General features: G+C 45.4%; 4 protein-coding genes across 4 annotated transcripts; 1 reads left to right on the top strand and 3 right to left on the bottom strand.

Moving 5' to 3' along the window:
- Window positions 1-12,268: 12,268 nt before the first annotated feature.
- On the bottom strand, window positions 12,269-24,208 carry LOC309673303 (acyl-CoA (8-3)-desaturase-like; the record flags this gene model as incomplete). Its single annotated transcript, XM_082485044.1, has 12 exons — window positions 12,269-12,320; window positions 12,509-12,634; window positions 13,355-13,434; window positions 14,153-14,249; window positions 14,931-15,028; window positions 15,859-15,935; window positions 17,418-17,478; window positions 18,930-19,058; window positions 19,205-19,306; window positions 19,694-19,891; window positions 21,461-21,571; window positions 23,939-24,208. The coding sequence occupies 12 exons, from the start codon at window positions 24,206-24,208 to the stop codon at window positions 12,269-12,271; spliced, it is 1,401 nt and encodes a 466-aa protein (XP_082341170.1).
- A 34,208-nt stretch (window positions 24,209-58,416) lies between these two features.
- On the bottom strand, window positions 58,417-70,481 carry LOC309674026 (acyl-CoA (8-3)-desaturase-like; the record flags this gene model as incomplete). Its single annotated transcript, XM_082485934.1, has 12 exons — window positions 58,417-58,487; window positions 58,838-58,963; window positions 59,494-59,573; window positions 60,748-60,844; window positions 61,207-61,304; window positions 61,770-61,846; window positions 62,549-62,606; window positions 64,482-64,610; window positions 64,802-64,903; window positions 65,933-66,130; window positions 66,578-66,688; window positions 70,269-70,481. 12 exons carry the CDS (start codon window positions 70,479-70,481, stop codon window positions 58,436-58,438), a joined length of 1,341 nt encoding a protein of 446 aa, XP_082342060.1. The 3' UTR covers window positions 58,417-58,435.
- Window positions 70,482-84,474: 13,993 nt separating this feature from the next.
- Window positions 84,475-94,455, bottom strand: LOC309674024 (acyl-CoA (8-3)-desaturase-like; the record flags this gene model as incomplete). Its single annotated transcript, XM_082485932.1, has 12 exons — window positions 94,178-94,455; window positions 91,585-91,695; window positions 91,094-91,291; window positions 90,171-90,272; window positions 89,872-90,000; window positions 88,320-88,380; window positions 88,119-88,195; window positions 86,981-87,078; window positions 86,544-86,640; window positions 85,870-85,949; window positions 85,312-85,437; window positions 84,475-84,526 (listed from the first exon to the last, which is right to left on the bottom strand). The coding sequence occupies exons 1-12, from the start codon at window positions 94,370-94,372 to the stop codon at window positions 84,475-84,477; spliced, it is 1,326 nt and encodes a 441-aa protein (XP_082342058.1). The 5' UTR covers window positions 94,373-94,455.
- Window positions 94,456-106,071: 11,616 nt separating this feature from the next.
- LOC309674025 (acyl-CoA 6-desaturase-like) lies at window positions 106,072-124,116 on the top strand (the record flags this gene model as incomplete). Its single annotated transcript, XM_082485933.1, has 12 exons — window positions 106,072-106,269; window positions 112,041-112,151; window positions 113,592-113,789; window positions 114,239-114,340; window positions 115,093-115,218; window positions 117,486-117,546; window positions 118,038-118,114; window positions 118,321-118,418; window positions 119,646-119,742; window positions 121,599-121,678; window positions 122,484-122,609; window positions 124,065-124,116. The coding sequence occupies 12 exons, from the start codon at window positions 106,072-106,074 to the stop codon at window positions 124,114-124,116; spliced, it is 1,326 nt and encodes a 441-aa protein (XP_082342059.1).
- Between the last annotated feature and the right edge of the window lie 6,764 nt (window positions 124,117-130,880).

Raw genomic sequence — 130,880 nt, 5'->3', positions numbered from 1 at the left:
CCGTGACAAGTATTGTACAGTAAAACTTGGCTTTTTTTTCAAAAGGCACTGAGAGGGTTTGGCAACACTGGAAGAACAATAATGCTCTTTCTTCAAATAAACAAGATGATAAATCCATTTACGGCTACTTACTGTGAGAATAAAAAGACTGTTTACATGACATGACACAATCTCACTTGTGTTTTGACTTTGTTCTGCTCAAGTAAAATCAAATATTCCTTTCACGATTTGTTGCAATACAATTTTCAGTTATGCGTAAAGGAGAGTTCCTCAACATCTTCCTGCTACTGCTTTATTTTAGATGCACATCTGTAACAGTGGATTTGGAATGAATTTGAAACTTATGTTTGGGAAATCACAGCTTCTCCTGAAGTTGCTTTCCCTTTTCAGAAATGTTTGGACTTGGTAGCCAAAAGCAGCATCAGATTCCAGGACCTCAGTGGCCATTTCTTGAAGTGGGCTGTTCCAGGAGATGAGTGAGTATATGGAGTTGCTAAATCTTCTCCAGGGGAAAAGGGAGTGAGGGTGGGTTAGGATCAGATAGTTACTGCTTTAGGTGTGTTGGAAAAAGCAAGTCCTGAATTCTTTTCTTGAAACCAGCTGATGCAAGCCATTGAGGGAAATTGGCTACTAAGCAGTGTGTAGGTGTCTGTGACTTTAGCGTCCATTAAATACGTCATTGATTTGCCAGGTAATGTTATATACCTGTTAGTCATCTCGGAGGAAAAAGCTGTTTGTTCTCCATTTGGAGATCTGATACGTGAATTCTCAGACAGGAATGTGCATTGCCATTTTCTCCCAAAATTACGTCAGAGCGATAGTCTTTCCTAATGCCACAGGAGGAGGTGGTTGCCGTCTGTGAAGGTTTAAGCCTGAGAACCCGCTTTTTATGTGTGAGTGCCTGAGTATATTTTTAGTTGGGGCTTCGTTAATCTATCTTTTAAAACCGTTTCATTTTTATCTGCCAGTTAAATGTTAACTGGCTGAGAAGGAATGTGGAAGAACGTCTGCTTTCTTACTGGTGTTGGCTATGGGCAGGAGTTTATGCTGCTAAGAAAGTAACGGTATTGATCAGCACTGCAAACAGTGGAATAGATGTACACTAGAGGTGGACTTTAATGTACCTGCTTGTTTCACAAGTTGCTATGGTTTGTAGTAAGTATTGGGCTTCATGATTAATACTACTCTTTGAGATCTTAAATGGCTTAATCTGAAGGTTTGCCATGAGGAAACTTTCCTCAAAGATGCACGTAGCTTTGGACTTTGCTAGTAGGTTGGTCCTCTATTTTAGCTGTGTTAAGAGCTCCTTTTAACATCACAGATGGGAGTTTCAAATAATGTCTGAACACTTAGTGATTAAAAATGCTTTAGCTGTGTCATGACAAGGCTTTGTAACCTACTTTGCCTGGATGCTAAAAGGAAAAAAGGTGCCACAGATTTTTTTCCTCTCTAATTTAATAAGATTTTAACTGATGTTTATAAACAGTAACCACCATCATTTTGGAAAGAGGAAAGCAGTGTTCTCAGATTTTTATCTTAGTAAACATTTGAAACATTTTAATGCAAAAGAATTTTACTCTTGAACTGTTCCTTTTTTTTTTTTTTTTTTTTTCTTTCTTCAGTTATTCAGGCTTCATTCTGCCTCTGGGCTTGTTTCTGACTTGTGTCCTTCCCTTTCTCCCTTCTGTCTGAGGGGAAGAATACACGTGTGTGCCTCTGTGACTATATTTCCCTGTGTAAATGAGCAGGAACTGAGGGGTATCGTTTGGATACATGTGCACGTGCATGTGCACATGCACTGCGTGGTCTGGTGTTCTGGCAGGCAGTATGAGTCAGAACTCATCATTTAGCCTTTATGTGCCTTAACTCTGCAGGTTTTTAAAGGTAATGATACCGTAGCCTCAAGTCAAACCTTTATGTTCCTCAGCACAAGAAGGGCACGGACCTGTTGGAGCGGGTCCAGATGATGCCATGAAGGCATCATCTGCCATCCAGCTCTAAGGGCTGGAGCCCCTCTGCTGGGAGGACAGGCTTGAGAGAGTTGGGGGTGTTCAGCCTGGAGAAGAGAAGGCTCCAGGGAGACCTTAGAGCTCCTTCCAGTCCCTAAAGGGGGCCTACAGGAAAGAGGTGGACAGACTTTTTAGCAGGGCCTGTTATGGAAGAACAAGGGGTAATGGTTTTAAACTAAAAGAGGGGACGATTTGGACTAGACATGAGGAAGAAATTTTTTTATGCTGAGGGTGGTGAGGCACTGGCCCAGGTTGCCCAGAGAGGTGGTGGATGCCCCATCCCTGGACATGTTCAAGGCCAGGTTGAATGGGGCTCTGAGCAACCTGACCTGATTGAAGATGTCCCTACTCATTGCAGGGGCATTGAACTAGATGGCCTTTAAAGGTCCCTTCCCACCCAAACCAGTCTATGATTTGTTCCGCACTTTGAGTTTTGTTTGCTGTGGGGTTTGGGGCCTCAAACCAGTACTGCAGAGTGGATTGATCCAGTGATATGTTGCATGTTCTTATCTCTTGTTGATAGTAGATTACATGAAGATATGCGGTGGTGTATGGTAAAGCTTGATCTTTCCTCCCAGGCAATATTGCAGAATTTAATCTGAACCGATATTTGGGCTGACAATTGTGTGATCATGACGGAGGTCATGATGAGCAAAGCTGGACTTGAGCATAGCCTTGACTCAGCTGACGTCGAGGATGTAACTTAAGCAGTAGCATAAGGCCATTTTGGACAGAAATGGGAAAAGAACTAAGGCTCTAGTTTGATTGTAAATGAAATAAAGGTAATTTTGCCAGATTTGTGGTTTGTCTGTCATCAGTTGCTGGATTCCCACTTAGCTCTTGAATCAAGACAAAGAGCTGAAGACCTTTATAATCTGTGTTGTGCCATCATCTCACAAACAGCTGTTTAAGATACCTGCAAAGCATTTGTCTCATTCCCTTTCTCTCCTGTCCTGTAAAGGAAATATCAATGTACGTTTCTTGTGAAAACTTCTCCCATGTGAGAAGTTCTGAGGTACTCTTCTAGTTCAGGATGGGTCACTTAGTCTGAAGATTCCTGAAAATGCCCTATGTTTGCAAAAGGTTGTAAAGGGTTGCATATTTACGTAGTCTGGGAAAGCTGATCAAGGCTAAGCAATGAGGCAGCAGTATAAAAATAATAAGTGCAGTAGCTTGATACTCAGTTCACTGTTAATGATGACACTTTTACAGCCTGGATTGCTGTGTAGAGCCTGTACGATTTAGTTGTGTGATAAAAGCTTGAACTTTGACATGGTGGGGTTCCACCCAAAGTCAACCTTCAACCCATTGCAGCCTGAGAGTAAACAGGCCCTCAGGAACTGTGCCAAAATTTATTTTCAGGTAGCACACTAAAGCTTGGTAAATCAATAGATGTACTTTTTTAATTAAAATATATACACGTATATATTTACATCCTGATTACCAGAGCAAAGTAGCTGGATCAAGGAGGTCTAGTACTGTTTTATGATTAATTGTAATGTTTTTCAGCCTATAAATTGCAGTCTGACCTGTTTCATTAAACGATGATACGTTGCTCTTTACCTTGAAAGAAAACAGTAGACACTGGTTACTTTGTGGTTTGTTTTTTTTTTCAGGACAACTTGCAGACAATGTCTTCATAGTTTGTTGAAAACCTGAGAAATGGTCACCTTGATCTTAATCCATCTCATTCAAATCATTACAGGATTATAAAAGGTGTTTTGCTTGGCTGCTGTAATCCAAGTTGGATGCAATGATCCAATTCAAATGCTGTAAAGCTCTAATGGAACAAGTCAGAAGAAAAAACTTCATTTCCTTTTTCAGAGCATGTGATAGATCACAAGAATGCTTTATATAGATTTGCTGTGTCTGTTAACTTCAGTGTTTATTCTTTGAGCGTTCCTCTCAGATTTCACCATGTTAAAACTTTGACCCATATTGAGAACTGTTATTTTTTATTGATTTCCCCCCTCCCCCCCCAGTGCAATAAATCCTTGTCTCGCAGTGACTGTTGATTCAGGATTGACAGCAATAGCATTGACATGCAAGTGGCTACACTCTCCTACAAACAAATAGCTGGGGAAGAAGCATCTCTCCTATTTTCTACACTGAAGTCTCAGGAATCTATCTTTGACCTTGTGCATAGATGTTGTAAGAATTATTGAGGAATAAGGATGATGGGAGATACTGTTTACAGTCTAAGCTGCAGTTGCAACACTCCACAAACAGAATGAAAATACAAAATGCCGTAAGGGTGCTCTAAGGGTGGCAGCCGGGTGAGTTTTCAGCTTGAAGTCTGGCTTTTGCGGATGCTGTCGGGGTTGCCCTTAGAAATTGGTGAAGCTGAGCTCTTGTGGAAGTTGAAATCTCTTTTTCTATACAGGGACTGTGCTGGTCTGTAAGACTGTGAAAGGGTGAGGGTGTCCAGGAGACAGAAGACCGCTGGGAGACCTGAATCCAAACACCCCTCTTGCACTCCCCCTTCAGCTTGCTTTGTTCAGTCCGCTGCAGTTACTTTGCCCTCATAGATCATGTCCAGCCTTCTTTTTGGTTCTTCCTTGTGTTTAAAAAACAATTAAATTAAACATGTTGTTTCTTCACATTAGCATTGTCTTGATATAATAGATCAAAGGAAAATAGGCGGAATAAACTGCCTGTTTGATCAACCATCATCTCTTGTTGACTGCTTTAGTGAGCATCTGCCCCCATGGCATAGGGCTGACCCCCTGTCTGAGCGGAGGTCTGCACGACCTGTTCCCCGCCTGCTCCGCTGAAGCAGCGAGCTGGCCAAACCAGTGCTCCTGCAAATTATGCAACAGTTGCTCTGCCTAAAAGTGTAATCTTTAACAGAAGTCCAATGTGCTTTTGCCTCACTTGCATTTTTTTTTTTTTCCCCTCTATCTTGCTGTTAAACCTGTTTAAATAGAGCAATAAGTCTGGTGTTCCTTTTTGTGTAGGTTGAGATGAGGGGGAAAATCAAAATTGGTTGAAGGAGATGAAAGCACGTAGCTCTGCCTGATCATAGCTCTCGTATCGTCTACACGGTCTTGACTTTGCTCTGACAGTGCTAAGTGCTCTTGGCACAGTGGAGGGCTCTTGACAGTGCTCTTGACTTTGTGGAGGGAAGTTAGAAAAGCAAGAATGAAGAAATTGATGCTCGTTTTCCCTGCTCTTCTTATTGCATATGTGCTGAGTTCAAGGTGCTTTCAACACCCGTTACTTTTCCTAAGTGCTGCTCTTTCATTAGATTTAAAACAACTAAGCTACAAGCTTTTTTTAGTGGTTATGCATCCGATAGGTGTATATGTACAAGTTTGAGGACTGCAGGATGAAGAATAGTTTCAACAGTTCCATGAAATAAACAGTGTGATTATACTATAAAAAGTTTGGCTACAATCTGTCAACCTTTTAACAGCTTTTTGTTTAAAGATTCAGATTATTTTTTTTATTATTTACCATTCAGCTTTATAGCAAAGAAAACAATGAATGTGCTTATTTCATTTACTTAATATCTAGCTGTTAATATGACGTGCCATATATAAAACAAAATTTGTAATGCACACTGATATTTCTTAAAACATACCCTTTCCCAGAGAGAATTTATCAGGAAAAAATACTTTCAGTATTGAAACTTTCAATATTATTTCCAGTGGAAACAGTCTGTCCTGGACCTCTGATTTCAAGTTATGACCATTGGAAAAGAATAGAATTTGCATTTCAGAGCTGCAGGAATAAAAGCTGTATTTTAGAATAAGTCAGTTAATATTTTGAATTATTTCCATTATTCTTCACATTTGGAAAAGGTACTCTATTGGTGATGCTAATTTTGCTTCCACTCTGTTTTCACGTACCATAACTTCTTTATGGAAGAGTCTTTTTTTTTCCTGTTTGTTTTTATGCTTTTCTGTTGTATAACTAATTTGTGTATGTTTCCTTCTTTGGCCTTCTCAGTGATATCTTCTCACCAAGCTATTAAATATTTTCCTGAGGTAATAGGGGCAGCCTTTCATCTAAACCTGTACTACCTACCATACTGATAAGATTGGTCAAAAGATACCTGGGGAAAATTTGGCAGCTCCTTCTGTTTGCTCTGGCATTGATCCATGTTGCTTAGCCTTTATTCCACACTTATCCACAGCCCTTCATCTCAATCTCGCTTAACCTTCTGGCACCCCTTTCCTCATTTGCATACTGTTGGGTCCTCAACTAATGAAAACACTTACAGCTTTTTTTTTTATTGTGTTTTGACTTACAGGGGTCCTGACTGGAAATGACACTAGAAGCCCAATAATGTCAAAGGTCCAAAAATCAAATGCTGGTCTTCAAAATCAGACTTCTCATATACCCAAGGAAATTGTTTTCAAAAACTACTACAGGTAATTTTAAAAGGCTTTTTAAAATAGTGGAAATGTGTTTGTGAATAACTGAGATCGTTCTGAGTCCTGCTTCACTCCCTACTTCTCCCGCAGAGTTTTCAGGAATCGCTTCTTTTACTCCCATGGTTTGGAATCATACTTTGTGCTGTTAACCTCTAAACATAATTGCACATTTTCCAAGGCAGAAAATGGTTTCGTAGCAAATCTTTTACATGCTCTGGCTGACTCTACCAGGCTAAAGGTTTTTAAGTAAAGTCAGTGCTGAGCATGGCACATGTAATTCAGACAATCATTGTACAAACAATACAAAGTCCATTCATTATCTAATCAGAGACTTAGATCTTTCTTTTTACCAGGTGAGATCTCTCTTAATCTCATCACTTTCATTACTGTAAGAAAGTGTTCTTAACTGCTGATACTCACATGAATTTTTTTGTTGCCAAAGTCCCCTTTCCTAAAGTTAGTCTTTTATTTCAGGGTCTGAGTACATACTCACGATGGTACTCGCATCGAAGTATGTGCTCTCTTACTAATTAAAGGCAAGGTATTGCCTCTTCTCAGGGGTAATTCAAAGTACCTAGATTAGCCTTGTTCTCTGACCCACCTTCTGCCTGAGAGCACCAAAATCTGAGTCCACTCAGGTAATTCAATTTACTCTTGAACTCTCCCAACTGCCTTAATAATCTTGGGCTTAATAAGCCTTGCTGGATCCTGTACTCTTGTTCCCTTATACTATATGGCCTGTGCTTGAGTCCAAATGGCTGGTGCTCAACCTTCTGTGATGCCGATTTAAAGAGTAGCCAGGACGTATTCTGGAGCAAGAGCAGCTTTGTATCATGAGGGGTTCATGTGGCTGCTGTTCCTGCAAGCCGGACTTGCATAAGCAACTACCCAGCTCTACCCTTTTCCCTGCTTTCTTGTGCCACCTTCCTCACCTGATTTTATTTGTAATCCAAACACTCAGGTTCATTTCCAGAGCTGTAAACCTCACTGGGAAGCAAGGAAGCTTACTACCCCCCAAAAACTTCCTAGGGTGCTTGGAAACATGATGTGACCTTTAGTAACTATACAGGATGAATGAGCTCCAGAAACTGTAATATAAACTCCCCACAATGTATCAAGGCATAGGAAGTAAAAAATAATACGTTTTACTTCATTTAGTCAAAAAATCCTCAAAACTGTTTGAATGGACTAGGGTTTAGGGTTAGTGTTATGGTTAGGGCCTATTAGGGTTTGAGTTTTTAGGGTTAAGGCCTGTTAGAGTTAGGGGTTATGGTCAGCGTTAAGGTTAAGGCCTGTTAGGGTTAGGTTCAGGGTTAGGGACATTAGGGTTTGGGTTCGGGCCTATTAAGTTTTGGGTTAGAGTTGGTGCCTGTCACAGTCCGTTTGGATCTTAAGTTACAGGACAGCGTACTCTGTGATTTAACCTTTCTTTCATGAGTTCATTAAGAAATATGACAAAAAAACCTCATGACAAATGGGCTCAATCCGCTGTTGCCTAGGCTGGTCTGTCACGTGGATTCACTTATTCACCACTCAGGGCATAATATTTCATAATTTATAACCTGTAACTCTTAATTCATGCACCTATGAGAGGAAAAAAAAAAAAAAAATTAGTTCCCTAGCTGAGGGTGAGAATGCTCATCCTTCTTCCTCCGTCACAGCGTGGGTGTCCCCTGCATCACACCAGGAAGCATGGAAGCCAGAGCAGTCCAGCTGCTGCTGGATCCCCTTCAAAAGCCTTTTGTGTAAGATGATGTCTTATCCCTTCTTGGCCACTTCTGTGTGGCAGCCTTTGTTGATGGCTGTCTGTTTTGGACCTGGGCTCTGGCCAAACCAATGCCTCGCACTAACTCTGAAACCCCGCCCTAAACTTAGCTGTTAGCTAATCCTTATGTCAACACTAACACTAGAGCTAATTGACCTGCAGTGGTCCAAGAGGGCCCTCCTGATGTGCACCATGGCTTTGTGAGGGCCTTTTGGTGTGTTCAGGCATCACCCAGACCCATGTAAAGGGCAAGACAGGCATCCATGTACACTTCTGTGCTGCGCAGGGTGGTTGGAGAGTACCTTCAGATGTGCTCCAGTGCCTCTGAGTTCCTTTAGTGAATGAAGGCACCTCACAGTGCCAATGCCTCATGCTAACCTCAAAATAACATGTACCCCACACCTAACCTATAGTCACTGGAACCAAACTCTGATCCTCCACCCTAATCCTGAAGTCCTAGCCTAACCTTAACCCGTATTCTAATGATAATCCTAACCTGAAATCGAAACCTAACCTTACCCCGTGGTTTATGAGGGCCCTCTGATATCCACCATGGCTTTGCAGCTGCCTTTTGGTGTCTTCAGGCATCACCCAGAGCTATCTGCTGGGCAGGATGGGCATCCATGTACATCTTGGTGCTGTGCAGGGTTTGAGGAGAGACTTCTGAAGAGCACCAGGTGCCTCTGAGTGACTTTGGTGAATGCAGGCACCTCGGAGTGCCAATCCCTAATGCTAACCTCAACCATAACGCAAACTCAACCCCCTAGACTATTTTTCTGGGGGGGTAGGGTGAGAAATAGTGAAGGTGGTGTCCTCGTGGAGGCACTGTTCAGCAATAGCTATTGCTGCGTGTTGTCAACACTGTTTTCATCACCAGTTTAAAACAGAGCACTATATGGGTTGTTCTGAAGAAAATGGAGTGAGTGACCACCTACCCAGTGAATGGGTGGAATAATTACTAAAATGATCAATAATCCAGCAAATATGAGAATAAGATGACACCATGGAACTCTAAGAAGGAAAACAGTGCGGAGGATGGAGTGGAGTAGAGACACCGCAGCCAAACTCTGTGATAGAATGGGAACTTGAGGGCCAAATGGAACCCTTGAAGGTCTTATGGAACTGATAAGCTGACTAATTGTTACCCTGAGCCAACGTTCTGTCATTTTTTGACAAAATGCTGTCCTTTGGGTGAACTTTGCTCATTATAATACCAAAACACACCTCCATCCCAAAGGCTACCCGCCTCCAAGGTGCGACCACTCTTCCTTGAGTCTGTGCCCTGAATTTTTGGTAAACTATACCTTTAAGTGAGAGGCGAGAAAATTTTACACCAATCGTAATGAAAGTATTTATGACTAGAGTCACTTAAACTCCACCTTGAAGATAAAGTATAGAAATAACCCAAGAAAGGGGGGATGTTAGGGAAGACACCATCGTGAACAAGTCAAGGATGACTCCATCAAAGACTGCCTTGACTTCTGGGATCAGTCTATGGGCTGATCCTCTCTTCCCCCCCCATAAGGACGCTTGTGGGTAAGATTCGAACACTTGGCTATACCAAGTGCTTCCCCAGGAAACTTGGAAATCTCTATAGAGTTGTTTTTATAACTTAGCCCATTTGTAACCGAGCTATATTACTGACATCTTTAGTATTCGCACGTGCTTTGTGGACAGTCACTATCACTGTCAATCCAAAAGAACTTGTGTATCTGTTGCTTCAATAAACTGCCCTGTGTAGGCAGCTGGTCGTTTGGGTTTCTCGCTGAACACAACCAAAGAGTGGCTGTGCTAGTTCATGAGCACGACTGGGCTGAAGGTACAGTCTGCTATTAGCGTATCTGGAACTGTAACAGTTTAATATATATTAATATATATATTAAACTGGACTGATAGTGGTGAATTGGGCATAACTCAGAATTTAAACCTAGCCGCACCTAGCCTCCCACCTCGGTGAGGAGTGTTAGAACGCAAGGGGGTTTATTTTCTGCCAAAACTACTTTGCCCCTTAACTCAACACTTCATTTTAGACAAAATGGCTCTATGAGCTAAGTGTAACAACCACTTGTATAACTGCTTGTCCCTGACAAAGAAATCCAGACTTACAAGAAGACAAAACTAGTTTTAGGGATATGCTTATTCTTAAAGTAACACAGCTTGTGTATATATTAGGTCTGCTTTTATACTCTGAACCTGTGACACTAATCGATGATACTTTTTTATTCATGGAACTATGTTAGGCATTAGCTTATTGTTCTACAATTTTTGGTAGAGCCCTGCCATTCTCAAAGGAAGTGACTTTACCTGCTGTGACTTCACGACTAGCCTCTGGTCAAGGTGCAGTGCGAACCCCACGTGCTCGGTGGCAACCCTGAGGAGCTGAGAAACGCAGCCTGCCCGAAAAGCCTTGCTCAGCACCGCCTGCGAACCTCAGGCTCCTAGTGAGTAGAGCTCACTCACAGACTCAGAAGGTGATGAAGGAATAAATCTGTTCCCCATCATGAAGTTCATTGCACATTCTTCCACTGCAGAAATTCCGAACTTGGTTCTATCAGTTATAACAGCTGTTTAGTGATTATAGTGGGTTTATGATTTATATGAATTATGTGGAGCCAAATAATGGCTCAACTGTGTATCGAGTTTGCAAAGCCTCAGAACTGAGGCTTGTCAGGTTTGCTCAGTCTCATCTTTTACTGGCCTGTTTGCAACTTCGTTTTATTTTGTTTAGCTGCAACAGCAGCTTTTCTGTTTGACCAAATATTTATAGCCAATTTATTTTACTTTTGGTTTGTCTTTCTATAATATGATCATATTCTTATACAGAAGCCAGTAACAGGCACTTACTTCATAGAATGGTTTGGGTTGGAAGGGATGCTAAAACTTGTCTAGTCCAACCCCCAGTGCTGGGCAGGGACACCTCCCACCAGCCCAGGTTGCTCCAAGCCCCGTCCAACCTGGCCTTGAACACCTCCAGGGATGGGGCAGCCGCAGCTCCTCTGGGCAACCTGCACCAGGGGCTCACCATCCTCACAGGAAAGAATTTCTTCATAATATCTAATCTAATTTTCCCCTCTTTCAGTTTAAACCCATTACCCCTCGTCCTATTGTTCCACTCCCTGAAAAGTCCCTCTCCACCTTTTCTGTACTCGATGTAGATTGAGATATAGCTGTCTGTTAACAAATGAAATATAGATCTGGTATGATTATAGCAGCTTTGAGAAGGGAAGGCAAAGGATGGGGCGTGAAGGGAATACAGGCATGAAGTGTTTAAGAGCACTTTGGGGCACAGGCTTGACAGTGGAGACATTATGGTTATAAACGACTCAGCCAGACCAGCATGGGGAGCGTACACATGGCTCAGCCCAACACAAAGTACAAAAAAAAAAAAAAAAAAAAAAAGAAATAAAGAAATGTAGAGGAGAGCAGCGGGCTTCAACCCATGTATTTCTTCCTGGCAACTGGGCATGCCTGGCACTGTGACAATGAGGATGGTCTAGAGAACAGTAATGGGAAACACACTATGTTATTCAACTGCAGATTGCAAGTGCTATAGCACTTAGAGTATATGTAGTTTATTATAATTTATTATGATTTAAGTGCATGTTAATTCAAAATCCTGTACAATTTCAAATGACTCCCAATAAGCATTGTATTAAGTATTAAACCTGCCACATGAGGAGTACCTTAAAAAAACCAAACAACCCCAAACAAACAAAACCCAAAGAAACCAAAAAAACTGGTCAGAAGACTTTGATGTGAAGTTTCGTGTGTGCAGCAGCACCAGTCCATAATCTGACTTGAACACATACTCAGGCTTAGAAATGCTCTTGGCCATATTTCCTCAGAGACAGCAACAAAAGAGTTTCTTCTGTTCTAAGCAGTCATCTCCTGCTAACCAGTCATCTCCTGCTTGCCCTATCCACTCTTAATGTGTCTGAACCAAAACACCAGGAAAGACCAGAAGTAAAATTCAGGTAACTTCATATCTATTGTAATCATATCCTTCAGTTCTTATTCATTGTCTTCTGCCATAGAGTCCCTTGTGGTCCCTGCTCCTCAGCTTGCTGGGAATGCAAAGATGTGGCAGGCTATGACTGGTATCATCAAGCCTTTTCTTATTTGTGTAGGTAGGCATCAAGCCAGAGCTCCCCTGAATTCTTTAGAGATCTGAGAGAGAGAAAGAGTGCAGGAGGCCATGTTACGCAGGATTGCTTAAGGGAGCATTGGTGGGGACGGGGGAAATGAGGATTTTCTGTGTGTTGATTTGTAAGAGAAGAACAAGTGAACTCTTGTTCTTAAGATTCTGGTCTCCCCTAAATCCTCCTGCAGTTTTTTGCCAAGGTGTTGTTACTTACTGCACAATGTCTGCAAAAGCCGTGAGCAGTGGCTTACATTGGTACTCAATGCCGTGCTTGGCACACAAGGACTTCACCAGAGGAGCCACCTTCCAGTAGTTGTGTCTTGGCATGGTTGGGAATAAGCTGTGAACAGGAGACAGACACATTCTCTTCCAGTGCTCCATAAGAAATATTACCATTCATTATTACTTCCCAGGAATCACCCAGCGCAGGCTGAGTAGGGTCTCTAGGTGCTCCTGGCTCTTCTTCGCCCCTTGGTGTGCTTTTAGCACAAGTAACTCATAAGACTTTCCTGCTTTCCCCCTCTGTTATTTTCCACAGCTGTCTCTAGCATCTCTGAAGTGATGTTTCTCCAAAGTGGTGCCATAAACTGGAAGAAATTACTTCCTCTCCCTGCCCCTTCGCCAGAAGTAACCATCTCCATGGCGCAGAAAAGGAGATGAGCCCATCCTTCAGTTGCACAGCTCAGTCTTTAGAGTAATAGGATAAGTAGTTAGTACACGCAGGCTTAAACTGCCATGTCAGACTAAACAGGATGCCTTAGCAGGTGCATTTTCACTGATGCTTACAAGCTACTCCTTTGGATAGACCCTGTTGCCATCTGCATGGTTTCATAGACCCTGCCCATGCTCAATTTTCACTAGTCGTTCTCGCCTTCCTGTGGGTCCAGTGGAGATCTTGATTATGATTCTCTTTAGGGTTTTCAGCCTTTTTAAAGACAAACTCATTGGTGCCCCCCAATTATTTGTAGAATGCGGAGCAAAGAAGAATAGGGAAAAGAAAAAAAGAGAGAAGAAAAAATATTTAAAGGGAAGAAAATTCTTTCTCAGGATGTGTACTCACTGATGTTCAATCTGGAAGTTCAGATGGCCAGTAAACCAGTCATTGAACAGAGACTGCTCAACATTGCACGTTGCCTGGAGCTAGAGGAGGGGAAAGGAAAGCAAAATCAGTACAGATTGGTGACGACAGCCTTCCTTGTTTGTCTCAAGAGCACAGTATGCTGTGCCACTCTCTTCTGTTGTTTTTTGTTGGCCTAAGCTGAGCTACCTCAAGCCAAGGATCTTAATTCTCCTTCAGCTTTGTGGACCAGCAGATGTGCTTAGACTGGCTAACATGGACCATGGTAAAACTAGGAGTTGGCTCTGTGCTCCTGTGCATGCGTGAGAATGGTCAAAAGTTCCTCCTCCTGGTCTTCTCAAATCTATGTCTGCAGAAAAAGCAGAGATGGCAGAGGACTTCTGTGGTGGTCAGACTTTACTGCTGGACTCCGGTAAGTCTGTCTGTGAAGAGGGAATGCCACACTGGCATTCTGCTAGTGTGAAATGGCTCAGCAAGAGCAGGACACAAACTTCCATCTCTACATAAATGGAAAAGATCTAAGACAGAACAAGGCAATAAGTGGGGAGGTGGGTATGTTTAGGAAATAGGCCTTAGACCTAGCTTTGATTTTCAGATTGCCCATGAATTTGTCATTGCTATCCTCCTTTACTGTTACCGTAACTGAATCCCGTTATCTTATTAACCTTCTCTTCACAGTTACCAACAGGTTTTCACCCTTAATGCAACAGAGGACTTGCTTGTCTTATGGCTGGAATTTGAACCTGTATGGCCACAATTCTTAAGAGTCGAAAATTTTACCTGAGTAGACACCCAGTCCAAATTGTTGTCATAGTAAATATCCATAGGGATGTGGTTCATCTGTGAAACCCAGACAAACCAGCTGCTCTCGAGCATCCTGTGCAATCAGACAAGAGGCCAGAATTCAGTAACAGATGAGCAAGTCAAGGCTGAGCCATTGATATAACAGCATAGCCGGACCTATGAACACGTGGCTGAACACCAGCCTTGCTAATCCAGCACCTGGAAGAACTTCCAGAACCTGGAAGTTTCATACTTCCCAATGAAACTCATGATTATTAAATATGTTCTGTGATGAAACTGATGTAGCCTGTTATTCATCTTGGTTTATCTGTAGCCAAGGATGAAAATGATTAGAATCAGTAAAATGATCCAAGCGGAGAGGGCATTGTCCATTCAAGCCCATGCTGCTGGGTAATGCCTGGGCGTTCGCAAGCCCAGGCTCAGCTGGTTCTGTTAAATGTTCACTTTCTCTAACCAGTAGCAGACTCGACATCCAAAGCACTGGATGTTGTGCAAGGTAGGTATTTCTCAATTTGGTCAGCGCTCAGTGAAGTTTCTTTGCTGCCAGAGCCAATGAGGTGACATAAAACTTGAACTGGCAATTGAGCAGAGGAGTCTTAGTTTAACTTTGTGGGATTATAAAACTAAGCAAAAAAAAAAATAAATAAAATAAAGGTGAACGTGGAAAGATAAGCAAAGGCAGAGAAAGGCAGGCGGGCGCAGATAGAAAGTATATGTAAGGGAATGCTGAAGAACCTTCTAAAAGAGACATTACCTGAATATAAAATAATATGCCAGGAGACTCTTTATTTCCAATAACGATCCATAAGTAAAAAAGAATCTGATATAGAAGGTCATCATCCAGGCCAAGTCCTATCAAAATCGGAGACAACAAGAAAAGACAATAATTATAAATTAAACTTGTTGAAATCTTTTTCTAAGCTTCATGTGATATGTACAATACGTTCAGTTTCTGTAGCTTTTCGCTAAATTGAATCAGCTGGAGCAATCCAAGTGAACGTAAGCTAATAACGCTTTCTTTTCACGGCTTGCTGTCATAGTCATGAATCTGAGCGTTCACGCCCAGTAAATAGATTAATGTATTAGCAAATGACTGTGCATTCAGGAACGTGAGTTGAAGATTGTATAAAATCATTGCCCAGGACTCCACAGTGAACTGAGTGCTAGACCAACGATCTCATTTTGGCTGGAAGTTGCTCCGTCCTCCTATTTTGCATCACACACGCAAGAGGAGGGAGGATGAAGCATTAATTCTGGCTGCCTGGCATAGGACGCAATGCCAAGTACATGCACACTGCTAACAAAACAACAACAGTTCTTATAAATCCGCATCCTCCTGTTCCTGACCACTACGGACCTTCCAATTTGCTTCCCAAACCAACGGAGCCAGTATACTTCATGGTTCTGCAAATGAGGCAAAGCAAGTAGAAGCCAAAACAGCCTGTTGCTTGTTTTCAGGCCTTTGTCATCAAGCTGAGGAGCATAACAGGTTTAGCAGAAAGCACGCAGAGCCACTGAAAATCCTGCACCAAACCAACCGTCGTATTCTATACCTAACTGAATGGCATATGGTGTCCCACAGCAGGGACTGAGCTCTGGGCAGAAGCTGGTTCTTGTGTTCAGAAGAAAGGTTGAAGGCCCACAACTGACTCCGTCTTGGTTGCACGAGCAGTGCTACTTACCGCCCAATACCTTTTGGTGTATGCGATGTAAAATGTGTGGCAGTGGAAGTAGGTGGGAAACAGGAGCGGAGGAAGAGCTGTAAGGGAGAATTTGTTATCACCGGTAATGTCAAGGACTGAATGACTGAAAAATAAGGAGGGCGAGACCCCGGAAACTTAATAATCCTTTTGAGTATCACAGTAACCACTTTGCAAGAAAGCAATGACTGATACGGGTTAGGATGCTCTATCAGTGCCTCCAAATGTTTCTAGGTCTGTTCGTTAATATGGTGGTGCTTACAAACCTGAAATTTTGTTTTAGGCTTTTAACTGAGGAACAGCCACAGAGGAATATTTTGAGAAATGGCTTCCACAGCCCCAGAGCTTTTCTGGCTCCCCATTCAGTTGTTCAAAGGAGGGGAACGGCAGGAATACATCTGAAATCCTCTGCCTACCAGGGATTTTGGGTTGCAAGAACTCAAACTCAACCTTCCAAATGGACATCTCACTTGTACTTAAAAAAAAAAACCAACCAAAAAAAAACCCCCACAGACTACTAGTTAAATTTGGATACTACTATAAGATGTGGTATGACATTGTAAATCAGCCACTGTGGAGGATGTGGGAGACTCGGGATAGGATTGCCTTTCTCAACCAGGCATCTCCAAGGTGCGTATCTGAGATAGGCACATCTGAACTGACCCTGCTCGTTCTATCTAGCCGCTCGAGAGAGCCGCCACTGCTGGAGTGTGGTTCCTGCCATCTTCAGAGGTCACGGTTAAAAACAGGTCAAATAAATCACACCTTGGAGGTGCCCATTTCTGCTGGGTTTTAGGGTTCAAATTCATACTGTCCTCTTTTCAGGCAAGCGCCCTAAGCAGCGGACCAGACTATCGTGGAGAGATGCAAGAGGTGTTGAAATTGTGCTGCTTTGCAGAAGGAATAAAGCTTCCCTAAGATGGGAAGGAGGGGGCAGGAGTGAGCCCAGAGATCAGGGCACTCACAGTGGAGAAATTCTGAATTTTTCCTCCCCTCGGTTTAGGCACTTTATTAGCCGTACATTATACAGCTCACAGACAGTCCCTGGAGCCCTCATCGCACTCTCACAGGAAACTTCCTTAATTAGTAAGTTAAGAGTCTTTCTCCTTTTCTCTGGCCAAATAGATGTAGACTTATTTTTGCAAAGCAGTACAGTTTTAAGGTGACCTGGGATAAGTGTACCCCACTACTTTTTCTACCCTGGAACAAACTTAAGCCATTTGGTTAGAAACTCTCAAACCAAATTAACGTGTTTCAAGTCAAGGAGGGCATAGAAACCAGATCTCACGTAGGATCGTATGATAATTCAGGCTGGAAAGGACCTCAGGGTCTCAAAGCAGCATCAGCTATGAGGACAGACCATGTTACTCGGGGGTTTTATCCAGTCAGGTTTTCAAGTCCTCCAAAAATTAGATGCAAACTGTTTATTATGTTCTTTGATGCAGGCACCTTAGGTCTGCTCAAGTCCTACGGGTCAAAAGTAGGATCTACAAGCCCCATTACTACCCCTCCTGGTATTGCAGGAGAGTGGCGATACTCACTGATGAAGAAGTATTTGTGTTGGTGGTTGTATGGCATGTACTTCTTCTTTTTGATCCCAAGCTGTGAACAGAAACAGCGAAAAAACACCGAGTGGAAACTAAGCAATCTGCAGAGGTAACTTGCCGTTTCCTATTCTTTCTTCCCCTGAGGCACTCTTCTTGCACGCTTCCCACAGCCCTCATTCCTCCTGTCTCCCTCTTGCATACCTGTCCTATTAGGTTACATACATAACACACCTCTTCTCTAAACCCTCATTCCATTAATGTAAGGCTTTAATGACTCACAGCTTTAAATCCTTCAGAGATAAACTGTTAAGTCAGCATGAGACTTTTCTCCAGTAAGGGAAAATAAATTGAGTGATTGCTGAAAAGCAGTTCTAGATACGCTTGTAACAAGCCAAAACAGAAGTAACCGCCCACAAGAAAACCCGACGTTGGTGTATGGTGGGAAGGAAACTGCTGTCACAGATACCACCACTGTCTGGGTTGGAACGGAATGATGTAGTAAAAGCTGTGCCAGAACACTTCATCCATTAAAAGGTGGTGTGATCTGTAAGTTATGATAAAAATAATTTTGAGGGGGAATAGAGGTGAATTTTAACGGGTGGGTTTCCTTGGGTTTGTGTTCTTACCACATTCATAATTCATTTGGTGAAATAATAGATATTTGAAGGCTAAGTTATATTATCAGTCAAAAATAGTCTCATGTATTTTCTCTCTTTTTTTTTCCCCACCTACTTTCTTCTCTGATCCTGTACATTTAAATGGCAATTTCATGAAGGCAAAGGTCTTCCAAGGAGAAACATATTTCACTGCTGTAGCGACTCTGACAGGGTCTCGAGAATGGCTGAAGCTGTACAACAAAATGCTGGACCCCTTTTCTCGGGTTGTTGCTCCTGGAAGTGGCCTAGCAGTGCAAGCTGAGAAGATCCTATGTGGTCAAATGACTTCTGCCCGCTGGAGTGGCCTGCCAGCGGCTACAGGGACAACCCTTGGTTATTCAGTCCTGCTGTGCCGGCTGCCTTTGGCAGCAAGGCTTCTGCCCCCTCCTAGACGGCGTAGACATGCCAAAGCCACCTGTATCTCCAAGCCTCAGCCATTAACATTAAAGTAGTAATCCCAGGCCAACTGCAGACATGCTTCATATTAATGTTTACAAGTTGTCTAATAATCATTGATTATCGAGTTGTTCAGCTAGGTCATTAAGTTGATATAACCATTAATAGACTTTTTCCTGATGGATTTTCCACCTTATATATGATGCACGTACATCACGTCTAATTTATTTACAACTATTTGTCAACTGTTCCAGAAATTTTTAAAGGAACTTAATGTGAACTGTGCACTGCTTCCAAAGGCTGAAAAAAGTAGACACAGATGAAAGCCGTCTTTTTTCAGAAACTGTCATCACATCTTTGTTTTAGATCTTTACAGTACAGCGCGCTTTTTGTTGACTAGGGTGTTCTTCCCAGTTCCCGGTACGTGAGTGTACACGTGCACACAGACACTGACCTCCACAGAGAATTTCTTCCCCAGAGTAAACAAGAAAGGGTGCATATCAATATCAGGATCTTTCTGGAAGCAGTTGGGTTTGGCATGGTGCCGGGAGTGCAGGAGAGTCCACCAGTTGGCTGATGCCCCCTGTTTTAGTGAAGAACAAAGTGTGAAAAGTACGATGCTTTTGGAGATAGATTCTCTCCAGTTCCCCTCCTTCACCCAATGTTGAACACGCGCTTTTACAGGAAAGCCATCAAATCTAAAAAGTTTTTCCAGAGTTGGATACTTACAATCAAATGGCACATCACAAACTTATGCAGCCAGTGGTTCCACTTGGTCTTCCTGAAGACTGAAAGATGTCCTAAATCATGTTGCAACCATGAAGCTTGGACCTAGAAGAGGAAAAAGACATTGGGAGGGGAGAAAAACAGGAATCGAGACCAGGACAAAGCCACACCTGTCCTTTGCTTTGAAATACCAAGACCTGTTTCTCAGACACTGCTCCGAAGTCACAATTGGAAAGGAACTGTGAAATCCTGATACTTTTAAGACTTCCCCCAGAATATATCTTGCTGAAAGAATCCCAGACTAGGTTTTGTGGGAGCTCCCCATGTGCAGAATTTCTTCTTTACATCTTCTGTGCGTGCAGCAGTTGTCGTCTTATGAAAAAGGAGAACTATACCAACTAAGGAAATAGAGGACTAGAAAACTGCAATAGTATTATGTGTATGAAAGTTGACGCGAGTCCACATGTACGTGCTGTGGACTTAGTTGCTTACCTGGGAAATGGTCAACACCACCAGAGAGACAATGAAGGGCATTAAGGATGTCCCAAAGTAGAAGAGAATGAGCCAAGCAGCAGTATCCAACAGGAGGATGTGAGCGAGGTGCAGGAAGAAGAAGAGTTGATTTGGCTTCAGGAGTCCCATTTTCTCAACTGTAGCACGCAATTCACGGAAGTCTTTCACCAGCATTTTCTGTGGGAAGCAGCAGTGTTACCTGTTCCCTGTTTCTAGAGTGTAGCACTGCAGCCTCAAAAGCCAAGGACCACTTAAATGGAGGGAAGAAAGAGCAAAGGATCTGGCCAAACGGGCAAGACCTGGGCTTGCACCTTAGTCAACTTTATCATTGCTCTCCTACAGCTTCTCTGTGCCTTTGCCTGATAAGGTACGTAGAGCAGACCGAGCAGCAGCCAGCACAGAGCACCGTGTCTGTACCCTCAACCCCTAAGACTGTATCTTTGGTACTTCCATCATCATCTTGGCAGGTAGCGGAGGGCTCAGGTGGAAGGTGTGCTGTATGTGCATGAACATAGCATGCCATCTTGTGGTAGGCCTTTGGAATGAAAGTAGAATTCTGCCACCAGTTCCAAGGGATCGATACATGTTTTCACTTTACCCTTCCCAAGATTAACAGGAGAGGGTTAAATACCTGTATGAAAATGGCACCTACGGCCCAGCTGGCCTCAGGCTGCTGGGCCCTCAGGAAGGCGGGTGGAAGAAGAAATAAGCACAACAGAGGTGCTAGACCAACCCACCTTTTGGCTTTGCCAGCTCTGCTGGTGCCTCCCAAGCCTGATTCCTGTCTCCATGCAACCCAAGGAGCTTGCCAGCCTACACTCAATCGTTTTGGGGAAATGGAGTTTGCATGGAGCAAGGCACACACAGGCTCTGGTGCAGGTCAGCTGTGGGATCGAGAAGCAGGCAAGGCATGGGGTAAGAGGGTTCATGAGGTTCCCACCTATGTAGGAATTGTGGCTGTGCCTTTCTGGGACAGCCAGACTGCTCTGAATTGTGTTGTTAGTGCCTGAGTTACGTGGGGCCGTGTATCATCTTCAGCATGCAGCGAGGAACTATGCAAAGGAAAAGTCAGGCCAGGCTAGGAGGAATGGGGAAAAGATAGTCTTGGGTGGTGGGAAGCGATGAGGACCATACAGCCCAGGGAATATTTGTACTCTAAGACATTCCTGTTCTGTTGTCTGTGCCTCTCTCATGAGGTTTTCTTTGACATACCAATTGTTTACCCCCATAGTGCCATCAGCAGTGCTGCTGTGAATGATCGTGCAGTTGGACCTTGAGACAGCTACAAGAAGGCTGTCCAAAAGCGCAATGCCAATAGAGCCCGTGAAACTTAATTCAAGGCTAAAACACTCTATTTGCAGTCTCTCCCTACAGATACCTACAACAGAAGGGAGTATAGTCTGAAAATTTGCTATCAGCTGGAAAGAATTGTTTAATTTTTGATTAGCTCTTTCTCAAAGCAAGGGGAAAGAAGTTGAGAGCTGTGATATTCATGAGAGCAAAACAAGGCTCTGCTATTTATGTAGAGTTGCTGTGATAAGAAAAATTCATCTTCAGGAATCTTTGAACCACATAATGTGGCTTTAGACTAATATTCGTGTATTGTTTCTAAGTAGTAGCACAAAAAATTGTGAAGAACCTGGATCCTATTGTTCCAGGAGCTACGCTGATACAGAAGAACAACATCTAATCTCAGAATATTTCTCTTTATTCTATCTTTGTTCTGATTTATGAGAATAGACTTACATTTTTAGTGGGCTCAATACTGGGTTGATCTGGTGCCAGCTCCCCAATCTGCAGTGACTTCAAGTACTTGCTCACCAGCACCTTGTCAACATGGAATGCTACAAAGGCATCCTGCAAGCACACAAGAGTAAAGGAAGAGGTAAGAAAAACAAATTCTATGTTAATAACCTCAGTCTGCTGTGCACAGTAAGACGTTCACTGTGGAAGAACCACAAAAGCAAAGCTGCCTGGCTTACCTTTCTGTCTCCTCGAGTTTTGTTGACCTTTTTCTTCTCGTGTTTGTCCTGTCCTCTTAAATGAGATCTTATTTCAGGTGGCAATGGAAGAGGTCTGACTTCCACTACTGCAATTACTACAGGTATGCAAGCTCCATAATATGAAATGGAAGGAATCTCCAGCGTACGTCTAAAGCAGAGTCTAGTTCCCTTGCCTTTCTTCTTCCTCCTCTTCTCAACCCCCATATTAGTGACTTTTCCACCTTCCTGGACATCCAGGTTCCCAAAAGACCTTTCTTATCAGTGGAGCAGAACATTCTTTGTTGTGCAATTGGTCAAAGTCGTTTTCTAACTCACCTCATTCCTTAACTCTGCTCTTCTACCCTTTGTGAAAAAACACCCCAACAAAAAGCAGCAATAAAAGGACTCCTCTTGGTAGTTTTGCGCAGTGTCACCCTTACTAATATTGTGGCATTAATTATACATTAATTATACATGTTTTTCCACTCCTCGGGTTTCTTTTCTTACTGAAAACCTCCCTCATTTTTCATCCTCTCCTAAGTTACCATCTTCAAAGCTCTATGCTCTTGGTAAAATCTTCCAATCAAACTAAGATCATTTCTTAGTTTTTCATAATATACATTCAAAAGATTAAGTTACTTGTTCCAAGATGTACAGGTCTCGCTAAAGCCTTAGGGATTTTCTTGATAAATGCTTCTTTCACTTTTTTTTTTAGTCTCTGCCTCCCAGACTAACTGAAGAGCCTGTTGAATTCACACAGTCTCTTCGTTGCGCAGAGCGGTTTCACGAGGGGTTTCTTACTTCACCCACAACGTCCTGGATATATTCCCACAGCAACTCAGGGTGGATATAACCACGTTTACTCCAAACCAGACACTTCACCCATAATCAGGCTACACAGGAGAGCGCAGAAGTCCGCACGCTGATTTACCCTGCTTCTGTCAGAGGCTGACTAGTGCCAGCGTGGCTTTCTTGGTGCTGGATTGCACGAACCTGTAGCAAATAGTCCACTTTTTACTCCCTTCCACTGGTTTTGCGGAGGCCAAGATACACAGCTTGCGAGTGTGCAGAGTCCGAGCAGGGCAGGATGCTCCAGTATCACATGTATCAGTGATACTGATAGCAGTTTGCCGTGGAATAAATACATATTCTGAATATTGCGGTGATGCTGTTGTTACCCAAAAGCACTGAGTTGGTGAAGAGTTCTGTGTTCTTCAGCATCTCTGGAGCAAAGTAAAACCCCTTCCTATTAATTTCACTTACAGCTGGAGTTTTATCATATATGCTTAAAGAGAGAGAGGGGGAAATAACCCGGTGTTTTTCCATTATGGTGCACAGCTTATTTGATGTGCTTCAATTTCTCGTGTTCCAGTTTGTGCCCGTTGCCCCTTGTCCTGTCACTGGGCACCACTGAAAAGAGTCTGGCCCCGTCCTCTGCACACCCGCCCTTTAGATATTGATAAGTGTTGATGAGATCCCCTCTCAGCCTTCTCTTCTCCAGGCTGAACAGCCCCAGGTCTCACAGCCTTTCCTCATCAGAGAGATGCTCCAGTCCCCTGATCATCTTTGTAGCCTTCCACTGGACCCTCTCTAGCAGATCCCCATCTTTCTTGAACTGGGGAGCCGCAAACTGGACATGGTACTCCAGATGTGGCCTCACCAGAGCAGAGTAGAGGGGAAGGAGGACCACCCTTGACCTGCTGGCCACACTGTTTTTAATGCACCCCCAGATGCCATTGGCCTTCTTGGCTGCAAGGGCACATTGCTGGCTCATGGTCAACTTGTTGCCCACCAGGCCTCCCAGGTCCCTCTCTGCAGAGCTGCTTTCCAGCAGGTCAACCCCCAACCTGTACCAGTGCGTGGGGTTATTCCTCCCCACCTTGCCCTGCCTGTAAGCAACCACTGTCATCCACAGTAGCTGCAAAAGCAAGATCAGGAGATAAGAGTAATCCTAAAGACTTTTAGCTGGACAGACGGTTACAGTCTGGTTGCCCCATGGGCTAAGCCCATATTTACCCGTTTCCGTAGCAAGCTTGCATGTAGCTTTGACACCACACATCACCGATGATGCTATATACCCCTGACCGTGCTCCTGACTCCTGAGCCCCGCCAAAGTCCCCAGCGAAGTCACCTCCTGAGCTCTCGCTGCATGATGCTTACCAGGTACCTGTCTCCTCCTCCTCCTCCTCCCCACATCTCAAAGCCAGCCGGTACCAAACACCTCCCCATCACCTCCGCTCACCGTGGCATCCTGCCCGGCGTGGCTACCGAGGAGCCGGGCGCCCCCGGGGTGCCGGCGGTAGAAGTGGCTGATGTTGTACACCTTCCTATCGATCACCAGCCACCGCTGCTGCGGGGGGGGTCCCCCTCCGCTCTGCTCCCGGATCTCATCCCAGGTGAAGCACTGCGGAGCCCGCCCGGCCACGGGGTCCCCAACCCGCTCTTCACCCACCTCCCCAGCCCCCCACAGCGGAGCCATCCTCCCTCCGTCCCTCCTGGCCAGCTCCGGCATCCCGCTCCCACCATGGCATATAAGGGAGGGATGGGGTGGGGGTGGGGGGACACGCCCCGGCCACACCCTCCTCCTCTCCCCCACCCCCGGGGAGATTGGTGGGTGCTGGGCTGCGGGCAGAGCTCTGGGTTTCACCCCAAAACTGCTCCTTCCCCCGCAGCGCAATCCAAGTATGCATTTAAACACGTGGAAAACATTAACTGCTCATTAAAAAAAAAAAAAAAAAAAAACAAAAAAACTTAAAAAAAAATTTTTTTAGAATGAAAGTATCTTCTCGCTTCTAGCTGGACACCACAGAAATTGGTCTTGTGTAGTGCTCGCAGTGGGACAAAATCCTCCGGTCACCAGAAGCTGTAACAGTTCCCCTTGCCGGACAAACAGAAGACGCGAGAAAATAAGTCTGTGTCCAGGTCTGTTCCTGTCTGCCTGTTCAGGAGCTTACCGAAAGTAACCACAGGTAAGGAGTATCTGACTGCTTTGGGGTTTTTTGTCTCTCATCTAACCTGTTCTCTTCCCAAGACACCTCAGATCAACCTGCTGTTAACCAGAGAAATAATATCACTCTGCGGCTTAGTTGAGACGTTACAGTCCATGAACCCCTTCAGAAGAAACACAAGTTATGCACATTCTTATGCCTAATTAAAAAACAAAAGTAAAAAAAAAAAGTTATACCACGTTCTGGTGGTATATCGTGAAACAGCTTTTTCTTCCCCTCCCCCTGCCCCTTCTCATTTGTAAAATTACTAAGCAAACTATTGACTTGGGGACTCCGGGAAATTAGTGTTAATTGCAAAACAATGCTTGGTTCACCTCTTTCCTATCTTTTTAAAGCAGTCATAACATTCCCATAATTTTGTCTTTTCAAAACAAACCACGAAGTCTTGAAAATATTATAAAACCGCAACTGAGTCAATTATTTCTTTATTCCATAGAAAAACATACGTTAAAAGCCACATCAGCATGAACACAGGTGGAGGAGCCCACAACTAGCGTAGAGTTTTCAAAGCATCTGGTCAAAACTGAAATGAATTTGTCTGCGTTACTAACTTTTGGTGGTTTGCAGTATTTAATTCGAATGAATTCCTACATATTTCTAACCCCTTTCACACATCTACTTGCGGTTTATTTATTTTTTTTTCCCCAGTACTCCTTTGCTTTTGAGGCTGCTTGGGCTAGTCAAGTTCTCACTTGATGATAATTCTGCAGGCTGTATTTCAAGGGAGAAATGTTGATCCGAAGAACCGGGAGAAATCTCATATAGTTATCACAGTTCAATTGCTTAAATAGCGTTTATGACTCTTCCCCTTTATAAGAAGGTGTGAAAAGACTAAAGTCGATTTCTCAGCCCAGCTCCCCACAACAGCCAACGAAATAAGATGCTTTAAAAAGAAGTTTAATAGTCGTTGCCGTCGACCTGTTTCTTTGCTTCTCCCCTGTCGTGGTAGGCAGTCAGAAAGCAACTTTTCCTTCTCGTTCCTGGGCTTTGCCACCCCTCAGGTTCACGTTTGGTACTTTTTAACAAAATATGTTATTATAACATTTGAGATAAGCCATCTCCAGTGCACCAGTACACACCTCTGGGATTACAGCAGAACTTGTTCCTTTTAGCTTCCCTCCTACACTGAACGCTCAACACTGAATATTCAGCCAAAAGGAGGAAGAATTCAGCCCCCTTGTCCTGTGTCCCTGCCTCCTTAGCTGCTTTTTCTGCCCCTAAAATCCTGCACAAAGCTAAATAGCTTCAAGAACACGACTGAGAGATTTCCCATTTCATCTTTTTCTCCACCTTCCTGAGGATGCTCGGCTGGCCAGGGCAATCTGGCAATGCGCAAGAGAAATAAGTTCAAATCCCTTTGGTACTTTACCTTTTCAGTGAATCACGGGTTGCTGAGCAAAATAGAAAAGTACCTTCTTTCCCCGTTCTCTTTGATGTAAAGCTGCAGCTGCCGCTGGGCCAGTAAGCCAGGCAGGGAAAAGCTTTTTCACCCAGTAGTTTTTAGCATACTGAGCATCCAGCTGCTCAGCTGCCCCAGTAAAGCTTCTCGACCGGCTGAAGGATGTGTGTGCCCTCAAACTGCCGCAGGTGAGGTGAAAAAGTACTCCCAAAACAACTACTGTGCATGATTCAGAAACTGGGGTTTGAGAACTTTAGTGAGAGCCGGCACCGAGAACCTGGCAGCTTCAGGAGACAGGCAACGGCCTTAGCTGGAGCTTTAGATCTTAAGAATTGTCCTCAAACACCTACAATGGTGGCCAGGCTATGAAATGCTTTCACAGACATATGTCAAACCCTTGGATAACTGAAACTTTAACTACTCCATCATGAGCCGCATAGAATCATAGAGTCATAGAATGATTTGGGTTGGAAGGGACCTTGAAGATCATCACGTTCCAACCCCCCTGCCCTGGGCAGGGATACCTCCCCCCAGCCCAGGTTGCTCCAAGCCCCTTCCAACCTGGCCTTGAACACCTCCAGGGATGGGGCAACCACAGCTTCTCGGGGCACCCTGCGCCAGGGGGTCACCACCCTCAGAGTGAAAAATTTCTTCCTAATATCTCATCTAAATCTCCCTTCTTTCTGTTTGAAGCCATTCCCCCTCATCCTATCACTCCATGCCCTTGTAAAAAGTCCCTCCCCAGCTCTCCTGGAGCCCCTTTAGGGACTGAAAGGGGCTCTAAGGTCTCCCCGGAGCCTTCTCTTCTCCAGGCTGAACCCCCCCAACTCTCCCAGCCTGTCCTCCCAGCAGAGGGGCTCCAGCCCTCGGATCATCTTCACGGCTTCCTCTGAACCCGCTCCAGCAGGTCCATGTCTTTCCTATGTTGGGGGCTCCAGAGCTGGACACAACCATAACCCATTCAGAGAAGGAACTGTCTGTTGCATGGGATGGACGGCACTCACGACAGTACGACTGTATCATCCTGTAGACATTGCTCTGATAGAAATGCTGATAATAATAATAATTGGTATTGTACCAGATGGTGTTTACAATGGAACAATATATTTGGTAACAAACACTTCATTAATCTGAACCACAGCTATTACATCAAGTTGCCAGATACTCAGTTTTTTACTGGAACCCCCCATTAAGCTAAATTTAGGCATTTCCAGTATTGCAGCTCTCTGTTTTGATGTTTTGCAATCTGTCTTTCCACAATAAAAGCTCTCAGCTGCTAAAAAGATAAACGTCAAATTATGACTTGATACCGAACTGATACCCACTTGTTCTCTCACATATCCCACATTTTTATGCTCTGTAATCCATTCTTCCTTTCCTTGCATCAGGGTGAAGTGGGCCAAACCTGCATTATGGTCCTTTCTGGAACTCTTGTATTAATACATACATCATCAAGCTTAACAAGAAAAAAAAAAGAAAAAAAAAAAGGTTTGAGGTGGGGCTAAATGGATCTTGTATGCAGGTTAAAATTTGAACGTGGACTTTTCCAAACTGAGCTGTTGCACCTCATAAGTGGTTGATATATTTGCTGACTCTCAAAGGAACTCTATCAGTTCCCTTTCTGCATGCCATGGACATGGCAGATTCTTGAACACCAGAGAAACATTAGCCAGACGAATGACACCAAAGACATGGGGAGGTGAAGCACCTTCATATTTGTACAAGCAGGAACTTTCTTGCCCCTTGTGGGAGGGGAGGGGAGAGGAGAGGATTGAGTTGGAAGGGACCTACAACTGTCATTTAGTCCAACTGCCTGACCGTTTCAGGGCTGACCACAAGTTAAAGCATGTTGTTAAGGGCATTGCCCAAATGCCTCTTAGACACTGACAGGCATGGGGCATCAACCATGCCTCTAGGAATCCTGTTCCAGTGTTTGACCGCCCTCTTGGTAAAGAAACGCTTCCTAGTGTCCAATCTGAACCTCCCCTGATGCAGCTTTAAACCATTCCCACGTGTCCTATCACTGGATCCCAGGGAGAAGAGGTCAGCACCTCCCTCTCCGCGTCCCCTCCTCAGGAAGCTGGAGAGAGCAATGAAGTCGCCCCTCTCCAAACTAGACAAACCCAAAGTTCTCAGCGGCTCCTCATAAAGCATGTCTTCCAGCCCTTTCACCAGCTTGTATGCAGGTTAAAATACCCTCCTCTGAACGTATTGAAGTTAAATTCCATGCCATTGATGGGTGCTCAGTGCCCCAATCTATCTAGATCCCTCTGCGAGGCCTCTTGGCCCTCAAGAGTCACCAGCACCTCCCAGTTTTCTGTCATCAGCAAACTTTCTAATGGTGCATGCAACGCCCGCATCCAGATCGTTGATAAAAGTATTTAACTGAACTGGCCCTAGAATTGAGCCCCGAGGAACACCACTGGCGACCAGTCCCCAGCCAGATGTTAGCCCCAGTGGATGTGCCCTGTTGATGTAGGATCATCAGTCAATTGTAGGAGCCCGTTTGTGTTTTACAGATCCTTACACATCCCCTTCTTCCACGATTTAGGAAACTTGACAGGATGGGGCTGCATACGGTTATGGGTGCCACGCGCATTTGGAAAACAGCATGCAAGATCAAATTGGTTTCAGAAAGTCTCAGGTGTGCCAACATATGAGGTAGTCTCGCTGTAGCCTGCCTTAGCCTGCGCAAATGCTGAAAAGTTAAATATTTCCCCATGGAGTACAACCTGAATACTGATGGATTCCATAACCGCTTCCCACGTTTGGAGAATGTCCAAGTAGGCAATCCAAGGAGATTAGGGCTGCGTAGGGCTTGCGTTCCTGCCGTGCTTTAGACTCAGTGTGTCCCTATCTGCTGATACACTATTTTGTGGCACAGGCTCGTTCTTTTACCCTGGCAGAAGGGGCAACTGCCGATGTATTTGCAACAATTTGCCTCTGAAAAATGTGTTGAATAGCAAGAAGGAAGGCAGGGTGTGGATTTGCCTGATAAGCAGCATGTCAGACTCAACGTGCCTTCCTCGGTTTGCTCTTTTGGACCGGTAGAAAATCAATTCAGTGAGTTGCGTAGGCTGCTTCCTTTGCTACTGTAACTCAATAAAATCTTTTTAATGGGTTCCTCTTTCATTACAGTTGTGTGGGCAGCAGTAACAATTTCAGTAACAGACGACGCTATGAACTTCAACAACACAAGTAACTGAAGGACATAGTCAGAGCAGCCAGCCACAACGCGTAACCCCAACTCTCTATAGACAGGGGCCTCTGAAAAGAGCACACCAAAAAAAAAAAAAGAAAAAAAAGTGTTGATTAATAACATAAGTGCAAAATATAAATAAATAAATTAAAGCATGATTTATAAAAATGCAATATATAGGAAAATGCAAGTTGGATCCATAAGTAATTATTTGTGACCTATAACTCCTGTTCCTTCTTTTTCTTTTCTGACTCTTCTTGCTCGTGTGGTGCAACGTTAGAGGAACGAGAAGCAGGATCGGTGCTACTTCTTGGAATCTACGGCAACAAGCGGGAAAGACTGCCACGGTAGGGACTTGAAAAGGTCCTAATGTTTCACTGGGGACTTCTGATGTGGGACTGTTCAGGCAGACCAGCGCTATGGGTGAGACGCTGTACTTCACGTGGGTCTGAAAGCATTTCGGATCTCCTGGTGCACGTAGCTGTGAAGCTCTGTAGTATTTTCCTGTGCCTAAAATATACTTTATTCTTTCTGCTCCTCTGCTGAATTCATTTCACGGTGTGATGAACCCACGGCTGGCATCTAGCAACGAGCGTATCAGGATGTTGTCCACGGCCTGTCAATATGTAGAGGGAGCTTATAAGGAAGATGCAGGGAGACATTTTGCCAAGGCCTGTAGTGACAGGACAAGGGGTAACAGTTTTAAACTGAAAGAGGGTAGATTTAGATTGAACGTAAGGAAGAATTTATTTGCTGTAAGGGTGGTGAGACAGTGGAACAGGTCGCCCAGAGAAATTGTGAATGCCCCATCATTCTCATTGGTTGGATCAAGTTGACAAATGTAAATAGCAATTGGCTCGTGTAAAAGTATAACAGGACATCCCGTAAATTCTTTGTATCTTTCATGAAAGCTGATTACGAGAACACTGCAAAAATCCTTAGAGGTGGCACACCGTATTCATAAGAAATGAATCCCAAGCATGCTGATCCCTATTCCCCTCCAGTTCAAAACACTGCAACCATCGTTGCTTCCTGGGACTACTCGATGACCAGGAACTCCCCCTTTGCTGCTATGAATTGAAGATCGTGTCTTAGGGAAGAGACCACCGGTGGCACGTAGCTTCATCTGAACACTTCTTCTAGAGCCACACATTGTTGGAGCAATAACAACGCTGGCACGGACCTTTGGGACATCTTTAGAAATTCTTCATTGCCCTAGTTCATGGTCCTAACACGGGTCCAGAAAAGACTCAGGTGAGGAAGACTCTGATAACTAGTGTTTTAGCGGAGCTGCTGATGTGGCGCAGAGCTGATGCTAACCGTATTCTTTCCAGACGTTCCCCACGATTTGGGTGCGTTCCACTAGTTAACTAGCACTGTGTTGAGAGGTCCTCTTCATAATGACACAGAGCGGGTGGTTTCTGTTTGTGCTACCTTGCAGAAATTTCTGAAAGATTAAATAATGTAACACAGCGGAGGTCAGCAAAGAGACAAAGCTGGAAGTTCAGAGGAAAAAAACCCACTTTATTGTGCCCAAAAGATCTTTTATGCTCGTGCCTCGTACGTTGCTGCTGCACACCACTGGAGATGGTCACAGAAACAGTTGTTGGCTGCCGTGTTCGCATGAGATATCTATGCCGAAACACAGCTATAAAATTTTACAGTATGAACGGAAGGGTGGCATTGACAGAATTGTATCCTTGCATCTTCATATGATGTAACGTGTGCTTTCATAATAACAGATCTTATCTACTGCCCCCCAAAAAGCATCAGGGTATGACTCAAGATTTGCAGCACAGTCTTGCTGAATAGAAAGAGTGATATAATCTCTTTTCTGTCATACCACGTTACACCCTTTTTGGCTAGTACGGCTTATTATGCCCTGTTTTGGTGACAACTGCACCCCCAGTCACGGGGTGGATGCCTTAACCCCTTGAAGAAGTTATGGAAACATACGGAAGCATTGTCCCACCAACTTTTCCTCACTTTTAACAGCTTAAACTCTTAAGAAAACCTTGCGTTGTTCCCGTTTAACTCGTTCCAACTAGCTTTGCAAAGCACCAGATCACCATACTTCTATCTAAATCAGTCCAGAAGTTCCCTGTCACAAATTCAGGGCTGAAGAGGCGCTAAACATGTGGCTCTGCATGTCTGCACAAGGCAGGTAAGAATGTCAGGATGAAGGAGGAGCTTCCCAGAGGCATGGAAACTCAAAACCTATTTGAAAGTCATTTGAGGCAAGCTATGAATATTATGTCCCAAAAATAAGGAAGAGAAGAACTTGAACAGAATACACAAAGAACGTATATTCTTTGTCGCGTGCTGGTTTGTGGGAACTATTACTGCACATTGCGAGTGGGGAAGGATAGCTCATTCGGGGCCCAAACAGTCTGACTTAATTTTTCAAGTTTCTCTCCAACTCGGGCAACGTGGCAAAGAAAACAGGCGTCCGCCGAACAGTCTGCTTCCCGGGGTATGTTAACATGGAGTGACTTCTAGTACTGTTAATAGGATAAATGGAGGGTAAGCTGAGAAAGATGCCGGGTACAAAAGTTACGGAGGCGTCTGTACTCACGTGCTTAAAGCTGCTGCACAATAGAAGAGATTTTGTAACCTTAGTGGGGAAGTGATTTCTCTCATCAGCCCCGTTTCTCACACCTCAATCTTTGCAAAGCATGACAGCGATTGCCTTGCTACAAAAGGGAAGACGTGATAAAGAATCACGTATCACCTCTATATAAAACCTCCACGTGAAATTAAGTGCACGATCACTTACTCCCACAGGGAGCATTAGTCTCTTATTGGAACAAGCAGGAAATTTAGCAGCTGAAAGCTTTATCAGTCTTTGTAACTTTCTTACCCTGATCTGTTTAGAGAGTAGTTGTTCTACAAACTCAGACACCTGAAAATCAGCAAACAGTTAAAGCCTTTCAAACTCAGTCATGTGAAGAACAGAAAACAGATTTAAGATTATGCCCAGATCTTTACGTTATTTGACTCATGTCCTAATCTCCCAGTCTCTCTCTTCCTCCCTCTTCCCCTGCATACACGGACACTCTCACTTGATTTTAGAATTGCAGCGAACAGAATTTGTCTATGTTTTCCCTACAAGGCCAAATATTTGGGTCTAGACTCATCATACCTAACTTTAAGCGTCTCACTTCAGTTATCTGCCTCTGTTAAGAGGCCAGGGAGACTATCCCCCCATTTGAGTGGATGATTCAAGTTTACGCGGCCATAGCTTACCCCATACAGGTTACTACACTGTCTCAAAATTTGGATTCTTTCAGCCTCTTGGCCGGGATCCTGCCACGACACTTTCACCTCCCTACCATCAAACGCGCAGATGAAACAACAACTGCTTTACTCGGGGTAATCTCCGCAGCAAGAGAATCCCTATTTCCTGCTACTTGATATTAATCTATGCAAACCAGCACAGATAGGAGTTACGTCTGAGTATTTGAAATAATACATGTAACACTGTCCTCTGTACACAAAAGGGTCAGGGAGAGGCTGAAATCCCTCAGAAATTCTTGGCTCTTCCAGATAATCCCGTGTCACAGCATTGCTAACCTGACCTCTCGCCATCCAGTTGGTTAACTGCGTACGTGTTTGGTGTACCTGGAATATTCTCGGCTGATTTCCGCTTTACGTTGCCAGTCTGTGAGGGAGAGAGGGATTAATATTGCACACTTCTTAATTTCTTAGCCCTTGGTTTTCAGAAATATGTCATAACCATAATTATTTCCTTTCCTAATCTTCAGAGAGGGATGTTCTGGTGAAGATAGTATTTGGAGAAGGCCAAAGAAACTGCCTAGCAACTCTAAATGTGTTTTAGCAGAAGCAACAAAAGACTTTGGAATTATGAAAAGAAAGGAACAAAAACAATCTCAAATGTTATGGTATAGAAGGTGAAATATGGTTCCCATTGCGTCGTGGTTTAACCCCAGGTGGCAACCAGGGCCACGCAGCCGCTCGCTCACTCCCCCGGTTGCTATGAGGGAGAGAATCAGAAGAGTAAAAGTGAGAGAGCTTGTGAGTTGACATAAAGGCGGTTCAATAAGTAAAGCAAAAGCCGCGCACGCAAGCAGAGCAAAACAAGGAATTCATTCACTGCTTCCCATCGCAGACGGGTGTTCAGCCGACTCCAGGAAAGCCGGGCTCCATCACGCGTAACGGTTACATGGGAAGACAAACACTATAGCTCCAAACATCCTCTCATTTCTTCCTCTTCTCTCAGCTTTGTACACTGAGCTTGACATCACATGGCATGGAATATCCCTTCGGTCAGTTGGGGTCAGCTGTCCTGGCTGTGTCCCTTCCCAGTTTCTTGTGCCACCCCCCCCAGGGACGGTGTGAGGAGCAGAAAAGGCCTTGACTGCCAAGCAACGACCAAACCCATCAGTGAACTATCAATCATCACTGTTCCTCATCCCAAATGCAAAATGTAGCACTGCACCGGCTGCTAGCAAGAAAGTTAACTCCATCCCAGCTGAAACCGTGACACACCAGTGGTGGAAAGTCAGCAGAGGCTTCGTAAGAGTAGTGATTATGTTGCCGTCCCACCATGGAGATGGAGAAGTGCGAGAAAACTTGGAGTCACCTTCATATCCTTAAAGAAAACCTTGAGAGGAACTTGTGACAGTGTCCACAGTAACCTCACATATTCTCTGGGCGAGGAAGACAAAGAGAGGGACATTCTTTACGTATATGCCACTGCACCCTCTTTTTCCGATACGGGGCAGGAACTGCGCACGTCAAGAGGTGAAGCAGCCAGCGATGGTCTCCTGCACGTGGAGCTTACAGACTGTGTCCACACTCTGCGTAGCCTCACAAGTATCATTTGTAGAAAGCTTTGTCTACGTTCCTATTTGGAGAAAGCTGGTTATTACAACTTGCCTCGTCAGACAAAGGTCCACCCGCCTGAGGTATGTCGACAGGTACAGACAAGTCACATCTAATAGGAGGTGAAAACACATTGCGCAACGCATTCTCTGCCTGAGAAGTCGCTTCTATAATAATATGTGCACAACATGCGCTTCTTTCGCTAGATCTCGTGAAAGGTACTTCCTCTCTTGAAGCATGACATCAGTGAGAGCAAACGTAGTATTTCTGTGCACCCACTAAGCGCCTACAAAGAACAGCCGTAAATCATATTGTTCTACAAGATTTAAATACATATCTATAAATTACAGTTGTATTGGTTCTTGACTTTTCATTTGGAGAAAAATACTGGAAAGACCCCCTGAAAATTTGCTAGGTTCTTTTAGCTTCCGATCATACGAGCAACACAGCCTTTCTCTGACCTACCAAGTTGCCATCCCTCTTTATTTTTGAAGTAATCTGTCTGTGGAATGGGCACCCAACAGTTGGCACAATCCTCTAGAAGAGATTTCCCCAGTCTTGTACAAGAGCGCTCATTTTTTTTCTCTCACCACTGGTAACTTCTCGACTAATACAAGTTTGCTTTTTTCTTTTGCAGAGGTGCACCACAGGATTGGCTTGTGGACATCGTTGCCCTCCCATGGCTTCCCCCCCACCAACCCTTTTTGCTTGTAGGTGATTATCAGACAGGACCACTGTCCCTCTCAAAACATCATTAACGAAAATGGCATTTAGGATTTTATTCCAGGATTTGGCAATTTACTGTATTATTTCTCAGCCTTTGAATTCCCATGTGATCGTGTTAGAACCGTAGAATATCTCAAGTTGGAAGGGACCCATAAGGACCATTGAGTCCAGCTCCTCTCTGCTGACAGAGGAAAACTCAGCGCCCATGTATACATCCTCTGGACACTCTAAATAAACAAGAATGAGCTATCTTGAGTGAGGCTGCTCTAGACTTAACTCTTTCAGGTAATTCAGGCCTTGGAACCAGTATAGCCACGGGACATTTTCCTGGGCTAACATATCCAGTATGGCAGCACTGAAAATGCATTTTTTTAAAAAGGTATACTAATATTCGCTTACACTAAAGGGTGCTCAGGTAATATATACAGGATACTGAACGTGCAGACCGTATAAATAAGTACGCTTAATTAGAGCAGCTTCCTTTGCTCTGTTTGTGACTGACTAATACAGAAGCAGAATGACCTGACAATGAAGGATGGGAAAATGTGACTACAAAATCATAACAAAAAAAAAAAAAAAAGGAAGACTTAAACATAGTAGTGGGTAAACAAGTGTTTTTAACTCATCTTCCTTTCACTACGTCACAAGCAGATTATTTCCTTTAACAAACTAACCTCTTTTTATCAGCTATGCATTTAAGGATTGTGCTGTGTGGTGGTACAGGTACAGAAAGTGCTCCATGACATCTCTCTGTCTCAAAAAAGGATGATGTGAGTGTTAGAATAGTTCAGATACAATGAATGAATTCATTCCCTTAGCTGTCTAAAAATGCATCATCTAAATGATTTATTTATTTTTGCTCTATAATAATTGGAGCAAAGTGGACAGCATAAATTACATCTAGAGATGGCTATCTGGCTTCATTGACAAGAGGACCTAGACACTAGCTTAGACTAGATGCTTGACTTCATAAAGCTAGGCAACATGAATCCTATTTAATGAGTCCTTCAGTCTTAGGGCTGATAACGTTCTTTTTCTAAACACTCATTGCTGGAGGCAGCAAGTTTAAGATTTAAAGAAAACTGAAGCACTTGAGATCTACTCAGATTTTCTTTGTAGTCCTTCCATTTGTTACAGACTGTGACCAACTCACATCTCCATCTTCTCTCTCATAAGTGAAATAACAGAGGTCTTCAAGGAATTGTTCTTCCAGCTCTTATCACCACCTTTTCTTTTTTTTTTTTTTTTAATGATTGAAACAAATTTCAGAAAAATTCTGAAGAAGCAGTTGAAATAGAAAATCAAACAATTAATAACTTTCTGCAGAATTACTTTTGCGATCACCATCCCTCACCTTTAGAAGTGAGTCTCCACGATTCTTCTTTATTCTCCCCAAGGGAGATAGAATATTAAAATCACAGTCAAGTTATTTAACCAATCTCACCCGAGAATTGGCGCCTTGCACACTTAGAATTGTCTTACAAAATCCTGGACACCCACTCGCTCTGTGAGAACAATTTAGTCACTTTTATTGGAGGGAAACGAGGGGGAGCAAAGCAGATCCGTATAACTCATTCTGTCAGTTAGGAACCATTATCAAGATGAAAAGGGAGGATCTGCATTTTGTGGCTGGACTGGTTCCTTGCACAACCCGTGCCTAGCACCGACGAGGTTGCCGAATTGTCTTGTTTGACCTCAAGCGGCTGGATCCACATTTCATCACAACTCATCCTTTCTTTTACGATCTTCTGCCTTCTGCTTCCCCGCTAAGGTGAAAGAAGCAGAGACGGGAAGTCAACGCTGGCTCTTACGTTAGGCAAACCACGCAAATCATTCTTGCTTGCCAAAAAGAATTTATCAGGTTAGCAGAGACGTTGGCTCGCCGGTGCATTTGGAAATGTAAGTTTGTATAGGTGGCATAGCTATAGGATATGCGCCAGCTTACTTCGCGTCCCCAGGCCCAGGAGTGCAGCTAGTGCTGGAAGTTGTGTGATTTATAACTGCAACCTGAGTGTTGTAAAACGAGGCTACAGTTCAAACAATCAATGCCATGTAAATCACAGACAAATGGCCCTCGTCTGTGCCTTTGAGTATGTATACCGATAATCAAAATCTGTTGAAAGCTTCTTACACGTTGATAAGGAACCATAAAAATAAGTGTCTAATTATAATTCCTTTGTAGTAGAAGTGTAGCTGTCCAGCATCCAAAGAACAGACAATATAATTCAATAAATCAATATAAATGGCGTTAAGTAGTTTAGCATAGATAAGCGAATGTTGCATTGTAGTACCTCCTTTAAGAGGGTTGTTATATTAGAAACACCTTCATATAAGGGCAGGTCTCAAACAGCCATTAGAAAAAAAACATTCATCAATTATTCTGACAAATGCTTTTATATTTGCTTGCACAATCCCTGCAGAGCTTCTATGGATCAACAGCGCAGTAGTCTATTTTTCTTTTCTGTTGTCACCACATCCCTTAGCTCAAGAATCTGATTATTGGAGGTAGGTGATACTCTTGCTCAAAGTCCAAGAACCTCACTTATGATTATTTATGCATACCAGGTTATTTCATGCTTGCTTATTTTTGTTAGAAGATTATTTTACGCGCTTCGTTTAAAGCTGACCTGTATTATTGAAAGAGAAATTGGCAAAAGCACAGGAGCGTAACTATTCCCAGTTGATTTTTGCTTCAGCTTTTACAAATTAAAGGTCAGCAAAGAGTAACAAAGAGAAACTGTTCATAGGAGTTTATTCAGAGTATGCATAATTTACAACTATTTAAGCAAAACAGAAAGGAAAAAGGTTTTGGTAAAAAGCGAAAAGGAGCATCCTTAAAAGAGAAGGAAATGTTACACCCGAGGCAGGCAAAGCAGCCACTGAGGTGAGCAAAAGAGTTGCCCCGTCTCAACAAAGGAACCGGGAAGACGACAGTGCCCACTAAGAATACGGAACAGGTAACTAATGTGGACTTCAGGAGGTGAATTTGCATGCGCATCTGAAGTATCCCATCGCCCAGTTCCTGAGGTTCCCTGGACAGCTGCCAGACAGAGAGAAGGGGTACCGCGAACTTCCCTGTAAATGTTTGTGGGGAAACAACAGATGCATAAAAGACGCCCTTTTGTCCTCACAAACGCCCGTGCTGTGTGTCCCTTCTTGGTCATCAGCGAAGGCTCAGGGACCAACCGATGTTATGTCCTATGTAATGCGAATCAGAGTTTATAGCGAGTCCTTCACTGCCTTGCAGGCACAGGACCACGGTCCGTTTCTTTGCAGTTCTACGTCCTTGAGTTGGTGGACCAAGAGCTCTCCTCTCCCGGCTGGAACTGGCTCATCGAGGCATGGACCCGGGGTCTTCATCTGCATTTGTGGGTTACTGCTACACAGGTTAACTCCGTGGAGTGCTTTTTTTTCTTCTCTGTCTATAGACACCAGGTTCTCGTATGGTATTTTCTTTAGATGATCTGCCTGGAGGGTTAACCTCGGGAGGAAACAGATTGCATTTTAAAAACGCGTGTCCTAAGTGTTTTGCGCCAGCCCGGCGTGATGGATATTAGTGGATACCACGCAAGCATTGCACTTTACTTCTCTTAATTGCTCTTAATCCTTGATTAGACAACCAGAGGCCTTGAACTGTGCCTGTGGGACACTTCTGAAAATCCAAGTGGAGTACTAATTGTTTAATCTTAGCCCTGGGCAGCTGCTAGTTGCTTATATACTGATTGCTCACAGATTATAAACCTAAGGAGGCGGCGATGCCAGACGCACAAACCGCTCTGCGATCCATTGGCTGGCCCGGTGCTGCAAGTGCTGTCTTTGGGGCATGAAACACAAAGCTTTGCAGCAGCTGGGATTATTTATTGCCTGGGAGATCTGGATCTCGAAGTATGAAGTATACAGCAGGATCTCCCGGTGTCCTGGGACAAAGGGCTGAGAGCACTGTGATGCAATGAATTTGAACCCAACTGGATTGTATAAGGGACATAATGCGATTTCATTTCCTTTTGTAGGAGGCGTAAAAGGGCTTTGTGAGCTGCAGATTGAGGCAAAGGGATGAGCTTCCTTAGCCTGAGTCAGTCCCAACCGCTGCTAGCGTGTCACAGGATATTGCATGGAGCAAGCAAAGGAGATGCAAGACTAATCCTCAGCCACAGAATCATAGAATGGTTTGGGTTGGAAGGGACCTTGAAGATCATCCAGTTCCACTCCCCTGCCCTGGGCAGGGACACCTCCCCCCAGCCCAGGTTGCTCCCAGCCCCGTCCAACCCGGCCTTGAACACCTCCAGGGATGGGGCAGCCACAGCTTCTCGGGGCACCCTGTGCCAGGGGCTCACCGTCCTCAGAGTGAAAAATTTCCTCCTCATATCTCATCTCAATCTCCCCTCTTCCACTTTGAAGCCGTTCCCCCTCATCCTATCGCTACATGCACTTCTAAAAAGTCCTTCCCCAGCTCTCCTGTAGGTCCTCTTCAAGTACTGGACATGACACCACATCCCTTCTCTCCATAAACTGCCCCTAGACGTAACCCAATCAGGAGAGGACTGAAAAACTTCTGCCATTTCTAATGCCTCAGTTGTTATCGCAAGACACTGACCCATGTTGTTTGCTTTTGGGATGCATTTTCGGGGGTGGTATCAGCACTTGCTAGTCCACCATAAGCCCCACGGTTCTGCGTATTTTTCTTAACTCTTCTGTTCCCAGCAGCCACAAAAGTGAAAAAAAAAAAAAAAATATCCTGTATTCATGGGGTGGAGAGAAGAAGGGGGAAAAGGTGCCTTATGCTTACTCAGAAAAGCTTGAAACTTAGACCTCTGCGCATAAGAGCAACTCAGGAATCAGTGAGTGCTGGGAGAAGGTTCTCTTGGGACAGGGGTAGGAGAGGGGGAAAAGATGCATTTCCTCTTCAGTTCTCAAAAAGTTCTTTTAATTTTTAAAATATTGTTGGCATTTGTAGGCTTAAAAAAAAAAAAAAAGCCCTATACTTTGTTTAACTGTAACTTGAATTTGGGGGTTTGACAATCTGATTTTAGATGCATTCTAGAAAAGGTTCATTCATCCTGCGTAAGGAAGAGGGACCCGCTGTTGACGGGACCATCCCTGGGCTTCCAAAGCGGTCGTAAGCCAGCTTGAAACAGGTTAAGAAATTACAGTTTTACCACACCAGCCCTGAAAGCAAACACCTCCTGCTGTCACTGCGATGTTGCCAACGGTTTTCCGCAGTGGACCGGGTTTTGATGCCCTGCCAGCGTCACACCTTAAGGAATGTATGGACCCAAACACGACCCAGCCCCGTGTCACCTCACCCTTTACTTCCCATTCTTCTCGCCTCAACCAGGACCTTGATCTAAGTACCCATGTGCACAATTTCTATTCAAAGCTTTAAAAATATTAACTTCTTTTTTTTTTTTTTTTTTTTTTTTTCCACTGCAGGCGCAGAGCTTTACCCATGGGGATTAGCCGTGGAAAGTGGAGAGAAAATGATCATGGACCGCCGAGAATTCACGCTGGTTGCTCATGCCCAGGACTACTTCTGTATTTGCTGCACTACCTCGTCATCCAGATGGGGCCTTCAGGTAATCTGCATCACAGATGGTAAAGTAACGCAATATTAGAAGGGACATTAAAACAGAGCAGGTGGGGAGTGTCCTGAGGAAACGATGGGCCAAAAGGAGCAGATCTCACTGCCTTGGCTGGAACAGGAGAGAAAAGGACCGGTTTCTTTGCCCTTTTCTTTCCTGCTTACTTTGAAAAAGAAATCCCAGCTTGTTAGTCACAAACGTCTCCTTGAGCTTTTCTTTTTAGCTCGGTTTTCCAAGAAAATGAGATTTATGAGGTGCCTACCTGTTTCTCGGCTCACTTTTCCTCCCAGCCAACAACTTTTGAACTCACTGGGGCCTCTACACCATTTCAAATTTGATAAAAATATGCCAAGAATAAGTTCCCACAAGTTTGTATAAACAGACAGTTGGTTCTGAAAGCTCATTCAAGCGTCTCCACTGAGGGCTCAGCTATTGTGAGACAGAGACTAACAACTGGTAAAAAAAAAAAAAAAAAAAAAGAAAGAAAAAACCCTTTCAACTGGAACTCGTAGTTAAGGAATATAAAGTTATGAGAAACTAGGCTCTGTCATTTAGTCTCAAACTCCGTACTCCAAACACTGTGCTCTCTCTTGAGACTTCTGGTAACTTACTTTGCATGTTGGAGTAGTATCCTTGACTGTAGCTTTATTTGAATTTGAAAATGGGCAGGATAACTAAATATTCACCTTGGTTAGGCCGATTCTTTGTCTGTGTCTTGCTGTCTACTGCAGTTTTAGATCAAGATTTGATTGTCAGACTAAAACCCCTTCTGCTTTTTGCGAGACGGATTGAAAGAACAGACTACTTGTACAAGAGGCCATGTAGTTATTTCTGTACTCCATTTCTTGGAGAAGAGTTTTTGGAGGAGTCTTGTGCCGAAGGCCAGCCCCCGAATCTCTCCCCCTCAGAAAATGAGACACCATAAGCTGATGGCAAAGAGCACCTTCTGTGGTTACCAAGATAGATTCCTCAAAGTTGACGTGAGTCCTCCAGGACACCGGCAAACTCCCTATGGTATCCAAAGCTACGTCAAGAAGAAGGTGCTTGAGAAAGATGCCTGTTGCTTGCTCCTTTCTTCACATCATGTTGAGCAGCGACACTAATTACACGTGAGGTGGGAACGCTGAACCGCCTTGTTTAGGCTTGCAGACAAGCCAGGTATGCCGGCAAGCGTCTGCCAAGTTGTCTAGTTTAGGAACAAGCCCTCACGATTTGTTGGAAAAATATGTGAGTCAAATTCATTCAATAACAAGATGCAGAGCAGTCAGAATGCAGAGGGGGAGAAAACTGCAGCAAAACACTCCTACGAACTTCACACTGCGGATTTCCGTGCGGACGACTGTCCCTGTACAGGTGCTGGAATGGCTGCTCTAAATATACGGTTTTCGGTTTAAAGTTGTGAATTTTAAAAGTCCCGTGTAGTCCTGGCTTCCAAATATGCTGTTGTTACCAATTAACCCAGACCTGTCAGTGTTTTTAATCGAAGGCTTTTAGCAAAATTCTGAAAGAATGATTTTTTTCATGGCTTTCAGACAATCGTGCTTTCTAAACAAAAAATAGAGCATTTGGATTTCTGTAGTCTGCACTTTCTTAGGCTGGGAGTCAGAGGCTGTCCTAGATTTTTCTGTTGTTGATTTACATGAGTTTATTACAGTTATTGACTGCAAAGTCCCTTATTTCCTGAGAAGAGTGGTAACAACCTGTAATTCAGAAAGAGGGGTTTTTTTTAAGTCTGTAGCCCAGTGTGGCTTTTACTCTTGGTTGTGCATGGTTTTGTTTGTTACTGAAAGGATACCGAAGATCAGGGGTACCTGGTGAGCAAGCTGAAGCTTTGCTGCTGAATAAGTCCCACCAGACCCCAAAAAATGTTGTTCCAGTCCTCCCTGGGCGTAAGATTTTTCACACAACTGCCAGAGGATGAGGTTCCCTTTCATCCGTGGGAGGGGGGTGCTCAAGGAGAAAAAGCCCTTAACCTTTTCCTGAGCCTTTCCCTGTAATTCCTTATATTTCCCTGCAAGTCCTTGTATTTCAGCTATATTTTTAATGTTTGTTGCCTTCCCGCTCTCTCTCAAACAGTACCAGACTCACTTGCTAAAGACAATTTGGGTTCTTTTACACACAGAAGAGTGCTTTGGCTGAATAGCTCCAGCTGCATAAATGGGTCCTATAAATGAATTGTTGCAATCACACCGCCTCTAAATTTTCAAACGCACCTAATACAAACGATAGTAGTAGTAACCCAGGAGAAAGATAGTGAGTTTTTTATATCATCATTACACTTCTTTGGACAACGTTTCTGTGCTATGCACGCAGTACTTCGACGCAGGACCGCTGCATCGTCGTGTCCCATATTGTCAGGCAAAACCGCATCCTGTCCTTGTCCCGGCTGAAGAACGCTGCCTGGCATCGAGAGTCTCCAAAATCACCCCCTGAGGCGCTGAAAGGCCAGGGGTGCTCCAAGCAATCCGTAACGAACGCAGCTGTCCCGGTCTCAGCGGCAAACAGGGAGGAATCCATGCAAGGAAAAGGAAGAAGCTGTCCATTTCTAGGCGTAACAGCGGGACAGCACCACAAGGAGGCAAACTTGGATTGTTTTTCCTAATCCTTTCCTATTTTCCTCCTTGAGGATTTTCTCCTTTTCTCAGGAGGCAAGGATGCTTCAAAGCACCAAACTTCATCCCCCCTTATATGCTATTTGCGGTAAGCCTATGCCACTAGAATATATTAATGTTAAATGATGCGCATACTACTCTCAACCCCTCCAGATTTCTGATCAAATTCTTAAGGCTCTCCAGCCTCCCTCTTATTATTTGTCCCAATATCAACCAATTATGAACTCAGATGTTTCTCCCTAGTAAGTGAAGAAAGACACAATAGTTTTCTCCAGATCTGGATCTGGTCAAAGACTCCTCTGAAAGCACTTTGTAAATTAAAAAAAAAAAGCTTTGATTTGGCTTAAGGGAAGAGCTGACTCCGGAATTGAGGTAAAATGCACCCAGCAGCAGAGGAGTGCACTCCAAAATAAGGTGATTTTACACTGAAAACTATGTCTCCATATTGCCTAGAAATAATGTCCTCGAAGAAGGGCCTGAGAGCTGACACCTGAAAATCTATGAGAGGAGCAATCTTTCTGCCAGGCACGCGTTAAACACTTACTCCACAAAGAAAATGAGATCACACGGACAACTGTGTTGAAATTATTAAGTGACCCTGACTTCTTTTTTGTATAACTAATGTTTGTCTCTTTGGTTTTAGAAAACGTAGAGTAGAATCCTGTCACGCATTTCATTTTCATCCTGATGTGTTTGCCACTGGGGGGAGCACATTGCCACAGCTGCTTTGTTGGCTGTTACTACACATGAGCACATGAGCTAGAGGGCAACTGGAACAGGCAGGTTTTGCTCCCAGTTCAAGATGAAGATGATGCTAAAACTGTCGTGCAATGACCCCAAGGACAAGTTGAGCTTGGAGATGAGCTCAGTGTAGAGTCCAAGCTCTAGAGCAACGTAGGCTGGACATGGCCTTGGGCAACCTGGTCTAGTGGGAGGTGTCCCTGCCTACGGCAGGGGCGTTGGAACTCGATAATCTTCAAGGTTCTTTCCAACCTAAACCATTCTATGATTCTATGATAAATGGGAAGATCCAGTTGCCAGGAGATAGAAGGGGGTCTTAGTGTCTTCTCCTGACACTCCCACCGTGCAAGCTCTCATTAACAAGAATGTAGAATTTTGGGGGGGCTCAGCGCTGGGCTTATCAGGTGCCAGCTCGGCAGTTAGCAACAAGTTTGTGTACTTTTTCATCGGCATTAATATCACAATGAAATGTTGCAAAAGGATGCTGAAATGCATACGGAGAAAATAGATGATAGAAGTATCGCATCGTAGGCTGAGACGCAAAACGAAGATGGGGCAAGCAAGAAGAAATTGAGCCCGCATCTCTTTCTAGTGCAAACATTCCTCCTCAGAGGTCTCCAACCTGTTTTTAACTTGCCGTTTTGCATTTCTTTCTCATCTTTCGTACGTCTGAATCTTTCCCCTTTGTATTAATAGACACATCTATATGGCCGTTTGCTTTCACAGAGGGTTCAGTGATGCAAAAAATTTGGACTTAATTACCTTCTCTGCCACAGTCTTCTTATAAAAATAGATCACTCATCGCACTTTCAAACCATTTAGAGGCAGATGTTGAGACTTCTCGCCCTATAATGGATAGGGCATTTTCCCAGCTCCCAAAAAGATTATAAAGATCAGCACGTGAAAAAGACACGGGGGGTGATCAGACACCGCTGTTGTGGAGTTACAGAAGCTTATAATCACTGCTTAATTTTTCTCTCCATCTGTAGAGCTCTTACCTTAAACCCCCTCATATTAACAAACCAAAGTAAGTCTTCTGGATACCCCATCACTGGAAACATTCAAGGTCAGGCTGGATGGGGTTTTGAGCAACCTGATCTAGTGAAAAATTTCCCCGCCCATGGCAGGGGGGTTGTACTAGATCCTCTTTAAAGGCCCCTTCCAACCCAAACTGTTCTATGATTAGAGACAACCCCTGATTGCTTTGCCTTAGGTTTTATTTAAAATCCATGCAGCCTTGCCCGACCTCCTGGGTTGCTCTACCAGTGGGAAACACGTTAAGAAGTTTTTTTGTAGAGTCAAGAGGAATTACATTGCTGTCAGCAGATTCAGACACTAACAGCAAGAAGAACGCAAGACACACCCTTGTTCATGCAACTGAACAGTGACAACACACTCATGGAAGGCAATAAAACTGTCTGTATAAAGAAGGCACCAATACTTCAACCTTGCTTTTAACGTCTGAGGTCATATTTACGAACTTGCTTATTCCTTTTCCAGGAATCTTCTGCTCCACGAGAACCGCAGTTCTGAAGACGCAGCAGCAAAGGAAATGACATTCCAGAGATTTTGCCAAAGTCACACTTTCATTGAGAAAAAAACGGAAGGCAAGCTTTTATTCCCACGACCAGCCCCAGCCACACTGACACTGGGCATTTGGTCCACGCCAGGGTCAAGTGCGCTCCAGTCGTGCCCTGTTAGCAGGGCTGGAAGGAGGACTGGAGATGGAGGGGGTGGGGGGTTGGAATGGTGTTGGGGAGGCGCAGAGAGAAAAGGAGGTAACAGAATCCTTGAGGTGGACACAGAAAGGTTATGACAATACAGACTTAGGGAGCATGACCGAGGGAAACAACTCCTCAAGGAGAACGCTGGTGAGAAAGGAGAAACCACCCTGGCTCGTGGAACCAAACCTGGGTTTCTCTCCTGCTGCAACAAGCAGGTGAGTGGAGAAGAACCACTAGAATGAAGAGGACAACATAAAAGGACAGCAGTCGATGCTGATGAAGGCCTGAAAGGCAGAATAATACAAGGAGAGGGGACAGGGCTCTTGTACAGCTCCCTGGAGGAGGCAACCACTCGGGTTTGTTGCCATTGTCTCTGGTACTCTTGGCATACTTTCAATAAATTTGCAAGAAATCAGCTGGGATCTCTTCTCCTCTGCTGCGCACAGCACACGGGGTGTACTTGCGGTAAGAAATAACAACAGACTTTTATGGAGAAGGACAGCTCACACAGAAACAGTCCAGCTGCCGAAATCCAGGCGTTATACCCGATATCCCACCGGTATTTATACCAAATCAGCTTACAGTGGGAAGAAAGACTGGCAAAATACCAGGAGTACGAAAACTGGAGATAGTAGCCCAGAGGTAAATCCCTTCACAGGTTGTTATTAGCAAGAGATGAAGGTGGCAAGATAACTTACACAGATCCTCTTTACAGCTGCAATGAAACTACCGAGGGATATCCAGATTTTGAACCGGTAAGTGTAGCGAGGGTGCAAATTAACGGTCCGTTCAGGAAAAAGGGGGACATTGGTTAAAAATAAAATGCAGCGCCTTTAGTCACCAAATGTTTTTGAATGTAGGTAGCTAAAACGAGGAATCCATGCCCATGGTACAGAGGATTAAAAGGAATAAAGGAACAAAAAGGAGTTAAGAGCCAAGGTCCCTTGGCTCGTTGGAGAGGGCGCGTTATGGAGAGATGGTCAAACTGTAAATCACAGTCCAAATAACATATTATTTGAGTCAGGGGAAAGTTTCCTCAGTACTTTTTCTACTCTGTCGTTATACACTGCTACATTTCACCTGACGCCAGGATGTGCTACCAGCCTGCTGCCTTAACGTCCTCTCCACAAAAAGCACATACGGCTTCTAATTAGAAGTGACCTATCTTCAAACTCCAACCCCTCCTTCTTACCTGTTCACAAAGTCCGTCCAAAACAGAGAACAACACTTGGAGCGTGCTCTCGGCATAGGCAATTTGTTGCAGAGATCTTGAAAAGGACAACTTGGGCAGGAAACACTGCAGCGTTTCAGCCACAACTGGGGAGAGGCAACGGAAGACCCCTTTTCCAGCACCATGCCGATCCCAGCCTTTTGCTGGGTGCATTGGGCGGTGACTAGTTGCTGTGGTCTCCTAACTTGCATACAACCCCGCTTACCAGTCTTCCTGCACAGCAAGTAAAATTCACATCTGTTGTGGTCTGAGGAACCCACAACAACTTATTGTTGTTCGCACAATTATTCTCTCACCCGACGACCCCTCCCCACCCGGGAAGGGGAATCGGGAAAAACCAAGGAAACGCGAGGGTTGAAATAGAAACAGGTTTAATAGAATAAGACTAGATAATTAATGCTAATAACACTAAAGAACCAGTATTGATCCCGATACCAATATAGAATATACAAGAATTATCCTCAGCCCATTCTATCAGTAGAAGCCGTGCGCTCCCCGCAGGGACAGCCAACGTGGGACACCGCCAGCGCTGCGGCTTCGGGAGGAAGGGAAGGGCTCGGGGCTCCGGCACCGGGGCGAGGAGTTCTCAGCATGGCAGCCATCACGGGAGAGAGAGAGCTCCTCAGCAAACTTTCTAATTTATATGGAATGTGCCATTCGTGGCATGAAATAACCCTGTTGGCAGCTTGGGGCAAGTGCCCGGGTCTCACTCCTCCTCGTCCCTGCACCCGGTGAGCTCAAAAACACCAAGACCTTGAAACATACACACCATAGCTGGCTGTAAAGTAAATATTTTCACCAATTCAGACACTCGAGTCTTCTAAAAGTGCAGTTTTCCCAGGCATTAGAAGAGACTGAAAAGTGAAATTACTGAAAAAGACATTAGTTCTGCATTGCTCAAACCGGGACGACGTATATAGCTTAAGTTAACAACTTAAAGATATTGCTATAAAATGCGAACTTCTCCAACCTCATGCAGCACCTGTGAGGCTCAACCCTGGACTTGCACGCTTTCGGTCCACCTACCCATCCCTCCTTTTCATCCCTCATGCACCATCGGTTAGAGATCACTAAACAAAAGTGGGGGCTTTCCACGTACTTCAAAGGATTAAAAAGCAGGGGCGTAAATCCAATTTCTATTGGAAGCTTTTAATATTTCGGTTTTATTTTCTTTTAATATTTCATTTTCTTTTCTTTTAATATTTCATTTTATGTTATAAATCTAAAAGAAATGTAAGACAGAATTAATTCATCAGAATGAGCATGACTTCTGCAAGTTTAAACCTGCCAGCAGGCAAACAGTGGGGACAACCCATGCTGTTGCAAAACCACCAAACCAACCTTGTGTTAAGAAAGCTGTAAAAGAAGCTGCACATATGCATTTGTTATTTTTTTTTACAATAATGCAGGCTGCCGTTTTGAAGTTTTTTGGTCTTACTTGTGTAAGCTTTTTACCATAAGTGGTAAACAAAAAATATTAAACAATTTTTAATGTATAAGGCTGGCGAGTGAGGAGTGAATAAATCGTGATGGAGTGACTCCATTGGTGGACAAGGAAAGAGTTACGGATGTCATCTGTCTGGACTTCCGTAAGACCTTTGATAAAGCCCCCCACAACATCCTTTCCTCTAAATTGCAGAGATACGGATTTGATGGGTGGACTATTCAGTGGGTGAGGAATTGGTTGGATGGTCGCATCCAGAAGGTAGTGGTCAACGGCTCCATGTCCAGATGGAGACCAGTGAGGAGTGGTGTCCCGCAGGGGTCCGTACTGGGAGCCATACTTCATCAACAACGCGGATGGTGGGATCAAGTGCATTTGGCAACTTTGAGATGACACCAAGCTGAGCGGTGTGGTTGACACAGATGCTTTACACTCTTTACACAATTGCACGCGGTGATTGAAGGCTGAGGTTCATGTCACTGGCTGTCAGCGTGTCACAGCTTCTTACTGAAGGTATTTTTTTACTTAACAGTTGGTAAGGGCAGTCAAAAGGAGAAGCGAGTTAATAAAAAGGGATTAAAAAGTACCCTGAGAACGTCTCTCTCATTTTCGCACACCCACGGCTTGCAACTTTATGCGTAGGGTTAAGCAGCTTACATCAGCCTCCCATGCATTGAGCCAATTTGGTGTGCTGCAATATCAAACTTTTAGCTCACGTCCCACAGCTGACATTTAAAGCTAATATAATGAGTATTTTTACGGCAGTGCGTACCTGCTTTGCTTTGCTCATTCACGCACAGGGCCCGACGTCCGAAAGCGTTTCTGATTCAGCGATCTGGAGCTTCAGAATGGTGTGTTGAAACGGTGCATGAGAAATCCCAGCAGGCCCTGAGAGAAAGCAAGACGCCACATTCCAGAACTGGTTGACTCTGCTCACCCTGACATAACAGGAATAACACAGGGAATCTTAGTCTGAAATCGCTTTTTAACGGCATCCCTCTCTATTTTTAGGTAAGCTCCTGGTGTGAGTTATAGCTAAGAGTGTGCGTTCTCTGAATATGCGGGAAGGAAAAATCACACAGAAACAAAGCGGTGATGATTTTTTGCATATATATTATTACCGTGTTTTGTTTGGTTTTGGTTTGGGTTTGTTTTTTTTTTCTCATGGTGTGTGTAGCTCTACTGCCCACTTCAACAAATGTTAAAAAACAAATGAGGACAAATCCTTTTTCAGCTTCCTGAGGAGCCGCAGCCTGGTAAATCCACTTCGGTTGCCACAGGCCAAAGTGTCTTAGGCTATTTCGTTATTCAAGAGGAATAGAAGAAGGTTAGGCTAATGCTTGGGACATCTAGCATGAGGGTGGGGTCTCAGAGGTCCTAGTAGGTCAGCGGGAGTAGAATGAGTAATTCCTGAGAAGAGCTGCCCTTTAAATCACTGCCAGCAACAGTCGCAGGGGCCAGAGCTGCTGTTATTTTCCTTTCCACACTGCGTAAGTCACCGTCTATTCGGTGCATATATGAGAATAAAATAGACACTGTAATTAATCCCTATTGAATCTGGCTTTATATCCTTCTTCAGGCATCCGCTTTTTGGACACCCAGCTGGCTGGAATATTGCTTTGATCTGACGTGATCCCTCTTACGCCACCTCACACCTATTTATTGTTGTAGGCAGCCCCACAGACACGGGTAACCGAGGCTTTAACCAGTCTGTGTGAGGTGGGTATAAGAGGTTGTCAATGGGTAGAAAAGCCCACCTAAGCAAGTCCCGCTTACGTGGTACCCAACTGCCCTGCACAGGTCTGTTCGCAGAAATGGAATTGTGAGTCAGAGTGAAAATTAAGGTCCCGTAGGTTTCTGTGTGCGGCAATTCTTGCAGAGTATACAGGCTTAATTTGCATAATTAGCTTGCTCTTACTCAACGTTCGCCACGCTGTGCCGGTATGAAGCTGTGTGTATCAGCACGCTATTTTTTTTTAGCCCAAGAATTGTTCCGTGATAAACAGGCAATTCTAAAATACGTAACACTTTTTACGCTAGATACTTAAACTGAAGCAGAGCGAAGCCGCTGTCACAAAGGGGCGCTCGGGGAACCAACCTGAGCCATCCTCTGATACCACAAGATGTAAGAAACAAAGTTCCTCTTGCCGCTTTTCCTTACGCAAGGATTCACGCGTCTCTTTTGTGCTCAATGGACACTCCTCACACATTTTTTTAAGACAGCCATTGCCCGTGCTGCTGTTCCCCTGTGAGGTTTGACACAGACCAGCAAACACGAGGCTACGCGGGAGAGAACCCGACAACCAGCAGCCACCATAGAGGGATGGCTTCCCTAGGAAACCAGGCTTATGAAACAAATCGCAGAATGGTTTAGGTTGGAAAGGACCTTGAAGATCATCGAGTTCCAACCCCCTGCCCTGGGCAGGGACACCTCCCCGCAGCCCAGGTTGCCCAAGGCCACGTCCAGCCTGGCCTTGAACACCTCCAGGGATGGGGCCTCAACAACCTCTCTGGGCAACCTGGGCCAGTGCCTCACCACCCTCACAGGGAAAAACTTCTTCCTAATGTTCAATCTGAACCTGCCCTCTTCCGGTTTAAAGCCATTCCCCCTCGTCCTATCGCTACATGCCCCAGTAAAAAGTCCTTCCCCAGCTCTCCAATTCACGCTGGGGTCTGATGCTGGAGATTCTAGGTGTTCATGTTAGATCTCTTGGGTATTATATACAATTTTAAAAAAAAGAAAAAAAAAAAAAGAAAGGAATAGTGCCCTAAAAAACCGCCCTTATTTTTATTTCGATAACACATGCAGACTGAATCTCTTCTCACCCACCCTAGATCAGAAGAACAGCTCTAGTGGACACCCCTGTGTCAGCGCCCTTGGATCAATAACCCTGATTAGTTGGCGCAAAAAGGGAGTATGGATCACCGTGCATGTTTCCACTAGAATGTTTCTAACGTATTGGAAACATTTTGCAATGTTTCAACATATCCCAAAAACAAAACCTCAAATATAAGCATATTTGCTTATGCGAAGTATAACCACCCTGCTGATAAGATATACAGATAGCATAAGTATTACTTAAGTGTTAAACATATTTAAGGATAGGGCAGTCAATAGGGAGAGGTGTAGATCCCCTAGGGACCTAAACCAGCCCCAAAAGATGTATTTCCACATATATGCATATGTGTTTTCAAATGTGTTTCCAACATTAATTGTTACTTCAAAGAAGGAATGTGGGTCCTCCGATGTTTTTCGGAGCATATTTACCGTATTCAGTTTAGTGGCCAGTCAAATCAATAAAGATTATTTCACTTAATTCTCATTTTTCCTGGTGTATCGTCAGCCGTAACAGGCACACCAACTTTCTGATAAGCTATAAATACCCTCCAGGGACCACTGGGTTTGGATGAGGAACATCTTTGCAACCCGTCAAAGAAGACTACTCGAAGCATAGCGATATAATTCAGATTTTGACGCAAAAGTGCCACAACGGAAACCTCCAACCCGTGGGGGAGGAGAAGATACTGAGGAACATCCTGCTGTATTTACCTGGAAGCAGGTGAAGTTCATCAGGTTGGCTACCAGCTGGAAACGTTCTGCTGATCAACCTGAGCCTAAAAGTACAGAACAAACTCTCGCTTGTTGGGAATTGCCTCACGATTTCTTATCAAGTTGCGAACCTTCACCTGTGTTGTAGTTATTACTCGATTTGTTATACTGTAGTTATTACAGTATTGCTGACAGAATTCCGAAAGAATGTGTCTTTCCATCATCTTATCCTCTTAATAATCCTAATTGCTTCCTCCAAAAAAACCCTCTTGAGAGCAGGGGCAGCTGGGGCTGGACTTTATAAAGAGCCAAATGCGGCTGTAGTTTAGTACCTTTTTGGTTCAGTCACGAGGAAAGATCATCTCCGGGCACTGCTCGCTCCGGAGCAGGGGTGTGCAAGCTGAGGATTTTTTGGTGTGAAAAGCAGAGAATTCAAGCATACAGGCACCTTCTGAAAAGCAAGCCCCGACTCTGTCTTTCCGCCTTTATTTTGGCAATATTTCTTGGTTTCTTTGACATGCGGAATCCCAGTGGTGAGAGTAGGTTTTAATTTGCAAGAGCTGAACAAATTCATTTGCATTTCATCGCTATTTAGATAATTTCCTAAGTCCACATTAAAGCGTTGAGGTAATAAAAGCTACCTACACTTATGGATCCTGAAGAGAGCACGTCTGGCTTTATCTCTAGTTCTTATTGTAGTGACATACGTTAAGCTGAGAGATTACACTGTTCTCATGGAAGTGCATTTGGCAACACCCCGATATACGTTTTCAATACAACAGCACTGCCCGTCCTAAAGGAACGCCTACGTTGCACGATGTGTCATGTTAATGTGGGCTCACCACACCGGCCTCTTCCCCGTTTTATTCCCCTGTGTCCAGGTGACCACTCGAACTCAAAAGTTCGTTAAAGAGCTCGTTACCGGCTCTTGAAGATGCTGCAAGGCGGAGCTGGCATGTTCAGCACCAAACACGTTGTTGAGAACCAAGGAATTAGACGTTGGCTCCATTCAGACTCCAACTTGTACGTGCAGAGCCGAACTTGTAGCTGACTATACCAGCACGGTGTAACAGAAGACATCATATACCATAACAGATGTTCCCAACTAGCTCTTACAACAGCGTTATCAAAGTTACCACTTCACATTGCACAAGCTTCTGTAGGCTCTCCAGTAATCTCTCCGGTTCCCACTCCGGACTTCTGCACACAACTGTTCATCCTCAACTACTCAAGGCACGTTGCTGTTTCGTTCTAGGTGGCAGTAATGAGCGGCAGAAGGGGGAGGAGGCACTACCCTGATTTTAAATTGCTCCTTCTTTCGACCTGCGACCCATCACGGGGCTTCTCAGCCTGCAGTGTGTGCACCGGGCATGTGCACCTTGAGCGCAATTTCCTCAAAGAGGACATCAAAAAACGACATTTGAAAAATTGCCTCAGTCCTGGCACATCGTTTTCTAGTCCCATGTGGAGTCTGAGCAAGGACAGGCTTGGAAGTATGACTTCCGAGGCCCGGGCTGCCTCAGGTAACAGCTGAGATACCGTATTGCTCTTATGAATGCAATTACAAAGGAAAGAAATTGCTCTTGCAATTATCGGTAGCCATTGAATCTAAGCATTGATTGTGTAGACAGCATCTAAAATGAGGCTCGAATTCCCGCCCAAGAAGTATTCTGGGAACCAGCCCAGAGAGGTTGTTGAGGCCCCATCCCTGGAGGTGTTCAAGGCCAGGTTGGACCTGGCCTTGGGCAACCCGGTCTAGTAGGAGGTGTCCCTGCCTATGGCAGGGGGGTTGGAATTCGATGATCTTCAAGGTCCCTTCCAACCTAAACCTTCTCCCTGGTGACAAGTGACAGGACAAGAGGAAACGGGTTCAAGTTATGTCAGGGCAGGTTTAGATTGGATATTAGGAAGCATTTTTTCACTGAAAGGGTTATTAAACATTGGAATAGGCTGCCCAGAGAGGTGGTGGATTCACCATCCCTGGAGGTGTTTAAGAAAAGGGTAGATGAGGTGCTTAGAGACATGGTTTAGAAGTGGTGGTGTTTTTATCAGGGTAGGTTAACGGTTGGACTTGATGATCTTAAAGGTCCCTTCCAACCTCACTAATTCTATGATTCTATGATTCTATGATAAATGCGAGGCCAGTTCTGCCAGCCTTGAATTCTTTGTTGCGCTCTGGTACGGCTTCCAAGGAGAGGGGAACATGTCACCACCCAGTCCATACGTGGGCGAGAGGTGGGCATTAGGGCTTTGAATCACTTTTGCTAGGGGGAGAACCGAACCGAGGCAATTATACTGCCGTAACAACGGCATCACCACCGTCTTATGAAAAAGTGGAGGATCACCTCTTCCAGCCCCATTTTAGAAAGAAAACAAACATAAGGTTCTCTGAAAAGCACAGTCCTGCCAACATGTCAAGCGTGTTCCGAGCATGCCTATGGGATCAGACCCTTCAGGGGATATGGCAGACACGAAAATCGAATCTGCCCCACCCATAGGTGGGTGATAAGATGAAAATTGCTCAGACGGAGGCAGTTCTGTACACGCACAGGAGCACAGCTCAGCATTTAAAGAGCTTTAGAGTAATAGCAGAACACACCTACTGAGCCAGCTGTAGGTAACACCTGAAGAAAAGGCATTTTAGGTGGTAAGCTGGAATATAGTCACCTATGTCATCACACTGTGTTGTAAATATCCCATTTCTGGCTGACTGTCTCTTAATGGATATACATTATATATATACATTGCAACTTGCTTCACGTCAAACGACAAACAAGTTGGCCACCAATCAGTTATTCAAGAGTTTATGCAATAATGCTGAAGAACGTTTTTGTGTATGTGCTGGTATGTCCAGAGGAGGCCCCGGAGATGCTGGGAGGGCTGGAGCCCCTCTGCTGGGAGGACTGGCTGAGAGAGTTGGGGGGGTTCAGCCTGGAGAAGAGAAGGCTCCGGGGAGACCTTAGAGCCCCTCCCAGTCCCTAAAGGGGTACAGGAGAGCTGGGGAGGGACTTTTTACAAGGGCATGTTGTGATAGGACGAGGGGGAATGGCTTCAAACTGGAAGAGGGGAGATTTAGAATAGATATTAGGAAGAAATTTTTCACTCTGAGGGCGGTGAGCCCCCGGCGCAGGTTGCCCCGAGAAGCTGTGGCTGCCCCATCCCTGGAGGTGTTCAAGGCCAGGTTGGACGGGAGCAACCTGGGCTGGGGGGAGGTGTCCCTGCCCAGGGCGGGGGGGTTGGAACGAGGTGAGTTTTAAGGTCCCTTCTGACCAAAACCATTCCATGTTTCTATGATAATTTCCTTATTTCTTCCAGGTATTCCAGATCGCATATATTGTCTTTCAGGGAACGTTACAGGAAAACATAATGAATAAGATTTCAATCTCCAGGAGACTCTTTAAGCACAAAACCTGTATTTCAATCTTCTTAGTCTCTGTCACGTACCTTTTCTGTTGTGCAAGTTTTCACTGAGCACATTTTATTCTCCTTCTATACCAGTGTCATAGTTGGGGCAATTTCCAGTTATTACTCATTAAGATCAGAGTATTCGAGACCTCAGTATCAGTGTGAATGCGAAACGAGGTGGCTTGCGAGCTTCTCACCAGGTGTTACCCTGACCCCTTGAAGTTTGTGACCCATGTTGGAATTTGACAAACCTAAATCAGCTTAACTGTTAATAAAACTTTATGAAACAGTTAAAGAAACAAACAAATATTCACACAGAGCAGACTGTTGAACCAATTAAAGAGACAGAAACATTTTAATTAAAATGAGGTTGCAAAAAGGCTCAATAAATTACTGCGCTCAAATGAGTAGAACGGTAACTAAACGCAACGAACAATCAGTTTGATTTATGATACTGACACCAGAAAGTACCATTCTGTGTCAACCTTGTATTTAGAAGATTTCAGTGGGACACGGGATCCAATCAGCACAGCTTTCAAGTCTCACCGGTAAAAAAACTGTAGGAATCCTTAATATTTATATTACCTTCCCCAAAACATCCATTTAAAAATGTCTTCATGTATTACCGAATAGAGCATGCAGTGAAATCCCTGCATTCATCTTACGACGGTACTATCACTTAAATACTTATAAAATGTTACTACGGTTACACCTAATTGTGGATCTCACCATTCTAACCAACCTTGGATTTGGGAACGCGGAATTGTTCTAGGTACTAGTTAGAAGGGATTTTCAAATTACATTCAAAGCAGTTTTTGAATAACTACTTTTTTAATCAGGATCCTTTTCAATGACGTCTGTCAGCTATTATTAGGAAATAAGCAGAACAGTGTTATAAGGACCTGCACATACACACACACACACACAAATAAATAAAAAGAATAAGTGGAGATGTTCTTAAAAAAACACAGGCAAAAAATGAAAAATCTAAACTCCTTCTGCTTTTGGGTGTTGGGTTTAATATTATTTATTACCTAGAAGGCGGCTGTTGTTGTCTGTAGCTTGTAATACCTGTAAGTTGCTCCTCGGTGGGTTGCAGATGGGTCATGCTGTTCACGGTGGTTTCTCACTTTAAGGTTTTTCACGTTTTCCTCCTTTGGGTGGTTTTCCCACTGAAAGCTGGGGCACAGAGTTCTGGATGTGAATGGCAGAGGAGAAGAACCACTTTTCTTCCACACGGTCTTTGGTCTTACGTGCAAATTTTCTACTTATTTGCCATTACATACTACCTTTATGGTCTTAAGCTAATTAGGTGAAGTACAGTACAATACAGGTTTTGCCAGCGTGGCTCAACTGTCTCATAATGGAGTATATTAGCTACTAATGATATTAGAGAACGTCATCATCAAGTCATTATTCCTTTACAAAACCAGCAAGATTAACCGGAGGTCATACGCTGTCTCTAAAACAGGTATTGACTTTCATTCTAAAAATCACGAAGAGGAGCTTTATTGATATTCTTATAATTTCTCTTTTTTCCCCGCATTCTAGCTTTTCCAAATAACCATATTATCACCACTCAGCTTTTTTCCTCTTCTTTTTTTTTCCTGCTGTTAATTGATATCCACGTATGTCCTTGTTCCGTCGTACATCCTCTATTTCTTTTGTCTGTTATTCGATGCTCACCTCTCCTCATTTGCAGTTTACCTTTCCTGTAAGGTTTAAAGCACTTTCAGGGAAGATATTCACTTTGTTGGCTCTCTCAAAAACCAATAGGAGAATTCTGGTGGTCTTGGAGAGCTACTGTGCCTCTACACAGGTGGTCATTAGACTTTCCACTAGCAGAAGCTGTCCTTGACCACAAGCAGGGAGAAGTTAGGTCCTTCTTGGGGCCAAACAGCCGAGTACTAGGTACAAAACTGGTAAGAGAGAGTTCCAGGCAAGGAGCTGGTTCTTGGGGATGCTGAAGGAGAAGAAAAGCTTACAAGGCCCACATGGGATGGCAGAATTAAGTATGATTTAATTCCTTTTCCGGATACAGGAGCAGAGCCACAAACATACTGAGTTGCCTAACAACCAATGTAGATGCCCACAGGTCCTTGGCACGACCGGGAAGTAAGCATTTGGATAAAAATTAATATATATAAACCTCGATAAAAGCAAGAGGACCATAAATACCCTTGCAATCTGGACCTACTCCTCACTGCCTAGAATTCTCAGTCTTAATCGAAGCTCATCTGCATCAGAAAATTAATCAGACAGCACAGTCACCAGTCAATTAAAATATATAGATGTATTTATGCATATAAATAATACATTCTATACAGAACCTGTATTCAAACCAGCTATTACAGGTGTAAAACACAGCAAATAGTTACCTGCCTCCCTCTGCCATCCACGAACAGGCTAAGTAGTTCGAGCAAGCAGCGTACATATGATCAACAGCGATGGCGACATACCCCAGGCCATCTTGTTCCTTGCATACTTATTTTAGATCCCTTAAAGATCCCCCCTGACCTTAATGTGTCCTAACTTCCTGCTGTTTGCTCTGTCCTATCCCATTTTCACTGATCCGCTGAGCCAAAAACACTAAGACGACGACCTTATTGTGGCCTTTCAATACTGAAAAAGGGCTTATAAGAAAGATGGAGAGAGATGTTTTACAAGTGCTTGTAGCGCCAGGACAAAGGGTAATGGTTTTAAACTGAAAGAGGGCAGATTTAGATTAGATATAAGGAAGAAATTCTTCACTCTGAGGGTGGTGAGGCACTGGCCCAGGTTCCCCAAAGAAGCTGTGGCTGCCCCATCCCTGGAGGTGTTCAAGGCCAGGTTGGACGGGGCTTGGAGCAACCTGGTCTAGTAGATGTCCCTGCCCAGGGCAGGGGTTTGGACCTTTAAAGGTCCCTTCCAACCCAAACCATTCTATGATTCTATGACTCTCTGAAGAATTTCCTTTCAAACTTTTTCCATAAGCAATGAGCTGGCACCTCCAATGAAGTAAACTGATCAAGCCGATTCAAGAGCTTCTTCGCCCAAGTTTGAAGGCCCAGTTCATCACGGCTCTAAATGCTGAGTTTGAGAGCAGGAAAAATAAAGGTTCATGGTTGGGAACGAGAAAAAAATGTATCTTTAATCCACTTTCCCACCCATCCTTACTGAAATTAGCTTTGATCAGCTCCTAAGTTGCTATACCAGAAGACACACACACAGCGACGGTCTGGGCTGACTCTGCAGACGTTGTCTGGTGAAGAGGTTCCCTTTGAGAATTGCCAGTTTCTATCCATGCAGATACGCTTCAAGCCAGTGCTCCCCAGAATCCTTCAGTGAACTGCGGGAACAGAAAGTAAAAAATTGCTTATGGGGAGACAATATCCAACTTCACGGGAAGCAAACTGTAGTTTAGATGTAAAAAGAAGTACATGGGAAAAAAAAGGATTAAAAACTACATGGACATCTCATAGCAAGGTCCAACTACAGAGAATGAGTTGAGAGGATTAAAGGAAGAGAAAAAAAAATCTTTGAAACTTTGAACATTTTTGAAAATTAAAGTGCCTTTAGAAAGCTAAATAAACTCGAGCTTTAATCTCTCCATGGATATTGATTTAAAGTGGTTGCCTATGCCCCTCCCTTGCATGCTACTACAGCGCAAAACTATCTATCTTGTTAATTGATACTTACTGCAAAATATCTACAAAGGCTGTCAGTAAAGTCTTGCTTTTATACGCAATGCCATGCTTATCACAGAGGGCTTTCACCAGAGGAGCTGCTTTCCAGTAGTTGTGTCGAGGCATGGTGGGGAAAAGGCTGCAGAATTGAACGAGAGAGTTATCGTAAGACTTTGCTTGCCCCACTCTCTGTTCCCTCCGTTCAAAATATTTCCCTGCCCTTCCCCAAAAGGGAAAGGGTCTCCTGAGATGGGTTCATGTGAGACCACACGGCCTTTCTCACTTTTAAGTGACCCATATTATTCCCACTCTTCTTGGCATACAAGTATCTAAAGGGTGGGTTGAAGGAGGATGGAGGCAGGCTCTTTTCAATGGTTCCCAGTGACAGGACGAGGGGCAACGGGCACAAGTTAGAACATAGGAAGTTCCATTCAAATACACGGAAAAACTTCTTTACGGTGAGGGTGACAGAGCACTGGCACAGGCTGCCCAGGGAGGTGGTGGAGTCCCCTTCTCTGGAGATTTTCAAGACCCGCCTCGATGCGGTCCTGAGTAATGTGCTCCGGGCAATCCTGCTTTAGCTGGGGAGTTGGACTAGATGATTTCTAGAGGTCCCTTCCAACTCTGAAACTTCTGTGATTCTGTGATTCTCCCCATAGTCATACTCACTGGTGCTCAATTTGGAAGTTCAAGTGCCCCGTGAACCAGTCATTGAACAAAGACTGGTTCACATTGCATGTTGCGTGGAGCTGGGAGGAAAAAAAAACACAAAGAAATACACGATTTAGCTTTTATTTTTTTCTGCAAGTCTGATAATCGAACCCCAGCAATCATGACCCACCCTCGTCTAGCATAAAAGGCAATTTAGTGTCGGGGATTTTAGCCATCATTGCCCTGAAGAACTGAACGTAGTCTGGATTGAAATGGGTTGTTGGCATATAGTTTAATTTAGCTCTTTGCTCAGAAAGAAAAGCTTCTTCACTGGCATGCACACATCCCCAACTATGATTCTTTTAAGAGGGTCTCCTCACATCTCGCGCTTGGACGGAAAGAAAAGATGCCCAAGAAAGAAAGAAAAACCATTCTTCTGCCCTCCTCCAACCACCACAAGTGGAGTCACATGCAAAAGTATGCGGAGAGACGTTTGTGTGCATGGGCTTCATCTCACCTAATTTAGACACCTCTAGTTCGAAATCTGCATCTGAGCTCATAACTTTAGAGTCAATGGAGAAAAATAGAAATTTTTATGGTGCCATTCATCTGACCTGATTTAGATGTCTACTTTAGGGTAAGACGAATCATGCTCTAGAAATGGCTCTTTCTCTCCAATGAACGTAGCAGGTGTTCACATGTAGACATCCAGATTTGGTCAGATGAATACCAGACTGGGTCTTTTTCCCTTAATATAAGGAAATATACTTAGAACCCACCATGTGGGATTATACTGCTGGAGGCAGTATAGATACAAGTAAAGTTGTATTTATATATTTGTTTTCATCAGACCTAAATTTTGTCAGATTTATCTTATCTGCAGTAAACCTGTAACCTGTAGGGTAAAAAATAAAGGTATTCAGTCTCCCTTTGCATCTCTTTAGTTGGCCTGAAAGGAGATTGACTGTTATTCCATAAGTACTTTCTTGCAATATGAAGGGAAAAATGTTGTGAAAAATGTGTCAAAACTTTTCAGTGAAAGAATAGTTCAGGGTTTTTTAATCTAGATGTCCTGTTTTCCAATCAAAGTTATAAATGTTTTGACTGCTGCAGAAATGCATGCCTATGCAACGAACAGCAAGGACAAACCTCATTAACATTAATAAATAAATTATTAACATTAATAAATAAAGCTAAGAGAATAAAAACATTGTCTTTGTCCTAAAATTCAGAACTGCAGACCCACTTTTCCAGAAGAAAGGAGATTCTCACCTGAGTAGATACCCAGTCTTTGTTCTTATCATAATCAATGTCCATTGGAATGTGGTTCATCTGCGACACCCAAATAAACCAGGTACTCTCTAGGTACCTGGGCAGGTAAACACAGAAGCACTTATCATTTCTCTAATCCCATCCAAACTTACCATTAAAACACTTTCCTGAGTCTCGTCTTAAGTAAAAGAGCACTTTTACGTAATTCGGGATTTTTCTATTCCATCCCTTTGCCTCCTAACTTTTGGAGTTTCCTCTGAGAACCACCCAGTTTGTAGTTGCAGGTGTCCCTGAGGAGCCGCCACCACCACCCCCCTGAAGTTATACTGGTTCTTCTTGGCTGACTATTTCTTTCTGCGAAAACTGTAGTGAGTATGACTAGTTTCCATTTATTTCCATTAAAGCCCAATATTGTTTACAAATATTAGTCATGGGGACTCTGGGTGTGCTGTGTGTTACCTGGAGAGCCAGTAGTACACCATGAAATTGTTAAATCCCATTAAAGGAATATACATGAGACAGACTCGGATGTTGAAAGACACAACCAACAACAGGTCCTGTAAACAAAACAAAACAACAAAAAGAAAGGTGAAAATGAGCCTGTGTCGATGAAGTCCCCCCACTCCCTCCTCTCCCCTTTACTTGAACTGCAGCGCAAAAAAATGTTCGTATTTATCGATCTCTTATTTATCAGGAGTAAGCTCCGCACCATCATTCTGCCTCAAGTTGAGCGTGTCCCTGGAATATTCCCACAGCGCTCACTTTACCATCAGCAAACAGCCCTGTAGTCACACTCCGCCTAGGTCTGATAGTTTTCCGTTAACTATTATTCAGCTGCTAAGAGGCGAAAAAGCCTCCTCTAAAAAATTCTCCCTGGACCCCTTGACTGCATGCCTGCTGCAGCAAGCCTCGAATCAGCCTCTTCTACCTTGAACCCCACAATCGCCCGAGGGGAAGGTTAATATAGCCACAGAGCGGTGACATTTTCTGAAAGTCTTCTAGACAAGGCAAGTAGTGCTTACCAACCACTTTTTCCTCTTGATTGCAAAGTAGAATATAGACAGCTGGAAGAAGGGTACGAGTGCAAGTGGGGCCAATACTGACGGGAAGAATGAAAACAGAGAGACATTTATAACTTCACCGCATCATAAATCTTACAGAATGTTCTTCTGTAAGAAGAACGATTATTCTTTCCAGTGGAAGAACAATGACTGTCTTACATTTACACTAACTTTCGTGTCTCCAAATAATCTCTTCCTCTTTCAATCTCTCCTCTTATTCATTTCTTTCCCATCCCTTTCTTCCTCACACTCGATTCACCCCTATCTAGTACCTAACATCACATAATCCTCACAGACATAAGGGGCAATCCCTCCTCACCCGGACCTTTGGTCTCTTCTCACCAGTTACAACCGATAGGACAAGAGGAAAAGGCATCAAATTGCACCGGGGAGGTTTAGGTTAGACATTAGGAAAAACTTCTATACTGAAAGGGTTATCAAAGACTGGAACAGGCTGCCCAGGGAAGTGGTTGAATCGCCATCCTTGGATGTATTTAAAAGCCATCTAGGTATGGTACGTAGGGACATGGTTGAGAAGTGGGCCTGGTAGAGTTAGATAACAGCTGGACTTGATGATCTTAAACGTCTTTTCCAGCTATAACGATTCTATGAACCTTCTTTAACATGAAGGAAGCTTCCTGAAGCTGTGACTTCATCGGGAGTATCTTGAAAACCTTTATTTTGGGGAGGAGATGCAGTCATGATTTTTAGGTGCACCACAAGGCAGCGGGGATACTCACAGATGAAATACTTGTGCTGATAATTGTAAGGCATGAACTTCTTCTTCTTTTTTCCAAGCTGAAAAATGAAAAGACATTGTAATGGGCCAGCTGGGGACCTGAGACCCTCCAGAAAGTATTCCTTACTCCTGGCTAATGAACAAATCAAGAACTACCTCTTAATCTCTCTAATTCAACTCCGCTTCTTGAAAAGCAGGTACTGAAGTTCCAAAGCAATGGAGAGACACAGATTTCACTTGTGCCTCTGTATGCAGACATCAACATTATGCCGATGTCAGAACACAGCCATTTTTTAGAGTTCCAAAACTCATACAAAAACGCTCAAAAATCACAAAAAATGCTCACAAGTCATTTGAATTTTGTAGGAGAAGTTTCTGGTGATGGTAACGAAAGTCCAATCTAACCAATTCCATGAATTCACCACAGAGGGCTGAGACTATCAGTGCTCAGGGAGGAACAGGCTATTAACATGAAAACTGAGACAGGAAACTTGGTGGGTGATGAATGCAGGATGTGTTTGGTGTGAAAGCTACATCTGAATTTCTGTATCAGATGAGATAGGATGCAGACATCCCAAATTTTTGAGTAATAGAGAAGACAGCGGTCAGAAATAACATAAGCATTTGGATGCTATGATAAAAATCATTTCTGCAAGATCAAAGAAGTAAACACTCTATAGGGACACCTGCCTTTCTGTTTTGTCAAACACTTTGCCTTCAAGTATACGAAACAGCAAAAAGAAGAAATATTTACAGAAAGCACTATCAGTTTATGTCTTCACAGTGTATTTTTTCACTATTTGCACAAAAGGATTCTTAACATCGTTTGAAAATGTTGTGCTTATGATTCTTCAAAGGACAAAATAATAAGGAGGTAAAGCAAACCATTTCCAGAGCTCCCCTATTACTGAGAAAAAAAACTTGAATACCTCAAGGATGTCTTCATTAGATCAAAACTGAAACAAAACAAGTGAACTGGACTAAATGAAACCCCTGAAATCCATTTTGCCCATCCACTGTGTGCCTGAATTTTCTGTTAAAAAGCAAGAAGACATGAGAACTAATTTCCTCCATCTTCACTTCCATCAAACCAAATCTAGTGCAGCAGCTCCACTCTAGATGCTCACGCTAATCTATAGCCACGAGAGCTCTTTCAGAAGGCCACTGACAAAATCCTTCCCAGTTGCAGTTAACAGTTTTCTGTGAATAAGTATTTTGTATAAACTCTCTTTACAGGACTCTTTCTGAGACAGTAGAGCTGAAATTTTCCACATGCCTCGGAGACCTGTAATTTCTTTGCTTATTACCAGCTAAAGGAGAGCGAGGCGTTATTTTAAGAGGGTGGTTATGTAGCGAAGAGCCCATTTCATCACCCCATGAGTAAAGAGAATTGCTAGGGAAAGAAAAGGCAGAAGAGACCTTGCCCATCCTGATGATATCAGAAATCATAAGGACGCAGGGAGGATCTGTTCATGGTTTTTATTTTTATGAAAGCCATAATGTTTGTGATTAAGAAATAAATTGCTACACTTGTGTTTTGTGCATAGCAGCTATACTGGTCCTGAAGGACTTAGGTGCCAAACAGCTCCCACAGCCAAAAGGAGAGGGATGTTCCCAGAGGGAACATCTGACTCAGTATCTGCAGGATCACTAAGAACATCTAACACTAACGCCAGCGGACTGACTCACTCTTTGGCCCACCCTCAAGGTGCGTACCCTGCTCTTCTAGCAGCACAGCGAACTTAAGCACTGATTTTAAGACTTTGCTTCTCAGGAGCTGGTGCCTGAGCTGCATCATAATAACCAGTCGGTACATGAGACTCTCAAACCTTGGAACACTTTGGAAATTGTCATGAGTTAATGCAGGAAGGCACGACCTGGGTACAGCTTTCTGTCTTTGCAATCTTTGCTTCTCCAGCCGCCCCCATGCTCACCTCCACGGAGAGTGTCTTTCCCAAGCTGAACAGGAGAGGGTGCATGTTGAGGTCGGGGTCTTTGCGGAAGCAGTTGGGTTTGGCATGGTGCTGGTTGTGCAGGTGGTTCCACCAGCTGGCAGGTAACCCCTGCAGGAAAAGTTGAAGACCAGGGATTCAAACTAGAAGAATATCAACAATTACAACCCTATTTATCCACCTGTTATGGACGGCTGCATTACACTTCCCTCAAAGGTGGTATTGCCTGAGTGTAGGGACGCTCCCAGTCGTTGCTTACTCCAGATTAGCCCCAGAGAATATTCCCACAATAAGGCAATTACCTTCAGTACATTTATCACAACGATCTGCAGAAGTCGATTCCATTTAGGCTTCCTGAAGACAGAGCAGTGCCCCAGATCATGCTGGAACCAGCCCATCTGGATCTGGAAGACAGAAAGGGTCACTGAGGAAAAAGAATCGCAGCAGCATTGCATTAACTCGCCTTGGGAGTCTCTGTGACTTCATAGTGTGAGTGGTTTGGGGAAGAAACTCTACCTGCTCTCTTACGTGCTCAGTGCTGAGAACTCCCTTCCAGGCTACTGCCCACTAAAGCTGCTCAATACCAGACACAGATTGTATCGTGGCAGCTAAAGGGAAAGCGGCAAAGCATCGTTACAATTAATGTGACTGTTACAGCACGGAAGTCTTTTGCTCCCATCGCAAATATATAATTTCCAAGTAACCAGCAAGAAAGTGCAAGGATTTGCAAATCCATAGCTTCATTGCTTTTCGTATTCGCATAGAAATACAAGAATGCTCTTTGAGGAGTATGTACCTTAGCAGATATTAGGCAAATAGAACAGATTATTTTAAAAATATTAATTACTTCACACTTGCCCATGAATGTCTGAGCAAACCAAAGGTTTCAGCGCTACTAAGAAAATCTTGCTTTCTTCCTCCCCTCACCCTCCAGTTTCTCCCACCTAAGGGCCACAAAGTCCTGTTCCCTCCTTCCCTACACCGACCCTGAAATGCATCGTGCCCTTCCATGACTCAGTTTACTAATCCAGCAGAAAACTATTCAGGGCTAGTGAGTGTAATTGGCCTGTAAAGGACCCAACAAACACCAGAGCCATCAGACAGCGAAGAGAAGGAACATGGAGCCAAAAGTGGAGCTGAGAATGAAATATTCCCTCTTTTGCTGGGGTAAGTGATTAGATCAGCTCATCCCATCTTGTGAAACTGCCGTCTCCGCAACACCCCACCAACCCTAGCGAGCAGCTTGTCAGCAGAACGAGAATTACTGGAGGCAACAAAAATCGTGACGTGGAACGTCCTTGTTGTCTGCAGCCTGATTACAGGCTCTAAGAAGAGGCAGTGGAGCGATGACTGGGGTATGAGCACTTCATTTATCCTCTCCATCTGGAAGAACCAAACATGTCTGCAGCGTTGAACCGCTGTCAGCAGTTTACCTGAGCAATGGTGAAGAACGCCATGCCAACCAGGAAAGGCACTAAGGATATCCCAAAGTACCAGACCACAAGCCAGGATGCTGCATCCAGTACCAGGAGATGAAGGAAAATCAGGAAGAAGAAGGTGTAATTTGGCCTCAGAAGTCCCATCTTCTCAATAGTGCAGCGCAGCTCACGAAAATCTTCTAAAAGTGATTTCTGTGGGTAAAGTGAATATTAATGCACTGTCTACTTTGAAAATGTAACATAGCAGACCCAGGAATACCAAAGCAGCTTTGAAAGTCAATGGAGATATTCTATCAGAGGGGTCTCTGTGCAAAAAGGAGCCTGAGACCAACAGATCTTGGCTTTGCTTTGACGGGGAAAAACAAGCTGCTGACAGGCTCTGTTAACGGAGACAGCGCAGAATCGGGTACTGAGCAGAATTTGGGGCTCTGGGGCTCCTTCCTTACACCCAGGTGTGGATTTAGTGATTCTGGGGCAGTGCATGTTTCCATGCATGACTACTGCCAGCTGCCTCCCCACCACCCAGCCTACGGCACAGCGTCAGGCATGCTGCTTCGGAAATTATTTCTGCTTTCATTTTCCTTCTCCTCCCATGCTGAACCCCAAGCCATTCCCGCAGCTGGAATCTGGGACACTCACTTTTTTATTAGACTCAAAGCTGGGTTGATCTGGTGCCAACTCCCCAATCAGCAGAGACTTCAAGTATTTTTTCACCAGAGACTTATCATTGTGAAATGCCACAAAGGCATCCTGAGAAACACACAAAGGAAGGCGGTAAGAAAGGGTACGCGACTAAACACCAAGTGCTGAGCCTCTACTTTTCCCAAGTCTTTGATATAAGACATAATCCAGTTTCCTTTGTCCGGAGACTTTTGGATTGCTGTCCCTTTGGTTGCTCCCGTAGTCCTTTGCCATCAGCTGGAGCTTGGCCCAAGGAAGCTGGAGGAGTTTCAAGAAACTAGATTTCATAAAAGTACTTGGGCGAGGCTGGTAATAAACATGAAAGTGTTTGATTAAAAACTCTTTGCAGAGGGAAACATGCTCTTTCATCTGCTTGTTTCAGCACAGTCCTTCCCTAGAAGGCTCCAGCCAGCAGCCCTGCCCTATGGATGGGACGCAGGAGCAGGAAAACATGTCAATGAATGAGGTGTGTCTTTGCCATACTTAGACAATGTTTTTAAAGTCCTGTCTTTCTTACACTAGGGCCATGGGAAATATATGCTCCATACACAGCAGGACTGACCGGGTATCTCTTACAGTTCCCCGTAAGTTTTGAGACTGATTGGTGTTTTGGGGTACTGGGTAACACCAGTGACACAAACAGGTCTGTCCAAGAACCACCTAAAATACCAGTTTTGAAATCAAATACAAACTACGGAATAAAGGATGAAATTCCAGAGAAACCAAATCTCTTCTTTAGCTCATGTCCTCAGTGAATTTTCCAGAAGAAAGGTAAAGAGGCTGACCGTACTCTCCTGTCTTCCAGAAAGAGCAGATATAACAAACCCCTGAGTGTCTGAGCAGCCCGGTACTTGCTGATTATGGCTCTGAAAATCAACATGGGTGATCACGACACAAAAGAATTCTGCACACGTCTGGTCAGGATTAAGTCCCTGGAAGAGGACAGAGGACGTCCCATGTGCAGTCTGGCATTCCTCAGGGGTCTCTTGTTTAGAGACAGTCTGTCTCTGAGTACTCCAGTCTTGAAGAAGTCAGAGCGAGGCGACTTTTTGAACAGACGAGCTCTCTACAGATACCTAGTGGTCCTTTGTCACAGGGACCAATGAGTAACTCTGTCCACACCCAGAGGACTGGGGAAATCTTTCCATTATGATCCTGTGTCCCTCATCCTACAGTTTTTTAAACATTTTTATGTGGCTCCCTCTTGCCAAGAATTCTAAAACCGAGACAAGCAGTAAGGATCTATACCGCAACTTAGAAACAGGAGCCACAATCTTTTTAAGCAGAATTTTCCATCCACAGTATCAATATCGCAGATTCTTATCACAGAAACACAACCCTTTCAGTCCTGCAACCTGTCCTTTCTCCTCCCTGATCTCAGGTCCTGATTATCATCTTATGAGAGATTAACTTTAAGGACTACAATCCGCAACACATCTAACCTCTGTTTGACATCAACGTAGTGTTCTGCGATGCGTATTGTCTATATTTACAAAGTAAGCCACACAGAGAAAGATAATTCTCACCATATATATAATAATTATGAGCTCTAGAAGAAGATAATTCTCACCATATATATATAATTATGAGCTCTAAAGTAGCCAAGAGTACTTGGGAAAAAATCCTGGATCCTGGCATTAGGCAAAGTCATCTACTCGATGATCTTTTGAGACACCTTCCAGTCCTGCTTTTCTGTGAAAGTGTGTATTTCTCAGAATATATGAACATAGCAGCATTTTAAAAGCAAAAAGAAGGATAAAGATTAGCGGAATAAAAATTAAGAGCAAGGCAGGAGAATGTCATTATGACGCAACATAAATCCGCAGCGTACACACAATCTTGACTACTGCATGTAGTTCTGGTCCTTCTGTCTTCAAAGGGACATAGTATGAATATATGTAGCAAAAAAAGATGAACGGAGTTCTGGAACAGCTTTCATACTAGAAGGCTTCCTTGGAAAAGAGGTAACAAGTTAAAGAGTTTTAAAACCCCATAAGTAGCATTGAGAAAATGATGGAAAATTTATTCACCGTTTTCATAACACGATAATGAAAGGAAGTAGGTGTAAAATGTTCAAAAGTAATAATAAGGAAAAACAGATTGTAATGTTACTGTAATAATAAATACAAGCAAGATCAAAGGTCATTCTTTAACCTCATTCATACCAGACAAACTGACCCCTGGGTGTCTATAAAGCATAATCATTTAAATGCAAGTCCTTACACCTTACGGTGGCTGCAGAAGCTGGGAGGACATAGCTCGGGGACAAACCATTCCACGCATTCTGTATTCCTTGACGCCTTTTGTAAAAGGCCGGCAACGGCAACAGCAGGAGCTGGCACCAGACTACGGGGGTCTCTGGGCTGGCAGGCAGGATTAGAGCCCCTTCTTCACTTAGCTCTTGGTGCAACACTCATTGCCGTCTCACACCATGTCATGCAGGTGCCGCACGATGGACACACAACCCTCTCCTTAAATCAAGGCTCCCTGCCCGTCAGTGAGCTAGAGAAAAAAAACCAACGAGACTCAGAAGCCTTCTTTTGCTTCATTGGAGAACACCAGGCGTTTTTCTGCCCCAGTTTGAAGCAGGGTGTAAGGAATGGAACGTGAAAAATAACTGATCTGATCCACCCGGGCCATGAGTTAGGAAGCGCTATCCCATTTTACAAACTGAAACCTGAGGAATTAGACAGGCTGGGCAACTTTCTTCAAGTCAAAAAGTCTTGTCGTGACAAGAATTAAATCTGGGTCTCCCACACCACAAGTTTAACCCCTACTCCTGGTAGTGTTTCTAACGTGCTTATTTCTGACTATTCAGAAATACAGGATCTACTTTCAACAAACAGTCTGCGAGATCTGCTTAGAATTACTATTTCTGCCAAAGAGCAACAAATTATTTCAGAGAAATCCCCTAAATCAAAGAATTTTGCAGGAACCTCTGGAAAATCTATTTTCAAACTGTGATTATTCGTAGAATTGTCCCTCCTCTTCTGCAGCCAAATGTCACTCTGCTGCTTTCTCAGCCATTTCGCCTGTATTTTATTTCTTTTTCCTGCTCCTTTGAAAGAGCCTTTTTGCTCAAGACTCTCCTCTCCTCCACTTGCCAGTACAAAATAGTCATTTCCTTGAGTACCCCTTTCTCTTGCTTCGCTGCCCCCAAAATTACTTTACGTTTGGATATTACCTCCTCCTTATCTATCTTACCTATCTACCCTTGCTCTGTCTTTGATTATCATTTTGCTTATGATGGATCACATCCACGTTACGCTGAAAGAGCAGGTTTTAAAGTAAAAACACGCACCGAGCATGTTGCTTCCTACCCTCTCTCCTTCCACGCTGCTGCAACAGAGACACTTTTCAGGCATCTGGAAGACAGCTTGCCTGGTCATGCCTGGTGGCAAGACAACCCGCATGGATATTGCTTTGTTTACAGCAGGCTGTGATGAACCAAACCAGAGCTTTACAATTTGCATAGCAGGTAACCGACCCTGAGGGTAACCAGAAGGGTTACAGACGGCACAGACATGTCCACTGCATCATCTGGTCAAGCACAGCGCCAACTACCACGAGCACTCTCCACTGGTGTCCCACCACGTCATCCTGCCCCGACACTGGAACCACCTTCCTCTACTGTCCTCCTCGATCTTACCGTAGCATCTTGCCCAGCATAGTGGCTAATAACTCGGCTGCCTCCGGGGTGTCGTTTGGAAAACTTGCTGACATCGTAAACCTTCCTGTCAATGACCAGCCATTGATCTTGACCTTGACCATTGTGGATTCTGATCTCTTCCCAAGTGAAAAGCTGTAGAAAGGGTGAAACAGGTCGTGTCTTCTTTTCAGTGGAGCCAGTCTGTGGAGCCATCTGTGCTGGCAGATGTGCAGTCAGCACTGAGATTCACTAGTCTAAGGTTTGCAGCTCTTGTGTGGAGGCAGAGGGTGAACCATCTCCGCCTGCCCGTTATACAGTCCCACTCCAAGCCACTCCCTGTGCTTCTAGGGCTGGTCGGCTCCCCTCGCCCAAACACACCCTTCCATAGCTCCCTCCTCTTCCACGTTCACACCAGGCACTTTGACACACCCTTGAATAAAAGCCTTGTTCCTTCTTGTCCTTCCTGAGTTGCCTTTGGAAGGTCTGATTACTCCTGAGAGCCGTAGACTACTTCACTGAATAAAAACATGCACAAATAGACAAACTTAGGAAGATAATCTGTTTTTCAGTTAAATGGGATGGCAAAATCACAGAAAGGACTATTAAGTGAACACCTTCGTAGAGCGTTAGGACCTGGATAAGGTAAGCTGTTAATTTGCTTCCATCCTGCTGAGTCAATATGGGGGTCAGCCAGAAGAGAAATCTGAGCAAGGCTGTGGGCAGCTCTTCTGTGGCAGACGTTCAGTGGCCTTCTTCGAAAACTGAAGCACTCTCAGCGTCCTGTAATCATTTAATCAGTCGTTAATGTCAGGAAATCCCGCATTTACCATACAGTGGGGCTCTATCATGTCATACAGCACCGAAACGCAAAGCTGTAGAGGAGCTTGTGGGGAGAGCCAAAAGCTGCTATTAAATATGTTTGCTAACAGCTCTCATTTCACTGCAATTCCTGCCTCCGAGGCATAGAGCCAACTCGTACACTAGCACAGTGAAAACAGCAGAGTGCTCCGAGGTCTGCAATCTCTCCGCAAGGCATCTCTAACGGTCCTGTCACTACCCAAACTTCAGGTTGTCCTCAGTCTTTGAAATTTTCTGTGTTGACCCCGGCAGGCTGAATTCACGTGTCTTTCTTAGCTAAAAGCATTCTTGATCAAAATACCACCAGATGAGAGTAAAGAAAGAACATATCAAGAAAACATTCATCTCCAGTTAATTTAGCTTGCGCATTGACAACACTTTGCATACGGTTGTTTTCAGAGTTTCCTGTGTATACTCCAATCATTCAATCATCTCATTGTTTAAGTAATTCATTCATAACAACAGACATTAAAAGATTTTGGGGGTTGAGAATAATGATAGTAATAACAACAACAACTGTTAACACCAAGTTTGGCTGTAGATTTGGAGTTTCTAAAACTATGTTTAACGGCACTGTTTACATAATTAGCCTTACTTAAATATTAGTTTTGTAGAGCCAAAGTCTAAATATCTTTGCTGTTCTGAGAGGATCTGCTACGCAGTAAAGAGGTTAAGAGTTCTCAGTTGCAATTAATAGGAAAGAGAAGGCAATGCCACGTTTCCCATGAAGTCACATTAGTTTTGCAGGTGACCCAGAAAAAAACAACCCCACATAGATGAAGTATTGCCCTACTTCAGATTTAGGATTCTCTTAATCTTGTGGTTTTATTTTTTTTAATCCAAAATTACTAGCTTCGGGTGCTTTTGAGGAAGGTACCAGCAGTAGGTAGATATGGTATAGTCTGTCCCCGTTAGGTTTCCATCCTGTCCCTTTATAATGCAATACTCAGTTAAATCCCAAACCATGAGTTTTCCACCTTACCCCAAACTTGGTATTTATGTTTATAAATGTTATAAATTATGTTTACAACCACAAATATTGTCTACAACAATGACTAGTCCCTGCCCAAAACCTAACAAGTTCTAGGTCTCAACTCTCTCTTGTGACAGTGAGTTTCACAGACAATTCACCAACTGTGATTCAAAGAAGAGTGGTTGTTGTGATGACCTCCCGGTTCTGAGAAGGACTGAAAAAACCCAGCTGGAGTTGCAGATTTCAGGAAGGAGAGAAAGACAAGAAAGCCAAACTTTGTTCTTGACCAAAGTACCTCAGCAGGGCGAGGTGAAAGGGCTGCGTTCCCTGTCTCCCAAGCAGACGGCACGCAGGAAGCCTTGGCGAGAGCTGGTCAACGTAGAGATGAACAGATAGGCCTCTGCATCAGGAGAAAAGCACTATTTAAATTATACAGAATAACTTTATTTTGAAGAGTTTGCCCTTAAGAGATTCTGGAAAGGAGTTCACAGGGTATTTGTGATATAAATGACCACGGAGCTTCTCAGCTTACAAAGATCTTAGCAAACTCTGTTCACGCCTGACTGCAAACGCAGTGGCAAATGTTTGGCCAAACATTGGCCAAACAAAGTCTTGGGGTTTGTCTTCCTTTAGTTTCCCAGCGAATTAACAGTCACCCAAAACCCAGTTGGATCGAGGCAGCTGAAATCTCACATGGCAGACACCTGCCTTGCCCTCAGCCCTGCGTGGAGTGGGCAGCGCTTCTGGCTGACACACAACTGTAAATTATGCAACTGTAGTTCTTCACATCGTGTAGCATCTTGCAAATTAACCAGTCAAGCCCAAAACAACCGTTTAAAGTTCCTGGCATGTGGCAATGGTTGAACCACCCTAGGTAAAAGAGAAATGTGACTATTGGTACTCATTAGAAGGCAGCGATAAAAAAAAAAAAATGGGAGGAATAATATCTACTGTGCTGTCAGACTGCCTTTTGTAACCCTTTCTCTTGCTCTAAATAAAAGTTAAGAGTGTCCACACTAACGATGTGTTCATGTTCTAGTGTGGAATACACGTAGAGTCTTACGTAAATCGTGTTCAGCGCTTGAGGTGGCGGTAATAAAATACGCAATAGCTGTTGCAAATTTCTGCATATGTGTGTTTTTTAGATACATGCAAAAAAATTCAAGTGACTCCATAGCTGGCTGAAAGTACAAAAAAACCTTCCTATTTTCATATATGCAGACTTGTAAATGTAACAGCTACCTGAAAAAAAGTAGATAAAGATGTGGGTTTGGATTCTGGTCTACACGGAGCTGGGGAATACAGAGCCAGGAACATATCGGAGTGCAAAAATACGGGATGTCTCTGCCTATACACAGAGAGTCACCAATCCTGACTATCACTGTTAACACACACGGTGGGTGCCAGTATCCACCAACCCACTGTTGTTATTTAGAGAAATTAAGTTGGGGAACTCAAAGGTAACTGTCCTCCCTATTAACAGTGTGCATAGTATTTCAAGTCCGAATTTATTTAGCATCAGATCCCATCCAGAGGGCCCTGCAATGCCCACCGATATTACACTGTATTACATTAAAAAGCCTTGAACAAGTCCTTTCCCAATCTGAAAGCAGAAGCTGTCTCTGTTGATATTATCCAGGTCACCAAACAAATTTCAGAGTCGCATGGAAAAGCCCAGATAGATAGTGAAAGCCACAGTCATGCTCACCCAGGGAAACTATTGAGAAACCAGTTAACGTGAATTTACACCATACTCGGTGTTCTGCAACAACTACCCACACACCTGCCAAAATCCTTGTCATATGCATCTGGGAGGTAGTACACGTGCACAGAACTCTTCTATTTCGCTGCATTGTGACTAAGAGTCTCCTTGCACAGGCACCTGCCACAGTTTTCCAGATTTCCAGAAAGCCGGTACGTGACCGCTGAACTGGTAGTTATTGCATCAACTTTTTTATCCAGTATCATGTAAATATTTGCATGAATGTTTGCACTTAATCCACTGGAAATAAACTGGCACAGCACAGAGTGGTCCAGAAAAAAACCCTATTACTGCAACACACTGAAGCATCTTGCTTCTAGGAAAATCTCTTGTTCCAGAGAAGTCCTCTAAGTTCTGAGCAATTATGTCATACAGGATGCCACCTATGATTCTTTTCACCACCTTTTCTACGAAAACGAAATTTCGTATGGAGCTCGTCACATGTGCTGTGAGAATCCCTACCGAGCGAGGCTCCTGGGCAAGGCTGGATGAAGAACATCATGATGTTACTTTACGAGCTGTACAGTCTCACCCAGAAGGAGAACGTAGATATAAGACAGACAGCTATGGGTTGTACATGTCTCCAGGGTTAGCTGTTAACAGCACAGAGAGTCTGAGAAGCGTGAACTTGGAGGGAAGCATCTACAACAACAGCCGCACTTACCTATGTGGGCACACCTGAGTGTCTTTGTCCTGTCCTGGCTGGTCTGAAGCCGAGCTGGAACAGCACTTTGCCTTTGTGGAGGGCTCGTGGATGCTCTGCCCTAAAGTGGCTCCGACCCGCACCCATCTGCTCCCACTCCTGTAGACAGAACCTGTGTTCCTTCTTGGATTTCATGCATCCTCATTCAAGACTCGCTCTTCTATGACACGTCTCTTTCCAGACAGCAAACGAAACTGAAATCGTTAAAATTATTTTCTCTCCAGCACAAAACTTAATTGGGAATCCATAATTCAGGACGAGGCTACATTCTGAAGCATCTCCTGAATCTTTTCAAGAGACAATAACTTTTGCAGACTACAAAATTTTGTTTTGAAGAAATCTTTCAGAGAAAAAAACAGTCCAGTAATTACTTGCTTGATGAGAACATTAAAAAACACCATGTCGGTCAGGAGGGAAAAAGGAGGGAAAAGGACTGGGTTTTCCTTGTTTTAGTATATTCTGAATTAATGAGACATGACACTGTATCTCAGCTGGGGCTACTTTTCACCATGTATTTTTCATCAAGTTCTTTTCATCACGTACTTTCAGAAATGAGAAGAGAAACCAAAAGCAAAACCAAATGTTTTTTTTTGTAGGGCACGGAGTTAAGGACCCTCTCCTCTCCACTGCCTTGAGGGGTTTAGTTTGCTCAGATATTCAAAATCCCGATTAACTTTGTTTCATTCCTTAACCCAGATATCAGCAGGAAGCTAACACGTGGGATTTTTCCCCTGTGAAAGCAATCATTATTATACCCTTTGCAAAAGAGAAAAAACCACCTGTGAGATACTACCACTTGGGTGGTGGCAAACTTCGCTGTCCCTCCTAGCTTTGTGTTGCGTTTTATGGGTAAGCAATAAAAAACCAAGATGGATGCCATGTTAATTATAACAAAGTGTAAAATTAGGTTCTGTAATAAGCACTGTGAACCTTCTGGTCTAAAACTCCCCATGGTACAATAAGTTGCACTAAGACACTGAACTATATTATATCATTTTTTTGTACTTCTGAGTAAGTTACTAAAACCCCTACACAGCAGATGCTGCAACGCTGCCCAACAAAACTGTAAAACTTGACACAATTTGCTATCGCAATTCCAATGTGACCTTCTCATACACACATCACCTGCAACTACACGCCCCAAATTCTTTTTAAACAGGGCCGATATCAATCTCTTCAACAATCACCACGTACTTTTCTGTTTTGGGTGTCTCGGTTAACCTGCAGTTCCTATGAGATACACCCTTCACACCCTCCAACGTCGCAGAAGTCAGAACCCCAGGGGCTCTTCTGTGGCTTTAAGATCTCAATTCAGCTGATCTAAAATTATAAATTCTGAATTTGAATTTAACTTTAAATTTGAATTTAAACTTGAATTTTAAAAGCCCCTCTCTCAAGCACACGGCTAGCACTATATATTGTTATAAAGAAGAAATGAGACACAGCGTGATTCAAGCTAAACTTGCTAAATGCCTGTAACAAACCCATTTTCTCCTCCCACAGTCATATATTTGGGGTTGGTTTTTTCAGACTAGTCAGCATTTTTGTAGCATTTTCTGTGTTCAGTGGAGAGCAGCCACTGACGACAGCCACACTCCTGAATGCTCTGGCTCTCTGAAACTGCATCCACAAAAGAAAACCTCCACAAAAGGTGACCATGCTTGAAAAGTTTTGTTAATAGACTACTTGTGCAACAGCAATTAGGAACAATGTGGCATAAGCAAGGATTAAAACACCCATGGTGGTTCTACAGCCTACACACAGAGCACCTTCTTCCTTCTGTCCTTCCTGTGGGTCTTGGGCCACCTTCCAACTTCTGCAACAGACGAGGCAGGGATCCTGCAACAACTTGCCTCCTGCACTCTTCGACAATAATTTAATTCTCTGGCCTTCACCATCTGCCTCCTACACCGTCCTTCCTCAGACACACATTGCGGTGTATATTCCTAGCAGGGCAACACAACGCATTTGGACTCAGAGATGCGCATCGGCCTCAAACTTCTACATCTGACCCCCTCCGCAAGGAAGTCCGTCACGTTTTTCATTTATACGGCTGAAGAAGCTTTTGCCACTTGCTTACATTTCTTTTGCAGTTTCATTTTCTTTGGCACTTTAGCAATTCCTACTTGCACTTCCATGACCTTTTCTCTATTCTTTGCATTCCCAGTCTGCCTCATAGATAGTTCCTTATCAATCCAAAATGCTCTCCCGAGTTTGTTACTCCCCTCCTTCCGAAGGACGTAAGTCCCTTAAAGCTTTTCTACTTTAAGACTTCTCCATACTCATGTCAGATCCCCTTACTCTGGCTGACTGTAATGATTAGTTTCTTTAATTTTTCAAACTTTGCTCTTCAATAAAAGCAGCAAAGGCTCAAGCCCAGCCCAGCTAAGCTGGGGCACGTAGCTCTGATGTGGGTGCACACATACTCCCACCCGCCAGTTCTTTTCTCTCTGGTGGCAGACCATAACTTTTAGCCGCAAGCTGCTCTACCACTTCAGACAAAAAGGGAACGAGTTCTGGACCCATTTCTAGATATTCCATGGTACGCGGCAAATGCGCAAGGGCAGAGGTCCAGCATGGTCAGGACCCAGAGACCCTACACCGCAGCAATACCAACTGCTTGGTATTTTTCTGTTGCATTTCTTTTGCTTTTAATTATTTATTTATTTTTATTAAGAACCATCACTGTCTAATGAGGGAAATCAGCTGCACCTCTCTGAAACCAAAGGAAGCATGAAGCGCTTTCAGATGCAGGTGAGCAGTGTGTTCGTATGTCTCCGAGGGCTGACATACAGCTCAGCACGGGTCAAGAGTTGCCTGCAAGAAGACTCCAGCTGGAGTTTGGTTCTAAGAACAAGAACATAGGCCCTTCTTTGTTAAAAGTACAAAAATATTTAAGAGAAGGAATTGCCAATGCAGAGTGCTTTCATCGGATCCCTGCACGGCCTCACAGGTTTGCAGCATCAGGATAGTCTCGATAGTGGCTCATTTCAAAGGACAAAGGATGCTCCAGATCGGCACATGAATGTCTGGTTGATAAAGGAAAATGGTCAAGCAGCAGAAAAACGTTCAAGCATCAGGCAAATACCTACAGTCCTTGTAAGCAACCTTGTAACTCTCCAGTTTGGAGTTAATACATGGAAGTTACACCCTATTCCTGTCCTATTTCTAGAGTTCTTTGTGTTTGTTCCTGAGTTCTTGTTGACTATGGCTTTTCTCTATTGAGGTAGATTTAGGCAATGTCAAATTGATTATAGTTCTGGACATGTCTCCAACAACTATGGTGAAAATTTTGCAAATTCTCTCTTTTTTGTATTCAGAACAAAAATTTCCACACGTTCTGCCTCTAGTCTTGCATCTGATGACACGAAGTTTAGGAATCTATCCCAGTCTATCCCTGCCTTGACATGTTCTGCCTCCCAGCAGTTATGGGTGGTGACTATCTTTGTTAAAGTGATGTTGCTGTTCTCCGAGAAGAAAAGTTTTCTTCAAGAATTAGAAGTTACCTATAAGGTATAGAACATAACACGAACCAGCTACTCAGAATGTCTGTTCTGGAGTCTGAATTAGACACCAGCAGGCCTTTTCCCCTCATTTACTCCCCTATTTTGGTAACTTTGGAATATTTACTCAAGACAGAAATATTTGTAGCTTTCTAGTTTCAAATGAAGTCACGTGTTTCTGATCTTCCTCTTGGATGAGGGGATAAGAGAGAATCAAATAAAGAGAACCTCAAACTGACCAAGACATAACCTGAGCTTATTGGCAGCATCCTCATTCGCCTTTTTTTTCACTTGGGCAACATCCACTATTTATTACTTCATCTTGTTCCTTTTTCATAACCGATTGCGAGATGATCCTGGAAAGGAATTCAGACTCAACTGTTAAGACATTTGCACTTCTTGCCAAAAGAAGCTATCATTCTATCTGGCTATGGATCTAAACGATTGTTTTAGAAGCACTCATGTTCATCCCAAAATGTCTATGGGGGAAGAAGGTGATGGAAAAAAAATGACCGGACTGGCAGGAGGGGCAAAACAGTATGAAACACGGCTTCTAGCAGATCCAGAAAGGAGTTCCAAAATGGAAGGAGCAATCGCAAAAAATATTCTGCTAAGAGCCTCCTGTTTTTCCAGGGGAAGCATCAGGCTATGTGCTTCTGCTCACGTGCTCGTCTATCAAGTAGGTTTTGAGCACCAGACAAGTTACAAACCCACTTAAAGCCAACTAGAGCTGTGTGAAGCACTTTTCTATTTTAAAACATCTGACCTCCTTTTTATGCATTAACAGCAATAACCTATGGTTCAAGACACGATGACTGTGATTCCGAGGATGCAGAGAGACCTCCTTTCTTGGGGCGGATGACTCTGTGAAGAAATCTACTTGCAACAACCGAGGAAACGAATTTGTTGTAGAAAACTGCATTCCTCCTGCACTCTTTGGAAGCCTACAGGACTGCCCCTCCAAAACAAATAAATAACAAATGTATATATACTTATACATATAAAAAAAAAAAATCACCAAACTGGCAAAAGCCCAAGCGATTAGCTTCAAAACCCAAAGAGCCAAGCTAGTCCTTGTGACCAAAGACAAGGTAGACTGCTATGGATCACCCAGACCTTTGGAAATGGCCTAACAGCTTCCTCTGTATTAGTGATTCCACTTCACCTGTCTTTGCCTCTGGGGATCAAATGTTGTTTTGCATTCAACAGGCAAGACCTTTTCCAGTTTTCCCATCTCAATGAGACCTGGAAGACTTTATCGCTGGCTGGCAAGCACCATGCGTTTGCTACCATTGTATTGCAGAACCGGGGAAATGAAGCCTCCAGCAACCAAAATGGAAGGGCAATTTTCACCACGGCTGAGTATGTCTCCACCGTATTCCTAGAACATCTCCTGGAGGTGTCAGACACACGTAAACTTCATGTTCTAAAGACTCTTTTGTCCTTAGACAAGCATTCCTGCGATTAGATGTTAGATGATACTTTATTTATTGTGGTATATTTTTAAGCCGATTTTCCTGGAAAAAAAGCATTGTGTCACTTGATCCTCCAACTCTACAAAACTGCAAACTATTTTGCCTGACACCATCGTAATCAGCCTTTCATATAAGTGCTCATCGGTGCATTATTTTTTTATTGCTGTTTCAAAACTTTCTTTGTAGAAATTCCCCACCATTTTCTGAACACTTAATATGAGTCTCTGTAGCAGATGTAAATCACACAGAAACCACACTCATGCCAATGAACTCTTCCAGTATAATGTAATCCTCTTCCCTTCCCCACCCATGAGTAGTGTTGCATTAATACATTAGTCTTCTACACCTGATCTGTTAAGAAATCTCTTTATATTCCTTGTAAAAGAACCTGTCTCGGGAAGCAACAAATCATCCTGTTTCTGAGTGGCTCATCTGCATCTGTTATCTATCCTGTATGGATCTACAATCGTCTTCATTTCTCCTTCTTTTCTAAAGATGGAGAAAATTCTATAAAACCCACAGTTCACCTCTGAAGGAAGTCAGGATAATGGAAGCAAGCAAACAACATGGATTGGGCAAGGATTGCAAGTCCAGATCATCAATAAGTCAAAACGAGTGGGTGTCGAGAAGGGGAAAACTACAGCATTTTCCTCTTCCAGTTGCCCCATCACCTGTAACTGTTTTAAAATCGCCCTAACGTTTTTATAATTCCAGCTACTCCATTGCTGAAAATGTTCCTCCCCGATCTGAAAAAAAAAAAAAAGTAATTTATTCTGGGCTTCAGCCACCTCTTTGTCCAATGATACTCCACTCAACTGGATAATCCTCAAAGCCTTAGGAACCTCAGACTGCAGTTTTTAAGGTCCCATGCAAACGCCTGATGAATTTGTTCTCCTTTGAACGTCTTTGGGGACTATATCCTCCCCCAACATCCAAATCCCACGGAGAGGCTGTAGACTAACAGGCTTCACCTTGGGTGTAAATGCTCCTGTCTTCATCCCTAAATAACCCTAAATAAGGTTTTTATTAACAATTATCCTATTCATTAAACCTCTCCTTATACCATGTGATTCAAATACTTCATTGCCTAATCTGCCACAACCGTGGCAGAAAAAGAGCATGTAAGTACGGGATATGTGAACGCAACACACAAAACCTCAGAACTACCATCTTAGTGGTCATTTGGCAATTTGAACAATTACCAAGAGCGGAAGATTAATGAGCGTCCCCTACCTCATGACCTGACCCACCGCAAAGAGCTTCAGAGAGAATGAATTTTTCTGTTTATTAAAGCTGTACCTTTCATTTCCTAGTGTTTAGGCTGAACTAAAATAAAGACCCCAAACCAAAAGGCCCAATGAGCTATTCCTGCTTACAGGCAAAGATTACTTTAACTCAGTCTTACCTGCCACAGAGGGGGAGATGGGGATATAATCCTTTGGTCAGTGAGTTTTAGGAGTTCCAGGCTCACATCAGCCAAACGTTGCTTTGAGCAGTACACTAATTTCATATTTACTTCCCTTAAGTGAACAGAAAAGTAGGATAATTGCAAAACCGGAGCCTGTAACCACTCGTGCTGCAGTTCCCAGTGAGGCTGGATGTCCTCCTTCCCTTCCGATGCCCGACTGCCACCCTGTGGCTATTTCATCGTGTTCAGGTTCCATGTTTTAAGGCTGAATTGTGAAGCCAAAGGACTTCTGCTAAACGGCAAATTCGGGGCCAGTGGTGTTCAAAAAAAGGTGTATCTCAATGCACGTTCAGAGATCCCGAAAGGGGTTTTGGACTTGCAATTGAATATTGTTGTAAAATTTAAATATTAGAAGCCTCAGAGTAATCCGCCACTGCGGACTATAAACAGCCCAGAGCAACCACAAAAACCGAAGAAGTTGTCATACAGCTTATTTCTCCTCTCAGGCTGTGTAAGCCTGGAGAACTTCCAGCAAATGCAGCATAAGCGGATCTGCTTATGTAGATTGGGGTCCCCTTTCGGCCTTACCCTTCAGGACTGTGAACCAGCTCATACACGTTATTTTTCCCCGTTAGACAGGCAATCGGTTTATCGTATTGTGGACATTTGCTCTTCATTGTGGCAGAGGAAACACAACAGTTTCCAAAGTCTTAGGCACTAAAGGGGAACTTAGACCCATTATTCTCCTAAAAACTGTTACTCTTAGCCCAGAGGGTAGCTCAAATCTATTTGAATTTTCAAAATTAAGCATCCAGTTAACGAACGTTCTGACTCTAGACATTAAAAAAAAAAAAAAGCCACTTACTGGGCAACACCGAGCACTTCAACATTACGGAACACTTATGGCCCACTTAAGTGACAAGCGGCAATTCTTCTACTTACCTCATTTGCCACGATCCATCTGGTAAGTACTTTCAAAGCCCCATGAACTGAGCTCAAGTCCAGCCGTCTGCCTTCAAAACACGTTGGAAGCACGTGCGTGTTTACAGCATCTCTGTGGCTACAGCACCAGTATCCAGCAACCAGCCTCAGGCTGATCCCTTTTTTATCAGAGATGATTGAAAACCTGTCCTGACAAAAGAGGAAGAGTACCTTTCTTGCCCGGTGAAACTGTTCTACTTGCGTGTCCGAATTAAAGGTTCACCAGGCCACAGAAAGAGTGGAGTGAACTTTATTCTCAAACCTGGCAATTATGGCCAACACGTGAGATGGAAGCATTCTTACTACCAGGACAATCTGTGTGGTTTTACTCAATGGACAAAATTCAGAGTTGCGAAACTCGAAGTTAGGGAGACGGAACGTCTCTAGAGGATTTTTGAAGACTTCCTTCAAAGCCGAGATGTTCAATAGCTCTCCTGACCAGCATAACAAGACTTCCGGCCCTTTGTGGCTTAGGGTCAACACTCCAAGGTCAGAGGGAACTTTTGGGACTGCCACTGAAGTTTCATCCAAGAGCTGTCTGCCTGTCCTTACATTTCATCAACCACGCGTACCTCCCTACATACAAATTAATGCAGCTTCCAGAAGTCAGGGGTAGATGTTTTTCTTCTCCTTTCCTCCTCATTCTGGAGGAAGAACTGGTGTCTGGTTTTCTTTTGGTAGGATTAATTTAGGTTAATTGTTTATCCTGTATACTTCACACAAGCCGATTCCCTTCCTCCGAAATCCAAATGCTGAGGTTTGAGCCAGTTTTCTCTCTGCAGCTGTGAACAGGCATCTGTTCCACATTTTAGAGAGTGCAGACTGTTACACGGACATATTTTACTCTGATGACAGCAATAATTGGTAAGACAAGGAATTTTATTATTAGACTTTCCTCCATCAACAGTTCTAATAATAAAAGAGAAAGAAACAGAGCAGGAAAAAAGAAGGTAAAAGAGTAACTGAGGCCCATTTTCTATGGTCTTTATCAACAGGTATCAATGATTTAATGATTATTTTATTATTTCCGTTACAATTTTATTCTGTGCTTAACAACGCTCTTGGCTGGGGAAGATGCATTTCTTCCATTCCCTCATAAGCCATCCTCTTTTTGGATGTCGATCAGAAAAAGCACCATATCTTCCTCAAAATCAACCCATCCCTTCTGGAGACTAAGTCACCTGTCACTGAGGGAACAGGGTGATGGAGCCGTCTTCATCAATGCTAGCCAGATACTACACTCTGTTTGACATCTGCAACGTTGGCGTAGTAAAAGAAAAGACGCCAGGGAATGCAGTTAGGCTAATTCCCATTCCAATAAATCATGCAGTACGTGCCCTCTTGGGGTGTGCTTTGAAGGCACATCATCCAACAGAGAAAGACCACCAACATATTGGCCGACGTCTGCCTACGGGGATGCAGCCCGCTGACTTCTGCCGCTTGGAAAGTTAAACACATTTGAGCAGTACCCTGACCCCTAACATTTTTACAATTTCATTACATTTGTCCGTGGCTCAGAGAGGAACACCTTGTGCTCCACGGGCCAGAAGTCACGAGTTCTCTCTGCTTAACAAATCACTCGAAAAAGAGTGAAGCTTCAGGTGACCACAGACTGATTACCCTTTTCCTTCCTTATTCACCACTGCAGGGATCCCGAATATGGACGTGCCGTATTTCTATCCCTTCTGACTTTCAGTAATGGGTTCAATAACACTCAGAAGTACGGCACCGTGGAAACCACTTGCAGAGACTCCATGGGAGGCTGTGAACGGGAAAAAAACCCAGAGGCCTTCACCACAGACAAGCAGCGGAGGGCAGCACTCCCACAGAATACACCATGCCGAGCTCTCACATTTATATGCCTGGAGAACATCCTCCACTTTCCTGTTTTGCTACCTCAATTAGGGCTCTAATTAGATCTTTTCCCTCATGCTTATTCCTACAGAACTGCTGCCTGCACCTTCTCTGCCTCACCCACATGCATACAAATTGGTTTGGGCTCTCACGTGCTCCCCACTGCCCCTTGGTTTGGGCACTTCTATCACCATTGTTAATTACATATAGGTATTTGAAAACACTGTACCTACAAAATTCCTTATTGCTTCCACTTTTCACTAACTCCCATATTCTCTGATTTCATACTGTCTCAACTTTCTTACTACATTCATGAGAGCCACCTCACAAAAGCCTATGTTAGATAAGAGACTTCCCTCCTATATACTCAGCAAACGAAGTGTCAGCAGACAGAAAGGAATCTGTTCCCAGTCCCAACGCTGCCTCCAGCTTGGTGGAACATAACCTCCTCCATTCAGCTTTTCCCTGTAACCCAGCACCAGAGAAGAGGAATGAAAGAAGCACAAGAAGATTTAAGAAACGTATCTTTTTAAAAAAATCACATTAATCACATTCATCAATGGAATTAAGTGGCACCACCTCCCCATCTCTGGCTTAGCCAGCTCGCTCTCCTCTGTGCAGTGTCTTCATGGTGATCACCACAGGAGGCAACAAGGGTGGGGAATTCCTCTGTAAGAATCCACGACTTCTTATTTATGTAGATAGGCATCAAGCCACAGCTCCCCTGAATCTTTCAAAGAGCTGCCAAGAGAGAACCACATTTCCTTAGAAACAACGTAATGAAACACGGTGTCCAGGGAACAGAGCCTTGTGGGAAAAAAATCCCCTCCATAGTAAGCAAAGGAGATCATAGAATCATAGAACGGTTTGAGTTGGACAGGACCTTTAAAGGCCATCTAGTCCAACCCTCCTGCAACGAGCAGGGACATCTTCAACTAGATCAGGTTGCTCAGAGATCTTCAGAGGCAAGGCAGTGTAGACCACAGCTCCTTGGAAAGATGAAGAAGACCCAAACCACTGGGGCTACATCAGACAAAGACTGGAAGGCTAAAACAAACAGCTTAATTAGAATGAAAACAAAAGAAGCAACCATGGCAGAAGAGAGCCACATGACTTTTCAGTGGAATAAGAAATATCTGGGGGGCAAGGAGGGGAAGAAAGGAAGAAAGAAGAAAGAATGAAGGACAGTTCAGACTCATGTTTATGAAAACACCTCTTTCCCTGGAGCATACTCAGACAGAGGCGTCAGACCTGGCATCCTACTGACCTCTGACTCTTCAAAGTTGAAGAAAAGGAGCTCTCCATTATGTCATTCTTACTGACACCTTCTGTCTGCTGCTACTGAAACCAGCACCATGGCTGAACAGTTTTCCAATCCCTTTCGTAGTCATCTATACTATCTACAGCCCTTCACAGAACTTCTGTGATCCAAGCTGGCTGCCCCTCCCCTTCCCATGTCCATCGCTTGTTCACTCCGTAATACTGGAAAACCTTTCACCTGGGGAATGCAGCAGGTTGATACGTACTGCACTATGTCTGCAAAGGCGGTGAGCAATGGCTTGCACTGGTACTCGATACCGTGTTTGGCACACAGGGACTTCACCAAAGGGGCCACCTTCCAGTAGTTGTGTCGAGGCATCGTAGGAAAAAGGCTGCGGGAGAAGAATATGGTGATTCAATGGCATCCGTCATCACCCCACAGAATTCCTGCCCCTTTTCTGTGCCTGAGCCTGGGAGAGCCTCAATCCCCCCTCGTGCCCATAGCCATTAGTCCTCTGTAGCAGTTGCTCTCATGTCACTTCACTCAGTATCTCTACTAAGCAGGACACTGGCAATTCTCATTCCTGTGCCATACTACTCATATCTGAAGTGGTGTTGGTGCTCACCAGCGCTCCAAAAATTTTCTGACCCATCACTTGGAGTTCCCATTCCATCCCCATTACAAAAAGCATAAAATTTACCCACATTATCTTTTGTTCTTGCATTAGCTGATAAAGAGACAGGGATTTTGTAGGCTCTTCACACCTAGTGTAACTAGTGCTCCTTGAAATTCCCTCACAGCCCCGACCCATGCTTCAACTCACTGGTGCTCAATTTGGAAGTTCAGATGTCCACTAAACCAGTCATTGAAAAAGGACTGATGAACATTACAGGTTGCCTGGAGCTGAAAGAAAAAACAGTAATATTTGTGTTGGTTTAGGAATACCCCTTCTCTTACACGTGCCAAACACAACAGTAAGCAGGTATGACTTCCTAATCATCACATGCCTTCTGGCTGAATACAGCAACTCCAAGAGCTATCTCCCGTCAACATGAGATGGCAATGCTGTGATATACGATTGTCAGGGACACAATTTAGGAGAACAGACTTGACTTCCTCAGTGAGATAAACCACAACAACCACGACTTTCACCTCCCTCACTTAAAAAAGCGTGTAATGACTTCAGAACTAAACTAAAACAGAGCACAGAAGAGAGGTTTGCATCCTTCATGCACAGAAAGCTCTCTATCTGAAGAGCATTGTAGCACCTCTAATTATTTTCCTTGAGGCATCTGTGCTCAGCATTTGAAGCCTCCATCCCACTTCTGCACCTTCTTTCTTTGCACTAATCGCTCGCTTCACACAGTGAGGACAAGCTGCTTATGATTTCCTCTCGCAGTTCCCATCGCTTCTGCGATCAGCTCTCTGGGGCATTATGCACCCAGAACTGTAACTTCTCCCTTTCAAAGCCACAGGTCTCTGGAAAGAAGGTCTTACCTGGGTAGAGAACCAGTCCACATTCTTATCATAATCGATATGCATCGGGATGTGATTCATTTGTGTAATCCAGACAAACCAGTTACTCTCTATAAACCTGTGCACATAAACACACACAAAACCATCACTGATCTCACACCGATGCGGTAACGAGTCAGTACAAACACTTGTACACATACAAGCTAGTCGTTGCTTGACAAAATGAACACCAGGAACCTCAAACATCTGCTCAGCAGATCAGACCTACACACACCTTCTACCTTCTAAAGACACATGCCTGACAGACAACCATGTCTGTCTTGCTGAAAGGCATGAGGAGACACAAGAATAAGGAGCCATGAGAAAGATAACCAGAAGGCTGAAGAAAAGCTGACACACAGGATCGATGTAAACTGGGTAAAGAAAATATGGAGGAATTACAAGTGGAATGATGATACCTGACTAACAGATGAAGCCCCAGGATACCCTTCACCCCCAGTAAGGGCAAGTAGGTGAGAAAGAATCGGATGTAGAAGCTCAGCATCCAGGCCAGGTCCTGCAGTATAGTGAACAGATAAAACTTCATTAAAAGGAAGAATTACTGGCTTCTGAATTTACCATCCACTCTACGTGGCACTCCCTTTAAAATCTCCCCTAATATCTTCCACTGATAGAACTGACACACAGCCACTCCCCAGCCATTCCTGTGCTCAGGAATTATCCTGGTCTTATGAGCCCAGCGCAGGGCAAACACTACAGAGGACATGCTGTAAAGCATGGCGTTTTCCTCTGGATCTAAAGAGAAAGCAAGCAGCGAGAAAACCAAAAACTTAGCCAACTGAAAGAATAAAGAGCTCTGGTTTACCTCCACCTTATCTTTTTTGTTCCCCTTCACATTTCTTGCAATCTTTTCTTTCCCTCATGTTCGTTTTCTCCTGACTGTCCCACCTTCCAGGCAAGAACAAAACAGCAAGATGCCCTGTCTCTAACCCCCACATCTCAGAGAACAGACATCTTTTTTTCCTGCATTTTTTCTGAAGTCTCCAAAAGCCATGTTATTCCTCAAAGTCCTAGATTTTCCCCTGACAAACTATCTTCCTAACAACTCTGAAAGTCTACTACACATGCCCTATTCTGCTTCCCAATGAACTGTGTGGACTCAGATTTCAGGCTACCTGAAAGCTACTTGATTTTTAACATATCATTTTGCAAAATGGAGTCACACTGAATCCACCTCCACCCACCCCCATTTTCTTCTTCTTTTCCCCTTTTCCTATGCCCAGAAGTTTTTATTGTATTGGTTTGGGAAAACAAAAAAGAGCGGCCAGAATGACCACTTCTACCTTAAACTAGACTCTCACGCTACCTGAAGGACAAGTTCTGTATGAACATCAACTCTGCAGAAGCAGGAATGCTTCCAGACACTCACACACCCTGGTCTGAGGCAGAACACCAGAGACATAATTTCCCAGACCGTATACCCACACCCCGTGCCACAGAGATACACAGCTCATGGTTCCTCCTAGTAATTTCTCGCACTGAAACGTATCTGTAAAACAAGGAGAAGTCACCACTGGCAACTTGGAGCTGACTTACCACCCACTGTTTCCGCTGTATCACAAAGTAGAATATGTACCACTGGAAGTAAAGAGGCACCAGAGCTGGGGGACCGACTAGAGTGGAGAAACAAGTTGCAGAGACGTTAACCATGCCCTTTCATCCCAGTGAGATGGGCTGGAAAAGGAAGGGGCTGAGTGAATGCTGTCCATAGAACTGCGAAAGGGTAGGGTTACTCACTGATGAAGAAGTACTTGTGCTGGTGGTTATAAGGCATGAATTTCTTCTTTTGTAGACCAAGCTGTCAAAATAAACAAATTACTCAGGCCATTAAGACAGCTAAAGAAATCTGTGCGTACACTCCCACCTATGCTTTAGAAGAAATGCATACTTAGATACCTCCTAACCTTTGAGAGAGATGTCCTATCAAACCATGCCAGCTTCCACCAAGCCATCGGCTTCATCATACCCTGGGACTTTAGTCTCTGACTGCTCTGATAAGGTTTCATCCCTGCCTCGGATGCAGAAAAGGCTGGGTAGTCCCTTGCACCACGAACAGCAATGTGCACTGGAAGCTCTTTACCTACAGAGGGCACAGTTGCCTAACAACACTTAAATCAAAAACCACGTGAGGCACTGAGAACAGTTTGCTGCCAATACAGCCTCAGAAAAAAAAAAAAAAAGAAAACCTGTGATACTATTAGTAAAGTCGTGTAGAACTCCCGCCTACTTGGAATTAATCTCCAAAGCAGAGAAATGAGCACCCAGACATTAAAACGCGTCCACAGGAACAGGAGTGAATAGATTATCCTCCCTCTGAGACTGCTAATTTTTCAGTGTTCACTGTATAAACGTGACAGATTCTGTCACTGACTGCCTTGAGGAACTCCATTATATCCCTGGACATGTCCAAACCAATTTCAAATAGCAGCCCTCCCTTCATTTCAATGCAAATCAGAGCATTTAAGCCAGGTGACACTACCAATTTATGTAACTGTTTTTTTAAAAAAGGACAGGCTAAAGCCGTTCAATTAACTTCAGGGTTGTATCAGAAATAGAGCTGGACTCCAGATGGGACCCAGGCTGACACCCACTGTTAGACTGAGACTGCTGAAATAGCTTCTTTGATCAGTAATTGTAAATGTTCCAGTTAGTCCTTGCATGTCACCCGGTGCTTCATTTCCCAAAACACTACAATGAGTCAAAGCTGATCTTGTAAAGAGAATAACTTGCAATCTCATCTTCATACAACTGCAAGTCTCTCATCAGAGAAATATGAACTTGTAATCGTGACAAGTATTTCATTCTTATTTTAAAAGGTAGCAACAATAACTTTTATTGAAATTTTAAAAATATAAAAATCTCAGAAGTATTGAAGTATTACTAAGAAATATTAGGGACTAGTGGAAGGCAAAGTAGCACTATATAAAATAGCAGCTCAACTCAAACCATTTTCTGGACGTACTTCTCATTTTACAGAAGCAGTTTTGGTGGTTTGTTTTAAACCTTCAGGATAAATTTGGAAAGTATCAACCCATAGCGAGACTGCATTAGGACAAAAAATATTAAAACACCAGTTGCAACATTAAGCATATGGAAGCTAGTGATGCATCAGGCTCTTTTATCTTCTTGTTTTCAAAGGCTGTTAATGCCAAGCTGCACCTTCTCTAAATTCCTGAATTACAGAGACAGCTCACTGACCAAACCAACTGGTCACTAGTCTCCAAGCTCTCTGCAGCTTTCCAAATTTGAATCCTAGTGCTGTAACCTCCCAGCCTTCACCAGGTCTCACCTCTACAGAGAGTGTTTTTCCCAAAGCAAAAAATAAGGGGTGCATGTTAACGTCAGGGTCCTTTCGGAAGCAGTTGGGTTTAGCGTGGTGTTGGAAGTGAAGGTGATTCCACCAGCTGGCTGGTGCTCCCTGCAGGAAGGGGTGAGAAGAGAGTGCTGTAAAGAAGTTGTATCTTCTGCCCTTAGTCCTCCCTCCCCAGTAGTTCCTTGTATTTGCTTTCTTCTTATACTGAGATTGATTTTGACTGCAGAGCATCCCAGGCAAGGCTCTAGCAGTCCCCCTCAGCACTGAATGCCCACCTTCAGATGGCCGATCACGAACTTGTGCACCCAGTGGTTCCATTTGGACTTGCTAAAGACTGAAAGGTGTCCAAAATCATGCTGGAGCCAGCCAGCCTGCGCCTGGAATTAAAATAAAGCAAAACAAAACAGAACAACCAAAAAACAACAGTGCTGCTGGGGAAAAGGAAGAGTCAGGAGGCTCTGCATCAGAAAAGGGCTTTCTCTACTCCCACTCCCACGCTCCTTGCAACACACCCCTAGATCGCGAGAGCATTTCCACTACTGAGAGCCAATCCAAACCCTTCTCTTTTACTATACGGTAGGGCAGTCCAGACTTTGCCTAATGACTTTTAGTCCCAGACAGTCGTTTTCATGAGGAAGGAAAAAAATGAAAAAAAAAAAAAAAAGTCATAGAGCTCAGAAACAGCATTTATTCTCTTACAAAACTGCACTGAAATCAGCAACAAAGTCTCCTTTAAGGAGCAGCTTGCTGCTGCCTCCTCCAAGTACTTGTAATTCCGAGGGGATCATCTGGCCACAGGAGAAATAGCTGGGGCTTTGAGAGCTGCTCTGCCCGCTCCTCTAACTCGCTGCAAGTTCCCATGGGAACACGGTGGTTTGGCCCCTGCACAGTGCCTTGGAGTTCTGGCACAAGGGACCTCAGAAGCGTAGCATGGCTCTCATTGTATGGAGAAGGCTGGGAATAAGGAGAGCTTTGACAGACTATGGGAAGGAAAAAGCAGGGCAAAGCCTGTTCTGCCAAAGCAGCATGTTGCAGCACTGTAATTTTGTCCCTTTGGTGGAACCCAGGGAGAAGCAGGATTTTGGGAAGTCCACAAAGATCTTCACACAGATCTTCCTGTGCTTATGGCAATGAGCATCTAAGTCTCAAAGGGTTGGCTTTTGGTGTTTCTTGGCTTCTTTTTTGCCTAGCTGCTTACCTGGACAGTGCCTAGAAGCACTGCAGAGAAAAGGAAAGGCACTGTGGATGCTCCAAAATACCAGATGGTGAGCCAGGCTGCAATATCCAACACCAAGATGTGACAGAGATACAGCATGAAAAAGGTGCGGTTGGGGTTGAGAAGCCCCATCTTCTCAACGGTTGCACGGAGTTCACGGAAATCTTCTACCAGCTTTTTCTGTGGGGAGATCCAAGAGTATCTGCTCGTCTGAAAATGCCTCAGGAACCCAAAGAGGAGCTCAGTTCCCCCCTCTCAAGGAGCTACTGTGGCAATGGGGAAAAGCTGAGGATCACCTGGAGACAAATCTTCACTAAGACTACGAATAATGACACGAAGTCAAGGGGAAGCTTCAGACCAACACAGTGGTTCCGGGAGATCCTATCATTTGATGTACAGGGAATTCTGGCTGCCAGTAAGAGAAGTCAAATAGCACTATTTCAACCCAAATACCAAGTTTTGAAGATACTTACATTCTTGCTGGGCTCAAAGCTGGGTTGATCTGGTGCCAGTTCCCCAATCAAGAGTGGGCTCATGTACTTTCTTACTAGTGTCTTGTCAAGATGAAATGCTACGAAAGGATCCTGTAATACAGATATAGGAACAGGATGAAGAAAAACGATTGTCCAGGTGGCAGCAAAAGAAATATATTTCACGGTATCCTGGATTCAGCAGAAAGCAACCCAACTAATGGAGCTGGCTGAACCAGACTTTACTGCCACAAATCTTACTGCTTTCTTCACACCATAGATGATCATTTGAGGCTGAATTCTCTGTACCATTTTGTATCGAGATGCTGTTAAGTACAGGTCACCAAGAAATACAGGCTCACTCCCCTCTTACTTCTGAATCTGAAAATTTCATATCCCGATGAACTTCAAGATATATCATCCCAACAACTCTGTCTCTATTCTGTCTTTAGCTTCCACCTTATTTTTCCTCAGGCCCCATATCCTGAAATGAAAGTCTAACTAGGGAGAAGGACAAAATGGTAGCACAAAAACTGAATCAGCTAGCTGAACTGGGAAAAACAATGGGACAAGCAGGACACAGACAGGTGATGGCAACTTCTCGTGACCCACACTAGTCTCTCAAAAGCCTCACGTTGTTCCAAATATGCTTCCTTGGCAATCCCCAGTGCCCACCATGCCACATCTTCTGTTTTCTTGCTACCTGCCTCCTCTTCCCCATCTGGTTCCCCTCCATGTCTCTGAAAAGTTCCATGAAAAGGCCTTTATTTTTCCTCCTTACCATTCAAAAGATCCCTGTTAGGGAAATCAGTTACTTTTATCTTTTAAATGTAACATCAATCTCTGTGGCAACCAGGCAGGCAGGTGAAAAAAATCACTAGTGATTGTTATCACTATAGATTCTATCACTGCATTTAGATTACAAAGCCCCTGGGCACCCATGGCAGTTTGACATCTACTTCCTACTGAAGATCTCCCATTTACTTCCGTTTGCATATTTCTCTCCTGAGTGTCCAAATTAGCATATACTTTACAATCTCCCTCAGCCTAAGGATGCTTTTCCCTTTATGAGACAATATTTGCCCACTGTGCATCAGTTTGGAAGCCTCTGGCACCATGCCCTGTTCAGCGCTATCATTACTAGCTCATCATTGCATGCTTTTAAAATAGATTGTCCTTTTAAAAGATTTCTAGTCAAGAAAGGGGTTAAAAAAAACAGCTTATGTTGCCAGCTCTGGCTCAGCCCTGTTGTACTTCAGATGGAGCATCCTCTCCCCTCAGGCTTAAGTGAATAAAGGAGGGAAACAGGAGAGGGGAGTGCACATTTGTGTGTTCTCATTGGAAGAGGAAAAAAAATGGGGAGGAGTATGTGGGCAGATCAGAGGAGGATGGTACCACACGTTTAGACCAATCCTTTCCATGGAAGCTGTAAAATCTGGCAGTGCAATCCTAACCGGAGGTTAAGGGACCTCTGATTGCACCTTCTAGAAATCAGAACACTCTAGTGGCATTCAGCAAACTAAAAGTGTTCTTTCTCTACTTTCCTCCCCCCTCCTCCCGTTTTTGAGGAGCCTGATTCTTTTCACTTCCAGGACAAAACTATTAGAAAAACTGGAATTTACTTGGCTCGGGTTCCTGAGCGGTCAGCAGTTCGGTTGCACCCAGCAGCGACGCAGATGATAATGCCGAAATAATGCAGTTGGCTGAAATGTGACCATCGAACTGTGTTCAGCCCGACGCGTTGGTCACTGCGACCGACCGTTTCGATCGCACAACTCCAACGGGGCTTTGAAAACGCACGTGCGCATCCTCACCTCATGAATCATGTGCAAATCCACTTATTATCGTCAGCTTTATGTTATACGCACACAATAAAAGTGAAGGAAAGCACCAGAACTCAAGTTCCTTTCTGCTCCGGGATAAAAGTGGACTGAAATATAGTCCAATCTAGAGGTAGCTTCACCATCCCATACCCGCCCTTGGGTCTAAATACTTACATTTGGAAAAACGTGTTTTCTTGTGTGAAAAGCATAAGGAGATGAAGGATGGTGACAAACTCACCCCACACCCTGCTGCCAATTCAAACGTTTGTTCCACTTTGTAATTACCATTGGCATTCAGACCTGATTTTATATATATATATATATATTTTTTTTTTTTTTTTAAGGCTGAAATACGGCTTTCAGTAATATTTTGCACTAGTTCCATCTCTCGCAAACACCGCGCTGGGTTTTTAAAGTGAGAGGCGGCGGAATGTGTTCATATACACGCAAAAAAAATAAGTCTATCTACACACACCAGTATCACCACCAATACCTTGGGAGTTTCTGGTCAGCTCTGGCCTGTGGCTATACGTGTATAAAGACAGGAATATTCTTATTTAATGCATACGTGCAAAATTATTGGGGGGGTGTGTGTCCCCCGCAGATTTATGCCCGGTTATGGACACCCTATTTAGCTGCACCTTCAGAAACGTTACCTTGGAAAAACCAGTCACCCGGGACCCCCGGCTGTGTCCCTGCCCCGAGCATCCCCCTCCCACCCCCGGGACACCCCGCCGGAACCCCCCCCCATTCCTCCCCCCCCCGCCCCTCACCGTGGCGTCCTGCCCGGCGTAGTGGCTGATCACCCGGGAGCCCCCCGGGTGCCGGCGGCAGAAGCGGCTGATGTCGTACACCTTCCTCTCGATCACCAGCCACCGCTCCTGCGGCGCCGGCCCCCGCCCGTTCCGCTCCCCGATCTCCTCCCAGGTGAAGCGCCGCAGGGCCCTCCCGGCCGCGGGCTCCTCCATGACTGGGCTCGGTTCGGCTCCCCTCAGCTCGGTTCGGCTCCGCTCGGCTAGGTTCGGCTCCGCTCGGCTAGGTTCGGCTCCGCTCGGCTAGGTTCGGCTCCGCTCGGCTGGGTTCGGCTCCGCTCGGCTGGGTTCGGCTCCGCTCGGCTGGGTTCGGCTCCGCTCGGTTGGGTTCGGCTCTCCTCGGCTGGGTTCGGTTCGGCTCAACTCGGCCTCACCGCTCCTTCCCAACCTCCTCTTGAAAACCCGCCCTCCCATTGGCTCCCCGCGCCCTCAAGCCACGCCCCTCCCTCCATTCCCCCACGCCTATTGGGTCCCGCTCGCTTTGCGCCCGCCCCCTGGCCGGCAGGGGAGCGCCGGCAGCGGCGCCGCGGGCAGTCGCGGTGCGCTGCGGGAATGCGGCGCTCTGGGGATGCGGCCGGCGGAGGCGCCCGCCTGGGGTTGGGTTGAGTGATGGAAATCACGGAAAAGGAGGAAACTTGGGGCCCCCGCAACAGGCAGCTGCCTGGCATCGCCCGCTGTCCAGACCGTGATAAGTTACAGGCTGTAATATACCGCTGGTGCAGCCATAGGCACAGGACGGAGTTATTTGGGACATATTTGAGGACACCCTGTAGACCTCATCATCTCGGCTCGCTCAAAAAGTAGCCGGTTACAAGCTGCGTTCCTCAAGGTGTGGGTGCTGGTGCCAGGGCTGTTTGAACGCCTTCACTTCCAACCAGGGAAACGGCATAAACGCGCCGTTATATAGATTCGCTGGTGGTATGGAACGGGGGAGGGCAGGAAAGGTGGGGTGGGCTGAGGACAGCATCGCGGAGTTCAGCATCAGCAAATGCCCAGTCCTGCACTGGGGAGGCAAGAAACATGGGAAAGGGATCAACGCACCAAGCGGCTGTCCCACGATGGGAAGGACGAAGGCTTGGTGGCCCGTGTTAGGTGCCAGGTGAAGACACAACCTGGAAAATTATATCATGAACCAGATTGGGAGAAAGCAGAAAAGGCCAAGGATCCGAGCCATCGACAGAGGAACAATGCGTAGGCTCTGCAATGCAATTCGCACCCAAGCTGCTGCTTCTCAGACGGCTTTTACAACCTGTTTCTCCTCACTTCTGGGCTGAGGATGCCTCATCTTCCCTGCCCTTGGTTTTGTTTCCCCTTTCCGGCAGATCCCCCCAGCTCTTCCATCTCTCCCACCTCTCAGCTGCCACGGCCTCGTCTGTTCCTATGGCTGCTGCCGGCATGTGCAGCCAGAGGGGGGAAAGGTGTCACCGCAGGTATATCACATTCTGTGTCTGCTTGATGGTGGTCTGCAGATGATTTTTTCATACAACGGAGTACCAAATAATGCTAGAAGAGCGAATGGTGCTAAACCAGACAGATCCATCTGTGCGGGACTTCATACATACACGTTAGAAATGTACATTATAATGCCTCTCTCCACATTCAGCTCTCCCGGGTAGCAACAGTCTTCCCTCTGAACCCTCATTACGGATTCCCAATTTCTTTGTTTTCATCCACACCTTCCGATCTGACCTAGTTACAGCAATTCCAGTTGAACGTAACCATAGAAACAAAGAGCCACCAGACTGCATCCCTTCTTGTTCTGAACATCACCTGATTGCTACGTCCCATCTTTCTAGCTTGGAATTCTATGCCTGCGAAACACTGGATCGAACATCTTTTATTTCCTTCCCTTTAGCGATGCCACAGCTAACGCATGGAGTAGGGCATCCCTGCTTCTACTCGTTTGCGCTGTCGTCCGTGAAAGAAAAGGCTCTCTCCCGACCTCAGCAAAACTCAACTTGCTTTGTATGTTGCCTGTTGACCACCTCACAAACATAACCATAAAAGACATTATTAAATAATGTTTTGCATCTTTTTAAATTTAGCAACTATATTCAGAATGGCTCAGTAATTATTTCAATTTCTGTTTTTTTTTTTTTTTTCTGATTGTCTATTGCACAAAAGAACAATTGTCCTAAATTTAGCTGATATTTTCAGTTTGACTTTTCATCATGAATAGAGGGGGAAATGCTTATTTTTCTTTTTCCCATATACCACATTAAAAAAAAAAAACACAAAAGTTGATCTTCCTACACAAATTAAACCCATGGAAACTTGTTTTAAGGGATCTTAATAATAGCCAAAAAGCACCACTGAGATTGATAAACTGCAGCCTTGTTCCCCTCATATGCCTCCTCTCATTTCAGCAGCACCAGAAGCTGTAAGGGATGTTCACACCTCATTAACGGATTTTCCCAGGCAAATTACACAACAGCCCTTGGAATTACTTTCAAAGCTGCTTCCCATATAAAATCTGTGGCTCTATTTCTTTTCCCCCTCAGTGGATGATTCAGCCCAAGATAAGACATTAGGGAGGCTACTTGAATCATCCACCTCCGAGGAGTGAAGGTTTTGGTGCCCTGCTCCAAGCTGCCACTTGTCAACAGCGGTTGCTTCTCCTGCAGTTGCCACACTCAGGATCTCAGTGGGTCTCAGGGAGGCAAGGATGATGTCTTTGTAATAAAGACCGCAAGGGAAAACCAGCTGCCCTTCTCCACTCGCGAGCATCCTGCATCCAGCTGCGGCTGTTGGCATTAACAGAGAGTCAATGTTTGCTGGAAGACAATTAATTAGGTAAAACCAGACCTGGCTGCTCTGCTCTTCCGACAGCATTTCTTCTCGTCAGCGTTCTGACTCCTTGTTTTACCTCCACTGCTCCATTCTCCGTTTCTCCTTCTTGTCGTGATCCAGCTGTGACCCAGCTTCCTAAGCTATCGGGGGTCACCGAAAAGCCCAGGGGAGATAAGAGATATGACTCTCTGATTCAGTCTTCTGATCTGGCCGCGATTCATTCGTAGCATCCCGGATGACTGGAGATCATCCAAAGTCGGAGAAAATGTATTAAAACTCCTGATGTCGCTACCATGATTTGGCTGTAACATACTTTCAAATACCTAAGTGACCTGAGTGATGAGGGAGTACTACGTACCCGGGCATCTGGTGACCAAACCAGAGAAATAGAGGAGATGGACCGAAAGGATGGCGGCCTTTATTTTACCGTCTTGAAGCAGGGCAAAATGAGTTACAATAATTGATGGTGAGGACCAGGCCTGTAGAAAAGAAGAGATTTTCAAAGAGAACTACCGCGCTGAAAAACAGTTCAAACCAGCAAAGTCTAAGAAGAAGAATCAGTTCTTGGCTTTTGTTCTGCCCAAGGAAAGCTTAAGATGCCGGATGCAGGGTGCACGGGACAAGACGCAGACTTACTTGGTCGCCGCTGCAATTAAAACACCTACGCTGATGAAGCACGGGCGGGAGGAAACCACCAATTTTAGCATCATATTCCTCGCAGGGAAGAGCTTGAAACTCTTGAGATCTCACTGTAACACCACTGCCGCAGCAGGCTCAGGCGGTGCCTTGGAAGGATCAGCGTAACACCAGAAAAAAGGGGTTGATCCTGGAAATATTTCCTTTATTCTTCTCAACTGCTGCATTATTGGGAATTTGCCGTAATAGTTGAATAATTCGGACTGAATGAGTTGGTATTGTACCTGGAACTATTTGTTTGGATTGCTAACACTTTATACCGACAATGAATTCTTGGTTTTGCATATAAACGGTGTTTCTTCAGCCCACATTATCTGCATGGAGTAATTGCTCCGGTACTCTGCCCTAACAACTGACTGCTAAAACTTAGATGCAAAAATTATACAAGACAGAGGGAAAGAATGAATACGTTATAATGCAGACTACCGGCGGAGGATTGGGATTTGGGAGGAAAAAAGCCAGGAAAAGCAACCAGGAATCACTATCCATAAGGGATGGGTTTGCAGAGATAAAAATAAGCATATTTTTTTTTTTGTCCTCTAGAAGATGTAAATTAAGATTAGTAACTGAGGGAGCAAGGCAGTGATTTTTTTTAGAGTTTTTTTTTATGTTTCAAAGCAAAGTTTGAGTGAAGAGAAAAGGAAAGAATCCGCTGGTGACAGGGGAACATCAGTAGGATGGACTTTTCATTACAAAATGTTACGGATGAGATTATACTGACGAGGCAGCGTTAAGAACAGAGCCTTTCTCTCCTTCTTCTTGTCCCGATGGGTACTTGCAGCGTCTGCTGCTTTCTCTGCTAAACAAGTGTGATTATGTACTCCGCTGCCTTGGCATCCCCACCGGTTTGTGCCCTGACCCCGATAATCCCACACGGCCAACCCGAGATCCACTGCGGAATGCAAAATCCGTGCCAGCGAACGGCAGCACAATGGGAATTTCTGTTTGTTTGTTGGTTGGTTGATTGCCTTGTAAAGTTAGTCGGCTCTCAGCCGCTCTCCCACGACCGCGAGAAGTGCCGCCAGCTCAAGATGCGAGAATATGTCCGAGTAAAAGAATAGCAAACGCATCTTTGATGGCATTTTGTCTTCGCTTTAAATATATCGACTTAATTAGCCAACTCTAGTAGCACGTGATCACGTGCCACGTATCAGAAGAGGAAGCAAAGTGACCAACACCATACAGAATAGCTGAAAAGAAATAATGTCGAAAACTATGGTTTTCAAGAGACATTTTTCTGTTTAAAGTTACACTCAGATGTAATGGAACTATGAAGAAGATTTAACAGCGGCTCCAAGACATAAATATTTTTTCCTTTTCACAGATTTTTAAAGGTCAGGGGGTTTTTAATGGTCTAATGTTCTACATGATAAGGAACAAAAAATAGTTTATTTCCTGCAATAAGCAGCATTGGATTAAAATGTGTGCTTCAGGAAAGCATGTAGGCTTGACTTGAAAATAATGCATTAATAATCTTAGCATATATTCTGCTTAACTATTAACATTTTGAGCCTTAAAAGTTTAATTTGTCTGGTTTTTGACTTCAAGAGTATGTATTGGGTTTTGTTTTACAGGTCTCTCCTAGACTGAAAATCAATCGGTTCTGGTATTTCCTCTCTCCAGGGGTACTCCCACTCCATAAACAAGTCATTTCCTGATTTTTATTTTTTCTTTTTGTATCCGCAAAACATTACAGATGATAGACTCAGAACATGTTAATCAACAGTGGAAATCTTTTTTTTTTGGGGGGGGGGGGGGATGTTCTTGCACTTTAGCATTGCATATTCTGTACCCATGTTTCATCCCGAATCCCCCCCGTCCCCAGTCTTCCTGCAGCTGTAACTAAACATCCAAATTAACAAATGCACTTGCACAAACAACATTTTGCCCAGTAAGGAGTCTCAAGGACCTGGATGGCAATAAAATGGTTCTACCGGGACTGGCGTGGAGACACAGCAGGACTCCAAAGGTGATAAGAGACTGTTAAGTTTGGTATCAAACCATCACTCTCCTTTCTCGTTGTTATTTATTCATTTCTTATTTTAATACCGAAAAGCTTTGTAAAACCCTGTTTTACAGAGTGCTGTACAAATATCTGCTCTTTAAAAACTTTCTTGGTGGGTGGCAGAAGAACAAAAGGCAATGAGGGGACAATAGCAGTCAGATGCACCAGTAAGGGACAATTAATCGCTGAACTGGGTGCACTGTCACGCAGAAGCAGTGTTATTAACAAGCCAACCTTCTTGAGGGCTTCACATTGACCTAAACACAACATGGTTTAAGGTGCCTAAATGGTCTTGAAAATGGAAGCACTATTCCCGAGCTCCAGACAGAAAGGAGGTTGAGATATTTTCTTGTAGCTTGGGATCCCGGTTTTAAATATTAACGCGAGGAGAAACTGAAAAAGGCAAATGGAATTTTCTGTGTGGGTACATGCAAGTTTTTGAGATGCTCAAAGAAGGTGGAGTTTCTTCTTCTTTTGAAGAGCTATGACATGGAAACACTCAAGGTCAGGTTGGACGGGGCTCTGAGCTCCCTGATCTGGTTGAAGATGTCCCTGCTCACGGCAGGGAGCGCTGGGCTGGATGACCTCTAAAGGTCCCTTCCAACCCAAACTATTCCGTGATTCTATATCCTCATGGAACCGATTATTGGTTTTTCTTTCTTCAGGGGGAGAACGCTCCATCCTGAAAGCCCAAGCCGAGGATCCAGCCTTCATCCAGTGAAATACACGGTAGTTATTGCTTACCTTTGGGTAAATTACTGCCCGTTATTTCAGCGTCTTGGCTGTCTCTCTGCTTGAATCAGCTTCCTCTGGTGCAGAATCATATCTCGTGATGATACGCAGCACCACACCACCCTTCATGCACCCGTCTGTTCTATATGGTGATGGGCAAGGATGTTTCCTCCTCCGAGCCGTGAACTGACTGCTCCTCAAGCACTAGAAATTTGTTTCAGGGGAGAGACAGAAAGAAGGAAGAGTTCATGTCTGCCCTTAAGGGATGGAGGAGAAGTTTATGTTTGTTATTAAAGTGATGCTGCAACGGCATCCCTACCTAACCGTAGGGTTCCCTCACCTCAGGCTCCACGCTCCAGCACCCCTTCCCCAGGTATTATTGGAGACTCTATCCCTTTCTGCAAGGCAGATTAAAAGAATCTCATCTGGTCTTAATGACTTCTACATAAAACTCTATAAAGGGACGAGACAACAAACTCAACAATTGTGATTTCTACTACGTTCTTTAAACACTTTTCTCAGGGCCTCGGTTTCTTTCTTTTATATTAACAAATCAGTGCACAACGCAGCGTAAAGATACCCGAACTACCAGTTTGCCCCGATTTTGCCCCGTTCCACACTAACCCAGAGAGATGCCCTTCACTTACTCATTAGCTTACGTTTTTCTACGCTACCCTGAAAAGCGGACATACCCCTTCTATCTGTGTCCCCTACAAAAACTCTTCCCCTTTGTCCTTCTCTATATATCCTCTTTTCCATGCTTTCTTTCCTGTTTCTCACCGTTGCCCCCCACCCCACCCCCGTCTCGTGACTACCCAATTAAACTCGGGGCTTTTATGTCCCTTACACAAGCTCTTTGTGCTGTTAAAGCTACACCGTGCGACGAACTCAGCCTTTCACCTACTTGGCCACAGAAGAGAGTCTGTTCTCCTCTCGTTGCCGGGGCTGGTTTGTGCTCCAGGAGCCACAAAAAAAAAAAAAATAATAAGAGAACAAGTGCCGCGGAAAGCCTTGACAGCGTTACAGGCTGTGCTGGGAGATGATGATAGCCCTGGGTTGGGTGGTTTTTTGTGAGAGGTACCTTTCAACGACTCGTCGTTAAGTTCTTACACGATTATCTACGTGAAACATCCAGATGAGGAGTTGAGTGCGCAGACTTTACTTTTATGTCCATTTAACAGGTACAGGAGCCGATTCCGCAATGTACCCACCTCCTTACCAGTGCATTTTTTGGGAGGAAGGACTCGCTCGGGCAAATACGCCGTTCAAGCCCCGCGTTTGGGTACGTACCCAGCTCCGCAGGGATTATCCCTGCTTAAAGTCATCAGTTCTGCAGTATGAGCTTCCATGGACTGACTGGTAAAGCTTGTATACAAAATAACCACCAATTTCAATAACACTAATACATTCCTCTTGTGGAGCAGTCACCTGATGGACTATGACCATCAGATAATACCGTTGAGTTACCAATGATAAGTATCTTTATCTCCCCATGTCAAAAGAAGTCATGGCTTTGGATCATTTGGGGGCATAGAGGACACAACCTTCAATTAGGGCACCGAACGAGGGAAAATATTTCATGAATTTGCAAATTAATATCCTTGCCAAAAAAATCTGGCTTTGCAGTGGATCCCCCCTACTTTCTATCAGTACAATATCATTAGTGAAGCTTGAAGAAACGCGTCCTAAAATAATCAATTACAGTATGTTTTCTTATTCCTTCCTCTGTGCGGCCCAGTGGCCCTCTCCACCTTCTTAGACATCTCTACGTTCTTCAGCTTTGCTGTCTTCTTCTGTATAGAATTATGAAGTAATATAGCTGGAGGGCTACAGTACAACCTCCTGGCTCAAAGCAGATCCACCGTCCCTCTCAGCACGGTCACAGAAACTAGAGAAGCAGATCTTCGGCTGCTATTAACAGGAAAATCATTGGGATTCCCCAATTTGCAGTTGTACGGGATTTTACTCTGCAGAAGCAACAGAGCAAGAGACGTTGCTGGGTCTTTGTTCTGAACTGCTACCAGAACTGGAAATGTTAAAAAGTAATTCGCATCATCCGATAGGTACGCTACAAATTACAGCTGAAAAAAATAATAATAGATCGTTATACGCAATGATTTTCCAGCTGAGGTCCGCAGACTGCTCGGAGGCCACGAACCACCGCGTGGGGGTTCCACAAAGGTGACTGGGGAAAAATACCAGAAGTTTAAATTCACTAAAGGTGGATTTCTCACTGGGATAACAAATCAAAGCAGCAACTCATTGCCATGCAGAACTAGTCAATGCAGATATGACAGCCAGCCCGACTTCCCTTGGGATTTTCTTCTACACACGGAATCCCTGAGCTGGAAGCAGCGCTCTCCTCTTTCTCCTCCACCAGACCAGCGCAAGGACCAACACCAGCCAAGCTCTGGTGTGCAGACAGTACTACAGTACGTCTCAACAAATAAAGCTGACTTTCATAGTCTTCCAGACAGTTGTCCTCTTCTGGACACCCTCTCCAGTGGAGCAGGGAGTCCGCAGAGCCGTTTTCCAACAGTAACGATACATTTTTTTATCAAAAGCCACTTAAACTCGTTACTGGTTGCTCCTGCCCGAGGTGATGTTAGCATTGACTGGAGTGCGCTCGGTGCACATGTAGCGTACAATATTTATTGGACACGTCAATGATTTATCTCCTGTGTTACCCAGTAGGCTCTAAAGTTATAAACTAAAAGCTACGAGGCAAAGGGTGAAAAAATAGGGTAGGAAAGGATGATTCACTTCCCCATGGTAATCAGTTTAGGAGAAACCAGATACAGCAGACAGAAGAACGCATCAGAACGCATCCGTGCAAGGCCCTGAGGATAAGGGCACATGGATACTGCCTTAAAAACAGCAGGACAGCAGCCTGCAGGTGTGTGGTTGAAAGGGAAAAGTGGGGTACAGAGGGAAGACCCTGAGCGTTACAAAGGTTAAAGCATCCAACACGCTGCGCAGACACACCGCCGGGGTTAAAATCCTGGAATTCAGAGGGCTCGGCACAGAAAGCGTCATGGTAAAAACTTTTCCCCCCATCTCAAGCAGCGAGCTTCGGGTCCACCTTAATGGAGCGTCTTGCTGACATTTCTGATTATCCTTGTCAGAGGTCTATTTTGAACCAAACTAAATAAAACCAGCAAGTCTTAGGAAAACATTCCTTTCGTTTCTGACTTTCCTCACCCCGCGCCACAGGAAAAGGCTGTTTAATAGGCTGAAGTCCTGGAGCAGCCGTAAGACCCGGCAGAAAGAGAGCAAACCTATAGCACGTCTTGGCATAAAGGCAGCGGCAGGCGATTTTGGGCGGTATGGAAGCGGGGCAAGCTGCTTCACTGCAGTCTGCGGTCCTGTTGCCTGTGTAGGGAGCACGGGCAGGGAAAAGGAGAAGAGAAAGAGTTTTTTTAGATATTCACTGTTGTCAGCTCCTTCAGGCTACGGGCACGGGACTGGAGGCACTTGTTGCTTTAACTGAACGAGGGGGTTTCTTGTCCTTCAGCAACAAGATACCATAGTTGGCTACAGAGCAAATGGGCATTATGAACGAAAACATTGGATGGTTGACCATGTGGGTTACTTCCCCTGCTTGTCCAGACCCAGCCAGACCCAGTGCTATGGAAAGATGTGACCAATAAAGGTGTGAGCTACTGGACGCCAGAGGTGCTCCAATCCTAAGATTTGATCATAAAGTAGAATACTGTAACGTAAGGAGTGTGGTCCGTAGCCTGAAACATTTGAACAGCTTGTATATTAAATCTGCTTACGCTCAGCCAGTGCCTCTAAAGAAAGGATTAATCAGCCTTCCACTTATTAATGCAAAATGATCGCAAGAAAAGATACCTGTCACCATGACAGCCGTGGGTCACAACCACTGCGCCCCAGAGAGCGGCCACAGATACCTTCAGGCACGGGAAAAGCAGCAGTGAAAACACTCTGCCATTGTTTTTGCCCTCGCACCGCAACACCTTGCACAACCTAACGACGGGGATTATTTTATAATAAAAGTGCCCCACGGCAAAGAAAAGATGGCACTGTCCCACCGGCTCATAAACGCGTTGCCCTAAGCAGGAGATCTCTCGCTGAGCCGCCGGTCAAACGGCTCTGCCGGCACAGAAGAAAACTGTTAAGTCTGACAGTCGGTAATTCAGCGTGACAAAACAGAGTGAAACAATGCTAATTTCAGGCAGAATACCAAAATCTCCGTATTAAGCCCACCACTAAGAAGTTAGGTGAAATTCTCGGAGGAAAAATAATGGGGGGGGGGGGGAAGGAAAAAAGGAAAAATAGGGGGGGAGGGAGAGAAAAAGAAAATAGGAAAAAGGGAGGAAAAGGAAAAAAGAAGGGAAGGGGAAGAAAGGAAAAAAGAAGGGAAGGGGAAGAAAGGAAAAAAGAGGAAAAAATAAGGGGACAAGGGGGGAAGGGAAAAATCCAAAGAAAAATAAAAAAGGAAAAAAGAGAAAAGGAAAAAAGGGGGGAGAAGCTCGTAAAGGGAAAAAAAGGAAAAAAGGGGGAGATGGAAAAAAAAGAAAAAAGGAAAAAGGGGGGAAGGAAAAAAAGGGGGGGAAGGAAAAAAAGGGGGGGAAGAAAAAAAAGGGGGGGAAGGAAAAAAGGGGGGGAAGGAAAAAAGGGGGGGAAGGAAAAAAGGGGGGGGAAGGAAAAAAGGGGGGAAGTGAAGAAGAAAAAAAGAGGAAAAAATAAGGGCAAAAAGGAAGGGGGGAAAGAAAAAAGGAGAAAAAAGGGGGATGAGAAAAAAAAAAAGGGGGGGGGGGGGGAAGCTTTTTAAAACAGGAGCCGAAATCCCGAGGCAAAAAAAAAAAGAAAAAAAGAAAGGGGAGGAGAAGTTGGGGGGGGGGGGGGGGTGCCCGCACCTCCCGTCGCACGGCCCCCGCGGGGAGGGCGAGCGGGCGGCCGGGCCGGCAGCCGCCTTTTGGCTTCGAAAGATCGCGGAGGGGCCAATGGCCGGGGCCGGCGGGGCGGCGGGAGCGCCGGGATTGGTGCGGGAGCTCTGGTGATCCCTCTGGAAACCTCACCGGGGCTGCAGGGAGGAGGATGCTGGGGGGGGGGGGGAGGAGGATGCTGGGGGGGGGGGAGGAGGAGGGTGCTGGGGGTGGGAGGGGGATGCTGGAGGGGTGGGATGCAGGGGCGGGAGGGGGATGCTGGTGTGGGAGGAGGATGCTGGGGTGGGAGAAGGAGGAGGGTGCTGGGGGTGGGGGGTGCTGGAGGGGGGAGGAGGATGCCTGGAGGGGTGGGATGTTGGGGTGGGAGGAGGATGCTGGGGTGGGAGGAGGATGCTGGGGGGGTGCGGGGGGGTGGAAGGGGCCGAGCTTCCCACAAACCAGGGTTATGTGCGAGGAGAAAGTGCATCAGTACGGGGAAAACCAGCCTAGGGGGCACTTCCGAGCAAGGGAGGGAGCGGAGCGACTGCGAGGGCAGACAAAGAGAAGGGAGGACATGAGCGAAGGGAAAAGGGAGAGGAGAGGGGATCAGCTGAGTTAAATCCCGCAAGAAAAGCTTTTCCCCTCCGGCACATCCCTAAAAAGCAAAGGGACAGGTTCCCCACCACCACCACCATCACCCCTCCGCCTGTGGGCGAGAAGACAAAGCAGCGGGTGGCCCCATGGGGAAAGGGGGCGAGCAAGGAGGGGAGCCGGAGGAGCAAATCCGCTTCTACACCTGGGAGGAGATCCAGAAGCACAACCTGAGGACGGACAAGTGGCTGGTGATCGAGCGCAAGGTGTACAATGTCACCAAGTGGGCAAACAGACACCCGGGGGGTCAACGAGTGATCAGCCACTACGCCGGCGAAGATGCCACGGTAAGGACCCACGCACCGACACCCACGCGGCTGTCACCCACCTCTCGCCGGCGGCCTCAGACAGGTCCCCTGCCTTCCCGGTGCTGGTTGAGAAGTGAGACAGCTCTTGTGTCCCACCCCCTATATCTACTCTCCTTCCCCTGCTTTTAGGAGCAGAAAAAAAAAAGGCTGATCCAAAGTATGAGACTCCACCTGGAGTACTTCCTCCAGCTCTGGAGACCCCAACATAGGAAAGACATGGACCTGTTGGAGCGGGTTCAGAGGAGGGCCATGGAGATGCTGGGAGGGCTGGAGCCCCTCTGCTGGGAGGACAGGCTGGGAGAGTTGGGGGGGGTCAGCCTGGAGAAGAGAAGGCTCCGGGGAGTCCTCGGAGCTCCTTCCAGTGCCTAAAGGGGCTCCAGGAGAGCTGGGGAGGGACTTTTTACAAGGGCATGGGGTGATAGGACGAGGGGGAATGGCTTCAAACTGGAAGAAGGGAGATTTAGATGAGATATTAGGAAGAAATTCTGAACTGTGAGGGTGGTGAGCCCCTGGTGCAGGTTGCCCCGAGAAGCTGTGGCTGCCCCATCCCTGGAGGTGTTCAAGGCCGGGTTGGACGGGGCTTGGAGCAACCTGGGCTGGGGGGAGGTGGCCCTGCCCAGGGCAGGGGGGTAGAACTCAATGGCCTTCAAGGTCCCTTCCCACCCAAACCATTCTATGATTCTATGAAATGGACGCAACTCCTTGGCAATCAACTCCGTTGAGCCATGGCAATTCGCAGCCTCTGGAGGATTGGTTGGCAGAGGTTGCCAGGCTCCACTTAAGTCCTGTTTTGTCTTTGTCTCTTGTTGGGGGGGGTGGAGGGGGGCAGGAGCTCTCAATTCATGAGCAAAATGTCCCAAGTCTTCCCCTCTCCAGCACGTGGCTTGTGACACGCAGTCACAGCGGCCAAGCGCAAGAAAGGGTTAACGAGGGGCCAGTCTGTGCTTCAAAGTACCTTCTGTGAGGAGGGTGAGCTAGAGGCTTTAAAACAAGGAGCTTTTTAGCTTTTTTTTTTTTTCCCCGGGAGAGAATTCTCTAGGGAATTTAGTTACAGGTTTCTACAGAAAAGGAGAAAAGAATAAAAAAATAAGAAAAAAAAAAAACATTTGCTGCTCCTACAGCTGCTCCTGCACTGAACATAGCTGCTGGGTTCTGCTACCTCTCGCGTTTCAGCAACTTAAAAACAAACACACGCAAAGAAAAACCCAACCCCCCCAAAAAAACCCCAAAACCAAAAATACCAACCAAACAAAAACCTTGAAAAAGGAACAAATTGCCTCTGAGATTGTTGTCTGCAGTTTCCCCCCACCACCACCCCCCGAAGCCACCTTCTTCGGAAGTGCATCCAGAGAGCACGTTCTCTCCCCAGGGCATTAGCCCATAGTTTATAACATTTAAACTGCCTCAGAGCTTTTCCGAATAGGTGGAATCTGCGAATAGGTGGAATCTGTGCCAGGTGAGCTGCAGGAGAGACCCAGCCGTAACATTAACTGTTCGTCTCCCACGGCTCTGAACACCTTAGCAAGGCGGGAGGGAGGCTCCGTGCAGGGCAGAATTAATTGGCAATTAATTGGCAAGACTCGCTAACGCTTTCCTTCCCGTCAGTCTGCGTTTGCCCGCGGTCCGTGGTTATTTTCCATTCTTTTCCTCGAAGCACTGAGATGCGTTTTGGCGTTCCTGTCCCTTCCCAATAAACCCCCTGAATGAAAAGCTTTCTCCCTCAAAAAGATGGGCCAGGTTTTTACTTGCGGCTGCTTAAAGCAGGCTTGTTGAATGGGGGGGATTTTCACTCCTATCCCCAAGAATTTAACCCCAAGATCTCCACTAGAAACCAGAACGCGTCTGCTATTGCGTTTGTCTCGAATCCTTACGAGGGAGGCTGAAACACAGGTTTGTGATTCTGCTACTGCTGGTCCTCCATCCACCTCCCCGGCGCACGCGGGGAAGAAGGCACGGTCTTAAGAACGCTCTGAAATTGTTCATCACCACTCTGAGCACTGAATCAGAGTTAGCAGCTGGTTTCCAGCTTCCCTGCGGTGAGTAACAGCTTGCTGCCAAAAAATCTCGCTCTCATTCGGGGCGAGAAAGCCGTGGCCTTGACCCTGTCAAGGCTTAGCTAACAACTTTCATTCTGTGTCGCAAGATGCCGCAACCGGAAGAGTTTAGGAGGAGGAAGAGGCAATGATAAAATTTCAGTTTAATGTGTTTGCATTCCTAATTTGGACACGGTTTCCGTCTTTCTCAGGTTCTCCTTAGCACCGCGTGTAGTTAGGACCTCCAGCCCAGCAAACACGCACCAGAGGAACCTCAGGGTCTTGTCCCTTTATCTTGGACCCATCTTCTAGAGGATCACGTGTATCCATTTACCACAAGCTGCCCGCTGGCACACCCACCGAACTCCACATCTATGCCGGGCCGCTCTAAAGATACCCTGCTTGGTGGTGTGTGGGCTAATTCATCTCGGGATGCCCGCAAGAGGGCTAACTGAGAAGCTTCCATGGCCACGGTTCTGTTCGGCGCGCTCAGCTCATGCCAGTCGGGTTAGGAGTGCCCAGGGTAGCTTACACATCAGCTTCCCCTGCAGATACTGACAACACTGAGCATTCATTCATTCATTTTAGGCCATACTTTAACATGCTGAGGCAGCATCCTCGTCTGGGACAACCTGTTCTGGTATCACATCATGCACAGTTGCCTTCAGAAAATGCACCTTGCACTCGCTCTGTTTCAGAGATGTTCAAGGATGTGAAAGAACATCCTTGTACTGACTGCACTAAACACTTCAAACGCTCAGGTACAGTCCATACCTCAATAATAGGAAGCTTTTTTTTCCACCAAAAGCAGCTGGAATAATTCCCACTTGACCACTTTCCATAAGATGCTTCAGCTTATTTGGCCGGTAGACCACAAAGTTGGGAGGTCGGGTGCAAACATCATACGACACTTCCCAGAGACTGTTGTCTGCTTTTTGCTTTTCATCTCCTGTAGTACAGAACCGAAGACAATTCCGAAATTCAGGCAGATTCTCACGTTCGGGACCTATTAGTAAAGGAGACGCATGAGATACAGCTAATAAAAAAGCAAAGCTTCTGTCACTGCAGCTTTCTGTCTGATGATGGTAAGAGTGTTCAGGAGATGTTATTCTCTCTCCTGCTTGGGGGTTATACTGAAAAACCCCGTTCTCTACATACGCCGATGACATATAGGTGTAATACTTCTCAGCGAAGGCAAAACATTCCTACTGCCAGTATTTCCTTCACGGCGTAGGCTTGCGCTAGCTCTGAAGTGGCAGATAGGTAGTGTAGTTTGGAGAGACAGCTCTGTTTTGACGTAGCCCCAGGTAGACAAAAATACCTTCTAGGTGGTCAGGCAGAAGCTGCTGCTCTGAGTCACTCCCCAATTAACACACCACCAAGCAGCGAGATCTCCAGCACCGTGATGGGGCGGTACCCGGTCAGACCTGCAAAGACTTTTTTTTCCCCCCCCCGTTAGTTTAAATAACACTGAGTCAACATTCTTTAATGCTTCTTAGGTGTTCGCCCTCCTCTTTTTTCCCCTTCTTCTTCCCCCAAATTCCAAACCCTCGGGGTAGGTACGGTCAGCGATTCGCTTCCCCGCTCGTTCTGCTCTTCCCTCCTCTCCCACATCATCTAAAAATTGTACCAGGGAAGGAAACGCGCGACCGGACCTAACGTTTCGCTGACGCGTTCCTGGGTCCGAGAGTGGAAAAACGCTACAATAACTGGAGCACTGGTAAAAAGGGGCTTAAGGCTACTGGTTCTGCTACAGCCCTCCACTGTAACCTTGGGCAAGTCGGTCCTTTAGTGCCTCCTTCCCTGTCTGTAGAAGGGAGAGGACCGTATTTTTTAACCTTCAGATGGGCTGAGGGGGTAACGCCAGAGAGGGTGAAGCCTGCAGAAGTTACGGTAAAGCGAATCAAATTCCCCAAAGTAGAGGAGGAACCCCGTGATTCAGGACAAGCGTTTCTTTGCGTGGGGAACTCCAAACCGTCTGCCGCCCAGGGCAGCTTTGCCCTAGAGTTTTACCTTCGTTTTGGCACCAATAAAGTTAAACCGGTGGCTACCCCAGCGCAGTCAAAAAGCACCGGTCTCACTCCCGCTGGGACAAGTTTAGGCAGCGATGCAGTCTTCGTGAGCGGACCCGGACAAATCGATCCGAACTTCTCCCTCTGCTAACAAGGGATCACTTTGCCTCTGAAACGGGTTGCAAAAGGGGATGGTTTGGGCACCCCGGTGCTGGCGCGAGAGCTGAGCTGAGGGGAACTGGGAAATCGTGGTGCTTTACAAAAGAAGTGCACTTCAGTTTCATTTCTGGCGTTTCGGTTCGCCTGGCCCGTTGAACTGACCCTTTTTCTCCCCCCACCCTCACTTCTTCCCCCATAGCCTTTGGCATTTTATGGCTTCTATAGTCTTTAAATCACTCCACAGAGTTTTCTTTCTCTCCCCCTCCCACCAACGCTGCGTCTCTCACTTCTCGTATACAACTTCTGTAACTTCCAGTTAAATGGCCGAGAGCATCCTCCACTCTCTCTCCTTCTGCGCCGCCCACAGCAAAACCTCTACGGTCAGAGTGGTGTTTTGAAGCTCAATCCAAAGTCTTTGGAATCAGGTTAAAGTTTCTATCGATTTCGGCGGACTTTGGGACCGAGGTTGTTGGCCGGTATTTCTGAACACGGGAACTTGACTTCTGATGGAGGTCAGCTCCCAGAAGGGTCAGCTGGACACGGTGACCACTTTCCAGCCTGCCCTTGCTGTTTAGAGCCAGAAGTGAGATTTTACTCGGTGCCTACTATTGTTAGGCAGCGGGACAAAGGTGGAAAGGCTGAAGCGCGGTACTCCTGACTTGTATTTTTGACCTTTTTTCCTGTACCAGTCTTCGCCCTTCATGGAACTACATCGCTACAGCTTTCCCAGGTGGATTTCTGGAGTTAACTCCAGTTCTGTGCAGGAAGAAAAGGGCAAGGACAGAGTAAGGGTTTCTCATCTTGGTCACCTTTCTGGCCCTGCCACTGTCTTTGGGGTTAAAATTCAAGCCATGCCAGGTGAAAGGAAGGGTGTGCAAGATCTCACTCCTAGCAGCAGAGGCATCAGATACGTGCTCCCGTCAGGCATCTGTAGGGCACAGACAGACAAAAACATGTGGAAAGGAGTACAGAAAAAGAAGAGCCAGGCAAACTCACGAATGCCAGGATCAAAAATTACTCTACAAACAAGGCATCGGCCTTCCATATTAGAAGTCGCCCTGAAAATACGTGAGAAAGCTGTCCCCAGCTGGCCAAAACACCCAGTAATAATTTTTGTATCTGCCGTCATGTCCAGGTTCAGTCACCCCCTCTCTTGAATTGCCTCCAGGCAGCAGACTTTCGAAGGATATTTATATCCTGGTGGGGATTTGCACAAATTCCTCTCTGCCTACCTTCTAAGCGAATTAACAGGATTTAGGTATTTAGTCGCTTAGAAAAAAAAATTTCTTGAGGTGCCTTTCACCATATGTCTAGATAGCATCCCACATCTCATCGTTCGCTTCCTACTAGATGAGCAAATTCATCAGCCTCCGGGTAGAAGTATTGCCCTGAACAGCGATCACAGAGGTGGAAGTCAGTCTCGTACCCCTCTTTCACCGTAACGTGGGGGGACAACTGCAGAGAAGGACAGTACTGGAGATAGACAGGAATGGCACAATGAGTAGAAAGCAACAACTTACTCCTGAATCTCATATTTCCACTCCAGGATGCATTCCAGGCCTTCCATATCAATCCCACCTTGGTGCAAAAGTTTCTCAAGCCATTACTTATTGGAGAGCTCGCTCCAGGGGAACCCAGCCAGGACCGAGATAAAAACGTGAGTATTTTGTTTCTGAGCTGAGGGGTTTACGACGGGTATGTTCCACCCTTTCCTTCCTCTCGGGATGTCCTCCAGGTCAGAGGCGGGCAGATTAGAAAGGTCTCTTCACTACCGGCAGCTCCAGAGAGGGAGAATACTCAGTCTCTGACCGCCTCCACACGGCCACGTGCACATCCCGGTATAGAACAAAATGTGTGTAGGAGGGAGGTGACACATTCAGACTGGCCGTACGAGCCTTTCCTTTCCCACAGAGCCACCAACAGCTCTAACTATGGTAACCATATCCCGTTCCTAGCAGCCCATTCCAGGTGCCCAGGCTGGACTGATCCCATCCCGAAGGGAAATGGGAACTGGGACCACGTGGACTGGGAAACTTGCACCAGTTCTTGTGACTGGTGTGCCTTCTGCTGTTTCTTCTCCAGTGACCAAGCTCTCAAACACATGTCGCTGCTTGCCTGTTATGGGGGAAGGAGAGGAGTAGGCAAAGAAGTCCGAAAAGACTTCCAAACAAGTTGCTCACCGCCTCAACAAGATACGATTCACTTTCACTGTTTGCTCCGCAGCTCCCTTTGACAGAGCAGTTCCCGGGGGAAATACCTCTTTGAGACCCAAACTGGCTTCTCCTGCTGAACCCCGGTACCAGCAAAGCTCTGGAGAGCAGCCACATTTGTGGCACGAGCAGTAGGCACCTATGGGTGAGGTCAACCAGAGGGCTCATTTGGGGGGCTGGTTTTGAGGCGCAGCAACCCAGCAAGTACCTTTTCCCCCCACTCGGCATCCTCAGGGCAGCTCTGTATCCCTCCCAGACAGTCCGTTCATCCATTATTCAGGCACAGTGCACGGCGTGACTGGCTCTTGCCACGAAACTCAATCCTGTCCCCTTGTTTGTGACTGGCCATGATTATGATAGATCTGTATCGCTCACAATAGAAGAGACGATGCTAACCCGCATTAACCCGGCAACGCTCTTCAATGAACGATTGCACGGTAGCTGACCCACATATTAAATAGACGACGGGTGCTCGGATATTGGGTGCTCATCATCAGAGCTCTGGAATTATGCATAAGGAGGAGTAGGAGTGAATGCTCTCCTTCTCCGGCTGCCTCTTTAGTGCTTGTAAAGCTCATTCAGAGGAGAGTCATCAGCTGATGGAACTCTCAACGGAGCGTGGTTCCCAGCAGCAGGCTTGAATTACTCTCCTCGCTCGAGGTGCAAAAGGTCAGGACGTGGGCTCAGACCAGCCGGGATGTTTATTCATCGGAAAGTGCTACGCAAAGCTAAAGTGTGGTGTGAAGATGGAGGCAGGTGCTTCCTTACTTCTGGAGTAGCCAACCAATGCAAGAAGCAGCCGGGGTCCTTCGTATGGGACTCGGTTTTCCTTCCTCAGCCACGTTCAGACTTACTTACAGGCTGTGTCTTGGGTGTCTATTTTGCAGTCCCAGCTGGTGGAGGATTTCCGGACCCTGAGGAAGACAGCAGAGGACATGAACTTGTTCAGAGCAGATCCTTTGTTCTTCTCTCTTTACTTGGGCCATATAATTGCAATGGAAGTTTTGGCTTGGTTAATGGTTTCATACTTCGGTACCGGCTGGATCACAACTCTCATCCTCGCCTGCATCCTTACAACTTCCCAGGTGAGGGGTAGTAGGCACAGAGCACACTGGCTACACAAATCGCGCAGGGGAAGGCCAGTGTGCGCTGAACTTGTTGTGTTAGATTAATTACCAGTGCAAAACATTCACACGGGTGAAAAATATTCACGACATACCTGCCACTTCTGGCCACCCCTGCCCACAGCTGATGGCGGCTCACGAGTTTTTCTCACCTCTTCGGCCTTTCCTTCCACGTGTTGGTGGACTTGGTAGTGTTAGGTTTATGGCTGGACTTGATGACCTTAAGGGTCTTTTCCAACCTGAATGATTCTACCATTCCATGTTCCCCTCCAGAACGAAAACGGACATCTTCACCTTCTCACTTGAATTAATTCCCTCACACTCACAACTTGCCTTCAATCTCCATTTCCTTTTGTGCTTAACTCTGATTTCAAACAGGTTCCTAACTACTCGATTTCCCTTCGTCCCAGGCCCAGGCAGGGTGGCTGCAACATGATTTCGGACACCTCTCTGTCTTTAAGAAGTCTTTCTGGAACCACATCGTCCACAAGTTTGTCATTGGACACCTGAAGGTAAAGGACATTGTGGACTCAGGGCACTGTGGAAACAACTAAAGTCACTTTGACTATGTCAAAGTGGGAAACTGCAGCTCTACACCTTTCCACAGTGAGGAGATGCTCAGAGGAGAAGTTAGTGACCATTGCACACGGAGCTGTTGTGCACAAGAGATAAGAGAGCGCACCCATAGCTGTCAGAGAACACAGTAGTTCCACCAGCTTCAAGTGGAACTGCACCAATTTATAGCAGCTGGGGACAAAGCTTATTAAGTTGCATAAAGCCCTATTTTAACATCACTTTTTTGCCATGCCCCCCACCTCCTTCACACACTAGGTATAGTATTTTTCAAGTGTCCCATCCTGCTACATCCCATCCGTTCAAGATGCCTTCAGAACTTCTATCCTGGGCAAGGTCCAGTGCAGTCCGGGCATTTCAGCATCCACCTGCAGTAGGAACTTATAGGAGGTGGGACGCAGCTTTGCCCATTCTCCCAAACCCACTTTGTCTTGTCTGGTTCCTCACAGGCACGGGCAACAGAGGGAAACCAGTATAATAATCAGTAAGGCAGCAAGGGGTTTTAGTGGTGAACTTGGTAGCATCAGGTTAGTTTAATGGTTGGGCTCGATGATCTTATTGCTATTTCAAAAGCAAACAACAGTTTGGCTGTAATCAGGGTTGCGGTGTTTTAGTTTCTATAAATGAGCGGGTAATCCTACCATTCGAGTAGTTTCCCGTGGATGAACTCCTTGCTCTTGTGTCTGCCCAGGGTGCCTCTGCAAACTGGTGGAACCATCGTCACTTCCAACACCACGCCAAGCCCAACATATTCAAGAAGGACCCAGATGTGAACATGCTGCATATTTTTGTCCTTGGAGATACACAGCCTGTTGAGGTAAGGCAAAGTGGGTAAAAAGTGGAAAACCATTGCCCTAAAGGGCTTCAGAGAACGCTTGTGCAATACCAGGAGTTGGCTAGTGTTGGGAGACAATGACTTACACAGTCGAGACTTCCAGGAATGCTAAAAAAGGAAATGCGTCATCCAGGGATTTCATCCGTCTGTGTTGTCTGAGAGGAGTTTGGCTCTCACACCCTCACAAACCTTGGGTTGAAGAGCCAGGTTGACCGTATAGTTCCCTATCCATTTCCTATCCTGACCACAGGAAAAAGTGTTTTGGCACAGCTCGGGAAAAGCAATGAAGATGGGACTGCAAAGAAAGTAGAAAGCTGCTAAAGACAACTTCATCCTGCTGGCTTGAAATATCAACACGAGGGGACAATATGGTGTTCCTCGGTGCTTCAGCAAGAACATTTCAAAACTGGTCTTCCATTTCCACAGGAAATAGCTTCCAACATTAGTCAGCCCGGCTGTGCTCCAGACGACCTGTACAAGGTCCTCTCCACTGGAGCCTTTGCCATGCGGTTGAGGGGGTGTTGCTCGCATGAGCAATACTTTCTTACATTAACTATGTCCTGTCACACTGCACCTGACAAAACAGGCTGCGCTAAGGGATTTTAATTCAATCTGTCCTTCTAGCGCCAAAATATTTACCGTCTATTGCATAAAAACCTACACAAAGAACATAAACCATGTACCAGCCTTGGTCTGTTTTACAAGGGAACAAGGATTTCTAGTTTTAAAAACACAAAAAAAAAACAAAGAAAGAAATGTCTGCAGCAAGTACAACACAGGGGTATACAACGTTAAAAAATTGATGGTTTCTCAGCCAGCTTTTACAATACTGAGAAGGTGACTCCGGACACATGTAGGTGATATACGTATACGTGTCCTATGACATAGCGTATGGACATGTATAGAGAATGTCTTGCACGCACAGAATTTTCAAGAGGCAGAAGGGCTCTTATATATCATTAAAATGAAAGCCTTCTCCCGGGATATAAAAAAGCCGTTATCTAGAAGACGTAAATCAGTACCATGCTCTGAAATCTGTGGGTAGAACCCATTGGAAAATCTTATGCCTGATAATGGGGTTTAAAAGCAGACCGTGGTTCTACCACTGAAAGGAAAAACTAAGAACGTAAACGTTTATGACAACAAGGAAAACTGGATCTCCCTCCTACAGGACATCCGAAGCGTTAGGCCAGCATCAGCCTATCCCAGTGCTCTTTCAGACTTTTACATAATCCTTTTCCAGGTGATGCTAAGCACACAGCCTCTCAGAGCTCAGACCAGAGTGAATGATGTGGCTGATTTATTGGTGCTACAAGACTTACCTTCATTGGGAAGTTGCTATGCCAGAAGCAAAAATGGGAAGGTCACAGCACTCCGGATTCTCCGTGCATTAGCTCCTTGTGTGAACGCTCCTGGGGCTCAGAAAAGACACTTCTGTACAGCTGTAGATATTTCACACTGGAGATGAGGTTAGGAGACCAGGCGCTCTTGGTTCCTTCTTTTCACTGAAAAGAAATGGGCACCTGCAAAAATGCCACAACCCAAGGTCCAAACCTGTGTTTGGAGAAACTTCTTTGCACCTGCTCTCTGTAGGTGGACCATAGTAATACAGGAATCCGTGCAGAACCGCTCTCAGTGACAGCGTGTCATTTCCCATCACTTACGTGTCAAACTAGTGACACGACATTCCAGATTTAAGCACATCTGCGTGACAGCTAAGGACCACGCTAGTTTTCCCACAGTTGGTGAAGTAAGCATTTACAAGACCTGGCTAACGGCAGGAGTTCGTGTGGGCTGATGGCTGCAGAAGTCAAAAAGGATCCATAGTTGGGACATTTTGCGTGGAGGACTACCCAAGGATGATGCCTCGCTCTGGCATCCCGTGTAGTGACTTACCAAAGGTCAGACTTTACGCCTATCACATTTCTCTTGGTAATGACGGAGATGACAGCAGCTCCTAGCAGGGCCACAGGCACGGCAGAAGGTGGAGAAACGTATTGAAATGCCATCAGGCTCTCAAGAAAAAGACATTACCTGAAAATCAAGCCAGAAGACGTTAAAAAGCAATTTACACCCAACACAATTACAAAGTCAAGATATTTAACCATACCAAACCACTTTCGACCTGTACCGGTGTGGGAATTTAGTCAAAACTCCCCAGTCAATTAATAAAGAAGCATTGTAGAGAATCTTTTCTTACGTGTGAGTGTCATAATCCAAGCCTGAGCTTTCTCCTCTGTGTCCTGCAGTACGGCAAGAAGAAGCTGAAGTACCTGCCCTACAACCACCAGCACGAGTACTTCTTCCTCAGTGAGTATCTGCCCCCCACTCTTCCTTTTTCCCCCCGAATGCCAATTGACCGTTCCAGCCCCCTACGGAGTTAGCAGAGCAGCTCCTTAAGTCCCAGCTCATCCTTCCCTTCTTCAGGAGCACCATCCCTCGTGAAGGTCCCAAAATCGGTTCAGTGTATTCTCAATGATATCCGAGCATCTTGAACATGGCCAGCATGGTCCTGTAAAGCAAGGCAAACAACCGAGACTGGGAAATAATCCCTGCCTGAGAGGCTCCATGGAACAAATGCACGTTGCCAGTCAACACTCTTTGATAAGTCAAGCGGATGGGTGGGAAGCAGAGCCTCCTTTCTTCACAGAAAGGCAACCACCCCCTGCCACCAGCACCTCACCTCTCTCACCAGTGCTCGGCAGACTTTCCCTAGGACCAGCCCTAAACCGCTGGCCCGCTCTCCCGTCACCCGCCTTTCCACCCCTCTGACGGCCAAAACATCTCCCTTTGCTTTGCAGTCTTCCCGCCTCTGCTCATCCCTGTGTATTTCCAAATCCAAATCATCTCGACCATGATCAGGCGCAGGTTCTGGGCGGTGAGTGACGCATTCCCTACGTCTTTATGGGGTCCGTCTGGCTCGTAAGAAATCGCGCTTGAGTAGGGAGGGAGACCGGTCACCTCTGCCAGAGAGCGGGTGGGCAGGGATCACGGGGTTAGTTATCCGGCATCCCTGACATTACCAGCAAGGACACGTTATAGGAGATGGGCAAAGTGATGCCTCATGTCTTCTCTCTTCCCTAGGACCTAGCCTGGGCCATCAGCTACTACATGCGCTACTTCATCACATACATCCCATTCTATGGCCTGCTGGGATCCCTGTCTCTCCTCACTTTTGTCAGGTAGGAGATAAAGGGCATCCCCATTGCTCTCCCCTCCCTCCGGGGCCAGATGAACCAAGTCTCAGCTCTGCTGTGCCCCACAGACCTTCCCTATTTAGATTCTCTGCAATCATCGACCTCACCGCCTGTTATCTTGGGTGTTCTCACTGCTTCACTTTCCTCTTATCATCTCCCCGTTCTGTCTCCCCGCAGCAGAGCTCGTTCTGGTCCTCAGCATCTTCCCCAGCCCTTGTGACGGTCCATCTGGGATTCTCCTTCCTTTCCTCATTCCCTGTTCCCACACGTTGCCCGATCCCAACACATTTATGCATTTTTTCCACTTTGGCCAAGGCTGGACCCTTCCAGAGTGCCTCCGGCCACTCTCTTCCCAGCTTACTGGGAAGGTAATTCACGAGCCCTCCGGAGCACTGGACGTGCTTCCCAGTACGTGAACGGCTCATCACGTCTCCCAGTGTGGAAGACTGCACGGCCCAAACACTGGGTAGTGCCAGAGGATGGCATAGTCCCACAGTCAGCATTAGTTTTAGGAAAACATTTTGTTACGGTGTAAAGCATTTTCTAAAAAAAAAATATTCGTTTTTTTGAGTAAAAAGAAAAGGCAACAGATGGACAAAAGCCTTCACCATATTAGAACTTTTGCCTCCACAAAAATTTAATGCCACTGTTCATGACTTCAGTTTCCATAGTTTCAAAACACTTTCAATTAAGGAAAAAAGGACGTTCAAAAGACGCACATCTGCGTAGGCGCCCAGCCAACCCCGTCGGTCTGAAATCGAACTGAAAAACTTATGACACCTGACCCATTATTTCCAAAACGTCTGTATTTTGATTGAACTAAAAAGTGGAAAAAGAAAGGCAAAACTGCAAATTCCCATCATCTGCTCGTTCAGAAAACATGCCCGAAGACTAGGACGAGGATGCTTCTGGGCAGCCACCATAACACGCGTCTAAGTCTCAGCATAGAGAAACTTCTTTGGGTAAATAAAGAGAAGAAAGTGCATTTCTGTAGACTATTGTACAGGTGCTAAAAATGCAGTTATATACCACAGGCAATAAACTGCCCAGGGCAGAGATGAGGCTCAGGGTAAAGGTACCGAGAGAGCAAAGGGCAGCTGGGAGCCCCAGAGAAATACTTCCTCGCAGGTGGTATCTCCTGCTGCTCCCGATAAACCCCGCTCCATTTCCCCGGTGCCAATTGTCATGCTTTCCGCCTGTTTGCTTTTGAAGGTTTCTGGAGAGTCACTGGTTTGTGTGGGTCACCCAGATGAATCACATTCCAATGGAAATTGATCGGGAGAAGCACAGAGACTGGCTTAGCTCTCAGGTAACCGGGAAGGGAAAGAATACCCCCGACTCACCCCAAAATGGATCAGAAATTTACTCAAAGAGCGGGTGGGTTACCACTATCCTCAGGTGCCGGGATATGGTCTCTGTCCGTGACCCCTCCCAAAAAGATGTTCTCCCCAGAACCAGTAATGCGGAGTCATAGAATCACAGAATGGTTAGAGTTGGAAGGGACCTTCAAGATCATCTGTTCCACCCCCCTGCCCTGGGCAGGGACACCTCCCCCCAGCCCAGGTTGCTCCCAGCCCCGTCCAACCCGGCCTTGAACACCTCCAGGGATGGGGCAGCCACAGCTTCTCGGGGCAACCTGCGCCAGGGGCTCACCACCCTCAGAGGAAAGAATTTCTTCCTAATATCTATTCTAAATCTCCCCTCTTTCAGTTTGAAGCCATTCCCCCTCGTCCTATCGCTACATGCCCTGGTAAAAAGGCAAGTCAAGACATGGAAAGCCAAACTTCTGTAATTAATTTGACAATCAAAAGGTTCCTCCAGGTCTGAGGCAGTATCAGGTGCAAGAAGCGTGATTTGGCTTTCCCCTGTGGTGGGTGTTGGCATATACATATGAGAAAAAGAAGAGCCCCAGTGAAAATCAAAGCCGAAGAGAGAGCTTAATATATTCCTAAAGCTTGCATTTCAGCAATCAGCACTGAAATGAAAACCAGCCGCTTTCTGCACCTTTTTAATGCCTGGTCAGATAAATCCACCCTGCTGAAAGGGCACCTTTTATTTGCAGTGGTCCAAGTCCTATTTCAGAACTAGAGGATAATGAGATCAACTTTGACACCGGCCATATGGATTTGGTATAACTGAGCCGAGCGAAGAAATCATCCCATGTGTTAATAAGTATAATTAGCATTTGCAGTCGTTATTGGGGCCTTGAACGTGACCTTTCAAAGTTTGAGAGTCAGTTTCTCTCCCTTGTGCTAAAAGCGCTAAAACGTTAAAAATAAAGCGCTAAAAGCACTATTCCAGAATGCGTCTACGCACGTGTTGTAAATGGAGCGTGAGAAGAGATTCACTGCAGTCATGGGAGCGTTCAGATGTTCACCTTAAGCTTTTGCTTAAGCACTTTATGCAACTGGAATTTGGAGGCAGAGAGCGGTTTTGGGAGTGAGAGATTTGGGGAGGGGGATTATAAGAGCGATACAGTGGGTGGGAGGGAGAGGCAGTGACAACGTGGGTATAACAAGGAGAAAGAGGTAAGTCTCTTTGACACCGATGGGGTTTTATGCTGTGTCTTGGGGGGGTGAGGAGAGTATATCTCCTGTGGTTACCATGTAGAAATCACAGCTTATCCAGTCCGGAGTGTAAAAGGATTTTAAGAAAGCCTCCCTTGTTTTACAATCATTAATAGCAAGAGCAGCTAAGAAATGTTTGCGGCGTAGTCAGCCCTTGCGCCTAAGGCAAACCGGGCAATAACTCGGTGGGACGGGGAAAGCCGGCTTTCTGCGTCCACGCATTTTTCCTCCCCGCTTTTTCCACCTTGGCACTGGTGTCAACCATCCCACCTTCAGCGGGACAGGCTGAGCTTTAGGAGTCTACGCTTGCACTGATAACGTGACTCGTCACCCGGTGTCCACAAACTGCCTCCTTATATCGTCCCCTTTACCAGCGGTGAGAGCCGTGGAGGCACGGTCAGTGGCACAGGAGTTGACAGTAAGCCCTGAAGGGGGATTAAAGCCGCAACCAGGTCTCTGGGCACGGCCGTCTCCTGCGCTGGCAGCTCGGTGGGGCAGTGGGACACGCACCGGCCCCGGCCACAGGCACAGACGAGCTGCCTTCTGATTTTAGGGTGAGACTTCGCTAATCTTCACGGCTGCTTTCTTGCCGTCACAGGTGGCAGCCACTTGCAACATCGAGCAGTCCTTTTTCAACGACTGGTTCACCGGGCACCTGAACTTTCAAATCGAGCACCAGTGAGTATAAGGACGCAGAATCATTCGGCCGTTACCAGGTCGGCGCAGCGCTGGACCTCAGGGGAGGGAAAGTCTGCTAAAGCTGCGGGTGTGGGATGGGGCAGGATCTTTGGAGCGCTACATACGCCAAGGAAAGAGTGTCCCAGGCTCCTGGGGGTCACAGTCTGCTTCTACTACAGGCATGGCGTCTTTCTTGCTACCGAATACTTCAGCTTTCACTCTCACAATTTTAATTTGGGGGTTTAGTAAGGAGTCGGCTGTACGTATCTCCCAGCTACAATGGCTACGGGCTCACATCCCAAGCTAGCTACTTCAACTCGAGTGTCCATTTCAGCAATTCCCTCTCCGTGATTAAAAGCACTTTGGGGTTGTATAGCACGGGACAGCTGTGTGGGACGGTGTGCGCTGCTGGGTACCAGGTTCCAGGGCCGTACGGGCAGCCTGTTGCCAGAGACGACACAAAATGTAAAAGCGAGGGCATTTAGGGTAAAGCTGACTGGTTTGGAAGTCAGCTTAGGAAACCTCCGTTGAACAGCCCAGGGCGAGGTGATCCCGAGTCATTCCTTACCTGCTTCGCTGTTCCGTGGGCTTCCAGAGGTGGGAAATCAAAGGTTTTCACAAGCCTCCTTGAAACAGAGGGCTGTAAAGCACGGATACCTCTCGGTGCCTCTCCTTTGCCCGCTGGTACAGCCTGAGGAGAAGACATTAATAATTAGCCCCTGGGAGGAGGCAGGCGGAGATGCCCATCCCTTGGGGTCAGTCCTCCAGAGTTTCCTCAGGTTTGTTTTCTCTTTCTCTACTCAAGCCTGTTCCCGACAATGCCACGGCACAATTTCTGGAAGGTGAAACCTTTGGTGAAGTCGTTATGTGCCAAGTACGGAGTCCAGTACGAAGAGAAGCCTCTTGGAAAAGCATTCGTAGACATCGTCGGGTAAGGTCCTTTCAGTAGCATCCGCAGCTTGCAATTCGTTGTCACGTCTTTTCTAGTACCGAGAATCCAGGACACTATAGACCCTTCAGAAATACCCTATCGGTATGGTGTAATCTGGTGTCACTACGTTAATAATCTTCATGTCGCAGTCCGAGGAACACCTGCAGAAATGTCGACCCGCAGCAGAAATGACACAGCTCCACCGATTCGGTGGACTAAGGCCAGGTGACGACAGATGGGAAGCTGCTTCACTACATCACGGGGGAAGAAATAACTATCCCCCAGAGCAGCATCCGCAACCAGAGCGCAGCCCTCAAAGCACCAAAGTACTTAGTGAGCATTTAGATGGGTATTAACCTGATCTGATAGGCACCTTTTTTAAAAACACCGCTTATTATAATACCTTTTTTAACATTGAATAATACCTTTTAAAAACGCTACGCTGACGGCTGGCGGCTCGCGTTCTCGGGAGCTGGCAGCTTATCTTCAGGCTGCAAAGCGAGACGAATCAAAGGGGGATGAGTCAGGTTACAGCCCGTGCTGCGTCCCGCCGGAGCCCTGCCAGCCGCGGAGGGCCCTTCCCCATCGGCACCGCTGCGGACTCGTCTAATAGTCCCTGTCAGGCGGACTCGGTGTTAATGCTGCTGTCTCGGTTACTCCGAGGGGAATAATTCCCGACAGGGAACGTGAGACGGTATTCCGCAGTCCAGGGCTCTCCACTCTCAAACCGTTCGACGCAAACGCAAGTTAGAGCAGGTTGGCCCCAACGCTCAAAAAGGGCTGAAAACCGGTTCGAAAGCCTTCTCGGGTCCGCTCATCCAGTTAGCACAGCAAAACGCATGCCACCCTGAGACCCAGGGGGGTTATGCCCAGCATCCCACCGCACCACGCCCACGGCCCTACGCAAGTTTTTGGAAACCATCTCGGCAATTACTCGCCCTCCCGCTAGAAGGATCGTCTCCTGCAAACCAGATAAAGCTACATTTCCAGCCTCCAGACTGCCTTCTGGTTTCTTGGAGGACTTCTGGGCCCAAAGCAGCTCAGATCTGTCACGTGGTATTTGCAGAGCTGATGGCAGATGGGAAATTCTGTGTGGGAATTCCCGGGGAGGGGGGGAGTGGGGAAACTCCTCCGGAGGTGCGACAGGGTGAGCCCAGACAGTTCCTCTCTGCTGTTTATTCGGGGCCAGAGGGACGACAGGTAACGCCGCGGGCTTCAGGCGAAGTTCTTGCTCGCCGAGTCTCAAACCGGTCACTTTGGGGATCTGAAGAACAAAATAGGCAGTTCTTCTCGCTGTGTGTGCTGTACTGGGGAAAGACATTCGGTGCCTTAAGGATTCGTATTCAAATTCAGTAACAGGTGTCTTTGTAGGAAAAAAAAAAAAAAAAAAATGGCAGAGGGAAGATTCACATGCCAGAAAAAAACCCCAAACTTCTCTTCATTTTCTTTCCACAGGTCCCTAAAGAAATCCGGAGATCTATGGCTGGACGCTTACCTCCACAAGTGAACGTGGATCTTAATGGGGAGGTGTGAGTGACAGGGAGGGACGGGGGGGTTGCGCGGGGGGGGGAAATCACGCGTGTGTCTTTTACTCTCAGATTTCAGTCTATTTCTACGTGCACAGCTGGAGGGGAGTCTCCTGTCTTGTGAACTGCTACCGGTGCGGGCTCAGGCAACCTGTTTAACCCAGACAGATTTAAAACGTGCTTCGGAGGACGAAGCGTTTGCACATTTGTGTTGCGCAAAGGTTGGGAGAGGATGGAGAGGAGGAGTGTTTAAAAAAGGGGGCGTTAGCATCCGACCTTGACCTTCTCTTCGCAAGATTCATTCTAATTCCACCCAAACCACACAAGCCCCTGACTCACAGACTCTTAGGACTTGTCGGGCTTCCGTGAGCGTTTGCCATCCAAGGACGCCCCAGTCAGCTGATGTTCCTCTATTTGTGTAGAAGAGGAGCTCAGCGCAGAGTTTCATTTTGTTATCAAGGAAAAAAAAATAACGTGGTCCGTCATCACCATCCCAACAGGGAGCTCGGGTGGGCTGCGATGCCCGGCAGGAATTCTTGCGGGAATCGCACCCCACGGGGACCAGCACCTCCCGTACCGCCATGGGGCTTCCAGCCCTGCCCAGAGCCCGGCTGTCGTGGGCTCCTTCCTTCCTCTTCCTCCTTTCTTTCTCCAATCACAGCACCGCTTTAGTAAAAGCCGCGATACTGACCCTGCACGACTAATGGCTAACCACCTCCCAGCAGGGGAACAGAGCTGTATTTTTATGAGCGGCCCCAATTTCCAGGGGTCCGCCGAAGATCTTTGGGCTTGAACAGCACAGCAGAACATCTCCTTTCGGAGAGGGTCTCTTTTCTCTTTAACGAGCAACAGATCTGGCACAGCCTTAACGGTCGCCGGTGACTCGCACGAAAGACCAAAAAGAAGTCACATAAGCAAAACTTACTAATTGCTGGTGGGTGCTCCAAGGGTAACCGCAAATGGTCTTTTCGGCAGAGCAGTCAGGCAGCGTGCTGCGGAAACACACCGCTCCTCCTCCCGCCTGCCCGTGCCTGGCGGAAACCGACCTCCTCCTGCTTTTCGGGAGGCCAGGAGCGGGGGCACTGCTCACCCTTCTCTCAGCAACAATCAGCGAAGAAAACGAGTCCTCCCCGCAAAAGACGGAGCTGCCCAACCACTCCACCAGGCTCCTTCAGGTCCTTCAGGGAGGCAGCCCAAAACAGAATTGACCACCGGGCTGTGCTGGTGATAAGAAACCTTCTGTAGAACCCTCTTACAGGTTGTCTAAAACTCTTATTTTTCTGCCCGACACCTAATTACCAAAATCCGTGAATCGGGAGGTACGGTTGAACGGCTTCCAGGTGCTTTCCCAACAGGCAACCCGGTCCCAAATAAATCAAGGGCTTTAGACTCACCTGTAATTCAGCAGACGTGACACACTCTTTATTTTACGATAAACGGCCGTGGTTTCAAAAGCAGTCTCCGGCTCCAACAGCTGTCCCGCTGCTCCCTCGAAACACCCGGCAGGGACGCTCTCGTGAGGAGGCCATGACTTTGCGCGCCCTCCTGACTTCGCTCAGCTCTGAAACCGGATCCTCTCTATCAAATCCTCGAACGCCCACAGAGCCCCCCAAAATCAGCGAGGTTCTGCGTGAACAAAGACGAAGCTGCGGCCAGCTGCTTAAAAACAACAACAACAAAAATGTATTCCCACCCCTCCCTTTGGAGAATGAGATTATTTCTTTGCTCGCAGGTGGGAAATTCATAGGCGGGACTGCAGCTTACCCGAGCTAGTAATACTTCAGGTTTGTAAAGGGCTTATTTTGGTGTTCTCGCCCGCCCCTAAGCTGGTAATCCCCGAGTAGCGCTATGAATGGTCAGGGTGAAAAAGCTGCCGTCTCTGGGCCGTCTGAAGCCCGAACAAGATTTTGAGAAATTTTTCTAGTTGATTTCTACTAGCGTAAACAGTAACATCCTTCTGGATGCGGTAGTTTCCCGGACAGGCAGCAACGGGCTAGCCCGGAGTCGTGGCTAACGTCGTAACGACTGCCTTAATATGTGCATCTCTTTCTGACTCCTTGAATGTATCTCACCGTCTCTGCTCCAGCAAGGATGACCACAAGCACAGGGTAGCATCAGCAATGCCATCTTTCAAATATTCACCTTCTTTTTCTGACGGTTCCTTTTTTTTTTTTTTTCACCCCTCCAGTTCTTATTTCCAGAGCAAATCCTTCTCAGTACAGATGCCTCTTCCTCCTTAGCGCTGCCCCCTCTCCTTTCTCTTCCCTTTCTTCTTGGGAAACGGCTTTTTTAACAGCTGGAGGAGCTGCAGGACGCTGGTAGCTCAGCACAGGCAAACAGTCCTGCTTCACTCCTTTCTGCCACCGCCCGGTCTACTGGAAGGACTGTTTTTCTGCTAAAAACCCCAAAGTACCACCAACACAACAGCCTGACCTAACAGTGCTGGGGAGACAGCAGCTACTGCTGATGGTGGTGGAGGAAAGATCTTGGAAGGTTCAAGGAGAGCAACCACGCTGTAAGGACCTGCAGAAGAAAAGCCCAGCTCGTAGGCAAACGGGCAATTTTTTTTTTTTTTTCCCCCCAAGATGACAGCAAAAAGGGAAGAGAGGGGGCAACAGGAGAGATCTCGATATTAAGTCTTCCCCAGCTGCTTGCTTCTTTCAGACTCGCAAAAAATTCCCTTCTTGTGAAAAATGTTCACTTGCTCAAATCCAGAAATAAAAACCCGTGCAATGGTATAGTCAGAACTGGTTTCCCTGTGCCGTGCGTCGTCCTTGCTGTTGCAAGAGAAAGGCGTCCGTTCGGCAAAGAACAGATCACCAACCCTTTGTAACCAGCCGCGTATTTTCCATATTCATTGTACTTATGCGCGCAAAAAGTCCGTCTGGGGAAAATGTGAGGTGCTGGTTACTTTTTCAGGCGAAGCCTCTCTGGCTCATATAGTTTCTTCCCCTCCCTCCAAAAAAAATGCCAGCCCTCTGTCTTGGAATTCAAGCTGATTCGTACGTGCCTTGATGTGTAAGTTCTTCATCCTTTAACCAGAGCAGGTCAAACAGGTCCCTCACAAAGAGCCCTGGAAGTCCGGAGCAATCTGCTTCGTTATACTTCAAAGTGGCAGCAAAGTGAAATGAGGAGATGTTCCAGAAGTTTCAGCGAAACTGCAAACTTAGGTGGATGCAAAGTTCACGTGACTTTGCTCGGCTTTGTCTCCAACCTGGGCAGAACACAGCCGTCAACCACAGCCGAGCCTCCCTTGCAGGTTACAATTAGCCGTCAAAATGGTCCAAACACAGAAATTCAGGCACGGTTTTGCCCAGCTTCCCGAAGACCGGAACTAATTAGTTTCTCTGAAAATAATGAGATGAAATCTTGTTCGCTTTCTCTCTCGACAAAGGTCATTCATTTGCACTGTAACGAGACACAAACACACACACACACACACACACACACACACACACACACAAAAAAAAAACCAACCCCAACCCCGTGAAACATGCTGGGAGCCTGCCAGGGTTTATTTAACCCGGTTAAACCACATCATCGCCTCCGCCAGCGCTTGGCAACGGAGAGAGGCCACGAGTTGGAAACACAGAGTGTGTTTTAGGGCAGATAATCAAACAACGGGCGGGAGAGGAGTGGTTTTGCTTCTCTTTGGTCACTTGTTAGCGGGGACTGGAGGAGAAGCTGGAGGACCAGGAGGGTCAGAGGCAGTTGGCAGAGAAAGGCATCAAGTGAAGCAAGTGCGGCGAAGGCAAGAGAAGCCTCCGGGCAGGAGAGAGACGGGCACGTGTTTTGGGAGGAGAAGCACAGAGATGGGAGAAGCGTGGGAAGGGAACGGGCTGGGGAGGGATGCACGGCAGAGGGGGAGATAAAAAAGAATACCAAGGGGGTGGAAAGAGAAGAAAAAGCAATTTGAAATCAGGTGCCCCATATTCCCCCATCCATCGCTAGTGTCTGCCTGGACAACAGCTTACGCCGGGGACACGAGGCAGGCAAGGGCAGGGCACAGGCTCAAAGGAGACAGCAGAGGCTGGCGGTGCCACCAGGCAGCTGGTGGGGAGCTGGAGCTTGCGTTGAGCTCGCCCTCGGCCAGCGCCGAGAGCAGCGACAGCGCAGGGGGGACACGCGCAAAGCCCTTCAGTTGCGCGTTTCAGTGCCCCGGGGAGCACGCGCTCCTCCCGCGCCGTGCCTAGCGCAGGGGAAAGCCGTAGCCTACACCTCTGGCAACGAAAATTAACTCCACCGAAGGCCGTGGGTCTGCGCCGGCTTTGTGAACGAACGTGAAATCCGGCCCCGTGTCTCCAGGCAGGGGCACAACGGGAATTAGGGGATTCGCATTGGGATTTTGTCCTTTAAGCAGTGATTTGAGGAGTCTTAAGCGCCCGACTCCTTACTGAAATGGGGCTTGGGGGGCTCAGCGCACCAGCAGAGACCTATCTCCAGGCACCATCGCTCCTCCCTACAGGGGCTGATCACACTGGCTGGAGTTGAGGTCTTCATTAGGGCAAAGACATCCTTTTCTCTCTGTAACAAGCTGCCATGTCCTAGCCGTGGCCTCTTCTAGTAGATGCTTTCCTGAGAAAGCCTTCCTAAGAGAGCCCTAACATTGCACATGTTTTCTAGGAGTTATTAAAACCTCAAAACCACATTCCTCATAGGACAGTTCCTGATTATTTCATTCTTTAAAAATAAATAAACAAATTTCAGTAACTCAAAAAGAACAATTTCTTTCTTGTGTATTCTGCTGCTCAATAAAATCCTAACTATTTGTTGACCATGAAAATGTTTTATGTGTTTTGTTTTTTTTTTGTTTTTTTTTTTTTTTTTTCCAGCCACATCCAGAGTCACTGCAGTGCTCAAAGGCTCTGTTTCCTCTCGGAGCACCTTCTGCAGTACCAACCCAGGCAGCATGGAGAAGCCAACCAAGCTAGCTAGGACATTTCTAGGGCGTGAATGTCACCATCCAGTTCTGGCTCTGAGATCAAGAAAATAAGTTCAAATTCAGAGTTCTTAAAGGGTCAGGGTAGGCTTTGGCACAAAGGGGTGATTCAAATCTGAATTTCAGCTTTAGTCTTGCAATTGCTGTTCTTTTCAGTTCGAAATCAGATCCCAGACCAAGAACACTGCGGAAGCAAGCTCTAGAAAACAATTTGGGATCAGACTTGTTGATTATGGCTTCCCTTGTTTTTCCCAACTATGTTTTTTTACAGAGGAGCTGTTAGCTAGTGATTGTGGGAAGTCCTTTTTCCGCTTCACAGGGTGAAATCAGTGAAGTTACCTTTATAGCATTGACTTTTATGGCATAGATAGATTTCTTTATCAGCCTTCGCAAAGCCCAGGAACAGCGGCGCTGTTTACCCTCATCTTGGGAACAAGCACCAGAGACAAGGAGATCTTGCTGCGAAAGGATTTGCCCGGCCATTCAAACTTGGTCTCCAGGCCATTCGGGGAAGCAGCTGAGAGCAAAACTGATGTGAAAACTTCCACAGAAGCTCCTTACAATTTGTCTAAAACTCAATTTTCTGCCCCTTCACGGCTCACCCAGAGGTATGGTAAGCAGCTTGCAGCAGCTTTTCTAACCGACAACTTCAATGCCGTCAGTGGGCTTCAGGTCAACGCCGTCAGTGGGCTTCAGGTCAACGCCGTCAGTGGGCTTCAGGTCACCCAGAGGCTTTAACAGAACCGCGAGACTGTTAGTTCTGGCAAATAAACCCATTTGAACCATATCACCAGACAGAGGAGCACACAACAATGGACAGAGGCTGCGAGTAGGAAGCGCATAGGCTGTCCTAGGTCAGGAGACAAAACGGTAGTCGGGGAAGGCCGGACTGTGGTTATCTGTTACCTTAAATCGATACTACAGTTTTCCAGAGTACACATTAATTGCTTCATAGGTAAACTCATTCTGCACCGAGAGCACTCTATGAGAAGTCATAGAACTCAAAACAGAAAATGACCCGACCCTGCCCCGTTATTAGGACTTTTATTTGATCCTAGAATAAACACATTCCCCTAGTACAAACACAGGCAGCTCTTACACAAAAATAAACTGTTCCAAAGTGACATAGCACCTGGTTTCCTTCCCTGGGAAAGTACAACCCTTCCCAGAACCTCTGAGCATCCCAAGGCAACGTGGCTTGAAGGGGAGCAAGGACCTGATAGTTCCGAGTCCTCATTCTGGATTAAGACGCCTGCGCTCCAGCCCCACCTCACCTTTACAATTCCCTTCCTCCCTTGAAATTAGCACGTGGACAGGAAGGCATCTCAGGTGTGAAATCAACATAAAGCGCGCCTAATATTCTTATGTTGAATATTCATACGCCAGGCATCGAGCTCATCAGTTCCAACTCTATTTTAAGCTACCTAACGGCCTAAAAAAAATAGAGATTTACGATTGGCAAGATCTACAAAGAAGCCTTCATCCAGGAGCAAGATTGCTTTTAAAAAAGAGTAGATAGACCTGTTGTACTCACTCTGCAATGGCCTAATTCCAGATGTCTCGGGAAACTGTATGTTTCCCAACATCCCTAGTCCGCGGCATCAACGTGAGAAGAAATGTGTCCGTGGTGCTCATACGTACAGTTTTTACCCAGATCGTACAAGAAGGTACATTGCCACATAGTTCCCTCCTTGCAACAGGGTTTTTTTTAAATTCTGTTCAGAGAAGCCAATGACAAGTTCAGCCTCTGAAGAAACTCAATTTTTAGTTCAGTGTTTCATAGAATCATAGAATTGTCTAGGTTGG

Source organism: Vanellus vanellus, assembly GCF_965231255.1.
Source record: "Vanellus vanellus genome assembly, chromosome: 6".
NCBI classification, from domain to species: Eukaryota; Metazoa; Chordata; class Aves; order Charadriiformes; family Charadriidae; genus Vanellus; species Vanellus vanellus.
This window is presented reverse-complemented; position numbering and strand designations above follow the sequence as displayed.